Below are 144,179 nucleotides of genomic sequence, written 5' to 3' on the forward strand. Positions count from 1 at the left end.
CGTTGAAACACTAATTGGTTCCACATGGGGACACCAGCGCTACACATTCATATTTTCTAGTGAGAAAACTAGAGGAACTGCGACAGACAAACATGATATTTCTGTTTGTATCGAAGAGATTTTATGCACTTGCCTGACAAATAAGACTTTTTTTTTCTCCAAAACCATATTTACAGTGATTTTCTCAGTACATTGCATATGAATTCCACAGCAGTTTGTCCGGATATGACTTGATGAAACCGGAAATGTCCGGTTGTGTTTTGGCTAACTCAATCCCAAATATTGCGAAAGCCTCTGTGTTTGTGTTTTCCTGATATTATCGATGGACTTTATTGTTTTGAATGTTTCTTTTTCTGTGAACATTTAATTTTGAACTTGGATACATTAATTGGTTCCACATGGAGACACCAGCTCTACACATTCGTATTTTCTAGGGAGAAAGCTAAAGGAACTGCAGCAAACAAACATGACATTTCTGTTTGTATAGATGACATTTTATGCACTTGCCTAACGAAAAGACTTTGCTTTTCTCCAAAACCATTTTTACTGTGATTTTTTTGGTCCATTGCATACGAATTCCAAACCAGTTTTTCCGGATATGACTGGATGAAACAGGAAATATCTGGTTTTGTTTTGGATAACTCAATCCCAAATGTTGCTACAGCCTCTGTGTATGTGTTTTCCTGATATTATCAACGGACTTTTTTTTTTGAATGTTTTTTTTTCGGGGAACATTTAATTTTGAGCTTGGACACATTAATTTGTTCCACATGGAGACACCAGCTCTACACATTCATATTTTCTAGGGAGAAAGCTAGAGGAACTGCGGCAAATAAACATGATATTTCTGTTTGTATCGATGACATTTTATGCACTTGCCTAACGAAAAGACTTTGCTTTTCTCCAAAACCATTTTACTGTGATTTTCTCGGTCCATTGCATACAAATTCCACACCAGATTGTCCGCGTATGACTGGATGAAAACAGAAATATCCAGTTGTGTTTTGGCTAACTCAATCCCAAATGTTGCTACAGCCTCTGTGTTTGTGTTTTCTGGATATTATCGATGGACTTTATTGTTTTGAATATTTTTTGTCAGGAAACATTTCATTTTGTGCTTGGAATCACTAATTTGTTCCGCATGGAGACACCAGTCCTGCAGATTCATATTTTTTGGGAGAAAACTAGAGGAACTGCGGCAAACAAACATGATATTTCTGTTTGTATAGATGAGATTTTATCTACATGCCTAATGAAAAGACTTTCCTTTCCCCAAAACCATTTTTACTGTGATTTTCTGGGTCGACTGCATACGAATTCCAAACGACTTTGTCTGGATATCAGTGGATGAAACCAGAAATATCCGGTTGTGTTTTGGTTAACTCAATCCGAAATATTGCTACAGCTTTTGTGTTTGTGTTTTCTGGATATTATCGATGGACTTTATTGTTTTGAATGTTTTTATCAGGGAACATTTAATTTTCATCTTGGAAACACTAATTGGTTCCACATGGAGACACCAGCTCTACACATTCGTATTTTCTAGGGATAAAGCTAGAGGAATTGCGACAAACAAACATATTTCTGTTTGAATAGATGACATTTTATGCTTTTGCGTAAAGAAAACACTTTGATATTCTCCAAAACCATTTTTATTGTGAATATTTCGGTCCACTGCATATGAATTCCACACCAGCTTGTCCGGATATGACTGGATGAAACCGGAAATATCCGGTTTGTTTTGGCTAACTCAATCACAGATATTGCTACAGCCTCTGTGTTTGTGTATTCATGATATTATCCACGGACTTTGTTGTTTTCAATGTTTTTATCAGGGAACATTTAATTTTGTACTCTTGAAACTCTAATTGGTTCATCATGGGAACACCAGCTCCACACATTCGTATTTTCTAGGGAGACAGCTAGAGGAACTGCGGCAAATAAACATGATATTTCTGTTTGTATAGATGACATTTTATGCACTTACGTAACAAAAAGACTTTGCTGTTCTCCAAAACCATTTTTACTGTGATTTTCTCAGTCCATTGCATATGAAGTCCACACCAGTTTTTCCAGATATGACTCCATGAAACCAGAAATATCCAGTTATATTTTGGCTAACTCAATGCAAAATATTGTGAGTTTCTGTGTTTGTGTTTTCTGGATATTCTCAATGGACTTTATTGTTTTGACTGTTTTTATCAGGGAACATTTAATTTTGTGCTTGGAAACACTAATTGGTTCATCATGGGGACACAAGCTCTACACATTCGTGTTTTCTAGGGAGAAAGCTAGAATACCTGCAGAAAACAAACATGATATTTCTGTTTGTATAGATGACATTTTATGCACTTGCCTAACGAAAAGACTTTGCTTTTCTCCAAACCATTTTTACTGTGATATTTTCGGTCCATTGCATACGAATTCCAAACCACTTTGTCAGGATATGACTGCATGAAAGCAGAAATATCTGGTTGTGTTTTGGCTAACTCAATCTGAAATATTGCTACAGCCTCTGTGTATGTGTATTCCTGATATTATCCATGGACTTTATATTTTTCAATGTTTTTTTAGGGATCATTTAAGTTTGTGCTTGGAAACACTAATTGGCTCCACATGGAGACACCAGCTCTACACATTTGTATTTTCTAGGGAGAAAGCTAGAGAAACTGCGGCAAACAAACATGATATTTCTGTTTGTATAGATGACATTTTATGCACTTCACTAATGTAAAGACTTTGCTTTTCTCCAAAACCATTTTTCCTGTGACTTTCTCGGTCCATTGCATACGAATTCCACACCAGTTTGTGTGGATATGACTGGATGATCCCGGAAATATCGGGTTTTGTTTTGGCTAACTCAATCCCAGATACTGCTACAGCCTCTGTGTTTGTGATTTCTGGATATTATCAACGGACTTTATTGTTTTGAATGTTTTCTATCATGGAACATTTAATTTTGTACCATTGAAACACTAAATGTTTACACATGGAGACACCAGCTCTACACGTTTGTAATTTCTTTTTTTATTAAACTTTTATTTCATGAATATGAATTTCCAAAGTACAGCTCATGGGTAACAATGGGTTCCCTCTCCCAAAACTTCCCTCCCACCCACAACCCTCCCCTTTCCCGCTCCCTCTCCCCTTCCAATCACATCATGATTCATTTTCAATTCTCTTTATATACAAAAGATCATTTTAGTATAAATTAGGTAACGATTTCAACAGTTTGCCCCCATATAGCAACACAAAGTGAAAAAAAAAATACTGTTGGAGTACTAGTTATAGCATTAAATAAGAGTGTACAGCACATTAAAGGCAGAGATCCTACATAATATTTTTTAAAATTAATTAATTTTCTATGCCATTTCCGATTTAAGACCAGGTTTTTTTTTTCATTTCCAATTATCTTTTATATACAGAAGATCGATTCAGTTTATAATTAGAAAAGATCTCATCAGTTTGTACCCATGCAGAAACACAAAGTGTAAATATACTGTTTCAGTACTAGTTATAGCATCACTGCACATTAGACAACACATTAAGGACAGATCCCACATGGGATGTAACTACACAGTGACTCCTGTTGCTGACTTAACAATTTGACACTCTTGTTCATGGCGTCAGTTATTACATTCGTAATTTCTATGGAGAAACCTATAGGAATTGCGGCAAACAAACATGATAATTCTGTTTGTGTAGGTGACATTTTATGCATTTGCCAAATGAAAATACATGCTTTTCTCCAAAACCATTTTTACTGTGATTTTCTCGGTCCATTACATATGAATTCCACACCACTTTGTCCGGATATGACTGGATGAAACGAGAAATATCTGGTTTTATTTTGGCCAACTCAATCCCAGACATTGCTACAGCCTCTGTGTTTGCGTTTTCTGGATATTATCGATGGACTTTAGTGTTTTGAAAGTTTTTTATCAGGCAACATTTAATTTTGTACCGTAGAAACACTAATTGGTTCATCATGGGGACACCAGCTCCACACATTCGTATTTTCTAGGGAGAAAGCTAGAGGGACTGCGGAAAACAATCATGATATTTCTGTTTGTATAGATGACATTTTATGCGCTTGCCTAATGAAAAGACTTTGCTTTTCTCCAAAACCATTTTTCCTGTGATTTTCTCGGTCCATTGCATATGAATTCCACACCACTTTGTCCGGATATGACTGGATGAAACCAGAAATATCTGGTTGTGTTTTGGCTAACTCAATCCCAGAAATTGCTACAGCCTCTGTGTTTGTGTATTCCTGATATTATCCACGGACTTTATTGTTTTGAGTGTTTTTTTTCAGGGAACATTTAATTTTGTACTTGGAAACACTAACTGGTTCATCATGGGGACACCAGCTCTGCACATTCGTATTTTCTAGGGAGAAAGCTAGAAGAACTGCGGCAAACAATCATGATATTTCTCTTTGTATAGATGACATTTTATGCACTTGCCTAACGAAAAGACTTTGCTTTCTCCAAAACCATTTTTAAACTGTGATTTTTCTCGGTCCATTGCTTACGAATTCCACACCAGTTTGTCAGGAATGACTGGATGAAACCAGAAATATCCGGTTGTGTTTTGGCTAACTCAATCCAAAATATTGTGAATGCCCCTGTGTTTGTGTTTCTTGATATTATCGATGGAATTTATTGTTTTGAACGTTTTTATCAGGGAACATTTAATTTTGTACCCTAGAAACACTAATTGGTTCCACATGGGGACTAGCTCTACACATTCATATATTCTAAGGAAAAAGCTAGAGGTACTACGGCAAACAAACATGATATTTCTGTTTGTATAGATGACATTTTATGCACTTGCCTAATGAAAAGACTTTGCTTTTCAACAGAACCATTTTTACTGTGATTTTCTCGGTCCATTGCATACGAATTCCACACCAGTTTGTCAGGATATGACTGCATGAAACCAGAAATATCTGGTTGTGTTTTGGCTAACGCAATCCGAAATATTACTACAGCCTATGTGTTTGTTTATTCCTGATATTATCCAAGGTCTTTATTTTTTTGAATGTTTTTTTTTTCAGGGAACATTTAATTTTGTGCTTGGAAACACTAATTTGTTACATATGGAGACACAAGCTCTACACCTTCGCATATTCTAGGGAGAAAGCTAGAGAAACTGCAGGCAACAAACATGATATTTATGTTTGTATAGATAACATTTTATGCACTTGCCTAACGAAAAGACTTTGCTTTTCTCCAAAACCATTTTACTGTGATTTTCTCGGTCCATTGCATATGAATTACACTCCAGTTTGTCCGGATATGACTGGATGAAACCAGAAATATCCGGTTGTGTTTTGGCTAACTCAATCCCAGATGTTGCTACAGCCTCTGTGTTTGTGTTTTCTGAATATTATCGATGGACTTTAGTGTTTTGAATGTTTTTTATCAGGGAACATTTAATTTTGTACCGTTGAAACACTAATTGGTTCATCATGGGGACACCAGCTCTACACTTTCGTGTTTTCTAGGGAGAAAGCTAGAAGACCTGCGGAAAACAAACCTGATATTTCTGTTTGTATAGATGACATTTTATGCACTTGCCTAATGAAAAGACTTTCTTTTCTCCAAAACCATTTTTACTGTGAATATCTCAGTACATTGCTTATGAATTCCACACCAGTTTACCGGTTATGACTGGATGAAACCATAAATATCTGGTTGTGTTTTGGCTAACTCAATCCGAAATATTGCTACAGCCTCTGTGTTTGTGTTTTCTGGATATTATCAATGGGCTTATTGTTTTGATTGTTTTTATCAGGGAACATTTAATTTTGTAGCATTGAAACACTAATTGGTTCCAAATGGGTTCTAGCCCTACACATTCATATTTGCTAAGGAAAAAGCTAGAGGAACTGCGGCAAACAAACATGATATTTCTGTTTGTATAGATGACATTTTATGCACTTGCCTAACGAAAAGACTTTGCTTTTCTCCAAAACCATTTTTACTGTGATTTTCTCAGCCCATTGCATACGAATTCCACACCACTTTGTCCGGATATGACTGGATGAAACCAGAAATATCTGGTTGTGTTTTGGCTAACTCAATCCGAAATATTGCTACAGCCTATGAGTTTGTGTATTCCTGATATTATCCACGGACTTTATTTCTTTGAATGTTTTTTTTAAGGAAAATTTAATTTTGTGCTTGGAAACACTCATTGGTTCCACATGGAGACACCGGCTCTAAATATTCGTATTTTCTAGGGAGAAAGCTAGAGGAACTGTGGCAAGCAAACATGATATTTCTTATTCTATAGATGATATTTAATGCACTTGCCTAAAGAAAAGACTTTGCTTTTCTCCAAAACCATTTGTACTCTGATTTTCTCGGTCCATTGCATACGAATTCCACACCATTTTTCCGGATATGACTGGATGAAAACAGCAATGTCCGGTTGTATTTTTGCTAACTCAATCCGAAACATTGTGAAAGCCTCTGTGTTTGTGTTTTCTGGATATTATTGATGGACTTTATTGTTTTGAATGTTTTTTATCAGGGATCATTTAATTTTGTGCTTGGAATCACTAATTGGTTCAACATGGAGACACCAGTTCTACACATTCGTATTTTCTATGGAGAAATCTAGACGAACTGCGGCAAACAAACATGATATTTCTGTTTGTATACATGACATTTTATGCACTAGCCTAACGAATAGACTCTGCTTTTCTCCAAAAGCATTTTTCCTGTGATTTTCTCGGTCCATTGCATATGAATTCCACACCAGTTGGTCTGGATATGACTGGATGAAACCGGAAATATCCGGTTTCTTTTTTGCTAACTCAATCCCAGATATTGCTACAGCCTTTGTGTTTACGTATTCCTGATATTATCCACAGACTATTGTTTTCAATGTTTTTTATCAGGGAACATTTAATTTTGTACCGTTGAAACAATAATTGGTCTCACATGGAGACACCAACTCTACACATTGGTATTTTCTACGGAGAAAGCTAGAGGAACTGCGGCAAACAAACATGATATTTCTGTTTGTATAGATGACATTTTATGCCCTTGCCTAACGAAAATACTTTGCTTTTCTCCAAAACAATTTGTACTGTGATTTTCTCAGTCCATTGCATACGAATTCCACAACACTTCATCCAGATATGACTGGATGAAACCAGAAATATCCGGTTGTGTTTTGGCTAAGTAAATCCGAAATATTGCTACAGCCTATGAGTTTGTGTACTCCTGATATTATCCACGGACTTTATTGTTTTGAAAGTTATTTATCAGGGAACATTTAATTTTGTGCTTGGAATCACTAATTTTTTCCACATGGAGACACCAGCTCTACACATTCGTATTTTCTAGGTAGAAAAATAGAGGAACTGCTGCAAAGAAACAGGATATTTCTGTTTGTCCAGATATGACAGGATGAATCCGGAGATACTCGGTTTTGTTTTGGCTAACTCAATCCCAGTTATTGCTACAGCCTCTGTGTTTGTTCATTCCTGATATTTTCCACAGACTTTATTGTTTTCAATGTTTTTTATCAGGGAACATTTAATTTTGTACCGTTGAAACACAAATTGTTTCACATGGAGACACCAGCTCTACATATTCGTATTTTCTAGGGAGAAAGCTAGAGGAAATGCGACAAACAAACATGATATTTCTGTTTGTATAGATGACATTTTATGCAATTGCCTAACGAAAAGAATTTGCTTTTCTCCAAAACCATTTTTACTGTGATTTTCTTTCCATTGCATACGAATTCCACACCAGTTTGTCCGGATATGACTGGGTGAAACCAGAAATATCTGGTTTTGTTTTGGCTAACTAAATCCGAAATATTGCTACAGCCTCTATTTTTGTTTTTTGTGGATATTATCCTCAGACTTTACTTTTTTCAATGCTTTTTATCGGTGAACATTTTATTTTGAGCTTGGATACACTAATTGTTTCCACATGGAGACACCAGCTCTGCACATGTTTATTTTCTAGGGAGAAAGCTAGAGGAACTGTGACAAATAAACATGATATTTCTGTTAGTCTAGATGACATTTTATGCACTTGCCTAACGAAAAGACTTTGCTATTCTCCAAAACCATTTGTACTGTGATTTTCTCGGTCGATTGCATATGAATTCCACACCAGTTTGTCCAGATATGACTGGAAGCAAACAGAAATATCCGGTTGTGTTTTGGCTAACTCAATCAGAAATATTGTGAAAGCCTCTATGTTTGTGTTTTCCGCATATTATCCACGGACTTTATTTTGAATGTTTTTTTTTTCAGGGAACATTTAATTTTGTGCTAGGAAACACTAATTGGTCCCACATGGAGACACCAGCTCTACACATTTGTATTTTCTAGGGAGAAACTAGAGGAACTGCGGCAAACAAACATGATATTTCTGTTTCTATAGATGACATTTTATGCCCTTGCCTAAGGAAAAGACTTTGCTTTTCTCCAAAACCATTTGTACTGTGATATTCTCGGACCATTGCATAAGAATTCCACACCAGTTTGTCCAGATATCACTTCATGAAAGCAGAAATATCCGGTTGTGTTTTGGCTAACTCAATGCCAGATATTGCTACAGCCTCTGTGTTTATGTATTCCTGATATTATCCACGGACTTAATTTTTTTGAATTTTTTTTATCAGGGAACATTTAATTTTGTGCTTGGAAACACTAATTGGTTCCACATGGAGACACCAGCTCTACACACTCGTATTTTCTAGGGAGAAAGATAGAGGACCTCTGGCAAACAGACTTGGTATTTCTGTTTGTATCGATGCCATTTTATGCACTTGCCTAACAAAAAGACTTTGCTTTTCTCCAAAACCATTTTTACTGTGATTTTCTCGGTCCATTGCATACGAATTCCACACCACTTTGTCCAGATATGACTGGGTGAAACCAGAAATTTCCGGTTGTGTTTTGTCTAACTCAGTCAGAAATATTGCTACAGACTCTCTGTTGTGTATTCCTGATATTATCCATGGACTTCATTTTTTTGAATTTTTTTTCAGGGAACATTTAATTTTGTGCTTGAAAACACTAATTGGTTCCACATGGAGACACCAGCTCTACACATTCATATTTTCTAGGGAGAAAGCTAGAGAACTGCGGCAAACAAACTTAATATTTCTGTTTGTCTAGATGACATTTTATGCACTTGCCTAACGTAAAGACTTTGCTTTTCTCCAAAACCATTTTTACTGTGATTTTCTCGGTCCATTGCATACGAATTCCACACCAGTTTGTCCGGATATGACTGGATGATTCCAGAAATATAAGGTTGTGTTTTCGCTAAGTCAATCCGAAATATTGTGAAAGCATCTGTGTTTCTATATTCCTGATATTATCCACGGACTTTATTGTTTTGAATGATTTTTATCAGGGAACATTTTATTTTGTGATGCGAAACACTAATTGTTTCCACATGGAGACACCAGTTCTACACATTCCTATTTTCTAGGGAGAAATCTAGAGGAACTGCAGCAAACAAACATGATATTTCTGTTGGTATAGATGACATTGCATGCATTTGCCTAACGAAAAGACTTTGCTTTTCTACAAAACCATTTGTACTGTGATTTTCTCCATCCATTGCATAAGAATTTCACACCAGTTTGTCCGGATATGACTGGATGATTCCAGAAATATCTGGTTGTGTTTTGGCTAACTGAATCCGAAATACTGTGAAAGCCTCTGTGTTTGTGTTTTCTGGATATTATCTATGGACTTTATTGTTTTGAACCTTTTTATCAGGGAACATTTAATTTTGTACCGTAGAAACACTAATTGGTTCCACATGGAGACACCAGCTCTACACATTCGTATTTTCCAGGGAGAAAGCTAGAGGTACTGCGGCAAACAAACAGGATATTTCTGTTTGTATAGATGACATTTTAAGCACTTGCCTTACAAAAAGACTTTGCTTTTCTCCAAAACCATTTTTACTGTGATTTTCTCGGTTAGTTGCATATGAATTCCACACCAGTTTCTCCGGATATGACTGGATGAAACCGGAAATATCCAGTTTTGTTTTGGCTAACACATTCCCAGATATTGCTACAGCCTCTGTGTTTGTGTATTCCTGATATTATCCACAGACTTTATTGTTTTGAATGTTTTTATCAGGGAACATTTAATTTTGTGCTTGGAAACACTAATTGGTTCATCATGGGGACACCATCTCTACACATTCGTATTTTCTAGGGAGAAAGCTAGAATACCTGCGGAAAACAAACATGATATTTCTGTGTGTATAGATGACTTTTTATGCACTTCCCTAATGAAAATACTTTGCTTTTCAACAGAACCATTTTTACTGTGATTTTCTCGGTCCATTGCATACGAATTCCACACCAGTTTGTCAGGATATGACTGCATGAAACCAGAAATATCTGATTGTGTTTTGGCTAACGCAATCCGAAATATTACTACAGCCTCTGTGTTTGTTTATTCCTGATATTATCCAAGGACTTTATTTTTTTGAATGTTTTTTTTCAGGGAACATTTAATTTTGTGCTTGGAAACACTAATTTGTTCCATATGGAGACTCCAGCTCTACACCTTCGCATATTCTAGGGAGAAAGCTAGAGAAACTGCAGGCAACAAACATGATATTTATGTTTGTATAGATAACATTTTATGCACTTGCCTAACGAAAAGACTTTGCTTTTCTCCAAAACCATTTTACTGTGATTTTCTCGGTCCATTGCATATGAATTACACTCCAGTTTGTCCAGATATGACTGGATGAAACCAGAAATATCCGGTTTTGTTTTGGCGAACTCAAACCCAGATATTGCTACAGCCTCTGTGTTTGTGTTTTCTGAATATTATCGATGGACTTTAGTGTTTTGAATGTTTTTTATCAGGGAACATTTAATTTTGTACCGTTGAAACACTAATTGGTTCATCATGGGGACACCAGCTCTACACTTTCGTGTTTTCTAGGGAGAAAGCTAGAAGACCTGCGGCAAACAAACATGATATTTCTGTTTGTATAGATGACATTTTATGCACTTGCTTAAAGAAAAGACGTTGCTTTTCTCCAAAATCATTTTTACTGTGAATATCTCAGTACATTGCTTACAAATTCCACACCAGTTTACCGGTTATGACTGGATGAAACCAGAAATATCTGGTTGTCTTTTGGCTAACTCAATCCGAAATATTGCTACAGCCTCTGTGTTTGTGTTTTCTGGATATTATCAATCGGCTTATTGTTTTGATTGTTTTTATCAGGGAACATTTAATTTTGTAGCATTGAAACACTAATTGGTTCCAAATGGGTTCTAGCCCTACACATTCATATTTGCTAAGGAAAAAGCTAGAGGAACTGCGGTAAACAAACATCATATTTGTGTTATTATAGATGACATTTTATTCACTTGCCTAACGAAAAGACTTTGGTTTTCAACAGAACCATTTTTACTGCGATTTTCTCCGTGCCTTGCATGCGAATTGCACACCATTTTGTCCAGATATTCCTGGAAGAAACCAGAAATATCCGCTTTTGTTCTGGCTAACTCAATCCGAGATATTGCTACAGCCTCTGTGTTTGTGTATTCCTGATATTATCCTCAGACTTTATTTATTGGAATGTTTATTTTTCAGGGAACATTTAGTTTTGTCCTTGGAAACACTAATTGTTTCTACATGGAGACACCATCTCTACATATTCGTATTTTCTAGGGAGAAAGCAAGAGGAACTGCGGCAAACAAACATGATATTTCTGTTTGCATCGATGATATTTTATTTACTTGCCTAATGGAAATACGTTGCTTTTCTCCAAAACCATTTTTACTGTGATTTTCTCTGTCCATTGCATACAAATTCCAAACCAATTTGTCCGGGTATGACTGCATGAAACCGGAAATATCTGGTTGTGTTTTGCCTAACTCAATCCCAGATATTGCTACAGCCTCTGTGTTTGTGTATTCCTGATATTATCCACAGACTTTTTTGTTTTGAATGCTTTTTATCAGGGAACATTTAGTTTTTTACCATTGAAACACTAATTGTGTCCACATGGAGACACCAGCTCTACACATTCGTAATTTTTTTATTAAACTTTTATTTCATGAATATAAATCTCCAAAGTACAGCTCATGGGTTACAATGGGTTCCCTCTCCCAAAACTTCCCTCCCACCCACAACCCTCCCCTTTCCCGCTCCCTCTCCCCTTCCAATCACATCATGATTCATTTTCAATTCTCTTTTTATACAAAAGATCATTTTAGTATAAATTAGGTAATGATTTCAACAGTTTGCCCCCATATAGCAACACAAAGTGAAAAAAAATACTGTTGGAGTACTAGTTATAGCATTAAATAAGAGTGTACAGCACATTAAAGGCAGAGATCCTACATAATATTTTTTTTAAAAATTAATTAAGTTTCTATGCCTTTCAAATTTAACACCAGGTTTTTTTTTTTCATTTCCAATTATCTTTATATACAGAAGATCGATTCAGTATGTAATTAGTAAAGATCTCATCAGTTTGTACCCATGCAGAAACACAAAGTGTAAAAATACTGTTTCAGTACTAGTTATATCATCACTGCACATTAGACAACACATTAAGCACAGATCCCACATGGGATGTAAGTACACAGTGACTCCTGTTGCTTCCTTAACAATTTGACACTCTTGTTCATGGCGTCAGTAATTACATTCGTAATTTCTACAGAGAAACCTATAGGAATTGCGGCAAACAAACATGATATTTCTGTTTGTCTAGATGACATTTTATGCACTTACCTAACAAAAAGACTTGCTTTTCTCCAAAACCATTTTTAAACTGTGATTTTTCTCAGTCCATTGCTTACGAATTCCACACCAGTTTGTCCGGATATGACTGGATGATACCGGAAATATCCGGTTGTGTTTTGGCTAACTCAAAGCGAAATATTGTGAAAGCCTCTGTGTTTGTGTTTTCTGGATATTATCGACGGACTTTATTGTTTTGAATATTATTATCAGGGAACATTTATTTTTGTTCCACAGAAACACTAATTGGTTCATCATGGGGACACCAGCTCTACATATTCATATTTTCTAGGGAGAATGCTAGAGGAACTGCGGCCAACAAACAAGATATTTCTGTTTGTATAGATGATATTTTATGCATTGCCTAAAGAAAAGACTTTGCTTTTCTCCAAAACCATTTTTACTGTGATTTTCTCAGTCCATTGCATATGAATTCACACCAGTTTTTCCGGACATGACTGGATGAAACCGGAAATATCCGGTAGTGTTTTGGCTAACTCAATCCCAGATATTGCTACAGCCTCTGTGTTTGTGTATTCCCCATATTATCCACAGACTTTATTGTTTTGAATGCTTTTTATCAGAGAACATTTAATTTTCTGCTGCGAAACACTAATTGGTTCATCATGGGGACGCCAGCTCTACACATTCGTATTTTCTAGGGAGAAAGCTAGAGGAACTGTGGCAAGCAAACATGATATTTGTGTTTGTGTAGAGGACGTTTTATGCACGTGCCTAACGAAAAGACTTTGCTTTTCTCCAAAACCATTTTTACTGTGATTTTCTCGCTCCATTGCATGTGAATTCCATACCAGTTTGTCCGGATATGACTGAATGAAACCCGATATATCCGGTTTTGTTTTGGCTAACTCAATCCCAGATATTGCTGCTGCCTCTGTGTTTATTTTTTCTGGATATTATAAATGGACTTTATTGTTTTGAATGTCTTTTATCAGGGAACATTTTATTTTGAGCTTTGGTACAGTAATTGATTACACATGTAGACAACAGCTCTACACATTCATATTTTTTAAGGAGAAAGCTAGAGGAACTGCGACAAACAAACATGATATTTCTCTTTGTATCAATGATATTTTATGCACTTTCCTAACAAAAAGAATTTGCTTTTCTCAAAAACAATTTTTGTGATTTTCTCGGTCCATTGCATAGGAATTCCACACCAGTTTGTCCGGATATGACTGGATGAAACTGGAAATATCCAATTATGTTTTGGCTAACTCAATCTGAAAATTGTGAAAGCCTCTGTGTTTGTGTTTTCTGGATATTATCGATGGACTTTACTGTTTTGAATGTTTTTATCAGGGAACATTTAATTTTCTACCATTGAAACAATAATTGGTTCAAAATAGCGACACCAGCTCTACACATTCGTATTTTCTAGGGAGAAAGCTAGAGGAATTGAGGCAAACTAACATGATATTTCTGTTTGTATAGATGACATTTTATTCACTTGCCTAACGAAAAGACTTTGCTTTTCTCCAAAACCATTTTTACTGTGATTTTCTCGGTCCATTGCATACGAATTCCGTACCAGTTTGTCCGGATATGACTGGATGAAACCAGAAATATCCGGTTTTCTTTTGGCGAACTCAATCCCAGATATTCCTACAGCCTCTGTGTTTGTTTTGTGGATATTATAATTGGACTTTATTGTTTTGAATGTTTTTTATTGGGGAACATTTAATTTTGAGCTTTGATACAGTAATTGGTTCCACATGGAGACACCAGCTCTACATATTCGTATTTTCTAGGTAGAAAGCTAGACGAACTGCGGCAAACAAACATGATATTTTTGTTTGATAGATGGCATTTTATTCATTGCCTAACGAAAAGACTTTGCTTTTCTCCAAAACCCTTTGTACTGTGATTTTCTCGGTCCACCGCATACAAATTCAACACCACTTTTTCCGGATATGACTGGATGAAACCAGAAATATCCTGTTGTGTTTTGGCTAACTGAATCCCTGATATTGCTACAGCCTCTGTGTTTGTGTATTCCTGATATTATCCACACACTTTATAGTTTTGAATGTTTTTTATCAGGGAACATTTTATTTTGAGCTTGGATACAGTAATTGGTTCCACAGGGAGACACCAGCTCTACATATTCGTATTTTCCAGGCAGTAAGCTATAGGAACTGTGGCAATCAAACATGATATTTCTGTTTATAGAAATGATATTTTATGCACTTGCCTAATGAGAAGACTTTGATTTTCTCCAAAACCATTTGTACTCTGAATTTCTTAGGCCATTGCATACGAATTCCACAAAAGTTTGTCTGGATATGACTGGCAGAAACCTGAAATATCCGGTTGTTTTTTGGCTAACTCAATTCAAAATATTGTGAAATTATCTGTGTTTGTGTTTTCTGGATATTCTCGATGGACTTTATTGTTTTGAATATTTTTATCAGGGAACATTTATTTTTATACCGTAGAAACACTAATTGGTTCATCATGTGGACACCAGCTCTACACATTCGTATTTTCTAGGTAGAAAGTTAGAGCAAATACGGAAAACAAACATGATATTTCTCTTTGTATAGATGACACTTTATGCAGTTGCCTAACGAAAAGACTTTGCTTTTCTCCAAAACCATTTTTACTGTGATTTTCCCGGTCCATTGCATACGAATTCCACACCAGTTTGTCCGGATATGACTGGATGAAACCAGAAATATTTATTTAGTTTCAGCTAACTCAATCCCAGATATAGTTACCACCTCTGTGTTTGTGTATTCCTGATATTATCCACAGACTTTATGGTTTTGATGTTTTTTATCAGGGAACATTTAACATGTGCTGCGAAACACTAGTTGATTCCACATGGAGACACCAGCTCTACACATTCGTATTTTCTAGAGAAAAGCTAGAGGAACTACGACAAACAAACATGATATTTCTGTTTGTATGAGGACATTTTATCTTTGCCTAATGAAAAGACTTTGCTTTTCTAGAAAACCATTTTTACTGTGATTTTTTTGGTTCATTGCATACGAATTCCACACCACTTTGTCCAGATATGACGGGATGAAACCGGAAATATCCGGTTGTGTTTTGGCTAAATCAATCCGAAATATTGTTACAGACTCTGTGTTTGTGTTTTCTGGATATTATCGATGGACTGTATTGTTTTGAATGTTTTTATCAGGGAACATTTGATTTTTTGCCATTGAACCACTAATGGGTTCCACATGGTGAAACCAGCTCTACACATTCATATTTTCTAAGCAGAAAGCTAAAGTAACTGCCACAAAGAAAAATGATATTTCTCTTTGTATACATGACATTTTATGCACTTGCCTAACGAAAAGACTTTGCTTTTCTCCAAAACCATTTTCACTGTGATATTCTCGGTCCATTGCATATGAATTCCACACCACTTTGTCCGGATATGACTGGATGAAACCGGAAATATCCGGTTATGTTTTGGCTACTCAATCCCAGATATTGCTACAGCCTCTGTGTTTGTGTTTTCTGAATATTATCAACAGACTTTATTGTTCTAAAGTTTTCATCGGGGAACATTGTATTTTGAGCTTGGATACAGTAATTGGTTCCACTTGGAGACACCAGCTGAACATATTCGTATTTTCTATGGAGAAAGCTAGAGGAACTGTGGCAAACAAACATGATATTTATGTTTGTATAGATGATATTTTATGCACTTGCCAAACGAAAAGAATTTTCTATTCTCCAAAACATTTTTTTACTGTGATTTTCTCGGTCCATTGTATACGAATTCCACACAAGTATGTCCGGATATGACTGGATGAAACTGGAAATATCCGGTTTTGTTTTGGCTAACTCAATCCCATATTGCTCCAGCCTCTGGGTTTTTGTATTCCTGATATTATCCATGGATTTTATTGTTTTAAATGTATTTTATCGTGGAATATTTTATTTTCAGCTTGGATACAGTAATTCGTTCCACATGGAGACACCAGCTGAACATATTCGTATTTTCTAGGGAGAAAGCTAGAGGATCTGCGGCAAACAAACATGATATTTCTGTTTGTATAGATGACATTTTATGCACTTGCCTAACGAAAAGAGTTTGCTTTTCTCCAAAACAATTTGTATTGTGATCTTCTAAGTCCATTGCAAGCGAATTCCACAACACTTTGTTCGGATATTACAGGAAGAAACCAGAAATATCTGGGTTTGTTTTGGCTAACTCAGTCAGAAATATTGCTACAGCCTCTGTGTTTGTATATTCCTGATATTATCTACGGATTTTTTTTCAATATTTTTTTCAGGGAATATTTAATTTTGTGCTTGGAAACACTAGCTGGTTCCACATGGAAACACCAGCTCTAAACATTCGTATTTTCTAGGGAGAAAGCTAGAGGAACTGCGGCAAAAAAAACATGTTATTTCTGTTTGCGTAGATGATATTTTTTGCACTTGCCCAATGAAAGGACTTTGCTTTTCTCCAAAACCATTTGTAGTGTGATTTTCTCGATCCATTGCATATGAATTCAACACCAGTTTCTCCGGATATGACTGGATGAAACCGGAAGTATCAGGTTGTGTTTTCGCTAAATCAATCCGAAATATTGCTACAGCCTCTGTGTTTGTGTATTCCTGATATTATCCAAGGACTTTATAATTTTGAATGTTTTTTATCAGGCAACATTTAATTTTGTGCTTTGAAACACTAGTTGGTTCCACAAGCAGACACCAGCTCTACACATTCCTATTTTCTAGGGAGAAAGCTAGAATAACTGCAGCAAACAAACGTGATATTTCGGTTTGTATAGATGGCATTTTCTGCACTTGCCTAACGAAAAGACATTGCTTTTCTCCAAAACCATTTGTACTGTGATTTTCTTGGTCCATTGCATACGAATTCCAAACCAGTTTGTCCGGATATGACAGGATGAAACCGGAAATATCCGGTTTTGTTTTGCCTAACTCAATCCCAGATATTGCTACAGCCTCTGTGTTTGTGCATTCCTGATATTATCCACAGACTTTATTGTTTTGAATGCTTTTTTATCAGGGAACATTTAATTTTGTACCCTTGAAACACTAATTGTTTCCACCTGGAGACACCAACTCTATACATTCGTATTTTTTAGGGAAAACCTAGAGGAATTACGGCAAACAAACATGATATTTCTGTTTGTATAGATGACATTTTCTGCACTTGCCTAACGAAAAGACTTTGCTTTTCCCCAAAACCATTTGTACTGTGATTTTTTCAGTCCATTGCATACGAATTCCAAACCACTTTGTCCGAATATTACAGGATGTAATGAGAAATATGCGGTTGTATTTTGGCTAACTCAATCCCAGATATTGCTACAGCCTCTTTGTTGGTGTTTTCTGGATACTATCGATGGACTTTATTGTTTTGAATGTTTTTATCAGGGAACATTTAATTTTGTGCTTGAAAACACTAATTGTTGCCACATGGAGACACCAGCTCTATAATTTTGTACTTTTGAAACACTAATTGGTTCATCATGGGGACACCAGCTCTACACATTCGTATTTTCTAGGGAAAAAGCTAGAGGAACTGTGGCAAACAAACATGATATTTCTGTTTGTATAGATGACATTTTATGCACTTGCCCAGCGAAAAGACTTTGCTTTTCTCCAAAACCATTTTTACTGTGATTTTCTCGGTCCATTGCACACGAATTCCACACCAGTTTGTCCGGATATGACTCTTGAAAACAAAAATGTCCGATTGTGTTTTGGCTAACTCATTCGGAAATATTGTGAAATCCTCTGTGTTTGCTTTTTCTGGATATTATGGATGGACTTTAGAGTTCTGAATGTTTTTATCAGGGAACATTTAATTTTGTACCGTTGAAACACTAATTGGTTCATCATGGCGACACCAGCTCTACACATTTGTATTTTCTATGGAGAAATCTAGATGAACTGCGGCAAACAAACATGATATTTCTCTTTGTATAGATGACACTTTATGCAGTTTCCTAACGAAAAGACTTTGCTTTTCTCCAAAACCATTTGTACTGTGATTTTCTCGGTCCATTGCATACGAATTCCACAATACTTTGTCCGGATATGACAGGATGTAAACAGAAATATCTGGTTGTGTTTTGGCTAACTCAATCCCAGATATTGCTACAGCCTCTTTGTTGGTGTTTTCTGGATACTATCGATGGACTTTATTGTTTTGAATGTTTTTATCAGGGAACATTTAATTTTGTGCTTGAAAACACTAATTGTTGCCACATGGAGACACCAGCTCTATATACTTGTATTTTCTAGGGAGAAATCTAGAGGAACTGCCACAAACAAACATGATATTTCTGTTTCTATAGATGACATTTTATGCCCTTGCCTAACGAAAAGACTTTGCTTTTCTCCAAAACCATTTTTACTGTGATTTTTTCAGTCCTTTGCATACAAATTCCACACAAGTTTGTCGGGATATGACTGGATGAAACCGGAAACATTCGGTTTTGCTTTGACTAACTCAATTCCAAATATTGTTGCAGCCTCTGTGTTAGTGTATTCCTGATATTATCCACGGACTTTATTGTTTGGAATGTTTTATATCAGGGAACATTTAATTTTGTGCTTGAAAAAACTAATTGTTTCCACAAGTAGACACCATCTCTACATATTTGTATTTTCTAGGGAGAAATCTAGAGGAACTGCCGCAAACAAACATGATATTTCTGTTTCTATAGATGGCATTTTATGCACTTGCCTAACGAAAAGACTTTGCTTTTCTCGAAAACCATTTTTACTGTTGTTATTGCGGTCCATTGCATACAAATTCCACACATTTTGTCCGGATATCACTGGATGAAACCGGAAACATCCGGTTTTGTTTTGGCTAACTCAATCCAACATATTGCTACAGCCTCTTTGTTTGTGTATTCCTGATATTATACATGGACTTTATTGTTATGAATGTTTTTTTTTTAGGGAACATTTAATTTTCTGCTTCGAAACACTAATTGGTTCCACATGGAGACACCAGCTCTACACATTCGTATTTTCTAGGGAGAAAGCTAGAGGAACTGTGGCAAAGAAACATGATATTTCTGTTTCTATAAATGACATTTTATACACTTGCTAACAAAAAGACTTTGCTTTTCCCCAAAACCATTTTTACGGTGAATTTCTCGGTCCATTGCATACGAATTCCACACCACTTTGACCGGATATGACTGGATGAAACCAAAATTATCTGATTGTGTTTTGGCTAACTCAATCCCAGAAATTGCTACAGCCTCTGTGTTTGTGTATTCTTGATATTATCCACAGACTGTATTGTTTTGAATGTCTTTTATGAGGGAACATTTAATTTTTTGCTTGGAAACACTGATTGTTTACACATGGAGACACCAGCTCTACACATTCGTATTTTCTAGGGAGAAAGCTAGAGGAACTGCGGCAAACAAACATGATATTTCTGTTTGTATAGATGACATTTTATGCACTTGCCTAACGAAACGACTTTGCTTTTCTCCAAAACCATTTGTACTGTGATTTTCTCCTTCCATTGCATACGAATTCCACACCAGTTTATCCGAATATGACTGGATGAAACAGGAAATATCCGGTTGTGTTTTGGCTAACTCAATCCCAGTTATTGCTACAGGCTCTGTGTTTGTGTTTTCTGGATATTATCGAGGGACTTATGGCTTTGAATATTTTTGATCAGGGAACATTTAATTTGTGCTTGGAAACACTAATTGCTTCCACATGGAGACACCAGCTCTACAGATTTATATTTTTTAAGGAGAATGCTATAGCAACTGTGACAAACAAACATGATATTTCTTTTTGTATCAATGACATTTTATGCACTTGCCAAACAAAAAGACTTTGCTTTTCTCCAAAACAATTTTTGTGATTTTCTCGGTCCATTGCATAGGAATTCCACACCAGTTTGTCCGGATATGACTGGATGAAACTTGAAATATCCGATTATGTTTTGGCTAACTCAATCCGAAAATTGTGAAAGCATCTGTGTTTGTGTTTTCTGGATATTATCGATGGACTTTACTGTTTTGAATGTTTTTATCAGGGAACATTTAATTTTGAACCATTGAAACAATAATTGGTTCATCATGGCGACACCAGCACTACACAATAGTATTTTCTAGGGAGAAAGCTAGAGGAACTGCGGTAAACACACATGATATTTCTCTTTGTATAGATGACATTTTATGCTCTTGCCTAACGAAAAGACTTTGCTTTTCTCCAAAACCATTTTTAATGTGATTTTCTCGGTCCATTGCATACGAATTCCAAACCACTTTGTCCGGATATGACTGGATGAAAGCAGATATATCCTGTTTTGTTTTGGCTAACACAATCCCAGATATTGCTACAGCCTCTGTTTTTCCTCATTCCTGATATTATCCACAGAGTTTATTGTTTTCAATGTTTATTATCAGGGAACATTTAATTTTGTACTGTTGAAACACTAATTGTTTCCACATGGATACACCAGCTCTACACATTCGTATTTTCCAAGGAGAAACCTAGAGGAACTGCGGCAAACAAACATGATATTTCTGTTTGTATAGATGACATTTTATGCACTTGCCTAACGAAAAGACTTTGCTTTTCTCCAAAACCATTTTTACTGTGATTTTCTCAGTCCATTGCATACGAATTCCACACCACTCTGTCCGGGTATGACTGCATGAAACCGGAAATATGCAGTTGTCTTTTGGCTAACTCAATCCGAAATATTGCTACAGGCTCTGTGTTTGTGTATTCCTGATATTATCCACGGACTTTATTTTTTTGAATGTTTTTTCTTTTCAGGGAACATTTAATTTTGTACTTGGAAACACTAATTGGTTCCACATGGAGACACCAGCTCTACACATTCGTATTTTCTAGGGAGAAATCTAGAGGAACTTTGGCAAACAAACATGATATTTCTGTTTGTATAGGTGACATTATATGCACTTGGCTAACAAAAACACTTTGCTGTTCTCCAATACCATTTATACTGTGATTTTCTCGGTCAATTGCATACGAATTCCACACCACTTTCTCCGGATATGACTGGATGAAACCGGAAATATCCGGTATGTTTTGGCTAACTCAATCCCAGATATTGTTACCGCCTCTGTGCTTGTGTATTCCTGATATTATCCACAGACTTTATTGTTTTGAATGTTCTTTATCAGGTAACATTTAACTCTGTGCTGTGAAACACTAATTGTTTCCACATGGAGACACCAGCTCTACACATTCGTATTTTCTAGGGAGAAAGCTAGAGGAACTGCGGCAAACATGATATTTCTGTTTGTATCGATGACATTTTATGCACTTGCCTAACGAAAAGACTTTGCTGTTCTCCAAAACAATTTTTACTGTGGTTTTCTCGGACCATTGCATACGAATTCCACACCAGTTTGTCCAGATATGACTGGATGAAAACAGAAATATCCGGCTTTTTTTTGGCTAACTCAATCCTAAATATTGTGATAGCTACTGTGTTTTCGATTTCTGGATATTATCAATTGTCTTTATAGTTTTGAATGTTTTTTATCAGGGAACATTTAATTTTCTTCTTGGATACAGTAATTGTTTCCACATGGAGACACCAGCTCTACACATTCGTGTTTTCTAAGGAGAAAGCTGTAGGAACGGCGGCAAACATGTTATTTCTGTTTGTATAGATGACATTTTATGCACTTGCCTAATGAAATGAAATCATTTCTCCAAAGCTATTTTTACTGTGATTTTCTCAGTCCATTGCATATGAATTCCACACCAGTTTGCCCGGATATGACTTGAAGAAAGCAGAAATATCCGGTTGTGTTTTGGCTCACTCAATCCGAAATATTGCGAAAACATCTGTGTTTGTGTTTTCTGGATATTATCGATGGACTTTATTGTTTTGAATATTTTTATTAGGGAAGATTTAATTTTGTATCATAGAAACAATAATTGGTTCCACATGGAGACACCAGCTCTACACATTCGTATTTTCTAGGGAGAAATCTAGAGGAACTATAGCAAACAAATATGATATTTCTGTTTGTAAAGATAACAATTTATGCACTTGCCTAACGAAAAGACTCTGCTATTCTCCAAAACCATTTTAACTGTGATTTCCTTGGTCCATTGCATACGAATTCCACATCAGTTTGTCCGGATATGACTGGAAGAACCCGGAAATATCCGGTTTTGTTTTGGCTAACTCAATCCCTGATATTGCTACAGCCTCTGTGTTTGTGTTTCCTGGATATTATCCACGGACTTTATTGTTTTGAAGGTTTTTTATCGGGGAACATTTTATTTTGAGCTTGGATGCATTAATTGGTTCCACATGGAGACACCAGCTCTACGTATTTGTATTTTCTATGGAGAAAGCTAGAGGAACTGCGGCAAACACACATGATATTTCTGTTTGTATACATGACATTTTATGCACTTGCCTAACAAAAAGATTTTGCTTTTCTCCAAAACAATTTGCACTGTGATTTTCTCGGTCCATTGCAGATGAATTCCACGCCAGTTTGTCAGATATGACTAGATGAAACCGGAAATGTCTGGTTTTGTTTTTGCTAACTCAATCCCAGATATTGCTATGGCCTCTGTTTTGTTTTTTTTCTGGATATTAACAACGGAAGTTATTGTTTTGAATGTTTTTTATCAGGGAACATTTAGTTTTGTGCTTGGAATCACTAATTAGTTCCACATGGAGACACCAGCTCTACACATTCGTATTTTCTAGGGAGAAAGCTAGAGGAACTGCCACAAAGAAACATGATATTTCTGTTTGTATCGGTGACATTTTATACACTTGACTAACGAAAAGACTTTGCTTTTCTCCAAAATCATTTCACTGTGATTTTCTCGGTCCATTGCATATGAATTCCATACAAGTTTGCCTGGATATGACCGGATGAAAGCGGAAAAATCCGGTTATGATTTGGCTAACTCAATCCGAAATATTGCTACAGACTCTGTGTTTGTGTTTTCTGGATATTATCGATGGACTTATTGTTTTGAATGTTTTTTATTGGAAAACATTTTATTTTCTGCTTGGACACAGTAAATGGATCCACATGGAGACACCAGCTCTACACATTCGTATTTTCTAGGGAGAAAGCTAGAGGAACTGTGGAAAACAAACATGATATTTCTGGTGTATAGACGACATTTTATGCACTTGCCTAATGAAAAGACTTTGCTGTTCTTCAAAATCATTTGTACTGTGATTTTCTCGGTCCATTGTATACAAATTCCACACCAGTTTGTCCGAATATGACTGGATGAAACCAGAAGTATCTGGTTGTGTATTGGCTAACTCAATCCGAAATATTGCTAGAGCCTCTGTGTTTGTCTATTCCTGATATTATCCACGGACTTTATATTTTTTAATTTTTTTTTCAGGGAACATTTAATTTTGTGCTTGGAAACACTAATTGGTTGCACATAGAGACACCAGCTCTACACATTCGTATTTTCTAGGGAGAAAGCTAGAGGAACTGCGGCAAACAAACATGATATTTCTGTTTGTATAGATGACATTTTATGCACTTGCCTAACGAAAAGACTTTGCTTTTCTCCAAAACCATTTGTACTATGATTCTCTCGGTCCATTGCATATGAATTCCACACCAGTTTTTCTGGATATGACTGGAAGAAAACATAAATATCCTGTTTTGTTTTGGCTAACTCAATCAGAAATACTGTTAAAGCCTCTGTGTCTGTGTTTTCCGCATATTATCCATGGACTTTATTGTTTTCAATGTTTTTTTTCAGGGAACATTTAATTTTATTCTTGGAAACACTAATTGGTTCCACATGGGGACACCAGCTCTACACATTCATATTTTCTACGGAGAATGTTAGAGAAACTGTGGCAAACAAACATGATATTTCTGTTTGTATAGATGGCATTTTATGCTTTTGCCTAACGAAAAGACTTTTCATTTCTCCAAAACAATTTGTACTGTGATTTTCGTGGTCCATAGCATACCAATTCTACTCCAGTTTGTCCTGTTATGACTGGATGAAACCGGACATATCAGGTTTTCTTTTAGCTAACTCAATCCCAGATATTGCTACAGCCTCTGTGTTTGTGTGTTCTGGATATTATCCACGGACTTTACTGTTTTGGATGTTTTGTTTCAGGGAACATTTAATTTTGCGCTTGGAAACCCTAATTGGTTCCACATGGAGACACCAGCTCTACATATTTGTATTTTCTAGGGAGAAAGGTAGAGGAACTGTGGAAAACAAACATGATGTTTCTGTTTGTATCGATGATATTTTATCTACTGGCCTAATGAAAAGACTTTGCTTTTCTCCAAAACCATTTGTAATGTGATTTTCTTGGTCCATTACATACAAATTCGACACCAGTTTGTCCGGATATGACTGGATGAAAGCAGAAATATCTGGTTGTGTTTTGGCTAACTCAATCCCAGATATTGCTACTGCCTCTGTGTTTGTGTATTCCTGATATTATCCTGGACTTTATTGTTTTGAATGTTTTTTTTCAGGGAACATTCAATTTTGTGCTTGGAAACTCTAATTGGTTGCACATGGAGACACCAGCTCTACACATTTGTATTTTCTAGGGAGAAAGCTAGAGGAACTGCGGCAAACAAACATGATATTTCTGTTTGTATCAATGACATGTTATGCACTTGCCTAACGAAAAGACTTTCCTTTTCTCCAAAACCATTTTTACTGTGATTTTCTCGGTCCAATGCATACGAATTCCACACCACTTTGTCCAGATATGACCTGATGAAACCGGAAATATCCGATTTTGTTCTGGCTAACTCAATCCCAGATATTGCTACAGCCTCTATGTTTGTTTTTTCTGGATATTATCAACGGACTTTATTGTTTTGAATGCTTTTTATCGGGGAACATTATATTTTGAGCTTGGATACAGTAATTGGTTCCACATGGAGACACCAGCTCCAGATATTCGTATTTTCTAGGGAGAAACCTAGAGGAACTGCGGCAAACAAACATGATATTTCTGTTTGCATCGATGACATTTTATGCACTTGGTTAATGAAAAGACTTTGCTTTTCTCCAAAACCATTTGTACTGTGACTTTCTCGGTCCATTGCACACGAATTCCACATCAGTTTGTCCAGATATGACTGCAGGAAACCAGAAATATCCAGTTTTGTTTTGGCTAACTCAATCCCAGATATTGCTACAGCCTCTGTGTTTGTGTATTCCTGATATTATCCACAGACTTTATTGTTTTGAATGCTTTTTATCAGGGAACATTTAATTTTGTACCATTGAAACACTAATTGTTTCCACATGGAGACACCAGCTCTACACATTCGTAATTTCTTTTTTTATTAAACTTTTATTTCATGAATATGAATTTCCAAAGTACAGCTCATGGGTTATAATGGGTTCCCTCTCCCAAAACTTCCCTCCCACCCACAACCCTCCCCTTTTCCGCTCCCTCTCCCATTCCAATCACATCATGATTCATTTTCAATTCTCTTTATATACAAAAGATCCTTTTAGTATAAATTAGGTAACGATTTCAACAGTTTGCCCCCATATAGCAACACAAAGTGAAAAAAAAATATTGTTGGAGTGCTAGTTATAGCATTAAATAAGAGTGTACAGCACATTAAAGGCAGAGATCCTACATAATATTTTTTAAAAAATTAATCAATTTTCTATGCCATCTGCAATTTAACACCAGGTTTTTTTTTTCATTTCCAATTATCTTTATATACAGAAGATTGATTCAGTATATAATTAGTAAAGATCTCATCAATTTGTACCCATGCAGAAACACAGAGTTTAATAATACTGTTTCAGTACTAGTTATAGCATCACTGCACATTAGACAACACATTAAAGACAGATCCCACATGGGATGTAAGTACACAGTGACTCCTGTTGCTGCCTTAACAATTTGACACTCTTGTTCATGGCGTCAGTAATTACATTGGTAATTTCTACGGAGAAACCTATAGGAATTGCGGCAAACAAACATGATATTTCTGATTGTGTAGATGACATTTTATGCACTTGCCTAATGAAAATACTTAATTTTGTGCTTGGAAACACTAATTGGTTGCACATGGAGACACCACGTCTACACATTCGTATTTTCTAGGAGAAAGCTAGAGGAACTGCGGCAAACAAACATGATATTTCTGTTTGTATGGATGACATTTTATGCACTTGCCTAACGAAAAGACTTTGCTTTTCTCCAAAACCATTTGTACTGTGATTTTCTTGGTCCATTGCATACGAATTCCACACCAGTTTGTCCGGATATGACTGGATGAAACCGGAAATATCTGGTTTTTTTTTTTTTTTTGGCTAACAAAACCCCAGATATTGCTGCAGCCTCTATGTTTGTTTTTTCTGGATATTATCCACAGACTTTATTGTTTTGAATGATTTTTATCGGGGAACATTTTATTTTGAGCTTGGATACAGTAATGGTTCCACATGGAGACACCAGCTCTACATATTCATATTTTATAGGGAGAAAGCTAGAGGAACTGCAACAAACAAACATGATATTTCTGTTTGTATCGATGAGATTTTATGCACTTGCCTAACAAAAAGACTTTGCTTTTCTCCAAAACCATATTTACAGTGATATTCTCGGTCCATTGCATACGAATTCCACACCAGTTGTCCGGATATGACTGGATGAATCCAGAAATATCCAGTTGTGTTTTGGCTAGCTCAATCCGAAATACTGTTGAAGCTTCTGTGTTTGTGTTTTCTGGATATTATCAATGGACTTTATTGTTTTGAATGTTTTTATCAGGGAACATTTAATTTTGTACTGTAGAAACAATAATTGGTTCATCATGGGGACACCAGCTCTACACATTCGTATTTTCTAGGGAGATAGCTAGAGGAACCGCGCAAACAAACATGATATTTCTGTTTGTATCAATGACATTTTATCTACTTGCCTAATGAAAAGACTTTGCTTTTCTCCAAAACCCTTTGTACTGTGATTTTCTCGGTCCACCGCATACGAATTCAACACCACTTTTTCCGGATATGACTGGATGAAACCAGAAATATCCTGTTGTGTTTTGGCTAACTGAATCCCTGATATTGCTACAACCTCTGTGTTTGTGTATTCCTAATATTATCCACAGACTTTATTGTTTTGAATGTCTTTATCAGGGAACATTTAATTTGTCCTGCGAAACACTAATTGTTTCCACATGGAGACACCAGCTCTACACATTCGCATTTTCTAGGGAGAAAGCTAGAGGAACTGCGGCAAACAAACCTGATAATTCTGTTTTTATAGAGACATTTTATGCACTTGCCTAAAGAAATATGTTGCTTTTCTCCAAAACCATTTTTAATGTGATCATCTCGGTCCATTGCTTGCGAATTCCACACCAGTTTGTCTGGATATGACTGGATGAAACCAGAAATATCTGGTTGTGTTTTGTCTAACTCAATCCCAGATATTGCTACAGCATCTGTGTTTGTGTATTCCTGATATTATCCAGGGGCTTTATTATTTTGAATGTTTTTTATCAGGTAACATTTAATTTTCTGCTTGGAAACATTAATTGGTTCAGCATGGAGACACCAGCTCTAAACATTCGTATTTTCTAGGGAGAAAGCTAGAGGAACTGCGGCAAACAAACATGATATTTCTGTTTGTATTGATGACATTTTATGCACTTGCCTAACGAAAAGACTTTGCTGTTCTCCAAAACAATTTTTACTGTAGTTTTCTCGGTCCATTGCATAGGAATTCCACACCAGTTTTTCCAGATATGACTGGATGTAAACAGAAATATCCGGCTTTTTTTTGGCTAACTAAATCCGAAATATTGTGAAAGCCTCTGTGTTTTCGATTTCTGGATATTATCGATGGTCTTTATTGTTTTGAATGTTTTTTATCAGGGAACATTTAATTTTGTGCTTGGATACAGTAATTATTTCCACATGGAGACACCAGCTCTACACATTCGTATTTTCTGGGGAGAAAGCTAGAGGAACTGCGGCAAATAAACATGTTATTTCTGTTTGTACAGATGACATTTTATGCACTTGCCTAATGAAATGAATGCATTTCTCCAAAACCTTTCTTACTGTGATTTTCTCAGTCCATTGCATATGATTTCCACACCAGTTTGTCCGGATATCACTTGAAGAAAGCAGAAATATCCGGTTGTGTTTTGGCTAACTCAATCCGAAATATTGCTACAGCCTCTGTGTTTGTGTTTTCTGGATATTATCGATGGACTTTATTGTTTTGAACGTTTTTATCAGGGGATTGGACACAGAAATTGGTTCCACATGGAGACACCAGCTCTACACATTCGTATTTTCTAGGGAGAAAGCTAGAGGAACTGCCACAAAGAAACATGATATTTCTGTTTGTATCGATGACATTTTATACACTTGACTAACGAAAAGACTTTGCTTTTCTCCAAAACCATTTTTACTGTGATTTTCTCGGTCCATTGCATATGAATTCCATACAATTTTGTCCAGATATGACTGGATGAAACCGGAAACAACCGGTTTTGTTTTGGCTTACTCAAAACCAGATATCGCTAATGCCTCTGTGTTTGTGTATTCTGGATATTATAGATGGACTTATTATTTTGAATGTTTTTTATCGGAAAACATTGTATTTTCTGCTTGGACACAGTAAATGGATCCACATGGAGACACCAGCTCTACACATTCGTATTTTCTAGGGAGAAAACTAGAGGAACTTTGGAAAACAAACATGATATTTCTGTTTTTATACATGACATTTTATGCACTTGCCTAAGGAAAAGACTTAGCTTTTCTCCAAAAGCATTTTAACTGTGATTTTCTCGGTCTTTTGCATACGAATTCCACATCAGTTTGTCCGGATATGACTGGATGAACCTGGAAATATCCGGTTTTATTTTGGCTAACTCAATCCCTGATATTGCTACAGCCTCTGTGATTGTGTTTCCTGGATATTATCCACGGACTTTATTGTTTTGAATGTTTTTTTTTATCAGGGAACATTTAATTTTGTGATTGGAAACACTAATTGGTTCCACATGGAGACACCAGCTGTACACATTCGTATTTTCTAGGTAGAAAGCTAGAGGAACTGTGGAAAGCAAATATGATATTTCTGTTTGTCTAGATGACATTTTATGCACTTCCCTGACGTACAGACTTTGCTTTTCTCCAAAACCATTTGTACTGTGATTTTCTCCGTCTGTTGCATATGAATTCCACACCAGTTTTTCCGTTTATGACTGGAAGAAAACATAAATATCCTGTTTTGTTTTGGCTAACTCAATCAGAAATACTGTGAAAGCCTCTGTGTTTGTGTTTTCCGCATATTATCCATGGACTTTATTGTTTTGAAGGTTTTTATCAGGGAACATTTAATTTTGTACCATAGAAACACTAATCGGTTCATCATGGGGACACCAGCTCTGCACATTCGTATTTTCTATGGAGAAAGCTAGAGGAACTGCGGCAAACAAACATGATATTTCTGTTTGTCTAGATGACATTTTATGCACTTGCCTAACGAAAGACTTTGCTTTTCTCCAAAACCTTGTTTACTGTGATTTTCTCGGTCCATTGCATACGAATTCCACACCACGTTGTCTGGATGTGACTGGTTGAAAACAGAAATATCAGGTTGTGTTTTGCCTAACTTAATCCCAAATATTGTGAAAGCATATGTGTTTGTGTTTTCCGGATATTATCCACGGACTTTATTGTTTTGAAAATTTTTTCTCGGGGAACATTTTATTTTCAGCTTGGATACAGTAATTGGTTCCACATGGAGAGCACACCTCTACATATTTGTATTTTCGAGGGAGAAAGCTAGAGTAACTGTGGCAAACAAACATGATATTTCTGTTTGTGTAGATGACATTTGAAGCACTCGCCTAATGAAAAGACTTTGCATTCCTCCAAAACCATTTTTACTGTGATTTTCTCGGTCCATTGCATACGAATTCCACAGGAGTTTTTCCGGATATGACTGGATGAAACCAGAAATATCTGGTCGTGTTTTGGCTAACTCAATCCCAGATATCGCCAAAGCCTCTGTGTTTGTGTATCCCTGATATTATTCACGGACTTTATTTTTTTAAATGATTTTTTTTAGGGAACATTATTTTTGTACTTGGAAACACTATTTGGTTCCAATGGAGACACCAGCTCTACACATTCCTATTTTCCAGGGAGAAAGCTAGAAGAACTGCGGCAAACAAGCATGATATGTCTGTTTGTCTAGATGAAATTTTATGCACTTTCCTAACGAAAAGGCTTTGCTTTTCTCCAAAAAAATTTTTAAACTGTGATTTTCTCAGTCCATTGCATACGAATTCCACACCAGTTTGTCCAATATGACTGGATGAAACCGGTAATATCTGGTTTCGTTATGGCTGACTCAATCCGAAATATTGCTACAGGCTCTGTGTTTGTGTATTCCTGATATTATTAACAGACTTTATTTTTTGAATGTTTTTTTTTCAGGGAACATTTAATTTTGTACTTGGAAACACTAATTGGTTCCACATGGAGACACCAGCTCTACACATTCGTATTTTCTAGGGAGAAAGCTAGAGGAACTGCGGCAAACACCCATGATATTTATGTTTGTATAGGTGACATTTTATGCACTTGCCTAACGAAAAGACTTTGCTGTTCTCCAAAACAATTTTTACTGTGGTTTTCTCAGTCCATTGCATAGGAATTCCACACCAGTTTGTCCAGATATGAGTGGATGTAAACCGAAATATCCGGTTGTGTTTTGGCTAACTCAATCCGAAATATTGTGAAAGACTCTGTGTTTTCGATTTCTGGGTATTATCGATGGTCTTTATTGTTTTGAATGTTTTTAATCAGGGAATATTTAATTTTGTGCTTCGATACAGGAATTGTTTCTTCATGGAAACACCAGCTCTACACATTCGTATTTTCTAGGGAGAAACCTGGAGGAACTGCGGCAAACAAACATGTTATTTCTATTTGTATAGATGAGATTTTATGCACTTGCCTAATGAAATGAATGCATTTCTCCAAAACCATATTTACTGTGATTTTCTCAGTCCATTGCATATGAATTCCATACCAGTTTGTCCGGATATGACTTGAAGAAAACAGAAATATCCGGTTGTGTTTTGGCTAACTCAATCCCTGATATTGCTACAGCCTCTTTGTTTGTGTTTCCTGGATATTATCCACAGACTTTATTGTTTTGAAAGTTTTTTATTGGGGAACATTTAATTTTGAGCTTGGATACAGTAATTGATTCCACATGGAGACACGAGCTCTGCATATTCATATTTTCTAGGTAGAAAGCTAGAGGAACTGCGGCAAACAAACATGATATTTCTGTTTGTATGGATGAAATTTTATGCACTTCCTAATGAAAAGAATTTGCTTTTCTCCAAAACCATTTTTACAGTGATCTTCTCAGCCCATTGCATACGAATTCCACACCAATTTGTCCGGATATGACTGGATGAAACCAGAAATATCCGGTTTTGTTTTGGCTAACTCAATCCCAGATATTGCTACATCCTCTGTGTTTGTGTATTACTGATATTATCCACGGACTTTAGTGTTCTGAATGTTTTCTATCAAGGAACATTTAATTTTGTGCTGGAATCACTAATTGGTTCTACATGGAGACACCAGCTCTACACATTCATGTTTTCTAGGGAGTAAGCTAGAGGAGCTGCGGCAAACAAACATGATATTTCTGTTTGTATCGATGACATTTTATGCACTTGTCTAACAAACAGACTTTGCTCTTCTCCAAAACCATTTGTACTGTTATTTTCTCGGTGCATTGCATACGAATTCCACACCAATTTGTCCGGATATGGCTGGATGAAACCGGAAATATCCGGTTGTGTTTTTGCTAACTCAATCCCAGATATTTCAACAGCCTCTGTGTTTGTTTTTTCTGGATATTATCAATGGGTTTCATTGTTTTGAATGTTTTTTATCACGGAACATTTTATTTTCAGGTTCGATACAGTAAATGGTTGCACATGGAGACACCAGCTCTATATATTCGTATTTTCTAGGGAGAAAGCTAGAGGAACTGCGGCAAACAAACATGATATTTCTGTTTGTATCGATGACATTTTATGCACTTGCCTAACCAAAAGACTTTGCTTTTCTCCAAAACCATTCTTACTGTGATTTTCTCGGTCCAGTGCATACGAATTCTAAAACACTTTGTCCGGATATGACTGGATGAAACCAGAAATATCCGGTTTTGTTTGGGCTAACTCAATCCGAAATAATTTGAAAGGCTCTGTGTTAGTTTTTTCTGGATATTATCGATGGATTTCATTGTTTTGAATGTTTTTTTATCAGGGAAGATTTTATTTTCAGCTTGGATACAGTAAATGGTTGCACATGGAAACACCAGCTCTACACATTCTTATTTTCTAGGGAGAAAGCTAGAATACCTGCGGAAAACAAACATGATATTTCTGTTTGTATAGATGACATTTTATGCCCTTGCCTAACGAAAACACTTTGCTTTTCTCCTAAAACATTTGTACTGTGATTTTCTCGGTCCATTGCATACGAATTCCACACCATTTGTCCGGATATGACTGGATGAAACCAGGAATATCTTGTTCTGTTTTGGCTAACTCAATCTGAAATATTGCTACAGCCTCTGTGTTTGTGTATTGCTGATATTTTCAACGGACTTCATTGTTTTGAATGTTTTTTTATCGAGGAACATTTTATTTTGAGCTTGGATACAGTAAGTGGTTCCACATGGATACACCAGCTCTACATACTAGTATTATCTAGGGAGAAAGCTAGAGGAACTGTGAGATAAAAACATGATATCTCACTTTGTATTGATGACATTTTATGCACTTGCCTAATGAAAAGTCTTTGCTTTTCTCCAAAACCATTTATACTGTGATTTTCTCAGTCCATTGCATACGAATTCCACACCATTTAGTCCGGATATGGCTGGATGAGACCAGAAATATCCGGTTGTGTTTTGGCTAACTCAATCCGAAATATTGTGAAAGCCTCTGTGTTTGTGTTTTCTGGATATTATCGATGGACTTTATTGTTTTGAATGTTTTTATCAGGGAACATTCAATTTTGTACCGTTGAAATACTAATTGGTTTATCATGGGGACACCAGCTCTACACATTCGTATTTTCTAGGGAGAAAGCTACAGCAATTGTGCCAAAAAAAACATGATATTTCTGTTTTTATAGATGACATTTTATGCACTTTCCTAATGAAACGACTTTGCTTTTCAACAAAACCATTTGTACTGCGATATTCTCGGTCCATTGCATACGAATTCCACAGGAGATTGTCCAGATATGACTGGATGAAACCGGAAATATCCGATTTTGTTTTGGCTAACTCAATCCCAGATATTGCTACAGCCTCTATGTTTGTTTTTTCTGGATATTATCAACGGACTTTATTGTTTTGAATGCTTTTTATCGGGGAACATTATATTTTGAGCTTGGATACAGTAATTGGTTCCACATGGAGACACCAGCTCCAGATATTCGTATTTTCTAGGGAGAAAGCTAGAGGAACTGCGGCAAACAAACATGATATTTCTGTTTGCATCGATGACATTTTATGCACTTGGTTAATGAAAAGACTTTGCTTTTCTCCAAAACCATTTGTACTGTGATTTTCTCCGTCCATTGCACACGAATTCCCCACCAGTTTATCCGGATATGCCTGCAGGAAACCGGAAATATCCACTTTTGTTTGGCTAACTCAATCCCAGATATTGCTACATCCTCTGTGTTGTGTATTCCTGATATTATCCACAGACTTTATTGTTTTGAATGTTTTTTATAAGGGAACATTTAATTTTGTACCATTGGAACACTAATTGTTTCCACATGGAGACACCAGCTCTACACATTCGTAATTTCTTTTTTTTTATTAAACTTTTATTTCATGAATATAAATTTCCAAAGTACAACTCATGGGTTATAATGGCTTCCCTCTCCCAAAACTTCCCTCCCACCCATAACCCTCCCCTTTCCCACTCCCTCTCCCATTCCAATCACATCATGATTCATTTTCATTTCTTTTTATATACAAAAGATCCTTTTAGTATAAATTAGGTAACGATTTCAACAGTTTGCCCCCATATAGCAACACAAAGTGAAAAAAAAATACTGTTGGAGTACTAGTTATAGCATTAAATAAGAGTGTACAGTAGCACATTAAAGGCAGAGATCCTACATAATATTTTTTAAAATATTAATTAATTTTCTATGCCATCTGCAATTTAACACCAGGTTTTTTTTTCATTTCCAATTATCTTTATATACAGAAGATTGATTCAGTATATAATTAGTAAAGATCTCATCAATTTGTACCCATGCAGAAACACAAAGTGTAAAAATACTGTTTCAGTACTAGTTATAGCATCACTGCACATTAGACAACACATTAAGCACAGATCCCACATGGGATGTAAGTACACAGTGACTCCTGTTGCTGCCTTAACAATTTGACACTCTTGTTCATGGCGTCAGTAATTACATTCGTAATTTCTACGGAGAAACCTATAGGAATTGCGGCAAACAAACATGATATTTCTGATTGTGTAGATGACATTTTATGCATTTGCCTAACGAAAATACTTGCAATTCTCCAAAACAATTTTTACTGTGATTTTCTCGGTCCATTGCATAAGAATACCACAAAGCTTTGTCCGGATATGACTGGATGAAACGACAAATATCTGGTTGTGTTTTGGCTAACTCAATCCTAGATATTGCTACAGCCTCTGTGTTTGCGTATTCCTGATATTATCCACGGACTTTATTGTTCTGAATGTTTTTTATCAAGAAACATTTAATTTTGTGCTTGGAAACACTAATTGGTTCCACATGGGGACACCAGCGCTACACATTCGTATTTTCTAGGGAGATAGCGATGGGAACTGCGGCAAACAAACATGATATTTCTGTTTCTATGGATGACATTTTATGCACTTGCCTAACGAAAGGACTTTGCTTTTCTCCAAAACCATTTGTACTGTGATTTTCTTAGTCCACTGCATACGAATTCCACACCAGTTTGTCCGGATATGACTGGATGAAACCGGAAATATCCGGTTTTTTTTTGGCTAACTCAATCCCAGATATTGCTGCAGCCTCTATGTTTGTTTTTTCTGGATATTATCCACAGACTTTATTGTTTCGAATGATTTTTATCGGGGAACATTTTATTTTGAGCTTGGATACAGTAATGGTTCCACATGGAGACTCCAGCTCTACATATTCGTATTTTATACGGAGAGAGCTAGAGGAACTGCGGCAAACAAACGTGATATTTCTGTTTGTATCTATGAAATTTTATGCACTTGCCTAACAAAAAGACTTTGCTTTTCTCCAAAACCATATTTACAGTGATTTTCTCTGTCCATTTCATATGAATTCCACACCAGTTGTCCGGATATGACTGGATGAAACCAGAAATATCCGGTTGTGTTTTGGCTAGCTCAATCCAAAATACTGTTAAAGCTTCTGTGTTTGTGTTTTCTGGATATTATCGATGGACTTTTTGATTTGAATGTTTTTATCAGGGAACATTTAATTTTGTATAGAAACAATAATTGGTTCATCATGGGGACACCAGCTCTACACATTCGTATTTTCTAGGGAGAAAGCTAGAGGAACCGCACAAACAAACATGATATTTCTGTTTGTATCGATGACATTTTATCTACTTGCCTAATGAAAAGACTTTGCTTTTCTCCAAAACCCTTTGTACTGTGATTTTCTCGGTCCATTGCCTATGAATTCCACACCACTTTGTCCGAATATGACTGGATGTAACCAGAAATATCCGGTTTTGTTTTGGCTAACTGAATCCCTGATATTGCTACAGCCATGGTGTTTGTGTATTCCTGATATTATCCACAGACTTTATTGTTTTGAATGTCTTTATCAGGGAACATTTATTTTGTCCTGCGAAACACTAATTGTTTCCACATGGAAACACCAGCTCTACACATTCGCATTTTCTAGGGAGAAAGCTAGAGGAACTGCGGCAAACAAACCTGATATTTCTGTTTTTATAGAGACATTTTATGCACTTGCCTAAAGAAAATATGTTGCTTTTCGCCAAAGCCATTTTTAATGTGATCATCTCGGTCCATTGCTTACGAATTCCACACCACTTTTCCGGATATGACTGGATGAAACCAGAAATATCCAGTTGTGTTTTGGATAACACAATCCGAAATATTGTGAAAGCCTCTGTATTTGTGTATTCCTGATAATATCCACGGGCTTTATTATTTTGAATGTTTTTTATCTGGTAACATTTAATTCCTCTTGGAAACATTAATTGGTTCTACATGGAGACACCAGCTCTATACATTCATATTTTCTAGGGAGAAAGCTAGAGGAACTGTGACAAACAAACATGATATTTCTGTTTGTCTAGATGACATTTTATGCACTTGCCTAACGAAAAGACTTTGCTTTTCTCCAAAACCATTTTTACTGTGATTTTCTCGGTCCATTGCATACGAATTCCACACCACGTTGTCCGGATGTGACTGGTTGAAAACAGAAATATCAGGTTGTGTTTTGGCTAACTCAATCCCAAATATTGTGAAAGCATATGTGTTTGTGTTTTCCGGATATTATCCACGGACTTTATTGTTTTGAAAGTTTTTTCCCGGGATACATTTTATTTTCAGCTTGGATACAGTAATTGGTTCCACATGGAGACAACACCTCTACATATTTGTATTTTCTAGGGAGAAAGCTAGAGTAACTGTGGCAAACAAACATGATATTTCTGTGTAGATGACATTTGATGCACTCGCCTAACGAAAAGACTTTGCTTTCCTCCAAAACCATTTTTAGTGTGATTTTCTCGGTCCATTGCATACGAATTCCACAGGAGTTTTTCCGGATATGACTGGATGAAACCAGAAATATCTGGTCGTGTTGTGGCTAATTCAATCCCAGATATCGCTACAGCCTCTGTGTTTGTGTATCCCTGATATTATTCACGGAATTTATTTTTTTTAATTTTTTTTTTTTTAGGGAACATTTAATTTTGTACTTGGAAACACTAATTGGTTCCACATGGAGACACCAGCTCTACACATTCCTATTTTCCAGGGAGAAACCTAGAAGAACTGCGGCAAACAAGCATGATATTTCTGTTTGTCTAGATGACATTTTATGCACTTGCCTAACGAAATGACTTTGCTTTTCTCCAAAACCATTTTTCTTGTGATTCTCTGGGTCGATTGCATATGAATTCCACACCACTTTGTCCGGATATGACTGGATGAAACCAGAAATATCCGGTTGTGTTTTGGCTAACTCAATCCCAGATATTGCTATAGCCTCTGTGTTTATGTTTTCTGGATATTATCGATGGACTTTTGTAGTGGAATGAGAATGCCATGCCAAGGTAGCCACTGGCAAGCGAGTTAGTCAGGAATGGCTTTGAAACTGCCTGGCGACAGGCTGTGATTGGATGGCTCTGGAAACTGCCTGGGAACAGGCTGTGATTGGTTGGGGTATTTACCGCCCCTTGACCAGATTGGTCGGTCTTGGCTATATAAGCTGTTGTACCAACTGTAATAAACGAGTCTGCAGGCTGCTTGCCTCAAGCCTGCTCTCACCGGACTCCCGGGGTCTGTGTGTTGACTCCGCGCCTCTTGCCCCCACCACGCTGCTCTTCTCAGAAACAAACCCACTGCTACATTGTGGAGAAATCAACAACAACATCTGGTGCGCCAACGTGACTGAGAAAGAAACAGTGTGTCGGACTCGGCGAGGTCCCCCCTGGATTTCGGCAAGTAGGCCCCTCGGTGTTTGGTGTGCTGTTTGGTTCTGTGAGGGTGAGCACAGAACCCCCTCCTACGCCCCTTACCTTGTCCTTGTCCTCGGTCTAAGTGACCCCAGGTTAGCACACACCACCCTGAAGCGTACGTCGCTTCTCGGCTCCTCCTTTTACTTTTGGTTCGCCTGGCGAATTCACATAAGGGACTGATCATCCCAGAATTCGGAACCAAGTCATCTTCCCTCACTCGAGAGAGGTGACGCTCCGGAGACACCGTGTGGGCATACAGCCTTGACCTAACGAATCAAGGAAGTCCCCCACTAAGCACAGGACATACGTACGATCTGATACACCACTATCTGTTTGTCTAGCATAGGGAAACCTCCTATAAAATGCCATCCACAGTTGAGGTGCTAGGAATTTGCTTTGTTACGGTAGCAGTGCTATACGTGTCTTTCCTCTGGCTAGAGTTGGCGTACCGTGCCACTCTTAAGCGCTCAGACATGGGAAAGATACCCCCCTCTCAGAATCCTGTGCAGATTATCAAAGATAGTGAATCTGTGAGTGATAGGAGCCTGACACTCCAGGTCCCTGTCTCACAGACAACGGTTGCTGACTTAGGGAGAGAGAACTCCAACAGTGAAAAAAACAACGTAGCAAACAAGGTAGCAATGCCTAGTCAGCCACCCCCCACATACCCGTGGGATGAACTAAGAGGACCTCTACACAATAACTCATGCGAGGTCATCCCATCCGCACCCAGTGAGGATCCCCACATTTATGGCAGTCCTCGGGCACCCCAAGCTCTCAGGACAGCTGCTAGATCCCATGCCATCAGCATGTTTGCTGCTAATGTCGAAGTGTACGCAAAATTCAGGCCCTGGATTTCAACGCCTGTAAAAAGGCTTCTATTAACCAAGGGTCGAGGATATGCTTGTGTCTTTCCAGAGAATGCGGAACAGCCCATTTGGGTACCAGCCAGAAACATCAAGCCTGCAACTGACAGCCAACCAGAACCAGCTGAACAAGACCAAGACTCCACCTTGTTAGCAGACGCACCTGCCCTATCATCCTACCCTGAGAAACTGCCCAAAGCCATATCTGTTACTGTTGTGTACCCCACTAGCTCTGGTCAGCCACTCAAATGGCCCACAGCCCGTGTGTGGTCATGCCATTCCTGATAACCATTATTCCTCATTCCTACCCCTATCTGAGCAAGCAATCCTGTGGTCTCTCGATTTGAGCGCTGGTTAGTCAATGACGGGTAAGATCCCCTGGGGGACAACCTAAGACAGGCACAGCTGCGTATGGAGACCACATAGAAATGGGGTCAACAATGGTATGGCCAAGAATCATGCCTCCCGTTGCTCAAAAATAAACGAAAAGGGGGAAATGTAGTGGAATGAGAAGGCCATGCCAAGGTAGCCACTGGCAAGCGAGCGTCAGTTAGTCAGGAATGGCTTTGAAACTGCCTGGCGACAGGCTGTGATTGGATGGCTCTGGAAACTGCCTGGCAACAGGCTGTGATTGGATGGATTTGAAACTGCCTGGCGACAGGCTATGATTGGATGGCTGTGGAAACTGCCTGGCAACAGGCTGTGATTGGCTGGGGTATGGACCGCCCCTTGACCAGATTGGTTGGTCTTGGCTATATAAGCTGTTGTACCAACTGTAATAAACGAGTCTGCAGGCTGCTCGCTTCAAGCCTGCTCTCACCGGACTCCCGGGATCTGTGTGTAGACTCCGCGCCTCTTGCCCCCACCACGCTGCTCTTAGAAAAGAAAACACTGCTACATTGTGGAGAAATCAACTGCAACAGACTTTAGTGTTTTGACTGTTTTTATCAGGGAACATTTAATTTTGTACCGTAGAAACACTAATTGGTTCATCATGGGGACACCAGCTCTACACATTCGTATTTTCTAGGGAGAAAGCTAGAGGGACTGCGGCAAACAAACATGATATTTCTGTTTGTATCGATGACATTTTATGCACTTGCCTAATGAAAAGACTTTGCTTTTCTCCAAAACCATTTTACTGTGATTTTCTCGGTCCATTGCACAGGAATTCCACACCAGTTTGTCCGGATAAGACTGGATGAAAGCAGAAATATCTGGTTGTGTTTTGGCTAACTCAATCCCAGATATTGCTACAGCCTCTGTGTTTGTGTATTCCTGATATTATCCACGGACCTTATTGTTTTGAATGTTTTTTTTTTTCAGGGAACATTTAATTTTGTGCTTGGAAACACTAATTGGTTCCGCATGGAGACACCAGCTCTACACATTCATATTTTGAAGGGAGAAAGCTAGAGGAACTGCGACAAACAAACATGATATTTCTGTTTATATAGATTACATTTTATGCACTTGCCTAACGAAAAGACTTTGCTTATCTACAAAACCATTTCTACTGTGATTTTCTCTGTCCATTGCATATGAATTCCACAGCGGTTTGTCCAGATATGACTAGATGAAACCGGAAATATCTGTTTTTTTTTTTTTTTTTGCTAACTCAATCCCAAATATTGCTAAAACCTCTGTGTTTTTTTTTTCTGGATATTGTCAAAGGACTTTATTGTTTTGAATATTTTTTATCAGGGAATATTTTATTTTGAGCTTGGATACAGTAATTGGTTCCACCTAGAGACACTAGCTCTACACATTCTTATTTTCTAGGGAGAAAGCTAGAGGAGCTTCAACAAACAAACATGATATTTCTGTTTGTATAGATGACTTTTTATGCCCTTGCCTAATGAACAGACTTTGCTTTTCTCCAAAACTATTTTTACTGTGATTTTCTCGAACCATTTCATATGAATTCCATAGCATTTTGTCCGTACTGACTGGATGAAACCAGAAATATCCGGTTTTGTTTTGGTTAACTCAATCTTAGTTATGGCTAGAGCTTCTGTGTTTGTTTTTTCTGGATATTCAAATGACTTTATTGTTTTGAAAGTTTTTTGTTCGAGAACTTTTTATTTTGAGCTTGGATACAGTAATTGGTTCCACATGGAGACACCAGTGCTACATATTCGTATTTTCTAGGGAGAAAGCTAGGGGAACTGCGGCAAACAAACATGATATTTCTGTTTGTATAGATGATATTTTATGCACTTGCCTAATGAAAAGACTTTGCTTTTCTCCAAAACCATTTTTACTGTGATTTTTCTCAGTCAATTGCATACGAATTCCAAACCACTTTGTCCGTATATGACTGGATGAAGCCAGAAATATCCAGTTGTGTTTTGCCTAACCCAATCCAAAATACTGTGAAAGTTTCTGTGTTTGTATATTCTGGATATTTTCAATGGACTTTATTGTTTTTAATGTTTTTATCAGGAAACATTTAATTTAGTACCGTTGAAACACTAATTGATTCCACACCAGTGCTACACATTCATATTTCCTAGTGAATAAACTAGAGGAACTGCGACAGACAAACATGATATTTCTGTTTGTATCGAAGAGATTTTATGCACTTGCCTGACATAAAGACTTTTTTTTTCTCCAAAACCATATTTACAGTGATTTTCTCGGTCCATTGCATATGAATTCCACAGCAGTTGGTCCGGATATGACTGGATGAAACCGGAAATGTCCAGTTGTGTTTTGGCTAACTCAATCCCAAATATTGCGAAAGCCTCTGTGTTTCTGTTTTCCTGATATTATCGATGGACTTTATTGTTTTGAATGTTTCTTTTTCTGGGAACATTTAATTTTGAACTTGGATACATTAATTGGTTCCACATGGAGACACCAGCTCTACACATTCGTATTTTCTAGGGAGAAAGCTAAAGGAACTGCAGGAAACAAACATGACATTTCTGTTTGTATATGTGACATTTTATGCACTTGCCTAACGAAAAGACTTTGCTTTTCTCCAAAACCATTTGTACTGTGATTCTTTTGGTCCATTGCATACGAATTCCACACCACTTTTTCCCGATATGACTGGATGAAACAGGAAATATCTGGTTTTGTTTTGGATAACTCAATCCCAAATGTTGCTACAGCCTCTGTGTATGTGTTTTCCTGATATTATCAACGGACTTTTTTTTTTGAATGTTTTTTTTCAGGGAACATTTAATTTTGAGCTTGGATACATTAATTTGTTCCTCATGGAGACACCAGTCCTGCAGATTCATATTTTTTGGGAGAAAACTAGAGGAACTGCAGCAAACAAACATGATATTTCTGTTTGTATAGATGAGATTTTATCTACATGCCTAATGAAAAGACTTTACTTTCCTCCAAAACCATTTTTACTGTGATTTTCTGGGTCGACTGCATACGAATTCCAAATGACTTTGTCTGGATATCAGTGGATGAAACCAGAAATATCCGGTTGTGTTTTGGCTAACTCAATCCGAAATATTGCTACAGATTTTGTGTTTGTGTTTTCTGGATATTATCGATGGACTTTATTGTTTTTAATGTTTTTATCAGGGAACATTTAATTTTCATCTTGGAAACACTAATTGGTTCCGCATGGAGACACCAGTCCTGCAGATTCATATTTTTTGGGAGAAAACTAGAGGAACTGCAGCAAACAAACATGATATTTCTGTTTGTATAGATGAGATTTTATCTACATGCCTAATGAAAAGACTTTACTTTTCTCCAAAACCATTTTTACTGTGATTTTCTGGGTCGACTGCATACGAATTCCAAACGACTTTGTCTGGATATCAGTGGATGAAACCAGAAATATCCGGTTCTGTTTTGGCTAACTCAATCCGAAATATTGCTACAGCTTTTGTGTTTGTGTTTTCTGGATATTATCGATGGACTTTATTGTTTTTAAGGTTTTTATCAGGGAACATTTAATTTTCATCTTGGAAACACTAATTGGTTCCACATGGAGACACCAGCTCTACACATTCGTATTTTCTAGGGATAAAGCTAGAGGCATTGCGACAAACAAACATATTTCTGTTTGAATAGATGACATTTTATGCTCTTGCGTAAAGAAAACACTTTGATATTCTCCAAAACCATTTTTATTGTGAATATTTCGGTCCACTGCATATGAATTCCACACCAGCTTGTCCGGATATGACTGGATGAAACCGGAAATATCCGGTTTGTTTTGGCTAACTCAATCACAGATATTGCTACAGCCTCTGTGTTTGTGTATTCATGATATTATCCACGGACTTTGTTGTTTTCAATGTTTTTATCAGGGAACATTTAATTTTGTACTCTTGAAACTCTAATTGGTTCATCATGGGAACACCAGCTCCACACATTCGTATTTTCTAGGGAGACAGCTAGAGGAACTGCGGCAAATAAACATGATATTTCTGTTTGTATAGATGACATTTTATGCACTTACGTAACGAAAAGACTTTGCTGTTCTCCAAAACCATTTTTACTGTGATTTTCTCAGTCCATTGCATATGAAGTCCACACCAGTTTGTCCAGATATGACTGCATGAAACCAGAAATATCCAGTTATATTTTGGCTAACTCAATGCAAAATATTGTGAGTTTCTGTGTTTGTGTTTTCTGGATATTCTCAATGGACTTTATTGTTTTGACTGTTTTTATCAGGGAACATTTAATTTTGTGCTTGGAAACACTAATTGGTTCATCATGGGGACACAAGCTCTACACATTCGTGTTTTCTAGGGAGAAAGCTAGAATACCTGTAGAAAACAAACATGATATTTCTGTTTGTATAGATGACATTTTATGCACTTGCCTAACGAAAAGACTTTGCTTTTCTCCAAACCATTTTTACTGTGATATTTTCGGTCCATTGCATACGAATTCCAAACCACTTTGTCAGGATATGACTGCATGAAAGCAGAAATATCTGGTTGTGTTTTGGCTAACTCAATCTGAAATATTGCTACAGCCTCTGTGTTCGTGTATTCCTGATATTATCCATGGACTTTATATTTTTCAATGTTTTTTTAGGGATCATTTAAGTTTGTGCTTGGAAACACTAATAGCTCCACATGGAGACACCAGCTCTACACATTCGTATTTTCTAGGGAGAAAGCTAGAGGAACTGCGGCAAACAAACATGATATTTCTGTTTGTATAGATGACATTTTATGCACTTCCCTAATGTAAAGACTTTGCTTTTCTCCAAAACCATTTTTCCTGTGACTTTCTCGGTCCATTGCATACGAATTCCACACCAGTTTGTGCGGATATGACTGGATGATCTCGGAAATATCCGGTTTTGTTTTGGCTAAATCAATCCCAGATACTGCTACAGACTCTGTGTTTGTGATTTCTTGATATTATCAACGAACTTTATTTTTTTGAATGTTTTCTATCATGGAACATTTAATTTTGTACCATTGAAACACTAAATGTTTCCACATGGAGACACCAGCTCTACACATTTGTAATTTCTTTTTTTTATTAAACTTTTATTTCATGAATATGAATTTCCAAAGTACAGCTCATGGGTAACAATGGGTTCCCTCTCCCAAAACTTCCCTCCCACACACAACCCTCCCCTTTCCCGCTCCCTCTCCCCTTCCAATCACATCATGATTCATTTTCAATTCTCTTTATATACAAAAGATGATTTAGTATAAATTAGGTAACGATTTCAACAGTTTGCCCCCATATAGCAACACAAAGTGAAAAAAAAATACTGTTGGAGTACTAGTTATAGCATTAAATAAGAGTGTACAGTACATTAAATCAGAGATCCTACATAATATTTTTTTTTATTTTCAGTCTCTTCAACTGTGAAAGTAGATAATAAAACTGCTTTCAAGGCAATTTAGCCAGGTTTTAAGCAGCTTAATCTATGAACAGTGTTTTATAAAGTATCTAAAACAAAAAAAATTAACTACTCAATTAACATTAGCTATTTTTATTCTTATTTATGTCTCCTAGGAGGATAGAAAAATATAAGATTCTCTTAGGACAATTAATTTACTCTGGCTAGTCCTTTTTTTTATTTTTAACTTTTATTTAATGAATATAAATTTCCAGTGTACAGCTTATGGATTACAATGGCTTCCCCCCCCATAACTTCCCTCCCACCCGCAACCCTCCCCTCTCCCGCTCCCTCTCCCCTTCCATTTGCATCAAGATTCATTTTCAATTCTCTTTATATACAGAAGATCAATGTAGTATTTATGAAGTAAAGATTTCAACAGTTTGCACCCACATAGAAACACAAAGTGAAACATACTGTTTGAGTACTAGTTATAGCATCAAATCACAATGTACAGCACATTAAGGACAGAGATCCCACATGAGGAGCAAGTGCACAGTGGCTCCTGTTGTTGACCCAACAAATTGACACTCTAGTTTATGGTGCCAGTAACCACCCTAGGCTGTCGTCATGAGTTGCCAAGGCTATGGAAGCCTTCCAAGTTTGCCGACTCTGATCATATTTAGACAAGGTCATAAAAGACAGAGTGAGGATAGTAACCAATGATCCTAAGAGTGTCATTTACCAGATTTGAACAATTATACAGCATTAAGTGGGGAAGAGGACCATCAGTACACACAGGTTGGGAGTAGAGCCATTGGTGGTAGAGTAGAGGTTATGATTGCAAAGGAATGAGGCCCAAGTGCACTAGACAGGGCCTAGAACAAAGGACAGAGTCATTATTAGAGGAGCTAAGAAAGGTGCTGTCTAAGCTACAAGTAATTTTTCTGATTGAGAGGCAAATAGAACCTGATAGAAGGGACTTGATAATAATCTGATGGGCTTAGGCCTTGTAAATTCAGAGGCCCAGACCTATCTATCTCTTCACATGGGGTATATCCTAAGGGAGGTGTGAACCTCCTAGGGGAAGGCACTCTGTTGACTTTCATTACTTGGCTGGCCTGGGAGGAGTGCTGGCCAGGTAAAGGCAGGTGGCATCTCTAACAAGAAATTTACAGTTCTGCCTGCAATGTTGCTGACCCTACTTGACCATCCCCTCAGCTGCAGTGGTCCCTTTGGAAGTTGGGCTGAGTGAAGGGCTTTTCAGCTTAGAGCCAATAAGATCTGTGGCTCTGACCTGGGCATCCTTCGACTCCAGGGCAGGTCCATTTCCAGTGATCCAACTCTTGGCAGAGCTGCCAGGGCTCTTCACAAGCTGACTTCTGCTGAAGCCCAGGCTTACCACATTGAAAGCCACTGCAGTGGACTGGCCTGTTGGGTCTCCTTGAGGGCAGATCACTGTACAGATCAGCCATTAATAGGCCTGCCACCCATTGCTTCTGATGCCGAGCTTTCTTTTCCTCCTGGCTTGTGTTAAAGCAGACCAGAGGATGCAAGTCAAGGGAGTGCCCGTGTCCCATCTCTAATCTTCGGTGGCCTGAACTACAAGTCTATAGTCACAGGCATGTTCTGTAGTAGTTTTTCTAAGGTAGACAATGCCCATGAGGAAAATTATATTCTCACTTTAAAACTTTCTTTCCCTTTGGTCTGAAAGGGAGGTTTTTTCTACTTACTGTATACTTCGCTGATGGCGAAGTGAATCTAGCTATGAGATTATTATTTAAGTTCTTATTTTGGCTATGCTATTGCAGAAAAATGTTAGCCATCTCTTTTATAAGGTCTAAAGATTAAATTGTGCATCCTACAGATTCCTTCATAATAGAATTAGTTTCCTACCTTGAAGAGAATAGAGAAATGAAAGAACAAGTTGGGCTTAGAATAGAGAAGTGAGGGAGCAAGTCCTAGATCGCTTGCTGACAATAGCAATATTACATGAATACTTAGCAAACTGTTTCAACCATTAGATAACAACTTAAGAAAACATTTACCAGAAGGTCCAATGCCTTCTATAAATTTTAAGAATCATGTATTTGAAAACACCTCTTAAATAATCTAACAAGGTGTAGTTTGTTTAGCCAGTAAACTTAAGCACAACCATCTAAAATGTTTTTTGTTTCTTTCTACCAACAAGTCTAAAACATATGATACACAGATTCAGGTCACACAAATTAAAATGTATCTTTGATTGATTTTAGCAGCTTAAATTTATGGACAATCTTATCTATAAGCCATTTAAAATAAAACTCTTAATAAAATTTCCCCATGTCGACATACAATATGTACACACATATAACATAGCATAATAGACCAATATAGCAATTTTAATAATAGCTTTTAAAATCTTTAACTCTTTTTGTAGATTGCCAATTGATTTGAATTGCTTTTTCTTTTTAGAAACCTCAGTTAACCATACTTTCTCTCAGTTGGTACTGTTAATACATTATTGGCTTCATCTGTTTACAGAGCCATCCCAAAGTACTGAATGCAATAAAAGTGGCTGGAAAAAGTCCATAGGAACCTATAGGAGGACAGCTAAACACAGAACCAACAACACTTTAGTTTTATGAGCAGCACATCATATATAACTATGGATGACAAAAGACTTTAAGTCACCATGTTTAAAATTATAAACTCATCAACCAACAAGAGGCACTTGCTTACTTCACAGTATTTTTGAAAGCACCTGTGGGATTTTACAGGTATTTAACCCTTTAGGCCTCTGGGGCTTTCTCATTAAGATAACTATCATGTCTAGTAACACAAGATCATTAGACTTTTTAATTCTCAAACATTTGTATTAATAGCATTTTCCATTATAGAAACTTAAAGTCTGGTAACAGACATAAAGAGAATATAATAGATTACTTTAACACATTGCTTTAACAGAGCATCAGAGTTTAATTCTATGTCAAAGAGAAGTTGAGCTTCCTGTGATCTTTTGCTGTGAGGTTTCCTTCCTTTACCTTCTTTCATATTGGTGACCATGTTTCTGTGTTTCTGTGTGTAACACATCTTTAAGCATCTTTTGCAGGGCAGGATGAGTGGCAACAAATTCTTTCAGTTTCTGTTTGCTATGAAAAGTCTTAATTTCACCTTCATTCACAAATGAGAGCTTTGCAGGATATAGTATTCTGGGCTGGCAGTTTTTCTCTCTTAGTACTTGGGCTATGTCTCGCCATTCCCTTCTAGCTTGTAGGGTTTCTGATGAGAAGTCTGCTGTGAGTCTAATTGGAGATCCTCTAAGAGTGATCTGACGTTTCTCTCTTGCACCTTTTAGGATCTTTTCTTTTTAATATAGAGCCATAGTGTAACCAGAAAAAACACCACAGTGAAGAAACCAAATATCTCCAACATGCCAAACAACAAACGCAAAAACCAAGCTAACAAGAACAAGGAAGAAACTATGACGCCCCCAAATGAAAAAGACACCCCAATTCAAGATTAGGAAGATGATGAGATCGAAGAAATGCAAGAAGCGGATCTCAAAAAATTGATAAGAACATTAAGAAGTTCTCAAAAACAAATTCTTGAACTACAGAAATCCTTCATGGACAAGATAGAAAATCTCTCTCGTGAAAGTGAAATATTAAGGAGGAATCAAAATGAAATGAAACAACTACTGCAACAAGAAACTCTGATAGTGACTAGAAATCATAATGAAATGAAGAGTTCAATAGATCAAATGACAAACACATTAGAGAGCCTTAAAAACAGAATGGGCGAAGCAGAAGAGAGAATATCAGACTTAGAAGACAGAGAACAGGAAAGGAAACAGGCAAACCAAAGAAAAGAAGAAGAAATTAGAAATCTAAAAAATATTGTCGGGAATCTACAGGATACTATTAAAAAACCCAACATTCTGGTTCTAGGAGTTCCTGAAGGCATGGAGAAGGAGAAAGGATTAGAAGGCATTTTCAGTGAGATACTAGCATAAAATTTCCCAGGTTTGGAGAAGGACAGAGGCATCTTAGTACAGGAAGCTTATAGAACCCCTAATAAACATGACCAAAAGAGATCCTCACCACGACACGTCATAATCAAACTCACCACAGTGAAACATAAAGAAAAGATCCTAAAAGGTGCAAGAGAGAAATGTCAGATCACTCTTAGAGGATCTCCAATTAGACTCACAGCAGACTTCTCATCAGAAACCCTACAAGCTAGAAGGGAATGGCGAGATATTTTTTTTTAAATTAATTAATTTTCTATGCCATTTCCAATTTAACACCAGGTTTTTTTTTCATTTCCAATTATCTCTAATATACAGAAGTTCGATTCAGTGTATAATTAGTAAAGATCTCATCAGTTTGTACCCATGCAGAAACACAAAGTGTAAAAATACTGTTTCAGTACTATTGATAGCATCACTGCACATTAGACAACACATTAAGGACAGATCCCACATGGGATGTAAGTACACAGTGACTCCTGTTGCTGACTTAACAATTTGACACTCTTGTTCATGGCATCAGTTATTACATTCGTAATTTCTATGGAGAAACCTATAGGAATTGCGGCAAACAAACATGATAATTCTGTTTGTGTAGGTGACATTTTATGCATTTGCCTAACGAAAATGCATGCTTTTCTCCAAAACCATTTTTACTGTGATTTTCTCGGTACATTACATATGAATTCCACACCACTTTGTCCGGATATGACTGGATGAAACCAGAAATATCTGGTTGTATTTTGGCTAACTCAATCCCAGACATTGCTACAGCCTCTGTGTTTGTGTTTTCTGGATATTATCGATGGACTTTAGTGTTTTGAAAGTTTTTTATGAGGCAACATTTAATTTTGTACCGTAGAAACACTAATTGGTTCCACATGGGGACACCAGCTCCACACATTCGTATTTTCTAGGGAGAAAGCTAGAGGGACTGCAGAAAACAATCATGATATTTCCATTTTTATAGATGACATTTTATGCGCTTGCCTAATGAAAAGACTTTGCTTTTCTCCAAAACCATTTTTCCTGTGATTTTCTCGGTCCATTAAATACGAATTCCACACCACTTTGTCCGGATATGACTGGATAAAACCAGAAATATCCGGTTGTGTTTTGGCTAACTCAATCCCAGAGATTGCTACAGCCTCTGTGTTTGTGTATTCCTGATATTATCCACGGACTTTATTGTTTTGAGTGTTTTTTTTCAGGGAACATTTAATTTTGTGCTTGGAAACACTAATTGGTTCATCATGGGGACACCAGCTCTACACATTCGTATTTTCTAGGGAGAAAGCTAGAAGAACTGCGGCAAACAATCATGATATTTCTCTTTGTATAGATGACATTTTATGCACTTGCCTAACGAAAAGACTTTGCTTTCTCCAAAACCATTTTTAAACTGTGATTTTTCTCGGTCCATTGCTTACGAATTCCACACTAGTTTGTCCGGAATGACTGGATGAAACCAGAAATATCCGGTTGTGTTTTGGCTAACTCAATCCGAAATATTGCTACAGCTTCTGTGTTTGTGTTTTCTGGATATATTCGAGGGACTAATTGTTTTGAATGTTCTTATCAGGGTACATTTAAGTATGTATCTTATAACCACTAATTGGTTCATCATGGGGACTAGCTCTACACATTCATATATTCTAAGGAAAAAGCTAGAGGAACTGCGGCAAACAAACAGGATATTTCTGTTTGTATAGATGACATTTTATGCACTTGCCTAATGAAAAGACTTTGCTTTTCTCCAAAACCATTTTTACTGTGAATATCTCAGTACATTGCTTACGAATTCCACACCAGTCTACCGGTTATGACTGGATGAAACCATAAATATCTGGTTGTCTTTTGGCTAACTCAATCCAAAATATTGCTACAGCCTCTGTGTTTGTGTTTTCTGGATATTATCAATGGGCTTATTGTTTTGATTGTTTTTATCAGGGAACATTTAATTTTGTAGCATTGAAGCACTAATTGGTTCCAAATGGGTTCTAGACCTACACATTCATATTTGCTAAGGAAAAAGCTAGAGGAACTGCGACAAACAAACATGATATTTCTTATCCTATAGATGATATTTAATGCACTTGCCTAAAGAAAAGACTTTGCTTTTCTCCAAAACCATTTTTCCTGTGATTTTCTCGGTCCATTGCATACGAATTCCACACCAGTTTTTCCGGATATGACTGGATGAAAACAGCAATGTCCGGTTGTATTTTTGCTAACTCAATCCGAAACATTGTGAAAGCCTCTGTGTTTGTGTTTTCTGGATATTATTGATGGACTTTATTGTTTTGAATGTTTTTTATCAGGGATCATTTAATTTTGTGCTTGGAATCACTAATTGGTTCCACATGGAGACACCAGTTCTACACATTCGTATTTTCTATGGAGAAAGCTAGAGGAACTGCGGCAAACAAACATGATATTTCTGTTTGTATACATGACATTTTATGCACTAGCCTAACGAATAGACTTTGCTTTTCTCCAAAAGCATTTTTCCTGTGATTTTCTCGGTCCATTGCATATGAATTCCACACCAGTTTGTCTGGATATGACTGGATGAAACCGGAAATATCCGGTTTCTTTTTTGCTAACTCAACCCCACATATTGCTACAGCCTATGTGTTTACGTATTCCTGATATTATCCATAGACTTTATTGTTTTCAATGTTTTTTATCAGGGAACATTTAATTTTGTACCGTTGAAACAATAATTGGTCTCACATGGAGACACCAACTCTACACATTGGTATTTTCTACGGAGAAAGCTAGAGGAACTGCGGCAAACAAACATGATATTTCTGTTTCTATAGATGACATTTTATGCCCTTGCCTAACGAAAATACTTTGCTTTTCTCCAAAACAATTTGTACTGTGATTTTCTCAGTCCATTGCATACGAATTCCACAACACTTCATCCAGATATGACTGGATGAAACCAGAAATATCCGGTTGTGTTTTGGCTAACTAAATCCGAATTGCTACAGCCTATGAGTTTGTGTACTCCTGATATTATCCACGGACTTTATTGTTTTGAATGTTATTTATCAGGGAACATTTAATTTTGTGCTTGGAATCACTAATTTTTTCCACATGGAGACACCAGCTCTACACATTCGTATTTTCTAGGTAGAAAAATAGAGGAACTGCTGCAAACAAACAGGATATTTCTGTTTGTCCAGATATGACAGGATGAATTCGGAGATACTCGGTTTTGTTTTGGCTAACTCAATCCCAGTTATTGCTACAGCCTCTGTGTTTGTTCATTCCTGATATTTTCCACAGACTTTATTGTTTTCAATGTTTTTTATCAGGCAACATTTAATTTTGTACCGTTGAAACACTAATTGTTTCACATGGAGACACCAGCTCTACACATTCGTATTTTCTAGGGAGAAAGCTAGAGGAAATGCGACAAACAAACATGATATTTCTGTTTGTATAGATGTCATTTTATGCACTTGCCTAACGAAAAGACTTTGCTATTCTCCAAAACCATTTGTACTGTGATTTTCTCGGTCGATTGCATATGAATTCCTCACCAGTTTGTCCAGATATGACTGGAAGAAAACAGAAATATCCGGTTGTGTTTTGGCTAACTCAATCAGAAATATTGTGAAAGCCTCTATGTTTGTGTTTTCCGCATATTATCCACGGACTTTATTGTTTTGAATGTTTTTTTTTCAGGGAACATTTAATATTGTGCTAGGAAACACTAATTGGTCCCACATGGAGACACCAGCTCTACACATTTGTATTTTCTAGGGAGAAAGCTAGAGGAACTGCGGCAAACAAACATGATATTTCTGTTTCTATAGATGACATTTTATGCCCTTGCCTAAGGAGAAGACTTTGCTTTTCTCCAAAACCATTTGTACTGTGATATTCTCGGACCATTGCATAAGAATTCCACACCAGTTTGTCCGGATATCACTGCATGAAAGCAGAAATATCCGGTTGTGTTTTGGCTAACTCAATCCCAGATATTGCTACAGCCTCTGTGTTTGTGTATTCCTGATATTATCCACAGACTTTATTGTTTTGAATGTTTTTATCAGGGAACATTTAATTTTGTGCTTGGAAACACTAATTGGTTCCACATGGAGACACCAGCTCTACACACTCGTATTTTTAGGGAGAAAAATAGAGGACCTCTGGCAAACGCACATGGTATTTCTGTTTGTATCGATGCCATTTTATGCACTTGCCTAACAAAAAGACTTTGCTTTTCTCCAAAACCAATTTTACTGTGATTTTCTCGGTCCATTGCATACGAATTCCACACCACTTTGTCCAGATATGACTGGGTGAAACCAGAAATTTCTGGTTGTGTTTCGTCTAACTCATTCAGAAATATTGCTACAGCCTCTGTGTTGTGTATTCCTGATATTATCCACGGACTTCATTTTTTTGAATTTTTTTTATCAGGGAACATTTAATTTTGTGCTTGGAAACACTAATTGGTTCCACATGGAGACACCAGCTCTACACTTTCGTATTTTCTAGGGAGAAAGCTAGAGAACTGCGGCAAACAAACTTGATATTTCTGTTTGTCTAGATGTCATTTTATGCACTTGCCTAACGTAAAGACTTTGCTTTTCTCCAAAACCATTTGTACTGTGATTTTCTCGGTCCATTGCATACGAATTCCACACCAGTTTGTCCGGATATGACTGGATGATTCCAGAAATATCTGGTTGTGTTTTGGCTAACTCAATCCGAAATATTGTAAAGCATCTGTGTTTTTATATTCCTGATATTATCCACGGACTTTATTGTTTTGAATGATTTTTATCAGGGAACTTTTTATTTTGTGATGCGAAACACTAATTGTTTCCACATGGAGACAACAGTTCTACACATTCCTATTTTCTAGGCAGAAATCTAGAGGAACTGCAGCAAACAAACATGATATTTCTGTTTGTATAGATGACATGTTATGCACTTGCCTAATGAAAAGACTTTGCTTTTCTCCAAAACTATTTTTCCTGTAATTTTCTTGGTCCACTGCATACGAATTCCACACCAGTTTGACTGGATATTACTGGATGAAACCGGAAATATCTGGTTTTGTTTTGGCTAACTCAATCCCAAATATTGCTACAGCCTATGTGTTTTTGTATTCCTGATATTATGCATGGACTTTATATTTTTCAATGTTTTTTTTTCAAGGAACATTTAATTTTGTGCTTGTAAAAACTCATTGGTTTCATGGAGACACCAGCCCTACACATTCGTATTTTCTAGGGAGAAAGCTAGAGGAACTGCCGCAAATAAACATGATATTTCTGTTTGTATAGATGACATTTTATGCACTTTCCTAAAGAAAAGACTTTGCTCTCTACACAACCACTTGTACTGTGATTTTCTCAGTCCATTGCATACGAATTCCACACCACTTTGTCCGGATATGTCTGGATGAAACCAGAAATATCTTGTTGTGTTTTCGCTAACTCAATCTGAATTATTGTGAAAGCCTCTGTGTTTGTGTTTTCAGGATATTATCGATGGACTTTATTGTTTTGAAAGTTTTTTTCAGGGAACATTTAATTTTGTACCGTTGAAACACTGATTGGTTCATCATGGAGACACTAGCTCTACACATTCGAATTTTCCAGGGTGAAACCTAGAGGTACTGCGGCAAACAAACAGGATATTTCTGTTTGTATAGATGACATTTTATGCACTTGACTAACAAAAAGACTTTGCTTTTCTCCAAAACCATTTTTACTGTGATTTTCTCGGTTAGTGGCATACGAATTCCACACCACTTTGTCCGGATATGACTGGATGAAACCAGAAATATCCGGTTTTCTTTTGGCGAACTCAATCCCAGATATTCCTACAGCCTCTGTGTTTGTTTTGTGGATATTATAATTGGACTTTATTGTTTTGAATGTTTTTTATTGGGGAACATTTAATTTTGAGCTTTGATACAGTAATTGGTTCCACATGGAGACACCAGCTCTACATACACTTCATATGAATTCCACACCACTTTGTCCGGATATGTTTTGCCTAACTCAGTCCCAGATATTGCTACAGCCTCTGTGTTTGTGTATTCCTGATATTATCCACAGACTTTATAGTTTTGAATGTTTTTTATCAGGGAACATTTTATTTTGAGCTTGGATACAGTAATTGGTTCTACAGGGAGACACCAGCTCTACATATTCGTATTTTCCAGGCAGTAAGCTATAGGAACTGTGGCAATCAAACATGATATTTCTGTTTGTAGAAATGACATTTTATGCACTTGCCTAATGAGAAGACTTTGATTTTCTCCATAACCATTTGTACTGTGATTTTCTTAGTCCATTGCATAGGAATTCCACACCAGTTTGTCCGGATATGACTGGCTGAAACCAGCAATATCCGGTTGTTTTTGGCTAACTCAATTCTAAATATTGTGAAATTATCTGTGTATGTGTTTTCTGGATATTCTCGATGGACTTTATTGTTTTGAATATTTTTATGAGGGAACATTTAATTTTGTTTTTGGAAACTCTAATTGCTTCATCATGGGGACACCAGCTCTACACATTTGTATTTTCTAGGGAGAAAGGTAGAGCAACTGTGGCAAACATACATGATATTTCTCTTTGTATAGATGACACTTTATGCAGTTGCCTAACGAAAAGACTTTGCTTTTCTCCAAAACCATTTTTACTGTGATATTCTCGATCAATTGCCTATGTATTCCACACCAGTTTGACCAGATATGACTGGATGAAACTGGAAATATCCAATTTTGCTTTGGCTTACAAAATCCCAGATATTGCTACAAATTCTGTGTTTGTCTTATCTGGATATTATCCACGGACTTTATTGTTTTGAATATTTTTTATCGGGGAACATTTAATTTTGAGCTTGGATACAGTAATTGGTTCCACATGGAGACACCAGCTGTACACATTCGTATTTTCTAGGAAGAAAGCTAGAGGAACTGCGGCAAAAAAAAACATGTTATTTCTGTTTGTGTAGATGATATTTTTTGCACTTGCCCAACGAAAGGACTTTGCTTTTCTCCAAAACCATTTGTACTGTGATTTTCTCGGTCCATTGCATATGAATTCAACACCAGTTTCTCCGGATATGACTGGATGAAACCGGAAGTATCAGGTTGTGTTTTCGCGAACTCAATCCAAAATATTGCTACAGCCTCTGTGTTTGTGTATTCCTGATATTATCCATGGACTTTATTTTTTTGATTTTTTTTTCAGGAACATTTAATTTTGTGCTGGCAAACACTAATTGGCTCCACATGGAGACACCAGCTCTACATATTTGTATTTTCTAGGGAGGAATCTAGAGAGACTGCGGCAAACAAACATGATGTTTCTGTTTGTATAGATGACATTTTATGCACTTGACTAACGAAAAGACTTTGCTTTTCTCCAAAACCATTTTTAGTGTGATTTTCTCAGTCCACTGCATACGAATTCCACACCAGTTTGACCGGATATGACTGGATGTAACCAGAAATATCCGGTTTTGTTTTGGCTAACTCAATCCCAGATATTGCTACAGCCTCTGTGTGTGTTTTTCGGATATTATCAACGGAGTTTATTGTTCCAAATGTTTTTTATCAGGGAACATTTAATTTTGTTCTTGGAAACACTAAATGGTTCCACATGGAGACACCAGCTCTACATATTTGTATTTTCTAGGGAGAAAGCTAGAGGAACGGCGGCAATCAAACATGATATTTCTGTTTGTATCAATGACATTTTATGCACTTGCCTAACGTAAAGACTTTGCTTTTCTCCAAAACCATTTTTACTGTGATTTTCTCGGTCCATTGCTTACAAATTGACACCAGTTTGTCTGGATATGACTGGATGAAACCGGAAATATCCGGATGTGTTTTGGCTAACTCAATCCGAAATATTGTGAAAATTCTGTGTTTGTGTTTTCTGGATATTATCGATGGACTTTATTGTTTTGAATATTTTTTCCAGGGAACATTTAATTTTGTACCCTAGAAACACTAAATGGTTCATCATGGGGACACGAGCTCTACACTTTCGTATTTGCTAGGGAGAAAGCTCGAGGAACTGCGGCAAACAAACATGATATTTCTGTTTGTATAGTTGACGTTTTATGCACTTGCCTAACGAAAAGACTTTGCTTTTCTCCAAAACCATTTTTACTGTGATTTTCTCGGTCCATTGCATAGGAATTCCACACGAGTTTGTCCGGATATAACTGGATGAAACCAGAAATATCCGGTTTTATTTTGGCTAACTCAATCCCAGATATTGTTACCGCCTCTGTGTTTGTGTATTCCTGATATTATCCACACACTTTATTGTTTTGAATGTTCTTTATCAGGGTACATTTAATTTTGTGCTGTGAAACACTAACTGGTTCCACATGGAGACACCAGCTCTACACATTCGTATTTTCTAGGGTTAAAACTCCAGGAACTGTGGCAAACAAACATGATATTTCTGATGGTATCTATGAGATTTTATGCACTTGCCTAACAAAAAGACTTTGCTTTTCCCCAAAACCATTTTTACTGTGAATATCTCAGTCCATTGCATACGAATTCCACACCACTTTTTCCAGATATGTCTGCATGAAACCGGAAATATCCGGGTTTTTTTTGGCTTACTAAATCCCAAATATTGTTACGGCCTCTGTGTTTGTGTATTCCTGATATTATCCACAGAACTTATTGCTCTGAATGTTCTTTATCAGGAGAAATTTAATTTTGTGCTTGGAAACACTAATTGGTTCATCATGGGAACACCAGCTCTACACATTCGTATGTTCTAGGGAGAAAGCTAGAGGAACTGCGGCAAAGAAACATGATATTTCTGTTTGTATAGATGACATTTTATGCACTTGCCTAACAAAAAGACTTTGCTTTTCTCCAAAAATATTTTTACTGTGAATATATCCATCCATTGCATATGAATTCCACACCAGTTTACCGGTTATGACTGGATGTAACCGGAAATATCGGGTTTTGTTTTGGCTAACTCAATCCCAGATATTGCTACATTCTCTGATTTTGAGTATCCCTGATATTATTCATGTACTTTATTTTTTTGAATGTTTTTTATCAGGGAACATTTAATTTTGTGCTTGGAATCACTAATTGGTTCCACATTGAGACACCAGCTCTACACAATCGTATTTTCTAGGGAGAAATCTAGAGGAACTGCGACAAACAAACATAATATTTCTGTTTGTATAGATGACATTTTATGCACTTGCCTAACGAAAAGACTTTGCTTTTCTCCAGAACCATTTTTAGTGTGATTATTTTGGTTCATTGCATACGAATTCCATACCACTTTTTCCGGATATGACTGGATGAAAACAGAAATCTATGGCTGAATTTTGGATAACTCATTCCGAAATATTGTGAAAGCCTCTGTGTTTTTGTTTTATGGATATTATCAACGGACTTTATTTTTTTGATGTTTTTTTATCGGGGAACATTTTATTTTGAGGTTGGAATCACTAATTGGTTCCACATGGAGACACCAGCTCTAAACATTCGTATGTTCTAGGGAGAAAGCAAGAGGAACTGCGGCAAACAAACATGATATTTCTGTTTGTATAGATGACGTTTTATGCACTTGCCTAACGAAAAGACTTTGCTTTTCTCCAAAATCATTTTTACTGTGATTTTTTTTCATTCATTGCATAGGAATTCCACACCACTTTGTCTGAATATGACTGGATGAAACCAGAAATATCCGGTTGTGTTTTGGCTACCTCAATCTTAAATATTGTGAAAGCCACTTTGTTTGTGTTTTCTGGATATTGTCAATGGACTTTATTGTTTTGAATATTTTTATCAGGGAACATTTAATTTTGTACCGTAGATTCACTAATTGGTTCCACATGGAGACACCAGCTCTACACATTCGTATTTTCTAGGGAGAAAGCAGGAGGAACTGCGACAAACAAACATGATATTTCTGTTTGTATAGATGACATTTTTTGCACTTGCCTAACGGAAAGACTTTGGTTTTCTCCAAAACCATTTTTTCTGTGATTTACTCTGTACACTTCATATGAATTCCACACAAGATTGTCTCGATATGACTGGATGAAACCGGAAATATCCGGTTTTGTTTTGGCTAACTCAACCCCAGATATTGCTACAGCCTCTGTTTTTGTGTATTCCTGATATTATCCAAGGACTTTATTGTTTTGAATGCTTTTTTTCAGGGAACATTAATTTTGTACCGTTGAAAAACTAATTGGTTCATTATGGGGAGACCAATTCTACATTCGTATTTTCTAGGGAGAAAGCTAGAGGAACTGCGGGAAAGAATCATGATATTTCTCTTTGTATAGATGACATTTTATGCACTTCCCTAACGAAAAGACTTTGCTTTTCTCCAAAACCACTTTCACTGTGAATATCCCGGATCATTGCATACGAATTCCACAACAGTTGGTCCGGATATGACTGGATGAAACCGGAGATATCCGGTATTGTTTTGGCTAACTCAATCCCAAATATTGCTCCAGCCTCTGTGTTTGTGTATTCCTGATATTATCCAGGAACTTTATTGCTTTGAATGTTTTCTATCGGGAAACATTTTATTTTGTGCTTGGATACAGTAATTGGTTCCACATGGAGACACCAGCTCTACACATTCATATTTTCTCTGGAGAAATCTAGAGGAACTACGGCAAACAAACATGATATTTCTGTTTGTATCGATGACATTTTATGCACTTGCCTAACGAAAAGACTTTTTCTCCAAAACCATATTTACTGTGATATTTTTGTTTCATTGAATACGAATTCCACTCTACTTTGTCAGGATATGACTGGATGAAAACAGAAATATCCGGTTGTGTTTTGGCTAACTCAAACCGAAATATTGTGAAAGCCTCTGTGTTTTTGTTTTATGGATATTATCAATGGACTTTATTTTTTTGAATGTTTTTTATCAGGGAACATTTTATTTTGAGGTTGGAATCACTAATGGGTTCCACATGGAGACACCAGCTCTACACATTCGTATTTTCTAGGGAGAAAGCTAGAGGAACTGCGGCAAACAAACATGATATTTCTGTTTGTATAGATGACATTTTATGCACTTGCCTAACAAAAAGACTTTGCTTTTCCCCAAAACCATTTTTACTGTGAATATCTCAGTCCATTGCATACGAATTCCACACCACTTTTTCCAGATATGTCTGCATGAAACCGGAAATATCCGGGTTTTTTTTGGCTTACTAAATCCCAAATTTTGTTACGGCCTCTGTGTTTGTGTATTCCTGATATTATCCACAGAACTTATTGCTCTGAATGTTCTTTATCAGGAGAAATTTAATTTTGTGCTTGGAAACACTAATTGGTTCATCATGGGAACACCAGCTCTACACATTCGTATGTTCTAGGGAGAAAGCTAGAGGAACTGCGGCAAAGAAACATGATATTTCTGTTTGTATAGATGACATTTTATGCACTTGCCTAACAAAAAGACTTTGCTTTTCTCCAAAAATATTTTTACTGTGAATATATCCATCCATTGCATATGAATTCCACACCAGTTTACCGGTTATGACTGGATGTAACCGGAAATATCGGGTTTTGTTTTGGCTAACTCAATCCCAGATATTGCTACATTCTCTGATTTTGAGTATTCCTGATATTATTCATGTACTTTATTTTTTTGAATGTTTTTTATCAGGGAACATTTAATTTTGTGCTTGGAATCACTAATTGGTTCCACATTGAGACACCAGCTCTACACAATCGTATTTTCTAGGGAGAAATCTAGAGGAACTGCGACAAACAAACATAATATTTCTGTTTGTATAGATGACATTTTATGCACTTGCCTAACGAAAAGACTTTGCTTTTCTCCAAAACCATTTTTAGTGTGATTATTTTGGTTCATTGCATACGAATTCCATACCACTTTTTCCGGATATGACTGGATGAAAACAGAAATCTATGGCTGAATTTTGGATAACTCATTCCGAAATATTGTGAAAGCCTCTGTGTTTTTGTTTTATGGATATTATCAACGGACTTTATTTTTTTGATGTTTTTTTATCGGGGAACATTTTATTTTGAGGTTGGAATCACTAATTGGTTCCACATGGAGACACCAGCTCTAAATATTCGTATGTTCTAGGGAGAAAGCAAGAGGAACTGCGGCAAACAAACATGATATTTCTGTTTGTATAGATGACGTTTTATGCACTTGCCTAACGAAAAGACTTTGCTTTTCTCCAAAATCATTTTTACTGTGATTTTTTTTCATTCATTGCATAGGAATTCCACACCACTTTGTCTGAATATGACTGGATGAAACCAGAAATATCCGGTTGTGTTTTGGCTACCTCAATCTTAAATATTGTGAAAGCCACTTTGTTTGTGTTTTCTGGATATTGTCAATGGACTTTATTGTTTTGAATATTTTTATCAGGGAACATTTAATTTTGTACCGTAGATTCACTAATTGGTTCCACATGGAGACACCAGCTCTACACATTCGTATTTTCTAGGGAGAAAGCAGGAGGAACTGCGACAAACAAACATGATATTTCTGTTTGTATAGATGACATTTTTTGCACTTGCCTAACGGAAAGACTTTGGTTTTCTCCAAAACCATTTTTTCTGTGATTTACTCTGTACACTTCATATGAATTCCACACAAGATTGTCTCGATATGACTGGATGAAACCGGAAATATCCGGTTTTGTTTTGGCTAACTCAACCCCAGATATTGCTACAGCCTCTGTTTTTGTGTATTCCTGATATTATCCAAGGACTTTATTGTTTTGAATGCTTTTTTTCAGGGAACATTAATTTTGTACCGTTGAAAAACTAATTGGTTCATTATGGGGAGACCAATTCTACATTCGTATTTTCTAGGGAGAAAGCTAGAGGAACTGCGGGAAAGAATCATGATATTTCTCTTTGTATAGATGACATTTTATGCACTTCCCTAACGAAAAGACTTTGCTTTTCTCCAAAACCACTTTCACTGTGAATATCCCGGATCATTGCATACGAATTCCACAACAGTTGGTCCGGATATGACTGGATGAAACCGGAGATATCCGGTATTGTTTTGGCTAACTCAATCCCAAATATTGCTCCAGCCTCTGTGTTTGTGTATTCCTGATATTATCCAGGAACTTTATTGCTTTGAATGTTTTCTATCGGGAAACATTTTATTTTGTGCTTGGATACAGTAATTGGTTCCACATGGAGACACCAGCTCTACACATTCATATTTTCTCTGGAGAAATCTAGAGGAACTACGGCAAACAAACATGATATTTCTGTTTGTATCGATGACATTTTATGCACTTGCCTAACGAAAAGACTTTTTCTCCAAAACCATATTTACTGTGATATTTTTGTTTCATTGAATACGAATTCCACTCTACTTTGTCAGGATATGACTGGATGAAAACAGAAATATCCGGTTGTGTTTTGGCTAACTCAAACCGAAATATTGTGAAAGCCTCTGTGTTTTTGTTTTATGGATATTATCAATGGACTTTATTTTTTTGAATGTTTTTTATCAGGGAACATTTTATTTTGAGGTTGGAATCACTAATGGGTTCCACATGGAGACACCAGCTCTACACATTCGTATTTTCTAGGGAGAAAGCTAGAGGAACTGCGGCAAACAAACATGATATTTCTGTTTGTATAGATGACATTTTATGCACTTGCCTAACAAAAAGACTTTGCTTTTCTCCAAAACCATTTTTAGTGTGATTTTCACGGTCCATTGCATAGGAATTCTGCACCACTTTGTCTGGATATGACTGGATGAAAACGGAAATATACGGTTGTATTTTGGCTAACTCAATCCGAAATATTGTGAAAGCCTCTGTGTTTGTGTTTTCTGGATATTATCAATGGACTTTATTTTTTTTTGAATGTTTTTTATTGGGGAACATTTTATTTTGAGCTTCGATACAGTAATTGGTTCCACATGCAGAAACCAGCTGAACATATTCGTAATTTCTAGGGAGAAAGCTAGAGGAACTTTGGCAAACAAACATGATATTTCTGTTTGTATCGATGACATTTTATGCACTTGCCTAAAGAAAAGCCTTTGGTTTTCTCCAAAACCATATTTCTGTGATTTACTCTGTACACTTCATATGAATTCCACAAAAGATTGTGTGTATATAACTGGATGAAACCGGAAATATCCAGTTTTGTTTTGGCTAGCTCAATCCCAGATATTGCTACAGCCTCTGTGTTTGTGTATTCCTGATATTATCCACGGACTTTATAGTTTTGAATGCTTTTTATCAGGGAACATTAATTTTGTACCGTTGAAACACTAATTGGTTCACGATGGGGAGACCAGCTCTACACATTCGTATTTTCTAGGGAGAAAGCTAGAGGAACTGTGGCAAACAAACATGATATTTCTGTTTGTATTGATGACATTTTATGCACTTGCCTAACGAAAAGACTTTTCTTTTCTCCAAAAACATTTTTACTGTGAATATCTCAGACCATTGCATACGAATTCCACAACATTTTGTCCGTGTATGACTGGATGAAACTGGAAATATCCGGTATTGTTTTGGCTAACTCAATCCCAAATATTGCTCCAGCCTCTGTGTTAGTATATTCCTGATATCACCCATGGACTTTATTGCTTTGAATGTTTTCTATCGGGAAACATTTTATTTTGAGCTTGGATACAGTAATTGGTTCCACATGGAGACACCAGCTCTACACATTCGTATTTTCTAGGGAGAAAGCTTGAGGTACTGCAGCAAACAAACATGATATTTCTGTTTGTATTGATGACATTTTATGCACTTGCCTAACAAATAGACTTTGCTTTTCTCCAAAACTATTTTTACTGTGAATATCTCAGTCCATTGCATATGAATTCCACACCAGTTTACCGGATATGACTGGATGTAACCGGAAATATCGGGTTTTGTTTTGGCTCACTAAATCCCAGATATTGCTACATTCTCTGATTTTGAGTATTCCTGATATTATCCACAGCCTTTATTGTTTTGAATGTTTTTTATCAGGGAACATTTAATTTTGTGCTTGGAATCACTAATTGGTTCCACATGGAGACACCAGCTCTACACAATCGTATTTTCTAGGGAGAAATCTAGAGGAACTTCGACAAACAAACATAATATTTCTGTTTATATAGATGACTTTTTATGCACTTGCCTAATGAAAAGACTTTGCTTTTCTCCAAAACCATTTTTAGTGTGATTATTTTGGTTCATTGCATACGAATTCCATACCACTTTTTCCAGATATGACTGGATGAAAACAGAAATCTATGGCTGAATTTTGGATAACTCATTCCGAAATATTGTGAAAGCCTCTGTGTTTTTGTTTTATGGATATTATCAACGGACTTTATTTTTTTGAATGTTTTTTATCAGGGAACATTTTATTTTGAGGTTGGAATCACTAATTGGTTCCACATGGAGACACCAGCTCTACACATTCGTATTTTCTAGGGAGAAAGGTAGAGCAACTGCGGCAAACAAACATGATATTTCTTTTTGTATAGATGACATTTTATGCACTTGCCTAACAAAAAGACTTTGCTTTTCTCCAAAACCATTTTTAGTGTGATTATCACGGTCCATTGCATAGGAATTCTGCACCACTTTGTCCGGATATGACTGGATGAAAACGGAAATATACGGTTGTATTTTGGCTAACTCAATCTGAAATATTGTGAAAGCCTCTGTGTTTGTGTTTTCTGGATATTGTCGATGGACTTTATTGTTTTGAATATTTTTATCAGGGAACATTTAATTTTGTACCGTAGATTCACTAATTGGTTCCACATGGAGACACCAGCTCTACACATTCCTATTTTCTAGGGAAAACGCTAGAGGAACTGCAGCAAAGAAACATGATATTTCTGTTTGTATAGATGACATTTTATGCAATTGCCTAATGAAAAGACTTTGCTTAATTCCAAAACCATTTTTCTGTAATTTTCTCGGTACACTTCATATGAATTCCACACAAGTTTGTCTGGATATGACTGGATGAAACTGGAAATATACAGTTTTATTTTGGTTGACTCAATCCCAAATTTGCTCCAGCCTCTGTGTTTGTGTATTCCTGATACTATTCATGGACTTCATTGTTTTGAATGTTTTTTATCGGGGAACATTTTGTTTTGAACTTGCATACAGTAATTGGTTCCACATGGAGACACCAGCTCTACACATTCGTATTTTCTAGGGAGAAAGCTAGAGGAACTGCGGCAAACAAACATGATATTTCTGTTTGTATAGATGACATTTTATGCACTTGCCTAACGAAAAGACCTTGCTTTTTTCCAAAACCATTTTTCTGTGATTTTCTCGGTATACTTCATATGAATTCCACACCAGTTTGTCCGGATATGACCAGATGAAACCGGAAATATCCGGGTTTTTTTTTTTTTTTTTTTGGCTAACTCAATCGCATATATTGCTACAGCCTATGTGTTTGTGTATACCTGATACTATCCACGTACTTTATTGTTATGAATGTTTTTTATCAGGGAAAATTTTATTTTGATCAAGGAAACACTAATTGGTTCCACATGGAGACAACAGCTCTACACATTCCTATTTTCTAGGGAGAAAGCTAGAGGAACTGCGACAAACAAACATGATATTTCTGTTTGTATAGATGACATTTTATGCACTTGTCTAACGAAAAGATTTTGCTTTTCTCCAAAACCATTTTTACTGTGATTTTCTCAGTCCATTGCATACGAATTCCACTCCAGTTTGTCCGGATATGACTGGATGAAAACAGAAATATCCGGTTGTGTTTTGGCTAACTCAATCCAAAATATTGTGAAAGCCTCTGTGTTTGTGTTTTCTGGATATTATCAACTGACTTTATTTTTTTTCTTTTTTTAAAAATGGCTTCCCCCTCCCATAACTTCCCTCCCACCGCAACCCTGCCCTCTCCCCCTCCCTCTCCCCTTTCATTTGCATCAAGATTCATTTTCAATTCTCTTTATATACAGAAGATCATTTTAGTATATATGAAGTAAAGATTTCAACAGTTTGCACCCACACAGAAACACAAAGTGAAACATACTGTTTGAGTACTGGTTATAGCATTAAATCACAATGTACAGCACATTAAGGACAGAGATCCCACATGAGGAGCAAGTGCACAGTGGCTCCTGTTGTTGACCCAACAAATTGACACTCTAGTTTATGGCACCAGTAACCGTCCTAGGATGTCATCATGAGTTTTCAAGGCTATGGAAGCCTTCCAAGTTTACCGACTCTGATCATATTTAGACAGGTCATAAAAGACAGAGTGAGGATAGTAACCAATGATCCTAAGAATGGCATTTACCAGGTTTGAAAAATTGTACAGCATTAAGTGGGGAAAAGGACCATCAGTACACACAGGTTGGGAGTAGAGCCATTGGTGGTAGAGTAGAGCTTATGATTACAAAGGAATGAGGCCCAAGTGCACTAGACAGGGCCTAGAACAAAGGACAGAGTCATTATTAGAGGAGCTAAGAAAGGTGCTGTCTAAGCTACAAGTAATTTTTCTGATTGAGAGGCAAATAGAACCTGATAGAAGGGGCTTGATAATAATCTGGTGGGCTTTAGGCCTTGTAAATTCAGAGGCCCAGACCTATCTATCTCTTCACATGGGGTATATCCTAAGGGAGGTGTGAACCTCCTAGGGGAAGGCACTCTGTTGACTTTCATTACTTGGCTGTCCTGGGAGGAGCGCTGGCCAGGTAAATGCAGGGGGCATCTCTAACAAGAAATTTACAGTTCTGCCTGCAATGTTGCTGACCCTACTTGACCAAACCCTCAGCTGCAGTGGTCACTTTGGAAGTTGGGCTGAGTGAAGGGCTTTTCCGCTTAGAGCCAATAAGATCTGTGGCTCTGACCTGGGCATCCTTCGACTCCAGGGCAGGTCCATTTCCAGTGATCCAACTCTTGGCAGAGCTACCAGGGCTCTTCACAGGCTGACTTCTGCTGAAGCCCAGGCTTACCACATTGAAAGCCACTGCAGTGGACTGGCCTGTTGGGTCTCCTTGAGGGCAGATCACTGTACAGATCAGCCATTTATAGGCCTGCCACCCATTGCTTCTGATGCCGAGCTATCTTTTCCTCCTGGTTTGTGATAAGCAGACCAGAGGATGCAAGTCAAGGGAGTGCCCGTGTCCCATCTCTAATCTTCTGCGGCCTGAACTACAAGTCTATAGTCACAGGCATGTTCTGCAGTAGTTTTCCTAAGGTAGACAATGCCCATGAGGAAAATTATATTCTCACTTGAAAACTTTCTTTGCCTTTGGTCTGAAAGGGAGGTTTTTTCTACTTACTGTGTACTTCGCTGATGTCGAAATGAATCTAGCTATGAGATTATTATTTAAGTTCTTATTTTGGCTATGCTATTGCAGAAAAATGTTAGCCATCTCTTTTATAAGGTCTAAAGATTAAATTGTGCATCCTACAGATTCCTTTATAATAGAATTAGTTTCCTCCCTTGAAGAGAATAGAGAAATGAAAGAACAAGTTGGGCTTAGAATAGAGAAATGAGGGAGCAAGTCCTAGATCGCTTACTGACAATAGCAATATTACATGAATACTTAGCAAACCATTTCAACCCTTAGATAACAACTTAAGAAAACATTTACCAGAAGGTCCAATGCCTTCTATAAATTTTAAGAATCATGTATTTGAAAACACCTCTTAAATATCTAACATGGTGTAGTTTGTTTAGCCAGTAAACTTAAGCACAACCATCTAAAATGTTTTTTGTTTCTTTCTACCAACAAGTATAAAATATATGATACAGAGATTCAGGTCACACCAATTAAAATGTATCTTTGATTGATTTTAGCAGCTTAAATTTATGGACAATCTTATCTATAAGCCATTTAAAATAAAACTCTTAATAAAATTTCCCCATGTGGACATACAATATGTACACACATATAACATAGCATAATAGACCAATATAGCAACTTTAATAATAGCTTTTAAAATCTTTAATTCTTTTTGTCGATTGCCAATGGATTTGAATTGCTTTTTGTTTTTAGCAACCTCAGTTAACCATACTTTCTCTCAGTTGGTACTGTTAATACATTATTGGCTTCATCTGTTTACAGAGCCATCCCAAAGTACTGAATACAATAAAAGTAGCTGGAGAAAGTCCATAGGAACCTATAGGAGGACAGCTAAACACAGAACCAACAACGCTTTAGTTTTATGAGCAGCACATCATATATAACTATGGATGACAAAAGACTTTAAGTCGCCATGTTTAAAATTATAAACTCATCAACCAACAAGAGGCACTTGCTTACTTCACAGTATTTTTGAAAGCACCTGTAGGATTTTACAAGTATTTAACCCTTTAGGCCTCTGGGGCTTTCTCATTAAGATAACTATCATGTCTAGTAACACAAGATCATTAGACTTTTTAATTCTCAAACATTTGTATTAATAGCATTTTCCATTATAGAAACTTAAAGTCTGGTACCACATCACATCCTGACAGTCCTTCTAATATAATCCAAATAGCCTGCTTAGTTGGTGTCTCTATAAGATGAGAGACATAGGTCCTTCGATTTTTTCAGTTGGGCCCAAACTGGAAAAGCCAAAGTCCAGGATTTACTGGAAATTTTAGAGATCAGATTGTTTGAAACTTTGATTTTTTGAATGCCGGTCAAGAATGCCAAGAAGGCTCAAAATCCAAAATATCTGGTTGAAATAAGATTCCTTAGAATCATGACATAACATAGACCAAATTTGATCATTGTTACAAGGTGGCTATTCAAATCCTTGCCAATAAGCACATATTTAAATAACCCATAGCTCTTACTAAAAATTCAGCTGTTTTTGAACAATTAGAATTTAACAGACATCAAGTGCACATAATAGATTACTTTAACACATTGCTTTAACAGAGCATCAGAGTTTAATTCTATGAAAGAGCAATTGAGCATCCTGTGATCTTTTGCTGTGAGGTTTCTTTCCTTTACCTTCTTTCATATTGGTGACCATGTTTCTGTGTTTCTGTTTGTAACACATCTTTAAGCATCTTTGGCAGGGCAGGATGAGTGGCAACAAATTCTTTCAGTTTCTGTTTGCTATGAAAAGTCTTAATTTCACTTTCATTCACAAATGAGAGCTTTGCAGGATATAGTATTCTGGGCTGGCAGTTTTTCTCTCTTAGTACCTGGGCTATGTCTCGCCATTCCCTTCTAGCTTGTACGGTTTCTGATGAGAAGTCTGCTGTGAGTCTAATTGGAGATCCTCTAAGAGTAATCTGACGTTTCTCTCTTGCACATTTTAGGATCTTTTTTTATGTTTCACTGTGGTGAGTTTGATTACAACATGTCGTGGTGAGGATCTCTTTTGGTCATATTTATTAGAGAAACTTGTGTCCGTATCGGTCACTTTTATTATTTTTTTCCTCTCTCTCTTCTAGTTAGCCTGGTGAATTTTTCCCCACGGAGTTTCAAGCCTCGTTCCCTCTAGCCTCCTCTTTCCACTTGCCTGCTGGTGTCTTGGGCTATTGAGGTTCGGCTCACCTGACGTTCCACCGCTGGTGTGTTGAGTCTGCCGCTGGTGTCCTGAACTTGGGCTAACAGACTCTCCACGCAGGTAAACTGTGAAAAACTAGTTCCGGAAGTGTTTACTCTGCTGTTTCATCCCCTAATCTTCCTTGACCCTGCAGTATCTCCATTTATATTAAACAGTCTCTCCCCCGGACTAATAGTGTGCTCCCTGCCTATTCCGCCAATTTGACGATCTCCTAATTTCCTATCCGGACTTTATTCTTTAGAATGTTTTTTTATCGGGGAACATTTTATTTTGAGCTTGGATACAGCAATTGGTTCCAGATGGAGATACCAGCTGAAAATATTCGTAATTTCTAGGGAGAAAGCTAGGGGAACTGCGACAAACAAACATGATATTTCTGTTTGTATAGATGATATTTTATGCAATTGCCTAATGAAAAGACGTTGCTTTTCTCCAAAGCCATTTTTACTGTGATATTCTCGGACCGTTGCATAAGAATTGCACACCAATTTTTCCGGATATGACTGGATGAAACCAGAAATATCCGGTTTTGTTTTGGCTATCACAATCCGAAATATTGGGAAAGCCTCTGTGTTTGTGATTTCCAGATATTATCCATGGACTTTATTGTTTTGAATGTTTTTGTCAGGGAACATTGAATTTTGTGCTGCGAAACACTAATTGTTTCCACATGGAGACACCAGCTCTACACATTCGTATTTTCTAGGGAGAAAGCTAGAGGAACTGCAGCAAACAAGCATGATATTTCTGTTTGTATAGATGACATTTTACGCACTTGCCTAACGAAAAGACTTTGCATTTCGCCAAAACCATTTTTACTGTGATTTTCTCGTTCCATTGCTTACAAACTCCAAACAACTTTTTCCGGATATGACTGGATGAAACCGGAAATATCCTGTTGTGTTTTGGCTAACTCAATACGAAATATTGTGAAAGCCTCTGTGTTTGTGTTCTCTGGACATTATCGATGGACTTTATTGTTTTGAATGTTTTTATCAGGGAAAATATCATTTTGTACCGTTGAAACACTAATTGGTTCATAATGGGAACACCAGCTCTACACATTCGTATTTTCTAGGGAGAAAGCTAGAGGAACTGCGACAAACAAATATGATATTTCTGCTTGCATAGATGACATTTTCTGCACTTGCCTGATGAAAAAACTTTGCTTTTCTCCAAAACCATTTTTACTGTGATTTTTTCGGTCCATTGCGTATTAATTCCACACCAGTTTGACCGGCTATGACTGGATGAAACCGGAAATATCCGGTTTTGATTTGGCTAACTCAATCCCAGATATTGCTACAGCCTGTGGGTTTGTGTTTTCCGGATGTTATCCACGGACTTTATTGTTTGAATTTTTTTTATCAGGGAATAATTTATTTTGAGCTTGGATACAGTAATTGTTTCCACATAGAAACACCAGCACTATATATTCGTATTTTCTAGGGAGAAAGCTAGAGGAACTGCGGCAAACAAACATGATATTTCTGTTTATATCGATGATATTTTATGCACTTGCCTATCGTAAAGACTTTGCTTTTCTCCAAAACCATTTTTACTGTGATTTTCTCGGTCCATTGCATACGAATTCCACACCACTTTGTCCGGAAATGACTGGATGAAAACAGGGAAATCCGGTTGTGTTTTGGCTAACTCAACCTGAAATATTGTAAAGACTCTGTGTTAGTGTATTCCTGATATTATCCACGGACTTTATTGTTTTGAATGTTTTTATCAAGGAACATTTAATTTTGTACCATTGAAACACTAATTGGTTCCACATGGATACACCAGCTCTATACATTCGTATTTTTTAGGGAGAAAGCTGGAGGTACTGCGACAAACAAACATGATATTTCTGTTTCTATTGATGACATTCTATGCACTTGCATAACGTAAAGAATATGATTGTCTACAAAACAATTTTTACTCTGATTTTTTCAGCCCATAGCATATGAATTCCACACCATTTTTTCCGGATATGACTGGAAGAAACCAGAAATATCCGGTTGTGTTTTGGCTAACTCAATGCGAAATATTGTGAGTTTCTCTGTTGGTGTTTTCTGGATATTATCGATGGACTTTATTGTTTTGAATGTTTTTTCAGGGAACATTTAATTTTCTATGGTAGAAACAGTAATTGGTTCATCATGGAGACACCAGCTCTACACATTCGTATTTTCTAGGGAAAAAGCTAGAGGAAATGCGGCAAACAAACATGATATTTCTGTTGGTATAGATGACATTTTATGCACTTCCCTAATAAAAAGCCTTTGTTTGTTTCCAAAACCATTTCTACTGTGATTTTCTCGGTCCATTGCATACGAATTCCACACCAGTTTGTCCGGATATGACTGGTTGAAACCGGAAATATCCAGTTTTGTTTTAGCTAACTAAATCCCAGATATTGCTACAGCCTCTGTGTTTTTGTTTTCTGTATATTATCGATGGACTTTATTGTTTTGAATGTTTTTTATCAGGGAGCATTTATTTTTGTAGCGTAGAAACACTAATTGGTTCATCATGGAGACACCAGCTCTACACATTCGTATTTTCTCGGGAGAAAGCTAGAGGCACTGCGGCAAACAAACATGATATTTCTGTTTGTATCGATGATATTTTATGCACTTCCCTAAGGAAAAGACAGATTTTCTCCAAAACCATTTTTACTGTTAATTTTTTTGTTCATTGCATATGAATTCCACACCACTTTCCCTGTATATCGCTGGATGAAACCAGAAATATCCGGTTGTGTTTTGGCTAATCAAATCCCAGATATTGCTACAGCCTCTGTGTTTGTGTATTCCTGATACTATCCACGTACTTTATTGTTTTGAATATTTTTTATCAGGGAACATTTTATTTTGATCATGAAAACACTAATTGGTTTCACATGGAGACACCATCTCTATACATTCGTATTTTCTAGGGAGAAAGCTAGAGGAACTGTGGCAAACAAACATGATATTTCTGTTTCCATAGATGACAATTTATGCACTTGCCTAACGAAAAGACTTTGCTATTCTCCAAAATCATTTTTACTGTGAATATCTCATTCCATTGCTTACGAATTCCACACCTGTTTACCGGATATGACTGGATAAAACCGGAAATATCCGGTTTTGTTTTGGCTAACTCAATCCCAACTACTGTTCCAACCTCTGTGTTTGTGTATTCCTGATATTATCCATGGACTTTATTGTTTTGAATATTTTTTATCGGGGAACATTTTATTTTGAGCTTGGATACAGTAATTGGTTCCACATGGAGACACCAGCTGAACATATTCTTACTTTCTAGGGAGAATGTCAGAGGAACTGCGGCAAACAAACATGATATTTCTGTTTGTTTAGGTGACATTTTCTGTACTTGCCTAAGGAAAAGACTTTGATTTTCTCCAAAACCATGTTTACTGTGATTTTTTTGGTTCATTGCATACGAATTCCAAACAACTTTTGACGGTTATGACTGGATGAAAACAGAAATATCCGGTTGTGTTTTGGCTAACTCCATCCGGAATATTGTGAAATCCTCTGTGTTTGTGTTTTCTGGATATCATCGATGGACTTTATTTTTTTGACTATATTTATCAGGGAACATTTAATTTTGTACCGTAGAAACACTAATTGGTTCATCATGGGGACACCAGCTCTACACATTCGTATTTTCTAGGGAGACTGCTAGAGGAACTGCAGCAAACAAACATGATATTTCTGTTTGTATAGATGACATTTTATGCACTTGCCTAACGAAAAGACTTTGCTTTTCTCCATAACCATTTTTCCTGATTTTCTCGGTACACTTCATATGAATTCCACACAAGTTTGTCTGGATATGAATGGATGAAACCGGAAATATCTGGTTTTGTTGGCTAACTCAATCCCAAATATTGTTCCAACCTCTGTGTTTGTGTATTCCTGATATTATCCATGGCCTTTATTGTTTTGAATATTTTTATCGGGGATCATTTTATTTTGAGCTTCGATACAGTTATTGGTTCCACATGGAGACACCAGCTGAACATATTCGTACTTTCTAGGGAGAATGTTAGAGGAACTGCGGCATACAAACATGATATTTCTGTTTGTTTAGGTGACATTTTATGCACTTGCCTAACAAAAACTCTTTGCTTTTCTCCAAAACCATTTTTACTGTGATTTTATCTGTCCATTGCATATTAATTCCACACGAGTGTGTCCGGATATGAATGGATGAAAACAGAAATATCCGGTGGTGTTTTGGCTAACTCAATCCGAAATATTGTGAAAGCCTCTGTGTTTGTGTTTTCTGGATATTATCGATGGACTTTATTGTTTTGAATATTTTTTTCATGGAACATTTAATTTTGTAACGTTGAAACACTAATTGGTTCATCATGGGGACACCAGCTCTACACATTCATATTTTCTAGGGAGAAAGCTAGAGGAACTGCGGCAAACAAACATGGTATTTCTGTTTGCATAGATGACAATTTATGCACTTGCCTAACGAAAAGACTTTGCTATTCTCCAAAATCATTCTTACTGTGAATATCTCATTCCATTTCTTACGAATTCCACACCATTTTACCGGATATGACTGGATGAAACCAGAAATATCCGGTTTTGTTTTGGCTATCTCAATCCCAGATATTGCTCCAGCCTCTGTGTTAGTGTATTCCTGATATTATCCACGTACTTTATTGTTTTGAATGTTTTTTATCAGGGAACATTTAATTTTGTGCTTGGAATCACTAATTGGTTCCACATGGAGACAACAGCTCTACACATTCGTATTTTCTATGGAGACAGCTAGAGGAACTGCAACAAAGAAACATGATATTTCTGTTTGTATAGATGACATTTTATGCACTTGCCTAATGAAAAGACTTTACTTTTCTCCAAAATCATTTTTACTGTGATTTTCTCGGTGCATTGCATACAAATTCCTAACGACTTTGTCCAGATATTTTTTGGATGTAACCAGAAATATCCGGTTGTGTTTTGGTTAACTCAATCCGAAATATTGTGATAGCCTCTGTGTTTTTGTTTTCTGGATATCATAATGGACTTTATTTTTTTGAATATTTTTATCAGGGAACATTTAATTTTGTACTGTAGAAACACTAATTGGTTTATCATGGGACACCAGCACTACACATTCATATTTTCTAGGTAGACTGCTAGAGGAACTGCAGCAAACAGACATGATATTTCTGTTTGCATGGATGACATTTTATGTACTTGCCTAACGAAAAAACTTTGCTTTTCTCCATAACCATTTTTCTGTGATTTTCTCGGTACACTTCATATGAATTCCACACAAGTTTGTCTGGATATGACTGGATGAAACTGGAAATATCCGGTATTGTTTTGGCTAACTCAATCCCAGATATTGCTCCAGACTCTGTGTTTGTGTATTCCTGATATTATCCATGTACTTTTTTTTTTAATGTTTTTTATCAGGGAATATTTTATTTTGATCTTGTAAACACTAATTGGTTCCACATGGAGACACCAGCTCTACACATTCGTATTTTCTAGGGAGACAGCTAGAGGAACTGCCGCAAACAAACATGATATTTCTGTTTGTCTAGATGACATTTTATGCACTTGCCTAACGAAAAGGCTTTGCTTTTCTCCAAAACCATGTTTACTGTGATTTTCTCGGTCCATTGCATCTAAATTCCAAACGACTTTTGCCAGATATGACTGGATCAAACCGGAAATATCCGGTTTTATTTTGGCTAACTAAATCCCAGATATTGCAACAGCCTCTGTGTTTGTGTATTCCTGATATTATCCACGGACTTTACTGTTTTGAATATTTTTTATCAGGGATCATTTAATTTTGTTCTTGGAATCACTAATTGGTTCCACATGGAGACACTAGCTCTACACATTCATGTTTTCTAGGGAGACAGCTAGAGGAACTGCCGCAAACAAACATCATATTTCTGTTATTATAAAGGACATTTTATGCACTTGCCTAACGAAAAGACTTTGCTTTTCAACAGAACCATTTTTACTGTGATTTTCTCCGTCCATTTCATATGAATTCCACACCATTTTCTTCCAGGAATATTCTTCCAGGAATATCCGGTTTTGTTCTGCTAACTCAATCCCAGATATTGCTACAGTCTCTGTGTTTGTGTATTCCTGATATTATCCACAGACTTTATTTATTGGAATGCGTTTTATCAGGGAACATTTAGTTTTGTCCTTGGAAACACTAATTCGTTCCACATGGTGTCACAAGTTCTACACATTCGTATTTTCTAGGGAGAAAGCTAGAGGAAATGCGGCAAACAAACATGATATTTCTGTTTGCATCGATCATATTTTAGCACTTGCCTAACGAAAATACGTTGCTTTTCTCCAAAACCATTTTTGCTGTGATTTTCTCGGTCCATTGCATACGAATTACACACCAGTTTGTCCGGATATGACTGCATGAAACCAGAAATATCTGGTTGTGTTTTGCCTAACTCAAATCATATATTGCTACAGCCTCTGTGTTTGTGTATTCCTGATATTATCCACAGACTTTATTGTTTTGAATGTTTTTTATCAGGGAACATTTAATTTTGTACCATTGAAACAATAACTGTTTCCACATGGAGACACCAGCTCTACACAATCGTATTTTCTAGGGAGAAAGCTAGAGGAATTGCGCAAACAAACATGATATTTCTGTTTTTAAAGATGACATTTTTATCTACATGCCTAATGAAAAGACGAATTCCACACCACTTTGTCCGGATATGACTTGCTGAAATCGGAAATATCCGGTTGTATTTCGGCTAACTCAATCCGAAATATTGTGAATGACTCTGTCTTTGTATTTTCTGGATATTATCGATGGACTTTATATTTTTCAATGTTTTGGTCAGGGAACATTTAATTTTGTACCGTAGAAACAATAATTGGTTCATAATGGGAACACCAGCTCTACAGATTTATATATTCCAGGGAGAAAGCTAGAGGAACTGTGGCAAACAAACATGATATTTCTGTTTCTATAGATGACATTTTATGCACTTGCCTAACAAAAAGACTTTGCTTTGCTCCAAAACCATTTTTACTGTGATTTTCTCGGTCCATTGCATACGAATTACACACCACTTTATCCAGAAATGGGTGAACGAAACTAGAAATATCCGGTTGTGTTTTGGCTAACTCAATCGGAAATATTGTCAAAGCCTCTGTGTTTGTGTTCTCTGGATATTATCAATGGACTTTATTGTTTTGAATGTTTTTTATCGGGGAACATTTAATTTTGTGCTTGGAAACACTAATTGTTTCCACAAAGAGACACCAGCTCTAAATATTTGTATTTTGTAGGGAGAACACTAGAGAACCTGCGGAAACAAAGATGATATTTTTGTTTGTATAGATGACATTTTATCTACTTGCCTAATGAAAAGACTCTACTTTTCTCCAAAACCATTTTTATTGTGATTTTCTGATTTGAATGCATATGAATTCCAAACCACTTTGTCCAGATATCACTTGATGAAACCAGAAATATCCGGTTGTGTTTTTTCTAATTCAATCCGAAATATTGTGAAAGTCTCTGTGTTTGTGTTTTCTGGATATTATCGATGGAGTTTATTGTTTTGAATGTTTTTATCCGGGAACATTTAATTTTGTACCGTTGAAACACAAATTGTTTCATAATGGGAACACCAGCTCTACACATTCGTATTTTCTAGGGAGAAAGCTAGAGGAACTGCGGCAAACAAACATGATATTTCTGTTTGTCTACATGACTTTATATGCATTTGCCTAGCGAAAAGACTTTGCTTTTCTCCAAAACCATTTTTACTGTGACATTCTCGGTCCATTGCATATGAATTCCACACCACTTTGTCCGGACATGACTGGATGAATACAGAAATATCCAGTTGTGTTTTGGCTAACTCAATCTGAAATATTGTGAAAGACTCTGTGTTTGTGTTTTCTGGATATTATCGATGGACTTTATTGTTTTGAATGATTTTATCAGGGAACATTTATTTTTGTACCGTAGAAACACTAATTGGTTCATCATTGGAAAACCAGCTCTACACATTCGTATTTTCTAGGGAGAAAGCTAGAGGAACTGCGGCAAACAAACATGATATTTCTGTTTGTATAGATGACATTTTATGCACTTGCTTATAGAAAAGTTTTGCTTTTCTCCAAAACCATTTTTACTGTGATTTTCTTGGTCCATTGCATACGAATTCCACACCACTTTTTCCAGATATGACTGGATGAAACCGGAAATATCTGGTTTTGTTTTGGCTAAATCAATCCCAAATATGGCTGCAGCCTCTGTGTTGTGTTCTGGATATTATCAACGGACTTTATTGTTTGAATATTTTTTATTGGGGAACATTTTATTTTGAGCTTGGAATCACTAATTGGTTCCACATGGAGACTCCAGCTCTACACATTCATATTTTCTAGGGAGAAAGCTAGAGGAACTGTGGCAAACAAACATGATATTTCTGTTTGTATAGATGACATTTTATGCCCTTGCCTAATGAAAAGACTTTGCTTTTCTCCAAAACTATTTTTACTGTGATTTTCTCGGTCCATTGCATCCGAATTCCACACTAGTTTTTCCGGATATGACTGGATGAAACCTGAAATATTTGATTTTCTTTTTGGCTAACTCAATCCCAAATATTGCTACAGCCTCTGTGTTTGCGTTTTCTGGATATTATCAACGGACTTTATTTTTTGAATGTTTTTTATCTGGGAACATTTAATTTTGAGCTTGGATACAGTAATTGGTTCCACATGGAGACACCAGCTGAACATATTCCTATTATCTTAGGTAGAAAACTAGAGGAACTGCGGTAAACAAACATGATATTTCTGTTTTTATCCATGACTTTTCATACACTTGCATAATGAAAGGACTTTGCTATTCTCCAAAACCATTTTTACTGTGAATATCTCGGTATATTGCATACGAATTCAACACCAGTTTACAGGATATGACAGGATGAACCCGGAAGTTTCCGGTTGTGTTTTGGCTAACTCATCCGAAATATTGTGAAAGCCTCTGTGTTTGTGTATTGCTGATATTATCCACGGACTTTATTGTTTTGAATGTTTTTTATGAAGGAAAATTAAATTTTGATCTTGGAAACACTAATTGGTTCCACATGGAGACACCAGTTCTACACATTTTTATTTTCTAGGGAGAAAGCTAGAGGAACTGTGACAAACAAACATGATATTCCTGTTTGTATAGATGACATTTTATGCACTTCCCTAACGAAATGACTTGGCTTTTCTTCAAAACCAATTTTATTATTATTTTTCGGTGCATTCCATACTATTTCCACACCAGTTTGTCAGGATATGACTGGATGAAACCAGAAATATCCAGTAGTGTTTTCGCTAACTCAATCTGAAATATTGCTACAGCCTCTGTGTTTGTGTATTCCTGGTATTATCCACGGACTTTATTGTTTTGAATGTTTTTTATCAGGGAACATTTATTTTTGTACCGTAGAAACACTAATTGGTTCATCATGGAAACACCAGCTCTACACATTCGTATTTTCTAGGGAGAAAGCTAGAGCAACTGCAGGAATCAAACATGATATTTCTGTTTGTATAGATGACATTTTATGCACTTGCCTAACGAAAAGACTTTGCTTTTCTCCAAAACCATTTTTACTGTGATTTTCTCGGTCCATTGCATACGAATTCCACTCCACTTTGTCCTGATATGACTGGATGAAACCAGAAATATCCGGTTGTGTTTTGGCTAACTCAATCTGAAATATCGTGAAAGCCTCTGTGTTTGTGTTTTCTGGATATTATAGATGGACTTTATTGTTTTGAATGTTTTTATCAGGGAACATTTTATTTTGAGCTTGGATACAGTAATTGGTTCCACATGATGACACCAGCTGAACATATTCTTATTTTCTAAGGAGAAAGCAGGAGGAACTGCGGCAAACAAACATGATATTTCTGTTTGTATAGATGACATTTTATGCAATTTCCTAAAGAAAAGACATTGCTTCTCTCCAAAACCATTTTCACTGTGATTTTCTTGGACCATTGCATACGAATTCCACACGAGTTTGTCCGGATATGACTGGATGAAACCAGAAATATCCGGTTGTGTTTTGGCTAACTCAAAACAAATATTGTGAAAGCCTCTGTGTTTGTGCTTTCTGGATATTATCGATGGACTTTATTGTTTTGAATGTTTTTATCAGGGAACATTTAATTTTGTACCGTTGAAATACTAATTGGTTCATCATGGAGACACCAGCTCTACACATTCGTATTTTCTAGGGAGAAAGCTAGAGGAACTGCCGCAAACAAACATGATATTTCTATTTGTACAGATGACATTTTATGCACTTGCCTAAAGAAAATACTATGCTTTTCTTCAAAACCATTTCTACTGTGATTTTTTCAGTCCATTGCGTACGAATTCCACACCAATTTTTCCGGATATGACTGGATGAAACCGGAAATATCCGGTTTGGTTTTGGCTAACTCAATCCCAGATATTGCTACAGCCTCTGTGTTTGTTTTTTCTGGATATTATCAATGGAATTTATTTTTTTGAAGCACTTTATAGGGAAACATTTAATTTTGAGCTTGGAAGCAGTAATTCGTTCCACATGGAGACACCAGACCTATATATTCGTATTTTCTACGGAGAAAGCTAGAGAAACTGCGGCAAACAAACATGATATTTCTGTTTGTATAGATGACATTTGATCCACTTGCCTAACGAAAAGACTTTGCTTTTCTCCAAAACCATTTCTACTGTGATATTCTTGGTCCATTGCATATGAATTCCACACTAGTTTGTCCGGATATGACTGGATGTAACCGGAAATATCTGGTTGTGCTTTGGCCAACTCAAGCCAAAATAATGCTACAACATCTGTGTTTCTGTATTCATGGTATTAACCACGGACTTTATTTTTTTGAATGTTTTTTTTTTCAGGGAACATTTAATTTTGTGCTTGGAAACACTAATTGGTTCCACATGGAGACACCAGCTCTACACATTCGTATTTTCTAGGGAGAAAGCCAGAGGAACTGCAGCAAAAAAACATGAGGTTTATGTTTGTATGGATGACATTTGATGCACTTGCCTAATGAAAAGACTTTGGTTAACTTTAATACCGTTTTTACTGTGATTTTCTCGGTCCATTGCATACGAATTCCACACCAGTTTGTCCGGATATGACTGGATGAAACCTGAAATATCAGGTTGTGTTTTGGCCAACTCAATCCGAAATATTTTGAATGCCTCTGTGTTTGTCTTTTCTTGATATTATCGATGGACTTTCTTGTTTTGAATGATTTATCAAGGAACATTTAATTTTGTACCGTAGAAACACTAATTGTTTCCACATGGGGACACCAGCTCTACACATTCGTATTTTCTAGGGAGAAAGCTAGAGGAACTGCGGCAAACAAACATGATTTTTCTACTTGTATCGATGACATTTTATGCACTTGCCCAACGAAAAGACTTTGCTTTCCTCCAAAACGATTTTTACTGTGATCTTGTCGGTCCATTGCATATGAATTCCACACCAGTTTGTCCAGGTATGACTGGATAAAACTGGAAATAGCCAGTAGTATTTGGCTAACCCAATCCGAAATAATGCTACAGCCTCTGTGTTTGTGTATTCATGATATTAACCACGGACTTTATTTTTTTCAATGTTTTTTTTTCAGTGAACATTTAATTTTGTGCTTGGAAACACTAATTGGTTCCACATGGAGACACCAGCTGTACATATTCGTATTTTCTAGGGAGAAAGCTAGAGGAACTGCGGCAAACAAACATGATATTTCTGTTTATATCTATGAGATTTTATGCACTTGCCTAACGAAAAGACTTTGCTTTTCTCCAAAACCTTTTGTACTGTTATTCTCTAGGTCCATTGCATACGAATTCCACACCAGTTTGTCCGTATATGACTGGATGAAACCAGAAATATCCGGTTGTGTTTTGGCTAACTCAATCTGAATATTGCTACAGCCGCTGTGTTTGTCTATTCCTGATATTATCTACGGATTTTACTGTTTTGAATGTTTTTTTTTTCAGGAAACATTTAATTTTGTGCTTGGAAACACTTATTGCTTCCACATGGAGACACCAGCTCTACACATTCGTACTTTCTAGGGAGAAAGCTAGAGGAAATGCGGCAAACAAACATGATATTTCTGATGGTATCTATGATATTTTATGCACTTGCCTGACGAAAAGACTTTGCTTTTCTCCAAACCATTTTTACTGTGATTTTCTCGGTCCATTGCATACGAATTCCACACCAGTTTTTCTGGATATGACTGGATGAAACCGGAAATAGCCGGTATTATTTGGCTAACTCAATCCCAGATATTACTACAGCCTCTGTGTTTGTGCATTCCTGATATTATCCACAGACTTTATTGTTTTGAATGTTTTTTATCTGGGAACATTTTATTTTGAGTTTGGATACAGTAAATGGTTCAACATGAAGACACCAGCTCTACATATTCGTATTTGAAAGGGAGAAAGCTAGAGGAACTACGGCAAACAAACGTGATATTTCTGTATGTATAGATGGCATTTTATGCACTTGCCTAAGGAAAAGACTTTGCTTTCTCCAAAACCTTTTGTACTGTGATTTTCTCAGTCCATTGCATATGAATTAAACACCAGTTTGTCCGGATATGACTGGATGAAACCGGAAATAGCCGGTTTTGTTTTGGCTCACTCAATCCCAGATATTGCTACAGACTCTGTGTTTGTGAATTCCTGATGCTATCCACAGACTTTATTATTTTGAATGTTTTTTTATCAGGGAACATTTAATTTTGTCCTGCTAAACACTAATTGGTTGCACATGGAGACACCAGTTATACACATTCGTATTTTCTAGGGAGAAAGCTAGAGGTACTGCGGCAAAGAAACATGATATTTCTTTTTTTATAGATGACATTTTATGCACTTGCCTAAAGAAAAGCCTTTGCTTTTCTCCAAAACTATTTTTACTGAGACTTTCTCGGTCCATTGCATATGAATTCCACACCAGTTTGTCCGGATATGACTGGATTAAACCAGAAATATCTGGTTTTGTTTTGGCTAACTCAATCTGGAATATTGCTACAGCCGCTGTCTTTTTCTATTCCTGATATTATCCACAGACTTTACTGTTTTGAATGTTTTTTTTTTCAGGAAACATTTAATTTTGTGCTTGGAAACACTTATTGTTTCCACATGGAGACACCAGCTCTACACATTCGTACTTTCTAGGGAGAACGCTAGAGGAACTGCAGCAAACAAACATGATATTTCTGATGGTATCTATGAGATTTTATGCACTTGCCTAATGAATAGCCTTTGCTTTTCTCCAAAACCTTTTGTACTGTGATTTTCTCGGTCCATTGCATACGACTTCCACACCAGTTTGTCCGGATATGACTGGACGAAACCGGAAATAGCCGGTTTTGTTTTGGCTAACTCATTCCCAGATATTGCTACAGACTGTGTTTGTGCATTCCTGATGTTATCCACAGACTTTATTATTTTGAATGTTTTTTATCAGGGAACATTTAATTTTGTGCTGTGAAACACTAATTAGTTCCAAATGGAGACACCAGCTCTACACATTCGTATTTTCTAGGGAGAAAGCTAGAGGAACTGCGGCAAACAAACATGATATTTCTGTTTGTCTAGATGACATTTTATGCACTTGCCTGACGAAGAGACTTTGATTTTCTCCAAAACCATTTTTACTGTGATTTCCTCGATCCATTGCATATGAATTCCACACCACTTTGTCCGGATATGACTGGAAGAAACCAGAAATATCTGGTTGTGTTTTGGCTAACTCATTCCGAAATAATGCTACAGCCTCTGTGTTTGTGTATTCATGATATTAACCACGGACTCTATTGTTTTGAATGTTTCTATCGGGGAACATTTTATTCTGAGCTTGGATACAGTAATTGGTTCCACATGGAGACACCAGCTCTACACTTTCGTATTATCTAGGGAGAAAGCTAGAGAAACTGCGGCAAACAAACATGATATTTCTGTTTGTATCCATGAGGTTTTATGCACTTGCCAAACAAAAAGAATTTGCTTTTCTCCAAAACCATTTTTACTGTGATTTCCTCTGTCCATTGCATAGGAATTCCACACCAGTTTGTCCGGATATGACTGGATGAAACCAGAAATATCCGTGTTTTTTTTTTTTTTTTGCTATCTCAATCCCAGATATTGATACAGCTTCTGTGTTTGTGTATTCCTGATATTATGCACAGAATTTATTGTTTTGAATGTTTTCTATCGGGTTACATTTTATTATGAGCTTGGATAGAATAATTGGTTCCACATGGAGACACGAGCTCTACACCTTCGTATTTCCTAGGGAGAAAGCTAGAGGAACTGCGGCAAACAAACATGATATTTCTGTTTGTATAGATGATATTTTATGCACTTGCCTAAGGAAAAGACTTTGCTTTTCTCCAAACTCATTTTTACTGTGATTTTCTCGGTCCATTGCATACGAATTCCACTAGAGTTTTTACGGATATGACTGCATGAAACCAGAAATATCCGGTTTTTTTGGCTAACTCAACCCGAGATATTGCTACAGCCACTGTGTTTGTGTTTTCCTGATATTATCCACGGACTTTATTGTTTTGAATATTTTTTATCAGGGAACATTTAATTTTGTGCTTGGAAACACTAATTGGTTCCACATGGAGACACCAGCTCTACACATTCGTATTTTCTAGGGAGAAAGCTAGAGGAACTTTGGCAAACAAACATGATATTTCTGTTTGTATCGATGACATTTTATGCACTTGCCTAACGAAAAGACTTTGCATTTCTTCAAAAGAATTAATATGTGATATTCTCAGTCCATTGCATACGAATTCCACACCACTTGGTCTGGATATGACTGGATGAAACCAGAAATATCTGGTTGTGTTTTGGATACTCAATTTAAAGTATGCTACAGCCTCTGTGTTTGTGTACTCCTGATATTCTCCACGGACTTTATTTTTTTGAATTTTTTTTCAGGGAACATTTAATTTTGTACCGTTGAAACACTAATTGATTCCATATGGAGACAACAGCTCTACACTTTCGTATTTTCTAGGGAGAAAGCTAGAGTAACTGCGGCAAACATCATGATATTTCTGTTTGTATAGATGATATTTTATGCACTTGCCTAACGAAATGACTTTGCTTTTCTCCAAAACCACTTGTACTGTGATTTTCTCGGTCCATTGCATACAAATTCCACACCAGTTTGTCCGGATATAACTGGATGAAACCGGAAATATCTGGTTGTGTTATGGCTAACTCAATCCGAAATATTGCTAGAGCCTCTGTGTTTGTGTTCTGGATATTATCGATGGAATTTATTTTTTTGAATGTTTTTATCAGGGAACATTTAATTTTGTACCATTGAAGCACTAATTGTATCCACATGGGGACAGGCTCTACACATTCATATTTTCTAAGGAGAAAGCTAGAGGAACTGCGGCAAACAAACTTGATATTTCTTTTTGTATCAATGACATTTTATGCACTTGCCAAACAAAAAGACTTTGCTTTTCTCCAAAGTCATTTTTACTGTTATTTTCTCGGTCCATTGCATATGAATTCCACACCAGTTTGTCTGGATATGACTGGATGAAACCGGAAATATCTGGTTGTGTTTTGGCTAACTCAAACCTAAATATTGCTATAGCCACTGTGTTTGTTTATTCCCGATATTATGCATGGACTTTATATTTTTCAATGTTTTTTATCAGGGAACATTTAATTTTGTTCTGTGAAACACTAATTGTTTCCACATGGGGACACCAGCTCTACACATTCGTATTTTCTAGGGAGAAAGCTAGAGGAACTGTGGCAATCAAACATGATGTTTCTGCTTCTATAGATGACATTTTATGCACTTGCCACATGAAAGACTTTGCTTTTCTCCAAAACCATTTGTACTGTGATTTTCTCGGTCCATTGCATACGAATTCCACATCACTTGTCCGGATATGACTGGATGAAACCAGAAATATCTGGTTGCGTTTTGGATAACTCAATCCGAAATATTGTGAAAGCCTCTGTGTTTGTGTTTTCTGGATATTATCGATGGACGTTATTTTTTTGAATGTTTTTATCAGGGAACATTTTATTTTGTACCGTAGAAACACTAATTGTTTCTTCATGGGGAAACCAGCTCTACACATTTGTATTTTCTAAGGAGAAAGCTAGAGGAACTGCGGCAAACAAACATGATATTTCTGTTTGTATAGATGACATTTTATGCACTTGCCTAAAAGAAAGACATTGCATTTCTCCAGAACCATTTTTACTGTGATTTTGTCGGTCCATTGCATACGAATTTCACACCAGTTTGTCCATATATGACTGGATGAAACCGGAAATATCAGGTTTTATTTTGGCTAACTCAATCCCAGATATTGCTACAGCCTCTGTGTTTGTGTTTTCTGGATATTATCGATGAACTTAGGGGTTTTGAATATTTTATATCAGGGAACATTTAATTTGTACCATATAAACACTATTTGGTTCCACATGGGGACACAAGCTCCACACATTCGTATTTTCTAGGGAGAAAGCTGGAGGAACTGCGGCAAACAAACATGATATTTCAGTTTGTATAGATGATATTTTATGCACTTGCCTAACGAAAAGACATTGCTTTTCTCCAAAACCATTTTTACTGATATTCTCGGTCCATTGCATACAAATACCACACCAGTTTGTCCGGATATGCCTGGATGAAACCAGAAATATCCTGCTTTGTTTTGGCTAACTCAATCCCAGATATTGTTACCGCATCTGTGTTTGTTTATTCCAGATATTATCGGCAGACTTTATTGTTTTGAATGTTTTTATTATCAGGGTACGTTTAATTTTTGCTGGGAAACACTAATTGTTTCCACATGGAGACACCAGCTCTGCATATTCGTACTTTCTAGGGAGAAATCTAGAGGAACTGAGGCAAACAAACATGATGGTTCTGTTTTTATCGATGAAATTTTATGCACTTGCCTAACGAAAAGACTTTGCTTTTCTCCAAAACCATTTGTACTGTGATTTTCTCGGTCCATTGCATACGAATCCCACACCAGTTTGTCCGGATATGACTGGATGAAACCAGAAATATCCAGTTGTGTTTTGGCTAACTCAATCCGAAATATTGCTAGAGCTTCTGTGTTTGTGTTTCTGGATATTATCTATGGAATTTATTTTTTTGAATGTTTTTTCGGGGAACATTTAATTTTGTAATATTGAAACATAATTGGATCCACATGGGGACATGCTCTACACATTCATATTTTCTAAGGAGAAAGCTAGAGGTACTGCGCCAAACAAACATGATATTTCTGTTTGTATAGTTGACATTTTATGCTCTTGCCTAAAGAAAAGACTTTGCTTTTCTCCAAAACCATTTTACTGTTATTTTCTTCGTCCATTGCATACGAATTCCAAAGTACTTTGTCCGGATATGACTGGATGAAACCAGAAATATTTGTTTGTGTTTTGGCTAACTGAATCTGAAATATTGCTACTGCCTCTGTGTTTGCGTATTCCTGATATTATCCACGGACTTTATTGTTTTGAATGTTTTTTTTCAGTGAACATTTAATTTTGTGCTTGGAAACACTAATTATTTCCACATGGAGACAACATCTCTACGCATTAGTATTTTCTAGGGAGAAAGCTGGAGGAACCGCTGCAAACAAACATGATATTTCTGTTTGTATAGATGACATTTTATGCACTTGCCTAACGACAAGACTTTTCTTTTCTACAAAACCATTTTTACTGTGATTTTCTCGGTCCATTGCATATGAATTCCACACCAGTTTGTCCGAATATGACTGCATGAAACCAGAAATATCTGTTTTTTTTTTGCCTAACTCAATCCCATGTATTGCTACAGACTCTGTGTATGTGTATTCCTGATATTATACACAGACTTTATTGTTTTGAATATTTTTATCAAGGAACACTAAATTTTTTACCGTAGAAACACTAATTGGTTCATCATGGGGACACCAGCTCTACACATTCCTATTTTTTGAGGAGAAAGCTAGAGGAACTGCAGCAAACAAACATGATATTTCTGTGTGTACAGATGACATTTTTGCACTTGCCTAACGAAAAGACTTTGCTTTTCTCCAAAACCACTTATACTGTGATTTTCTCGGTCCATTGCATACGAATTCCACCCAACTTTCTCCGGAAATAACTGGATGAAACCAGAAATATCCGGTTGTGTTTTGGCTAACTCAATCCGAAATATTGTGAAAGCCTCTGTGTTTGTGTTTTCTGGACATTATGGATGGACTTTATTGTTTTGAATGTTTTTATCAGGGAACATTTAATTTTGTACCGTTCAAACACTAATTGGTTCATATTGGGGACACCACTCTAAACATTCGTATTTGGTTCCACATGGGGACACCAGCTGAACATATTCATATTTTCTAGGGAGAAAGCTAGAGGAACTGCGACAAAGAAACATGATATTTCTGTTTGTATAGATGACATTTTATGCACTTGCGTAATGAAAAGACTATGCTTTTCTATAAAACAATTTTTACTGTAATTTTCTCTGTCCATTGCATAAGAATTCCACAACAGGTTGAACGGCTATGACTGGATGAAACCAGAAATATCCGGTATTCCTTTGGCTAACTCAATCCATTTTTACTGTGATTTTCTCGGTCCATTGCATATGAATTCCATACCAGTTTTTCCAGTTATGACTGGATGAAACCGGAAATATCTGGTTTTTTTTTTTTGCTAACTCAATCCCAGATATTGCTACAGCCTCTGTGTTTGTGATTTTGGACATTATCAACGGACTTTATTGTTTTGAATATTTTCATCAGGGAACCTTTAATTTTGTGCTTCGAAACACTAATTGGTTCCACATGGAGACACCAGCTCTACACATTCGTATTTTCTAGGGAGAAAGCTAGAGGAACTGCAGCAAACAAACATGATATTTCTGTTTGTATCGATGACATTTTATACACTCGCCTAACGAAAAGACTTTGCTTTTCTCCAAAACCATTTTTACTGTGATGTTCGGTCCATTGCATGCGATTTCCACACCAGTTTGTCCGGATATGATTGGATGAAACCAAAAATATACGGTTGAGTTTTGGCTAACTCAATACAAAATATTCCTACAGCCTCTGTGTTTGTGTTTTCTGGATATTATCTATGGACTTTATTGTTTTGCATGTTTTTATCAGGGGACATTTATTTTTGTACCGTTGAAACACTAATTGGTTCATTAGGGGAACACCAGCTCTACACATTTGTATTTTCTAAGGAGAAAGCTAGAGGAACTGCGGCAAACAAACATGACATTTCTGTTTGTTTCGATGAGATTTTATGCACTTGCTTAATGAAAAGACATTTCTTTTCTCCCAACCATTTTTACTGTGATTTTCTCAGGCCATTGCATATGAATTCCACACCAGTTATTCCGGATATGACTGGATGAAACCAGAAATATCCGGTTATGCTTTGGCTAACTCAATACGAAATATTGCTGCAGCATCTGTGTTTGTTTTTTTCTGGATAGTATCGATTGACTTTATTGTTTTGAATATTTTTATCAGGGAACATTTAATTTTGTACCTTTGAAACACTAATTGTTTAATAATGGGAACACCAGCTCTACACATTCATATTTTCTAGGGAGAAAACTAGAGGAACTGCGGCAAACAAACATGATATTTCTGTTTGTATCGATGACATTTTATGCACTTGCCTAACGAAAAGACTTTGCTTTTCCCAAAAACCATTTTTACATTGATTTTCTCAGTCCATTGCATACGAATTCCAGACCACTTTGTCCGGTATGACTGGATGATACCTGAAATATCTGGTTTTGTTTTGGCTAACTCAATCCCAAAAATTGCTACAGCCTCTGTGTTTGTGTTTTCTGGATAGTATCCACGGACTTTATTTTTTTGAATGCTTTTTTTATCGGGGAACATTTTATTTTGAGCTTGGGTACAGTAATTGGTTCCACATGGAGACACTAGTTATACACATTCGTATTTTCTATGGAAAACCTAGAAGAACCTCGGCAAACAAACATGATATTTCTGTTTCTATAGATGACATTTTATGCACTTGCCTAACGAAAATACGTTGCTTTTCTCCAAACCATTTTTACTGTGATTTTCTCGGTCCATTGCATATGAATTCCATACCAGTTTGTCCAGTTATGACTGGATGAAACCGGAAATATCTGTTTTTGTTTTGGCTAACTCAATCCCAGATATTGCTACAGCCTCTGTGTTTGTGTTTTTTGGACATTATCAACGGATTATATTGTTTTGAATGTTTTTTTTTCAGGGAACATTTAATGTTGTGCTTCGAAACACTAATTGGTTCAACATGGAGACACCAGCTCTACACATTCCTATTTTCTAGGGAGAAAGCTAGAGGAACTGCAGCAAACAAACATGATATTTCTGTTTGTATAGATGACATTTTATGCCCTTGCCTAATGAAAAGACTTTGCTTTTCTCCAAATCCCTTTTTTTTGTGATGTTCTCGGTCCATTGCATGCGATTTCCACACCAGTTTGTCCGGATATGACTGGATGAAACCAAAAATATACGGTTGAGTTTTGGCTAACTCAATACAAAATATTCCTACAGCCTCTGTGTTTGTGTTTTCTGGATATTATCGATGGACTTTATTGTTTTGAATGTTTTTATCAGGGAACATTTAATTTGTACAGTTGAAACACTAATTGGTTATCATGGGAACACCAGCTCTACACATTCATATTTTCTAGGGAGACTGCTAGAGCAACTGCGGCAAACAAACATGATATTTCTCTTTGTACAGATGACATTTTATGCACTTGCCAAACGTAAAGACTTTGCTTTTTTCCAAAACCATTTTTACTGTGCTTTTCTCGGTCCATTGCATACGAATTCCAGACCAGTTTGTCCGGATATGACTGGATGAAACCGGAAATATCCGGTTGTGTTTTGGCTAACTCAATCCGAAATATTGCTACAGACTCTGTGTTTGTGTTTTCTGGATATTATCGATGAACTCATTGTTTTGAAAGTTTTTATCAGGGAACATTTAATTTTTTAGCATTGAAACACTAATGCGTTCCACATGGGGACACCAGCCCTACACATTCATATTTTCTAATCAGAAAGCTAGAGGAACTGTGGCAAGCAAACATGATATTTCTGTTTGTATAGATGACATTTTATGCACTTGCCTAACGAAAAGACTTTGCTTTTCTCCAAAACCATTTTAATGTGATTTTCTCGGTCCACTTCATACGAATTCCACACCAGTTTGTCAGGATATGACTGGATGAAACCGGAAATATCCGGTTTTGTTTTGGCTAACTCAATCCAAAATATTGCTACAGCCTCTGTTTTTGGGTTTTCTGGATATTATCGATGAACTCAATATTTTGAATGTATTTATCAGGGAACATTTAATTTTTTAGCATTGAAACACTAATGGGTTCCACATGGGGACACCACCTCTACACATTCATATTTTCTAATCCGAAAGCTAGAGGAATTTTGGCAAACAAACATGATATTTCTGTTTGTATAGATGACATTTTATGCACTTGTCTAATGAAAAGACTTTGCTTTCCTCCAAAACAATTTTTATTGTGAATATCTCGGTCCAGTGCACACTGTTGGAGTACTAGTTATAGCATTAAATAAGAGTGTACAGCACATTAAAGGCAGAGATCCTACATAATATTTTTTAAAAATTAATTAATTTTCTATGCCATTTCCAATTTAACACCAGGTTTTTTTTTTCATTTCCAATTATCTTTATATACAGAAGATCGATTCAGTATATAATTAGTAAAGACCTCATCAGTTTGTACCCATGCAGAAACACAAAGTGTAAAAATACTGTTTCAGTACTAGTTTTAGCATCATTGCATGTTAGACAACACAATAAGGACAGATCCCACATGGGATGTAAGTACACAGTGAATCCTGTTGCTGACTTAACAATTTGACACTCCTGTTCATGGCATCAGTAATTACATTCGTAATTTCTACGGAGAAACCTATAGGAATTGCGGCAAACAAACATGATATTTCTGTTTGTGTAGATGACATTTTATGCACTTGCCTAAGGAAAATACATGCTTCTCTCCAAAACCATTTGTACTGTGATTTTCTCTGTCCATTGCATACTAATTCCACACCACTTTGTCCGGATATGACTGGATGAAACGAGAAAGATCTGGTGGTGTTTTGCCTAACTCAATTCCAGATATTGCTACAGCCTCTGTGTTTGTGTATTCCTGATATTATCCACATTGTATTGTTTTGAATTTTTTTTTATCAGGGAACATTTAATTTTGTACCATAGAAACATTAATTGTTTCCACATGGAAACACCAGCTCTACACATTCGTAATTACTTTTTTTTATTAAACTTTTATTTCATGAATATAAATTTCCAAAGTACAGCTCATGGGTTACAATGGATTACCTCTCCCAAAACTTCTCTCCCACCCACAACCCTCCCCTTTCCCGCTTCCTCTCCCCTTCCAAGTACATCATGATTCATTTTCAATTCTCTTTATATACAAAAGATCATTTTAGTGTAAATTAGGTAACGATTTCAACAGTTTGCCCCAATATAGCAACACAAAGTTAAAAAAATATACTGTTGGAGTACTAGTTATAGCATTAAATAAGAGTGCACAGCACATTAAAGGCAGAGATCCTACATAATATTTTTTAAAAATTAATTAATTTTCTATGCCATTTCCAATTTAACACCAGGTTTTTTTTTCATTTCCAATTATCTTTATATACAGAAGATCGATTCAGTATATAATTAGTAAAGACTTCATCAGTTTGTACCCATGCAGAAACACAAAGTGTAAAAATACTGTTTCAGTACTAGTTATAGCATCATTGCACATTAGACAACACAATAAGGACAGATCCCACATGGGATGTAAGTACACAGTGAATCCTGTTGCTGACTTAAAAATTTGACACTCCTGTTCATGGCGTCAGTAATTACATTCGTAATTTCTACGGAGAAACCTATAGGAATTGCGGCAAACAAACATGATATTTCTGTTTGTGAGGATGATATTTTATGCACTTGCCTAACGAAAATACATGCTTCTCTCCAAAACCATTTGTACTGTGATTTTCTCTGTCCATTGCATACGAATTCCACACCACTTTGTCCGGATGTGACTGGATGAAACGAGAAATATCTGGTTGTGTTTTGGCTAACTCAATCCCAGATATTGTTACCGCATCTGTGTTTGTTTATTCCTGATATTATGCATGGACTTTACATTTTTCAATGTTTTTTTCAGGGAACATTTAATTTTGTGCTTGGAAAAACTAATTGGTTCCACATGGAGACAGCAGGTGAACATATTCATATTTTCCAGGGAGAAACCTAGAGGAACTGCGGCAAACAAACATGATATTTCTGTTATTATAGATGACATTTTATGCACTTGCCACACGAAAAGACTTTTCTTTTCTCCAAACCATTTTTGCTGTTATTTTCTCGGTCCATTGCATACGCATTCCACTCCATTTTTTCCGGATATGACTGGATGAAACTGGAAATATCCAGCTTTGTTTTGGCTAACTCAATCCCAGATATTACTACAGCCACTGTATTTGTGTTTTCTGGATAGTATCCACGGACTTTATTATTTTGAATGTTTTTTTATCTGGAATAGTTAATTTTGTGCATGGAATCACTAATTGGTTCAACATGGAGACACCAGCTGAATATATTCATATTTTCTGTGGCGAAAGCTAGAGGAACTGCGAAAAACAAACATGATATTTCTGTTTGTATAGATCACATTTTATGCATTGCCTAACGAAAGATGTTGCTTTTCTTCAAAACCATTTTTACTGTGATTTTCTCGGTCCATTGCATACGAATTCCACAGAAGTTTGTCCGGATATGACAGGTTAAAGCCGGAAATATCCGGTTTTGTTTTGGCTAACTCAATCCCAGATATTGCTACAGCCTCTGTGTTTGTGTTTTCCGGATATTATACAAGGACTTTATTAATTTGAAAGTTTTTTATCGGGGAACATTTTATTTTGAGCTTGGATACAGTCATTGATTCCACAATGAAACACCAGCTGAACATATTCGTATTTTCTAGGGAGAAAGCTACAGGAACTGCGGCAAACAAACATGATATTTCTGTTTGTATAGATGACATTTTATGCACTTGCCTAAGGAAAAGAATTTGCTTTTCTCCAAAACCATTTTTACTGTGTATTCCTGATATTATCCACGGACTTTATTTTTTTGAATGTCTTTTATCAGGGAACATTTAATTTTTTGCTTGGAAACACTAATTGGTTCCAAATGGAGACACCAGCTCTACACATTCGTATTTTCTAGGGAGAAAGCTAGAGGAACTGCGGCAAACAAACATGATATTTCTGTTTCTATCGATGAAATTTTATGCACTTGGCGAACGAAAAGACTTTGCTTTTCTCCAAAACCATTTTTGCTGTGATTTTTCTCGGTCCATTGCATACGAATTCCACACCACTTTGTCTGGATAAGAATGGAGGAAAACAGAAATATCCGGTTGTGGTTTGGCTAACTCAATCCTAAATATTGTGAAAGCCTCTGTGTATGTTTTTTCTGGATATCATCGATGGACTTTATTGTTTTGAATTGTTTTATCAGGGAACATTTATTTTTTTACCATTGAAACACTAATGGGTTCCACATGGGGACACCAGCTCTAGATATTCATATTTTCTAGGGAGAAAGCTAGAGGAACTGGGGCAAACAAACATGATATTTCTGTTTGTATCGATGACATTTTATGCACTTGCCTAACGAAAAGACTTTGCTTTTCTCCAAAACCATTTTTACTGTGAATATATCGGTCTATTGCATACGAATTCCACACTACTTTTTCCGGATATGACTGGATGAAACCAGAAGTATCCGGTTGTGTTTTCTTTAACTCAATCTGAAGTATTGTGAAAGCCTCTCTGTTTCTGTTTTCTGGATATTATCAACGGACTTTATTGTTTTGAATGTTTTTTATTGGGGAACCTTTTATTTTGAGCTTGGATACAGTAATTGTTTCCATATGGTGACACAAGCTGAGCATTTCATATTTTCTAAGGACAAAGCTAGAAGATCTGCGGCAAACAAATATGATATTTCAGTTTGTATCGGTGACATTGTATGCTCTTGGCTAACGAAAAGAATTTGCTTTTCTCCAAAACCAATTTTATTGTGAGTTTCTCAGTCCATTGCATAAGAATTCCACACCAGTTTGTCTGCATATGACTGGATGAAACCAGATATATCCGGTTGTATTTTCGTTAACTCAATCCGAAATAATTTGAAAGCCTCTGTTTTGTGTTTTCTGGATATTATCAACGGACTTTATTGTTTTGAATGTTTTTTATTGGGGAACATTTTATTTTGAGCTTGGATACAGTAATTGGTTCGATATGGAGACATAAGCTGAATATATTCGTATTTTCTAAGGAGAAAGCTAGAAGATCTGCGGCAAACAAACATGATATTTCTGTTTGTATAGATGACATTTTATGCACTTGCCTAACGTAAAGAGTTTGCTTTTCTCCAAAACCAATTTTACTGTGATTTTCTTGGCCCATTGGATACGAATTCCATACCAGTTTGTCCGGATATGACTGGATGAAACCAGAAATATCCGGTTGTGTTTTGGCTAACTCAATGCGAAATATTGTGAGTTTCTGTGTTTGTGTTTTCTGGTTATTATCGATGGACTTGATTGTTTTCAATGTTTTTATCAGGGAACATATTATTTTGTACCGTATAAACTCTAATTGGTTCATCATGGGAACACCAGCTCTACACATTCGTATTTTCTAGGGAGAAAGCTGGAGGAACTGCGGAAAACAAACATGATATTTTTGTTTCTATAGATGACATTTTATGCACTTGCCTAATGAAAAGACTTTGCTTTTCTCCAAAACATTTTTACTGTGATTCTCTCGGTCCATTGCACACGAATTCCACACCAGTTTGTCCGGATATGACTGGATGAAACCAGAAATATCCGGTTTTGTTTTGGCTGGCTCAATCCCAGATATTGCTACAGCCTCTGTGTTTGTGTATTCCTGATATTATCCACAGAATTTATTTTTTTGAATTTTTTTTTTATTGGGGAGTATTTAATTTTTTTCTTGGAAACACTAATTGGTTCCACATGGATGCACCAACTCTACATATTTGTATTTTCTAGGGAGAAAGCTAGAGGAACTACGGAAACAAACATGATATTTCTATTTGTCAAGATGATATTTTATGCACTTGCCCAACGAAAAGACTTTGCTTTTCTCCGAAACCATTTTTACTGTGAATATCTCCGTCCATTGCTTACGAATTCCACATAGGTTTACCGGATACCACTGGATGAAAACAGAAATGTCCGGTTGTGTTTTGGATAACTCAATCTGAAATATTGTGAAAGCCTCTGTGTTTGTGTTTTCTGGATATCATCTATGGACTTTATTGTTTTGAATGTTTTTATCAGGGAACATTTAATTTGTACAGTTGAAACACTAATTGGTTATCATGGGAACACCAGCTCTACACATTCATATTTTCTAGGGAGACTGCTAGAGCAACTGCGGCAAACAAACATGATATTTCTCTTTGTACAGATGACATTTTATGCACTTGCCAAACGTAAAGACTTTGCTTTTTTCCAAAACCATTTTTACTGTGCTTTTCTCGGTCCATTGCATACGAATTCCAGACCAGTTTGTCCGGATATGACTGGATGAAACCGGAAATATCCGGTTGTGTTTTGGCTAACTCAATCCGAAATATTGCTACAGACTCTGTGTTTGTGTTTTCTGGATATTATCGATGAACTCATTGTTTTGAATGTTTTTATCAGGGAACATTTAGCATTGAATCACTAATGGGTTCCACATGGGGACACCAGCTCTACACATTCATATTTTCTAATCAGAAAGCTAGAGGAACTGTGGCAAGCAAACATGATATTTCTGTTTGTATAGATGACATTTTATGCACTTGCCTAACGAAAAGACTTTGCTTTTCTCCAAAACCATTTTAATGTGATTTTCTCGGTCCACTTCATACGAATTCCACACCAGTTTGTCAGGATATGACTGGATGAAACCGGAAATATCCAGTTTTGTTTTGGCTAACTCAATCCAAAATATTGCTACAGCCTCTGTTTTTGGGTTTTCTGGATATTATCGATGAACTCAATATTTTGAATGTATTTATCAGGGAACATTTAATTTTTTAGCATTGAAACACTAATGGGTTCCACATGGGGACACCACCTCTACACATTCATATTTTCTAATCCGAAAGCTAGAGGAATTTTGGCAAACAAACATGATATTTCTGTTTGTATAGATGACATTTTATGCACTTGTCTAATGAAAAGACTTTGCTTTCCTCCAAAACAATTTTTATTGTGAATATCTCGGTCCAGTGCATACTGTTGGAGTACTAGTTATAGCATTAAATAAGAGTGTACAGCACATTAAAGGCAGAGATCCTACATAATATTTTTTAAAAATTAATTAATTTTCTATGCCATTTCCAATTTAACACCAGGTTTTTTTTTCATTTCCAATTATCTTTATATACAGAAGATCGATTCAGTATATAATTATTAAAGACCTCATCAGTTTGTACCCATGCAGAAACACAAAGTGTAAAAATACTGTTTCAGTACTAGTTATAGCATCATTGCATGTTAGACAACACAATAAGGACAGATCCCACATGGGATGTAAGTACACAGTGAATCCTGTTGCTGACTTAACAATTTGACACTCTTGTTCATGGCATCAGTAATTACATTCGTAATTTCTACGGAGAAACCTATAGGAATTGCGGCAAACAAACATGATATTTCTGTTTGTGTAGATGATATTTTATGCACTTGCCTAAGGAAAATACATGCTTCTCTCCAAAACCATTTGTACTGTGATTTTCTCTGTCCATTGCATACTAATTCCACACCACTTTGTCCGGATATGACTGGATGAAACGAGAAAGATCTGGTGGTGTTTTGCCTAACTCAATTCCAGATATTGCTACAGCCTCTGTGTTTGTGTATTCCTGATATTATCCACATTGTATTGTTTTGAATTTTTTTTATCAGGGAACATTTAATTTTGTACCATAGAAACATTAATTGTTTCCACATGGAAACACCAGCTCTACACATTCGTAATTACTTTTTTTTATTAAACTTTTATTTCATGAATATAAATTTCCAAAGTACAGCTCATGGGTTACAATGGATTACCTCTCCCAAAACTTCTCTCCCACCCACAACCCTCCCCTTTCCCGCTCCCTCTCCCCTTCCAATCACATCATGATTCATTTTCAATTCTCTTTATATACAAAATATCATTTTAGTGTAAATTAGGTAACGATTTCAACAGTTTGCCCCAATATAGCAACACAAAGTTAAAAAAATATACTGTTGGAGTACTAGTTATAGCATTAAATAAGAGTGCACAGCACATTAAAGGCAGAGATCCTACATAATATTTTTTAAAAATTAATTAATTTTCTATGCCATTTCCAATTTAACACCAGGTTTTTTTTTCATTTCCAATTATCTTTATATACAGAAGATCGATTCAGTATATAATTAGTAAAGACCTCATCAGTTTGTACCCATGCAGAAACACAAAGTGTAAAAATACTGTTTCAGTACTAGTTATAGCATCATTGCACATTAGACAACACAATAAGGACAGATCCCACATGGGATGTAAGTACACAGGGAATCCTGTTGCTGACTTAACAATTTGACACTCTTGTTCATGGCGTCAGTAATTACATTCGTAATTTCTACGGAGAAACCTATAGGAATTGCAGCAAACAAACATGATATTTCTGTTTGTGTAGATGACATTTTATGCACTTGCCTAACGAAAATACGTGCTTCTCTCCAAAACCATTTGTACTGTGATTTTCTCTGTCCATTGCATACGAATTCCACAACACTTTGTCCGGATATGACTGGATGAAACGAGAAATATCTGGTTGTGTTTTGGCTAACTCAATCCGAAGTATTGCTACAGTCTCTGTGTGTTTGTGTTCCTGATATTATTCATGGACTTTATATTTTTCAATGTTTTTTCAGGGAAAATTTAATTTTGTGCTTTGAAACACTAATTGGTTCCACGTGGAGACACCTGCGATACACATTCGTATTTCAGGGAGAAAGCTAGAGGAACTGCGGCAAACAAACATCATATTTCTGTTTGTATCGATGACATTTTATGCACTTGCCTAACGTGAAGACTTTGCTTTTCTCCAAAACCAAATGTACTGTGATTTTCGCGGTCCATTGCATACGAATTCCACACCACTTTGTCCGGATATGACTGGATGAAAACGGAAATATCCGGTTTTGTTTTGGCTAACGCAATCCCATATATTGCTACAGCCAATGTGTTAGTGTTTTCTGGATATTACACATGGACTTTTGTGTTTTGAAAGTTTTTCATCAGGGAACATTTAATTTTGTACCGTAGAAACATTAATTGGTTCCACATGGGGACACCAGCTCTACACATTCGTATTTTCCAGGGAGAAACCTAGAGGAACTGCGGCAAACACACGTGATATTTTTGTTTGTATAGATGACATTTTATGCACTTGCCACAGGAAAAGACTTTGCTTTTCTCCAAAACCAATTGTAGTGTGATTTTCTCGGTCCATTGCATACGAATTCCACACCAGTTTGTCCGGATATGACTAGATGAAACCGGTAATATCCGGTTTTGCTTTGTCTCACATAATCCCAGATATTGCTACAGCCTCTGTGTTTGTGTTTTCTGGATATTATCGATGGACTTTATTGTTTTGAATGTTTTTTATCAGGGAACCTTTAATTTTGTACCGTAGAAACACTAATTGCTTCATCATGTGGACACCAGCTCCACACATTTGTATTTTCTAGGGAGAAAGCCAGAGGAACTGCGGCAAACAAACATGATATTTCCGTATGTATAGATGACTGTTTATGCATTTGCCTAACGTAGAGACTTTGCTTTTCTCCAAAACTATTTTTGCTGTGATTTTCTCTGTCCATTGCATACGAATTCCACACCACTTTGTCCGGATGTGACTGGATGAAACGAGAAATATCTGGTTGTGTTTTGGCTAACTCAATCCCAGATATTGTTACCGCATCTGTGTTTGTTTATTCCTGATATTATGCATGGACTTTACATTTTTCAATGTTTTTTTCAGGGAACATTTAATTTTGTGCTTGGAAAAACTAATTGGTTCCACATGGACACAGCAGGTGAACATATTCATATTTTCCAGGGAGAAACCTAGAGGAACTGCGGCAAACAAACATGATATTTCTGTTATTATAGATGACATTTTATGCACTTGCCACACGAAAAGACTTTTCTTTTCTCCAAAACCATTTTTGCTGTGATTTTCTCGTTCCATTGCATACGAATTCCACACCAGTTTTTCCGGATATGACTGGATGAAACCGGAAATATCTGGTTTTCTTTTAGCTAACTCAATCCCAGATGTTGCTACAGCCTCTGTGTTTGTGTTTTCTGCATATTATCAACAGACTTTATTTTTTTGAATGCTTTTTTTATCGGGGAACATTTTATTTTGAGCTTGGGTACAGTCATTGGTTCCACATGGAGACACTAGGTATACACATTCGTATTTTCTACGGAAAACCTAGAGGAACTGCGGCAAACAAACATGATATTTCTGTTTCTATAGATGACATTTTATGCACTTGCCTAACGAAAAGACTTTGCTTTTCTCCAAACCATTTTTACTGTGATTTTCTCGGTCCATTGCATATGATTCCATACCAGTTTGTCCGGTTATGACTGATGAAACCGGAAATATCTGTTTTTTTTTTTTTTTGCTAACTCAATCCCAGATATTGCTACAGCCTCTGTGTTTGTGTTTTCCTGATATTACCGATGGACTTTAGTGTTTTGAATGTTTTTTATCAGGGAACATTTAATTTTGTACCGTCTAAACACTAATTTTTTCATCATGGAGACACCAGCTCTACAAATTCGTATTTTCTAGGGAGAAATCTAGAGGAACTGCGGCAAACATACATCATATTTCTGTATGTATAGATGACATTTTATGCATTTGCCTAACGTGAAGACTTTGCTTTTCTCCAAAACCATTTGTACTGTGATTTTCTCGGTCCATTGCATATGAATTCCATACCAGTTTGTCCGGATATGACTGGATGAAACCAGAAATACACGGTTGTGTTTTGGCTAACTCAATCTGAAATATTGTGAAAGGATCTGTGTTTCTGTATTCCTGATATTAACCACGGACTTTATTGTTTTGAATGTTTTTTGTCAGCGAACATTTAATGTTGTGCTGTGAACCCTAATTGTTTCCACATGGAGACACCAGCTCTACACATTCGTATTTTCTAGGGAGAAAGCTAGAGGTACTGCGGCAAACAAACATGATATTTCTGTTTGTATCGATGACATTTTATGCACTTACCTAACGAAAAGACTTTGTTTTTCTCCAACACCAATTTACGGTGATTTTTTCGGTCCATTGCATACGAATTCCACACCACTTTGTCTGGATATGACTGGATGAAACCGGAAATATCCGGTTTTGTTTTAGCTAACTCAATCCCATATGTTGCTGCAGCCTCTGTGTTTGTGTATTCCTGATATTATCCACGGTCTTTATTGTATTGAATGATTTTTATCGGGTACATTTAATTTTTTGCTTGGAATCACTAATTTGTTCCACATGGAGACACCAGCTCTACACATTCGTATTTTCTAGGGAGAAAGCTAGAGGAACTGCGGCAAGCAAACATGATATTTCTGTTTGTATAGATGGCATTTTATGCACTTGCCTAACCAAAAGACTTTGCTTTTCTCCAAAACCATTTTTACTGTGATTTTCTCGGTCCACTGCATATGAATTCCACACGTTTGTCCGGATATTACTGGATGTATCCGGAAATATCCGGTTTTGTTTTGGCTAACTCAATCCCAGATATTGCTACAGCCTCTGTGTTTGTGTATTCCTGATATTATGCATGGACTTTACATTTTTCAATGTTTTTTTCAGGGAACATTTAATTTTGTGCTTGGAAAAACTAATTGGTTCCACATGGAGACAGCAGGTGAACATATTCATATTTTCCAGGGAGAAACCTAGAGGAACTGCGGCAAACAAACATGATATTTCTGTTATTATAGATGACATTTTATGCACTTGCCACACGAAAAACTTTTCTTTTCTCCAAAACCATTTTTACTGTGATTTTCTCGGTCCATTGCATATGAATTCCACACAAGTTTGTCCGGATATGACTGGATGAAACCAGAAATACACGGTTGTGTTTTGGCTAACTCAATCTGAAATATTGTGAAAGGATCTGTGTTTCTGTATTCCTGATATTAACCACGGACTTTATTGTTTTGAATGTTTTTTGTCAGCGAACATTTAATGTTGTGCTGTGAACCCTAATTGTTTCCACATGGAGACACCAGCTCTACACATTCGTATTTTCTAGGGAGAAAGCTAGAGGTACTGCGGCAAACAAACATGATATTTCTGTTTGTATCGATGACATTTTATGCACTTACCTAACGAAAAGACTTTGTTTTTCTCCAACACCAATTTACGGTGATTTTTTCGGTCCATTGCATACGAATTCCACACCACTTTGTCTGGATATGACTGGATGAAACCGGAAATATCCGGTTTTGTTTTAGCTAACTCAATCCCAGATGTTGCTGCAGCCTCTGTGTTTGTGTATTCCTGATATTATCCACGGTCTTTATTGTATTGAATGATTTTTATCGGGTACATTTAATTTTTTGCTTGGAATCACTAATTTGTTCCACATGGAGACACCAGCTCTACACATTCGTATTTTCTAGGGAGAAAGCTAGAGGAACTGCGGCAAGCAAACATGATATTTCTGTTTGTATAGATGGCATTTTATGCACTTGCCTAACCAAAAGACTTTGCTTTTCTCCAAAACCATTTTTACTGTGATTTTCTCGGTCCACTGCATATGAATTCCACACGTTTGTCCGGATATTACTGGATGTATCCGGAAATATCCGGTTTTGTTTTGGCTAACTCAATCCCAGATATTGCTACAGCCTCTGTGTTTGTGTATTCCTGATATTATGCATGGACTTTACATTTTTCAATGTTTTTTTCAGGGAACATTTAATTTTGTGCTTGGAAAAACTAATTGGTTCCACATGGAGACAGCAGGTGAACATATTCATATTTTCCAGGGAGAAACCTAGAGGAACTGCGGCAAACAAACATGATATTTCTGTTATTATAGATGACATTTTATGCACTTGCCACACGAAAAACTTTTCTTTTCTCCAAAACCATTTTTACTGTGATTTTCTCGGTCCATTGCATATGAATTCCACACCAGTTATTCCGGATATGACTGGATGAAACCAGAAATACCCGGTTGTGTTTTGGCTAACTCAATCCGAAATATTGTGAAAGCATCTGTGTTTCTGTATTCCTGATATTATCCACGGACTTTATTGTTTTGAATGTTTTTTGTCAGCGAACATTTAATGTTGTGCTGTGAACACTAATTGTTTCCACATGGAGACACCAGCTCTACACATTCGTATTTTCTAGGGAGAAAGCTAGAGGAACTGCAACAAACATGATATTTCTGTTTATCTAGATGACATTTTATGCACTTGCCTAACGAAAAGACTTTGTTTTTCTCCAACACCAATTTACTGTGATTTTCTCGGTCCATTGCGTATGAATTCCACACAAGTTTGTCCGGATATGACTGGATGAAACTGGAAATATCCGTTTGTGTTTTGTCTAACTCAATCCGAAATATTGTGAAAGCCTTTGTGTTTATGTTTTCTGGATACTATCGATGGACTTATTGTTTTGAATGTTTTTATCAGGGAACATTTAATTTTGTACCGTTGAAACACTAATTATTTCGTAATGGGAACACCAGCTCTACACATACGTATTTTCTAGGGAGAAAGCTAGAGGAACTACAGAAAACAACCATGATATTTCTGTTTGTATAGGTGACATTTTATGCACTTGCCTAACGAAATGACTTTGCTTTTCTCCAAAACCTTTTTTACTGTGATTTTCTCACTCCATTGCCTAGGAATTCCACACCAGTTTGTGTGGATATAACTGTATGAAACAGGAAATATCCGTTTTCTTTTGTCAAACTGAATCCCGGATATTGCTACAGCCTCTGTGTTTGTGTATTCCTGATATTATCCACAGACTTTATTGTTTTCAATGTTTTTTCAGGCAACATTTAATTTTATGCTGCAAAACACTAATAGTTTCCACATGGAGAAACCAGCTCTACACATTCGTATTTTCTACAGAGAAAGCTAGAGGAACTGCGTCAAACAATCATGATATATCTGTTTGTATAGATGACTGTTTATGCACTTGCGTAACGTAAAGACTTTGCTTTGCTCCAAAATCATTTTTACTGTGATTTTCTCCGTCCATTGCATACGAATTCCACACCAGTTTGTCCGGATATGACTGGATGAAACCGGAAATATCCGGTTTTGTTTTGGCTAACTCAATCCCAGATATTGCTACAGCCTCTGTGTTTGTGTTTTCTGGATATTATCCAGGGACATTATTGTTTTGAATGTTTTTTATCGGGGAACATTTTATTTTGAGCTTGGATACACTAATGGTTCCACATGGAGACAACAGCTCTAAATATTCATAATTTCTAGGGAGGAAGCTAGAGGAACTGCGGCAAACAAACGTGATATTTCTGTTTGTATCGATGACATTTTATGCAATTGCCTAACGAAAAGACTTTGCTTTTCTCCAAAATCATTTTTACTGTGATTGTCTTGGTCCATTGCATACGATTTCCACACCAGTTTCTACGGTTGTGTCTGGGTGAAATGGGAAATATCTGGTTTTGTTTTGGCTAACTCAATCCCAGATATTTTTATAGCCTCTGTGTTTGTGTATTCCTGATATTATCCAAGGACTTTATTTTTTGAAGTTTTTTTCGGGGTATATTTTATTTTGAGCTTTGATACAGTAATTAGTTGCACATGGAGACACCAGCTCTACATATTCATATTTTCTAGGGAGATAGCTAGAGGAATTGGACAAACAGACATATTTCTGTTTGTATAGATGACATTTTATGCACTTGCCTAGCGAAAAGACTTTGCTTTTCTCCAAAATCTTTTTTAATGTGATTTTCTCGGTCAATTGCATATGACTTCCACACCAGTTTGTCCGGAAATGACTGGATGAAACTGGAAATATCCGGTTTTGTTTTGGCTAACTCACTCGCAGGTATTGCTACAAACTCTGTGTTTGTGTTTCCAGATTATCCAGGAACTTTAATGTTTTTAATGTTTTTTATCAGGGAACATATTATTTTGAGCTTGGATACAGTAATTGGTTCCACATGAAGACACCAACGCTACATATTCGTATTTTCTAGGGAGAAAACTAGAGGAAGGGTGACAAACAGACATGATATTTCTGTTCGTATAGATCACATTTTGTGCACTTGCCTAACGTAAAGACTTTGCTTTTCTCCAAAACCATTTTTACTGTGATTCTCTCGGTCCATTGCATACGAATTCCACACCAGTTATTCCGGATATGACTGGATGAAAACAGAAATATCCGGTTGTGTTTTGGCTAACTCAATCCGAAATATTGTGAAAGCCTCTGTGTTTGTGTTTTCTGGATATTATCGATGGATTTTATTGATTTAAATGTGTTTTATCAGGGAACATTTTATTTTGAGCTTGGAAGCACTAATTGGTTCCACATGGAGACACCAGCTCTACACATTCGTATTTTCTAGGTAGAAAGCTAGAGGAACTGCAGCAAACAAACATGATATTTCTGTTTGTATAGATGACATTTTATGCACTTGCCTAACGAAAAGACTTTGCTTTTCTCCAAAATCAATTTTACTGTGATTTTCGTGGTAAACTTCATATGAATTCCACACCAGTATGTCCGGATATGACTGGATGAAACCGGAAATATCCGGTTTTGTTTTGGCTAACTCCATCCCAGATATTGCTACTGCCTCTCTGTTTGTATTTTCTGGATATTATTAACGGACTCTATTGTTTTGAATGTTTTTTATTGGGAAATATTTTATTTTGCGCTTGGATAAAGTAATTGGTTCCACATGGACACACCAGTGCTACATATTCGTATTTTCTAGGGAGAAAGCTAGAGGAACTGCAGCAAACAAACATGATATTTCTGTTTGTATCGATGTCATTTTATTCACTTGCCTAACGAAAAGACTTTGCTTTTCTCCAAAACCATTTTTACGGTGATTCTCTCAGTCCATTGCATACGAATTCAACACCAGTTTGTCCGGATATGACTGTTTGAAAACAGAAATATTTGGCTGTTTTTTGCCTAACTCAATCCCAGATATTGCTATAGCCTCTGTGTTTGTGTTTTCTGGATATTATCGATGGATTTTATTGTTTTGAGTGTGTTTTAGCAGGGAACATTTTATTTTGAGCTTGGAAGCACTAATTGGTTCCACATGGAGACACCAGCTCTACACATTCCTATTTTCTAGGGAGAAAGCTAGAGGAACTGCAGCAAACAAACATGATATTTCTGTTTGTATAGATGATATTTTATGCACTTTCCTAACGAAAATACTTTGCTTTTCTCCAAAACCATTTTTACTGTGGTTTTCTTGGTAAACTTCATATGAATACCACACCAGTATGTCCGGATATGACTGGATGAAACCGGAAATATTCAGTTTTGTTTTGGCTAACTCAATCCCAGATATTGCTACAGCCTCTATGTTTGTGTATTCCTGATATTATCCACGGAGTTTATTGTTTTGAATGTTTTTATCAGGGAGCATTTAATTTTGATCTCGGAAACACTAATTGTTTACACATGGAGACACCAGCTCTACACATTCGTATTTTCTAGGGAGAAAGCAAGAGGAACTGCGAGAAAGAAACATGATATTTCTGTATCTATAGATGACATTTTATGCACTAACCTAACGAAAAGTCTTTGCTTTTCTCCAAAACCATTTTTACTGTGATTTTCTCGGTCCATTGCATACAAATTCCACACCAGTTTGTCCGTATATGAATGGATGTAACTGGAAGTATCCGGTTGTGTTTTGGCTAAGTCAATCCAAAATATTGTAAAAGACTCTGTGTTTGTGCTTTCTGGATATTATCGATAACTTTATTGTTTTGAATTTTTTTTATCAGGGAATATTTATTTTTGTGCTTTGAAGCACTAATTGTTTCCACATGCAGACACCAGCTCTACACATTCGTATTTTCTAGGGAGAAATCTAGAGGAACTGTGGCAAGCAAACATGATATTTCTGTTTGTATAGATGACATTTTATGCACTTGCCTAACGAAAACACTTTGCTTTTCTCCAAACCATTTTTACTGTGATTTTCTCGGTTCATTGCATACGAATTCCACACCTCTTTGTCCGGATATGACTAGATGAAACCGGAAATATCCTGTTGTGTTTTGGCTAACTCAATCCCAGATATTTCTACAGCCTTTGTTTGTCTATTCCTGATATTATCCACGGACTTTATTGTTTTGAATGTTTTTTATTGTGGAACATTTTATTTTGAGCTTGGATACAGTAAGTGGTTCCACATGGAAACACCAGCTCTACACATTCGTATTTTCTAGGGTGAAAGCTAGAGGAACTTCCACAAACAAACATGATATTTCTGTTTGTATAGATGACATTTTATGCACTTGCCTAAAGAAAAGAATTTGCTTTTCTCCAAAACCATTTTTACTGTGATTTTCTCGGTGCATTGCATATGAATTCCACACCAGTTTGTCCGGATATGACTGGATGAAACCGGAAACATCTGGTTTTGTTTTGGCTAACTCAATCCGAAATATTGTGAAAACTTCTGTGCTTGTGTTTTCTGGATATTATCGATGGACTTTATTGTTTTGAATGTTTTTATCAGGGAACATATATTTTTGTACCGTAGAAACACTAATTGGTTCATCATGGTTACACCAGCTCTACACATTTGTATTTTCTAGGGAGAAAGCTAGAGGAACTGCGGAAACTAACATGATATTTCTGTTTGTATAGATGACATTTTATGCACTTGCCTAATGAAAAGTCTTTGCTTTTCTCCAAAACCATTTGTACTGTGATTTTCTCGGTTGATTGCATACGAATTCCACACCAATTTGTCCTGACATGACTGGATGAAAAAACTGGAAATATCCGGTTTTGTTTTGGCTAACTCAATCCCAGATATGGCTACAGCCTCTGTGTTTGTGTTTTCTGGATATTATCAATGGACTTCATTGTTTTTAATGTTTTTCATCAGGGAGATTTAATTTTGTACCGTAGAAACACTAATTGGTTCATCATGGGGATACCAGCTCCACACATTCGTATTTTCTAGGGAGAAAGCTAGAGGAACTGTGGCAAACAAACATGATACTTCTCTTTGTATCGATGACATTTTATGCACTTGCCTAAGGAAAAGACTTTGCTCTTCTCAAAACCATTTGTATTGTGATTTTCTCCGTCCATTGCATACAAATTCCACACCACTTTGTCTGGGTATGACTGGATGAAACCAGAAATATCCAGTTGTGTTTTGGCTTACTCAATCTGAAATATTGTGAAAGCCTCTGTTTTGTGTTTTCTGAATATTATCAACGGACTTTATTGTTTTGAATATTTTTTATAGGGTAACATTTTATTTTGAGCTTGGATACAGTAATTGGTTCCACATGGAGACAGCAGCTGGACATATTCAAATTTTCTAGGGAGAAATCTAGAGAAACTGCCGCAAATAAACATGATATTTCTGTTAGTATAGATGACATTTTATGCACTTGCCTAACATAAAGAATTTGCTTTTCTCCAAAACCATATTTACTGTGATTTTCTCAGACCACTGCATACGAATTCCACATGAGTTTGTCCGGATTATGACTGGATGAAACTGGAAATATCTGCTTGTGTTTTGGATAACTAAATCCCAGATATTGCTACAGCCTCTGTGTTTGTGTATTCCAGATATTATCCAGGTACTTCATTGTTTTTAATGATTTTCATCAGGAAAAAATTAATTTTGTACCGTAGAAACACTAAATGTTTCATCATGGGGTCACCAGCTCCACACATTCGTATTTTCTAGGGAGAAAGCTACAGGAACTGTGGCAAACAAACAGGATATTACTGATTGTATAGATGACACTTTATGCACTTGCCTAACGAAAAGACTTTGCTTTTCTCCAAAACCATTTTTACTGTGATTTTCTTGGTCCATTGCATACGAATTCTACACCACTTTATCCTGATATGACTGGAAGAAACCAGAAATATCTGGTTGTGTTTTGGCTAACTCAATCCGAAATATTGTGAAAGCGTCTGTGTTTGTGTTTTCTGGATATTAACAATGGACTTTCATGTTTTGAATGTTTTTTATCAGGGAACATTTAATTTTGTACCGTAGAAACACTAATTGGTTCATCATGGGGAAACCTGCTCTATACATTCGTATTTTCTTGGGAGAAACCTAGAGGACCTGCGGCAAACAATCATGATATTTATGTTTGTGTAGATGTCATTTTATGCACTTGCCTAACGAAAAGACTTTGCTTTTCTCCAAAACCATTTTTACTGTGATTTTCTTGGTCCAGTGCATACGAATTCCACACCACTTTGTCCGGATATGACTGGATGCAACCAGAAATATCCGCTTTTGTTTTGGCTAACTCAATCCCAGATATTGCTACAGCCTCTGTGTTTGTGTATTCCTGATATTATCAACAGACTTTATTTCTTGAAGTTTTTTTTTTATCAGGGAACATTTAATTTTGTGCTTGGAAATACTAATTCGTTCCACATGGAGACACCAGCTCTACACATTCATATTTTCTAGGAAGAAAGCTAGAGGAACTGCGGCAAACAAACATGATATTTCTGTTTGTATAGATAACATTTTAAGCACTTGCGTAGAGAAAAGACTTTGCTTTTCTCCAAAACCATTTTTGCTGTGATTTTCTCTTTCCATTGCATACGAATTCCAACCAGTTTGTCCGGATATGACTGGATGAAACCAGAAATATCTGGTTGTGTTTTCATTAACTCAATCCGAAATATTTCTACAGCCTCTGTGTTTGTGTATTCCTTATATTATCCATGGACTTTATTGTTTTCAATGCTTTTTATCAGGGAACATTTAATTTTGTGCTTGGAAACACTAATTGGTTCCAAATGAAGACACCAGCTCTACACATTTGTATTTTCTAGGGAGAAATCTAGATGAACTGTGGCAAACAAACATGATATTTCTGTTTGTATCAATGATATTTTATCTACTTCCCTTACGAAAAGACTTTGCTTTTCTCCAAAACCATTTATACTGTGATTTTCTCGTTCCATTTTATACAAATTCCACACCACTTTATCCAGATATTACTGGATGAAACCGGAAATATCCGGGTTTTTTTTGGCTAACTCAATCCCAGATATTGCTACTGCCTCTTTGTTTGTGTATTCCTGATATTATGCATGGACTTTATATTTTTCAATGTTTTTTTCTGGGAACATTTAATTTTGTGCTTGGAAACACTAATTGGTTCCACATGGGGACACCAGCTCTACACATTCGTATTTTCCAGGGAGAAAGCTAGAGGAACTGCGGCAAAAAAACATGATATTGCTGTTTGTATAGATGACATTTTATGCAATTGCCTAACATAAAGACTTTGCTTTTCTCCAAAACCATTTGTACTGTGATTTTCTCGGTCCCCCGACTCTGGGCCTGGGGAGAGGCAGGAGTTTGGCCCGGGAGCCCGCAACAAAGCGGAAGCCTGGGCGGGTCTGCTGGCAGGGGGCTCTGGGCATAGGACTGGGCAGTGTAGGACCCGGTATTGGACGAGAGGCAGACAGAAGGCAGAGCCGAGGTAAGTCAGGGCCGGGATGGTGGTCCAAAGAGAGTGTCTGACTGCTCGCCCTGAGCCTGGCTCTGCTGCATCTGGGCCTGCATCTTCTCCAACATCTCCTGCATGCGGCACAGCTCCTCGTCCTTCTCGCGGATCAACTTCTCCGTCTCGGCCAGGGGCAGCATGGTCAGAGGGATTTCCGTGGCGCTCTGGCGGGAAAGCTTACTGCGGCTGGCATACGAATTCCACACCAGTTTACCGGATACGACTGGATGAAACCGGAAATACCCGATTTTGTTTTGGCTAACTCAATCCCAGATATTGTTACAGCCTATGTGTTAGTTTTTTCTGGATATTATCGATGGACTTTATTGTTTCGAATGTTTTTATCAGGGAACATTTATTTTTTTACCTTGAAACACTAATGGGTTAAATATGGGGACACCAGCTCTACATATTCGTATATTCTAGGGAGAAAGCTAGAGGAACTGCAGCAAACAAACATGATATTTATGTTTGTATAGATGACATTTTATGCACTTGCCTAACAAAAAGACTTTGCTTTTCTCCAAAACCATTTATACTGTGATTTTCTCGGTCCATTGCATACAAATTCCACACCAGTTTGTCCGGATATGACTGGATGAAACCAGAAATATCCGGTTGTGTTTTGGCTAACTCAATCTGAAATATTGTGAAAGTTTCTGTGTTTGCGTTTTTCGGATATTATCAACGGACTTTATTGTTTTGAATGTTTTTATCAGGGAACATTTAATTTTGTACCATTGAAACACTAATTGGTTCATCATGGGAACATCAGCTCTACACATTCGTATTTTCTAGGGAGAAAGGTTGAGTCACTGCGACAAACAAACATGATATTTCTGTGTGTATAGATGACATTTTATGCAATTGCCTAACGAAAAGACTTTCCTTTTCTCCAAAACTATTTGTACTGTGATTTTCTTGGTCCATTGCATACGAATTCCACACCAGTTTGTCCGGATATCACTGGATGAAACCGGAAATATCCATTTTTGTATTGGCTAACTCAATCCCCGATATTGCCACAGCCTCTATGTTTGTGTTTTCAGAATATTATCAATGCACTTTATTGTTATGAGTGTTTTTTGTCAGGGAGCAATTTATTTTGAGCTTGCATACAGAAATGGTTCCACATGGAGACAACAGCTCTACACATTCGTATTTTCTAGGGAGAAAGCTAAAGGAACTGCGGCAAAGAAACATGATATTTCTGTTTGTATCGATGACATTTTATGCACTTGCCAAACGAAAAGACTTTGCTTTTCTCCAAAACCATTTGTACTGTGATTTTCTCGGTCCATTGCATACGAATTCCACACCACTTTGTCTGCATATGACTGGATGAAACCAGAAATATCCGGTTTTGTTTTGGCTACCTCAATCTGAAATATTGCTACAGCCTCTGTGTTTGTGTATTCCTGATATTATCCACGGACTTCATATTTTTAATGTATTTTATCAGGGAACATATAATTTTGTCCTTGGAAACACAAATTGGTTCCACATAGAGACACCAGCTCTGCACATTCGTATTTTCTACGGAGATAGCTAGAGGAACAGCAACAAACAAACATGATATTTCTGTTTGTATAGATGACATTTTATGCACTTGCCTAACGAAAAGACTTTGCTTTTCTCCAAAACCATTTTTTACTGTGATTTTCTTGGTCCCTTGCATACGAATTCCACACCACTTTGTCCGGATATGACTGGATGAAACCGGAAATATCCGGTTTTGTTTTGGCTAACTCAAACCCAGATATTGCTAAAGCCTCTGTGTTTGTGATTTCTGAATATTATCAATGGACTTTATTTTTTGAATGTTTTTTTTTTCAGGGAACATTCAATTTTTTACCTATGAAACACTAATTCTTTCATCATGGGGACACTTGCTGCACACATTCATATTTTCAAGGGATAAAGCTAGAGGAACTGAGGCAAACAAACATGATATTTCTGTTTGTATAGATGACATTTTATGCACTTCCCCAACGAAAAAACTTTGCTTTTCTCCAAAACCATTTTTACTGTGATTTTCTCTGTCCATTGCATACGAATTCCACACCACTTTGTCCGCATATGACTGGATGAAACCGGAAATATCCGGTTTTGTTTTGCCTAACTCAAACCGAAATATTGTTAAAGCATCTGTGTTTGTGTTTTCTGAATATCATCGATGGACTTTATTACTTTGAATATTATTATCAGGCAACATTTCATTTCGTACCATAGAAACACTAATTGGTTCATCATGGGGACACCAGCTCTACACATTCGTATTTTCCAGGGAGAAACCTAGAAGAACTGCGGCAAACAAACATGATATTTCTGTTTGTATCGATGACATTTTATGCACTTCCCCAACGAAAAGACTTTGCTTTTCTCCAAAACCATTTTTCTCTGATTGTATCAGTACACTTCATATGAATTCCACACAACTTTGTCCGGATATGAATGGATGACCAGAAATATCCGGTTTTGTTTTGGTTAACTCAATCCCAGATATTGCTACAGCCTCTGTGTTTGTGTATTCCTGATATTATCAACGGACTTTATTGTTTTGAATGTTTTTTTTTGGGGGGGAACATTTAATATTGTGCTTGGAAACACTAGTTGGTTCCACATGGAGACACCAGCTTTACACATTCCTATTTTTTAAGGAGAAAGCTAGAGGAACTGCCACAAACAAACATATATTTCTTTTTGTATAGATGAGATTTTATGCACTTTCCTAACAAAATGACTTTGCTTTTCTCCAAAACCATTTTTACTCTGATTTTCTCATTCCCTTGCATATGAATAACAAACCATTTTGTCCGGATATGACTGGATGAAACCAGAATATCCGGTGTGTTTTGGCTAACTCAATCTGAAATAATGTGAAAGCCTCTGTGTTTGTGTTTTCTGGATATAATCGATGGACTTTATTGTTTTGAATGTTTTTATCAGGGAACATTTAATTTTGTACCGTTGAAACACTAATTGGTTCATCATGGGGACACCAGCTTTACACATTCTTATTTTCTAGGGAAAAAGCTAGAGGAACTGCGGCAAAGAAACATGATATTTCTGTTTGTATCGATGACATTTGATGCACTTGCCTAACGAAAAGACTTTGCTTTTCTCCAAAACCATTTTTCCCGTGATTTTCTTGGTCCATTGCATAAGAATTCCACACCAGTTTGTCCAGATATGACCGGATGAAACAGGAAATACCCGGTTTTGTTTTAGCTAACACAATCCCAGATACTGCTACATCCTCTGTGTTTGTTTTTTCTGGATACTATCAATGGACTTTATTGTTTTGAATGCATTATAAGGGAACATTTTATTTTGAGTTTGGATACAGTAATTGGTTCCACATGGAGACACCAGCTCTACATATTCGTATTTTCTAGGTTGAAAGCTAGAGGAACTGTGGGAAACTAACATGATATTTCTGTTTGTATAGATGAGATTTTATGCACTTGCCTAACGAAACGACTTTGCTTTTCTCCAAAACCATTTTTATTGTGATTTTCTCAGTCCATTGCATAGAAATTCCACACCAGTTCATCGGATATGACTGGATGAAACCGGAAATATCCAGTTTTGTTTTGGCTAACTGAATCCAAGATACTGCTACAACCTCTGTGTTTGTGTATTGCTGATATTATCCACGGACTTTATTTTTTTGAATGTTTTTTATCGGGGAACATTTTATTTTGAGCTTGGATACAGTAATTGTTTCCACATCGAGACACGAGCTCTACACATTCGTATTTTCTAGGGAGAAAGCTTCAGGAACTGCAGCAAACAAACATGATATTTCTGGTTATATAGATGACATTTTATACACTTGCCTAACGAGAAGACTTTGCTTTTCTCCAAAACCATTTTACTGTGATTTTCTTGGTCGATTGCATACGAATTCCACACCACTTTGTCCGGATATGAATGGAGGAAAACAGAAATATCCGGTTGTGCTTTTTTTTTTCTCAATCCGAAATATTGTGAAAGCCTCTGTGTTTGTGATTTCTGGATATTATCTATGGACTCATTGTTTTGAATCTTTTTATCAGGGAACATTTAATTTTGTACCATTGAAACACTAATTGTTTCATATGGGAATACCAGGTCTACCCATTCGTATTTTCTAGGAAGAAAGCTAGAGGAACTGTGGCAAACAAACATGATATTTCTGTTTTTATAGATGATATTTTATGCACTTACCTAACGTAAAGACTTTGCTTTTCTCAAAAACCATTTTTACTGTGATTTTCTTGGTCCATTGCATATGAATTCCACACCAGTTTGTCCAGATATGACTGGATGAAACCAGAAATCTCTGGTTTTGTTTTAGCTAACTCAATCCCAGATATTGCTACAGCTTCTGTGTTTGTGTTTTCTGGATATTACAATGGACTTTATTGTTTTGAATGTTTTTTATCGTGGAAGATTTTATTTTGAGCTTGGATACAGTAATTGGTTCCACATGGAGACACCAGCTGAACATATTCGTATTTTCTAAGGAGAAAGCTAGAGGAACTGCGCCAAACAAACATGATATTTCTGTTTGTATGGATGACGTTTTATGCACTTGGCTAATGAAAAGACTTTCCTTTTCTCCAAAACCATTTTTACTGTTATTTTCTCGGTCCATTGCATGTGAATTCCAAACCACTTTGTCCGGATATGACTAGATGAAACCAGAAATATCAGGTTGTGTTTTTGCTAACACAATCTCAAATATTGCTATAGCCTATGCGTTTGTGTTTTCTGGATATTATCGATGGACTTTATTATTTTGAATAATTTTATCAGGGAAAATTTATTTTTGTACCGTAGAAACACTAATGGTTCATCATGGGTATACCAGCTCTACACATTCATATTTTCTAGGGAGAAAGCTAGAGGAACTGCGGCAAACAAACATGATATTTCGGTTTGTATCGATGACATTTTATGCACTTGCCTAACGAAAAGACTTTGCTTTTTTCCAAAACCATTTTTACTGTGAATTTCTCGGTCCATTGCATACGAATTCCAAACCACTTTGTACTGATATGACTGGGAGTTATCAGAATTCTCCAGTTATGATTTGGTTAACTCAATTCGAAATATTGCTATAGCCTCTGTGTTTGTGTTTTCTGGATATTATCTATGGACTTTACTGTTTTGATGTTTTTATCAGGGAACATTTAATTTTCTACCATGGAAACTCTAATTGGTTCATCATGGGGACACCAGCTCTACACATTCGTATTTTCCAGGGAGAAACCTAGAAGAACTGTGGCAAACAAACATGATATTTCTGTTTGTATCGATGACATTTTATGCACTTCCCCAACGAAAAGACTTTGCTTTTCTCCAAAACCATTTTTCTCTGATTTTTTCGGTACACTACATATGAATTCCACACAACTTTGTCCGGATATGACTGGATGACCAGAAATATCCGGTTTTGTTTTGGTTAACTCAATCCCAGATATTGGTAAGCCTCTGTGTTTGTGTATTCCTGATATTATCTACGGACTTTATTGTTTTGAATGTTTTTTTTGGGGGAACATTTAACTTTCTGCTTGGAAACACTAATTGGTTCCACATGGAGACACCAGCTCTACACATTCCTTTTTTTTAAGGAGAAAGCTAGAGGAACTGCCACAAACAAACATGATATTTCTGTTTGTATAGATGACATTTTATGCACTTGCCTAACGAAAAGACTTTGCTTTTCTCCAAAACCATTTTTACTCTGATTTTCTCATTCCCTTGCATACGAATAACAAACCACTTTGTCCGGATATGACTGGAAGAAACCGGAAATATCCGGTGTGTTTTGGCTAACTCAATCTGAAATAATGTGAAAGCCTCTGTGTTTGTGTTTTCTGGATATAATCGATGGAATTTTTTGTTTTGAATGTTTTTATCAGGGAACATTTAATTTTGTACCCTTGAAACACTAATTCGTTCATCATGGGGACACCAGCTCTACACATTCGTATTTTCTAGGGAGAAAGCTAGAGGAACTGCGGCAAACAAACATGATATTTCGGTTTGTATCGATGATATTTTATGCACTTGCCTAATGTAAAGACTTTGGTTTTCTCCAAAACAATTTGTACTGTGAATTTCTCGGTCCATTGCATATGAATTCCAAAACAACTTTATCCCGATATGACTGGATGTAACCAGAAACATCTGGTTGTGTCTTGCTAACTCAATCCAAAATATTGTGAAACCTCTGTGTTTGGTTCTCTATATTATCGATGGACTTCATTGTTTTGAATGTTTTTATCTGGGAACATTTAATTTTGTACCGTAGAAACACTAATTGGTTCATCAAGGGGACACCAGCTCTACACATTCGTATTTTCTAGGGAGGAAGCTAGAAGAACTGCGGCAAACAAACATGATATTTCTGTTTGTATCGATGACATTTCATGCACTTGCCTAACAAAAACACTTTGCTTTTCTCCAAAACCATTTTTACTGTGATTTTTTTGGTTCATTGCATACGAATTCCACACCAGTTTGTCCAGATATGACTGTATGAAACAGGAAATTTCCGGTTTTGTTTTGGCTAACTCAATCCCAGATATTGTTACCGCATCTGTGTTTGAGTATTCCTGATATTATCCACAGACTTTATTGTTTTGAATGTTTTTTTATCAGGGAACATTTAATTTGGTGCTGCAAAACACTAATAGTTTCCACATGGAGACACTAGCTCTACATATTCGTATTCTCTAGGGAGAAAACTAGAGGAACTGCGGCAAACAAACATGATATTTCTGTTTGTATAGATGACATTTTATGCACTTGCCTAACGAAAATACTTTGCTTTTCTCAAAAACCATATTTACTGTGATTTTCTCTTTCCATTTCATACGAATTCCCCACCAGTTTGTCCGGGTATGACTGCATGAAACCAGAAATATCTAGTACTGTTTTGGCTAACTCAATCCGAAATATTGATAGAGCATCTGTGTTGGTGTATTCCTGATATTATTCATGGAATTTATATTTTTCAATGTTTTTTTTCAGGGAACATTTAATTTTTGTGCTTGGAAACACTAATTGGTTCCACATGGAGACACCAGCTCTACACATTCATATTTTCTAGGGAGAAAGCTAGAGGAACTGTGGCAAACAATCATGATATTTCTGTTTGTATAGATGACATTTTATGCACTTACCTTACGAAAGGACTTTGTTTTTCTCCAAAACCATTTTACTGTAATTTTCTCGGTCCATTGCGTACGCATTCCACACCAGTTTGTCCGGATATGACTGGAGGAAACCAGAAATATCCGGTTGTCTTTTGGGTAACTCAATCCAAAATATTGCTACAGCCTCTGTGATTTTGTTTTCTGCATATTATAGATGAACTTATTGTTTTGCATGTTTTTATCAGGAAACATTTAATTTTGTACAGTTGAAACACTAATTGTTTCATAATGGGAACACCAGCTCTACACATTCCTATTTTCTAGGGAGAAAGCTAGAGGAACTGCGGCAAATAAACATGATATTTCTGTTTGTATAGATGACATTTTATGCAGTGGCCTAACGAAAATGCGTTGCTTTTCTCCTAAACCATTTTTACTGTGATTTTCTCAGTCCATTGCATACGAATTCCACACCAGTTTTTCCGGATATGACCGGATGAATCCAGAAATATCCGGTTGTGTTCTGGCTAACTCAATCCGAAATATTGTGAAAGACTCTGTGTTTGTGTTTTCTGGATATTATTAAAGGACTTTATTGTTTTGAATGTGTTTTCTAGGGGAATAATTAATTTTGAGCTTGGATACAGTAATTGGTTCCACATAGAGACACCAGCTCTAAACATTCGTTTTTTCTAGGGAGAAAGCTAAAGGATCTGAGACAAACAAACATGATATTTCTGTTTGTATAGATGACTTTTTATGCAATTGCCTAATGAAACGACTTTGCTTTTCTCCAAAACTATTTTTACTGTGATTTTCTCGGTCCATTACATATGAATTCCACAGCATTTTGTCCGTACTGACTGGATGAAACCAGAAATATCCGGTTTTGTTTAGGATAACTCAATCCCAGATATGGCTACAGCCTCTGTGTTTGTTTTTTCTGGATATTCAATGGGCTTTATTATTTTGATGTTTTTTCAAGGGGAATAATTAATTTTCAGCTTGGATAGAGTAATTGGTTCCACATGGAGACACCAGCGCTACATATTCGTGTTTTCTAGGGAGAAAGCTAGAGGAACTGCGGCAAACAAACATGATATTTCTGTTTGAATAGATGACATTTTATGCACTTGCCTCACGTAAAGACTTTGATTTTCTCAAAACCATTTGTACTGTGATTTTTTCGGTCCATTGCATACGAATTCCAAACCACTTTGTCCGGATATGACTGGATGAATCCAGAAATATCCAGTTGTGTTTTGGCTAACTCAATCCCAAATATTGTGAAAGCCTCTGTGTTTGTGTTTTCTGGATATTATCGATGGACTTTATTGTTTTGAATGTTATTTTTATCAGGGAACATTTAATTTTGTGCTTGGAAACACTAATTGATTCCAAATGGAGACACCAGCTCTACACATTCGTATTTTCTAGGAAGAAAGCTAGAGGAACTGCAACAAACAAACAGGATATTTCTGTTTGTATATATGAGATTTTATGCACTTGCCTAACGAAAAGACTTTGCCATTCTCCTAAACAATTGTTACTGTGCTTTTCTCGGACCTTTGCATCCGAATTCCACAACAGTTTGTCCGGATATGACTGGATGAAACAAGAAATATCCGGTTGTGTTTTGCCAAACTCAATCACAAGTATTGCTACAGACTCTGTGTTTGTGCTTTCCTGATATTATCAACGGACTTTATTTTCTTGAATGTTTTTTTATCGGGGAACATTTAATTTTGAGCTTGGATACACTAATTGGTTCCTCATGGAGACACCAGCTCTACACATTCGTATTTTCTAGGGAGTAAGCTACAGGAACTGCGGCAAACAAACAGGATATTTCTGTTTGTCTAGATGACATTTTATGTACTTGCCTAACATGAAGACTTTGCTCTTCTCCAAAAGCATTTTTACTGTGATTTTCTCGGTCCATTGCATATGAATTCCATACCAGTTTGTCCGGATATGACTGGATGAAACTGGAAATATCCGGTTTTGTTTTGGCTAACTCAATCCCAGATATTGCTACAGCCTCTGTGTTTGTGTATTCCTGATATTATCCATGGACTTTATTGTTTGAATGTTTTTTTTCAGGGAACATTTAATTTTGTGCTTGGAATCACTAATTGGTTCCACATGGAGACACCAGCGCTACACATTCGTATTTTCTAGGGAGAAAGCTAGAGGAACTGCGGCAAACAAAGAGGATATTTCTGTTTGTTTAGATGATATTTTATGCTCTTGCCTAACGAAATGACTTTCTTTTCTCCAAAAGCATTATTACTGTGATTTTCTCAGCCCATTGCATACAAATTCTAAACCACTTGGTCCGGATATGACTGGATGAAACCAGAAGTATCTGGTTGTGTTTTCGCTAACTCATTACGAAATATTGCTACAGACTCTGTGTTTGTTTATTCCTGATATTATCCACGGACTTTATTTTTTGAAAGTTTTTTTTTCAGGGAACATTTGATTTTTTGCTTGGAAACACTGGTTCCACATGGAGGCACCAGCTCTACACATTCCTATTTTCTAGGAAGAAAGCTAGAGGACTGCGACAAAGAAACATGATATTTCTGTTTGTATAGATGACATTTTATGCACTTGCCTAACGAATAGAATTGCTTTTCTCCAAAACCATTTTTACTGTGAATTTCTCGGTCCATTGCATATGAATTCCACAGCACTTTGTCCAGATATGACTGGATGAAACCGGAAATATCCGGTTTTGTTTGGCTAACTCAATCCCAGATATTGCTACAGCCTCTGTGTTTGTGTTTTCCTGATATTATAAACGGACTTTATTTTATTGAGTGTTTTTTATCAGGGAACATTTAATTTTGTGCTTGGAATCACTAATTGGTTCCACATGGAGGCACCAGCTCTACACATTCCTATTTTCTAGGGAGAAAGCTAGAGGAACTGTGACAAACAAACATGATGTTTCTGTTTGTATAGATGACATTTTATGCACTTCCCTAACGAAAAGACTTTGCTTTTCTCTAAAAACATATTTACTGTGATTTTCTCGGTACACTTCATACGAATTCTACACCAGTTTGTCCATATATGACTGGATGAAACCAGAAATATCCGGGATATTTTTGGATAACTCAATCCCAGATATTGATACATCCCATGTGTTTGTGTATTCCTGATATTTTTCACGGACTTTATTGTTTTGAATATTTTTTATCAGGGAACATTTAATTTTGTGCTTGGGAACACTAATAGGTTCCACATGGAGACACCAGCTCTACACATTCGTATTTTCTAGGGAGAAAGCTAGAGGAACTGCGACAAAGAAACATGATATTTCTGTTTGTATAGATGACATTTTATGCACTTGCCTAACGAAAAGTCTTTTCTTTTCTCCAAAACCATTTGTACTGTAATTTTCTCGGTCCATTGCATACGAATTCCATACCACTTTGTCCGGATATGACTGGATGAAACCAGAAATATCCGCATGTGTTTTGGCTAACTCAGTCCGAAATATTGTGAAAGCCTCTGTGTTTGTGTTTTCTGGATATTATCGATGGACTTTATTGTTTTGAATTTTTTTTATCAGGGAACATTTAATTTTGTTCTTGGAAACACTAAATGGTTCCACATGGAGACACCAGCTCTACACATTCGTATTTTCTAGGGAGACAGCTAGAGGAACTGCGGGAAACCAACATGATATTTCTGTTTGTATAGATGACATTTTATGCACTTGCCTAATGAAAACACTATGCATTTCTCCAAAACCATTTTACTGTGATTTTCTCGCTGCATTGCATCCAAATTCCTAATGACTTTGTCTGGATATGACTGGATGAAACCAGAAATACTCGGTTGTGTTTTGGTTAACTCAATCCGAAATATTGTGAAAGCCTCTGTGTTTGTGTTTTCTGGATATTATCAACGGACTTCATATTTTTTTCTTTTTTTAAAAATGTTATTTAATGAATATAAATTTCCAGTGTACAGCTTATGGAATACAATGGCTTCCCCCTCCCATAACTTCCCTCCCACCGCAACCCTCTCCTCTCCCACTCCCTCTCACCTTTCATTTGCATCAATATTCATTTTCAATTCTCTTTATATACAGAAGATCAATTTAGTATATATGAAGATTTCAATAGTTTGCACCCACATAGAAACCCAAACTGAAACGTACTGTTTGAGTACTAGTTATAGCATTAAATCACAATGTACAGCACATTAAGGACAGAGATCCCACATGAGGAGCAAGTGCACAGTGGCTCCTGTTGTTGACCCAACAAATTGACACTCTAGTTTATGGCGCCTGTAACCATCCTACGCTGTCATCATGAGTTTCCAAGGCTATGGAAGCCTTCCAAGTTTACCGACTCTGATCATATTTAGACAAGTTCATAAAAGACAGAGTGAGGATAGTAACCAATGATCCTAAGAGTGGCATTTACCAGGTCTGAAAAATTGTACAGCATTAAGTGGGGAAGAGGACCATCAGTACACACAGGTTGGGAGTAGAGCCATTGGTGGTAGAGTAGAGCTTATGATTACAAAGGAATGAGGCCCAAGTGCACTAGACAGGGCCTAGCACAAAGGACAGAGTCATTATTAGAGGAGCTAAGAAAGGTGCTGTCTAAGCTACAAGTAATTTTTCTGATTGAGAGGCAAATAGAACCTGATAGAAGGGGCTTGATAATAATCTGGTGGGCTTTAGGCCTTGTAAATTCAGAGGCCCAGACCTATCTATCTCTTCACATTGGGTATATCCTAAGGGAGGTGTGAACCTCCTAGGGGAAGGCACTCTGTTGACTTTCATTACTTGGCTGGCCTGGGAGGAGCACTGGCCAGGTAAATGCAGGGGGCATCTCTAACAAGAAATTTACAGTTCTGCCTGCAATGTTGCTGACCCTACTTGACCAAACCCTCAGCTGCAGTGGTCCCTTTGAAGTTGGGCTGAGTGAAGGGCTTTTCAGCTTAGAGCCAATAAGATCTGTGGCTCTGACCTGGGCATCCTTCGACTCCAGGGCAGGTCCATTTCCAGTGATCCAACTCTTGGCAGAGCTACCAGGGCTCTTCATAAGCTGACTTCTGCTGAAGCCCAGGCTTACCACATTGAAAGCCACTGCAGTGGACTGGCCTGTTGGGTCTCCTTGAGGGCAGATCACTGTACAGATCAGCCATTAATAGGCCTGCCACTCATTGCTTCTGATGCCCAGCTTTCTTTTCCTCCTGGTTTGTGTTAAAGCAGACCAGAGGATGCAAGTCAAGGGAGTGCCCAAGTCCCATCTCTAATCTTCTGCGGCCTGAACTACAAGTCTATATTCACAGGCATGTTCTGTAGTAGTTTTTTTTTTCTTTTTTTTTTGACAGGCAGAGTGGACAGTGAGAGAGAGAGACAGAGAGAAAGGTCTTCCTTTTTGCCGTTGGTTCACCCTCCAATGGCCGCCGTGGTAGCGCGCTGCGGCCGGCGCACCGCGCTGTTCCGATGGCAGGAGCCAGGTGCTTCTCCTGGTCTCCCATGGGGTGCAGGACCCAAGGACTTGGGCCATCCTCCACTGCACTCCCTAGCCACAGCAGAGAGCTGGCCTGGAAGAGGGGCAACCGGGACAGGATCGGTGCCCCAACCGGGACTAGAACCCGGTGTGCCGGCGCCGCAAGGCGGAGGATTAGCCTTTTGAGCCACGACGCCGGCCTCTGCAGTAGTTTTTCTAAGGTAGACAATGCCCATGAGGAAAATTATATTCCCACTTGAAAACTTTCTTTCCCTTTGGTCTGAAAGGGAGGTTTTTTCTACTTACTGTATACTTCGCTGATGGCAAAGTGAATCTACTATGAGATTATTATTTAAGTACTTATTTTGGCTATGCTATTACAGAAAAATGTTAGCCATCTCTTTTATAAGGTCTAAAGATTAAATTGCGTGTCCTACAGATTCCTTTAGAATAGAATTAGTTTCCTCCCTTGAAGAGAATAGAGAAATGAAAGAACAAGTTGGGCTTAGAATAGAGAAATGAGGGAACAAGAAAATATTTATTATCAACGGACTTTATTTTTTTGAATGTTTTTATCGGGGAACATTTTATTTTGAGCTTGGACACAGTAATTGGTTCCACATGGAGACACCAGGTGAACACATTCGTATTTTCTAGGGAGAAAGCTAGAAAAACTGCGGCAAACAAACCTGATATTTCTGATTGTATAGATGACATTTTATGCACTTGTCTAACGAAATGAATTTGCTTTTCTCCAAAACCATTTTTACTGTGAATATCTCCATCCATTGAATACGGATTCCAGACCGGTTTACCGGATATGACTGATGAAACTGGAAATATCTGTTTGTGTTTTCCTAACTCAATCCCAGATATTGCTACAGCCTCTGTGTTTATGTATTCCTGATATTATCCACGGACTTTATTTCTTTGAATGTTTTTATCAGGGAACATTTAATTTTGTTGTTGGAATCACTAATTGGTTCCACATGCGGACACCAGCTCTACACATTCGTATTTTCTAGGGAGAAAGCTAGAGGAACTGCGACAAACAAACATGATATTTCTGTTTGTATAGGTAACATTTTATGCACTTGCCTAACGAAAAGACTTTGCTTTTCTCCAAAACCTCTTTTACTGTGATTTTCTCGGTCCATTGCATACGAATTCCAAAAGAATTTTTCCGGATATGACTGGATGAAACCAGATATATCCGGTTGTGTTTTTCCTAACTCAATCTGAAATATTGTGAAATCCTCTGTGTTTGTGTTTTCTGGATACTACCGATGGACTTTATTGTTTTGAATATTTTTATCAGGGAACATGTAATTTTCTACGGTAAAACACTAAATGGTTCCACATGGAGGCACCAGCTCTACACATTCGTATTTTCTAGGGAGAAAGCTAGAGGAACTGCGGAAAACAAACATGATATTTCCGTTTGTATAGATGACATTTTATGCACTTGGCTAATGAAAAGACTTTGCTTTTCTCCAAAACCATTTTACTGTGATTTTCTCGGTCTATTGCATACGTATTACACTCCAGTTTGTCAGGATATGACTGAATGAAAACAGAAATATCCGGTTTTTTTTGGCTAACTCAATCCGAAATATTGTGAAAGCCTTTGTGTTTGTGTTTTCTGGATATTATCAATGGGCTTTAGTTTTTGAATGTTTTTTATCGGGGAACATTTTATTTTGAGCTTGGATACAGTAATTGGTTCTACATGGATATACCAGCTAAACATATTCGTATTTTCTAGGGAGAAAGCAAGAGGAACTGCAGCAAACAAACATGATATTTCTGTATGTATAGATGACTTTTTATTCACTTGCCTAATGAAAAGATTTTGCTTTTCTCCAAAACCATATTTACTGTGAATATCTCCGTCCATTTTATCCGATTTCCACAGCAGTTTACCGGATATGACTGGATGTAACCGGAAAAATACGGTTTTGTTTTGGCTAAGTCAATCCCAGATATTCCTACAGCCTCTGTGTTTGTGTATTCCTGATATTGTCCACAGACTTTATTGTTTTCAATGTTTTTTATCAGGGAACATTTAATTTCGTTCTTAGAAACACTAATTCATTCCACATGGAGACACCAGCTCTACATATTTGTATTTTGTTGGTAGAAAGCTAGAGGAACTGCGACAAACAAACATGATATTTCTGTTTGTATAGATGACATTTTATGCACTTGCCTAATGAAAACACTTTGCTTTTCTCCAAAACCATATTTACTGTGATTTTCCCGGTACACTTCATACGAATTCCACAGCAGTTTGTCCCGTTATGACTGGAGGAAAACGGAAATATCTGGGTTTTTTTTTTTTTTGCTAACTCATTCCCAGTTATTGCTATATCCTCTGTGTTTGTGCATTCCTGATATTATCACGATCTTTATTGTTCGGAATGTTTTTTATCAGGGATCATTTAATTTTGTGCTTGGAAACACTAATAGGTTCCACATGGAGACAAAAGATCTACAGATTCCTATTTTCTAGGGAGAAAGCAAGAGGAACTGCGACAAACAAACATGATATTTCTGTTTGTATAGATGACATTTTATGCACTTGCCTAACGAAAATACTTTCCTATTCTCCAAAACCATTTTTACTGTGACTTTCTTGGTTCATCATGGGACACCAGCTCTACACATTCATATTTTCCAAGGAGACTGCTAGAGGAACTGTGGGAAACCAACATGATATTTCTGTGTGTATCTTTGAGATTTTATGATATTGCCTAAAGAAAAGACATTGCTTTTCTCCAAAACCATTTTTCTGTGCTTTTCTCGGTACACTTCATATGAATTCCACACAAGATTGTCTGGATATGAGTGGATGATTCCAGAAATATCCAGTTTTGTTTTGGCTAACTCAATCCCAGATATTGCTACAGACTCTGTGTTTGTGTATTGCTGATATTATCCACGGACTTTATTGTTTTGAATATTTTTTATCAGGGAACATTGTATTTTGTGCTTGGAATCACTAATTATTTCCACATGGAGACACCAGCTCTACACATTCATATTTTCTACGGAGAAATCTAGAGGAACTGAGACAAACAAACATGATATTTCTCTTTCTATAGATGACATTTTATGCACTTGCCTAACGAAAAGACTTTGCTTTTCTCCAAAACCTTATTTACTGTGATATTTTTGGTTCATTGAATACGAATTCCACACTACTTTGTCCGGATATGACTGGATGAAAACAGAAATATCCGGTTGTGTTTTGGCTAAATCAATCCGAAATATTGTGAAAGCCTCTGTCTTTGTGTTTTCTGGATATTATCAATGGACTGTATTTTTCGAATGTTTTTTATTGGGGAACGTTTTATTTTCAGCTTCGATACAGTTATTGGTTCCACATTGAGACACCAGCTGAACATATTCGTAATTTCAGGGGGAGAAAGCTAGAGGAACTTTGGCAAACAAACATGATATTTCTGTTTGTATCGATGATATTTTATGCACTTGCCTAACGAAAAGACTTTGCTTTTCTCCAAAACCATATTTCTGTGATTTACTCTGTACACTTCATATGAATTCCATACAAGATTGTGTGGATATAACTGGATGAAACCGGAAATATCCGGTTTTTTTTTTTTTTTTTGCTAACTCAATCCCAGATATTGCTACAGCCTCTGTGTTTGTGTATTCCTGATATTATCCACGGACTTTATTGTTTTGAATGCTTTTTATCAGGGAACATTAATTTTGTACCATTGAAACACTAATTGGTTCATCATGGGGAGACCAGCTCTACACATTCGTATTTTCTAGGGAGAAAGCTAGAGGAACTGCGGCAAAGAAACATGATAGTTCTCTTTGTATAGATGACATTTTATGCACTTGCCTTACGAAAAGACTTTGCTTTTCTCCAAAACCATTTTTACTGTGAATATCTCGTACCATTGCATATGAATTCCACAACAGTTTGTCCGGGTATGACTGGATGAAACCGGAAATATCCGGTATTTTTTTGGCTAACTCAATCCCAAATACTGCTCCAACCTCTGTGTTTGTTTATTCCTGATATTATCTATGGACTTTCTTGCTTTCAATATTTTCTATCGGGAAACATTTTATTTTGAGCTTGGATACAGTAATTGGTTCCACATGGAGACAGCAGCTGAACATATTCATATTTTCTAGGGAGAAAGCTTGAGGAACTGCGGCAAACAAACATGATATTTCTGTTTGTATAGATGACATTTTATGCACTTGCCTAACAAAAAGACTTTGCTTTTCTCCGAAACCATTTTTACTGTGAATATCTCAGTACATTGCTTATGAATTCCACACCAGTTTACCGGATATGACTGGAAGAAACCGGAAATAACCGGTTTTCTTTTGGCTAACTCAATTGCAGATATTGCGACAGCTTCTGTGTTTGTGAATTCCTGATATTATCCACGTAGTTTATTTTTTTGAATGTTTTTTATCAGGGATTATTTTATTTTGATCTTGGAAACACTAATTGGTTGCACGTGGAGACACCAGCTCTACACATTCCTATTATCTAGGGAGACTGCTAGAGGAACTGCGACACACAAACATGATATTTCTCTTTGTATAGAAGACATTTTATGCACTTGCCTAACGAAAAGACTTTGCTTTTCTCCAAAACCCTTTTTACTGTGAATATCTCGGTCCATTGCATATGAATTCCACACCAGTTTACCAGATATGACAGAAGAAACCGGAAATATCCGGTTTTGTTTTGGCTAACTTAATCTCAGATATTGCTACAGACTCTGTGTTTTTGTATTTCTGATGTTATCCACGGACTTAATTGTTTTGAATGTTTTTTATCGGGGAACATTTTATTTTGTGCTTGGAATCATTAATTGGTTCCACATGGAGACACCAGCTCTACACAATCTTATTTTCTAGGGAGAAATCTAGAGGAACTGCGACAAACAAACATAATATTTCTGTTTGTATAGATGACATTTTATGCACTTGCCTAACGAAAAGACTTTGCTTTTCTCCAAAACCATTTTTAGTGTGATTTTTTTGGCTCATTGCATACAAATTCCACACCACTTTGTCTGGATATGACTGGATGAAAACAGAAATCTACAGCTGAATTTTGGATAACTCATTCCGAAATATTGTGAAAGCCTCTGTGTTTTTGTTTTATGGATATTATCAACGGAATTATTTTTTTGAATGTTTTTATCAGGGAACATTTTACTTTGAGGTTGGAATCACTAATTGGTTCCACATGAAAACACCAGCTCTACACAATCGTATTTTCTAGGGAGAAACTAGAGGAAGTGCGGCAACCAAACATGATATTTCTGTTTGTATAGATGACATTTTATGCACTTGCCAAACGAAAAGACTTTGCTTTTCTCCAAAACCATTTTTACTGTGATTTTTTCCGTTCATTGCATACGAATTCCGCACCACTTTCTCCGGATATGACTGGATGAAAACAGAAATGTACGGATGTGTTTTGGCTAACTCAATCTGAAGTATTGTGAAAGCCTCTATGTTTGTGTTTTCTGGATATTACCGATGGACTTTATTGTTTCGAATATTTTTATCAGGGAACATTTAATTTTGTACCGTAGATTCACTAAATGGTTCCACATGGAGACACCAGCTCTACACATTCATATTTTCTAGGGAGAAAGCTAGAGGAACAGTGGCAAACACACATGATATTTCTGTTTGTATAGATGACATTTTATGCAATTGCCTAATGAAAAGACTTTGCTTTTCTCCAAAACCATTTTTCTTTAATTTTCTCGGTACACTTCACATGAATTCCACACAAGTTTGTCTGGATATGACTGGATGAAACTGGAAATATCCCGTTTTATTTTGGCTAACTCAATCTGAAATATTGCTACAGCCTCTGTGTTTGTGTATTCCTGATACTATACACGGACTTTATTATTTTGAATGCTTTTTATCAGGGAACATTTTATTTTGAGCTTGCATACAGTAATTGGTTCCACATGGAGACACCAGCTCTACACATTTGTATTTTCTAGGGAGAAAGCTAGAGGAACTGCGGCAAACAAACATGATATTTCTGTTTGTATAGATGACATTATATGCACTTGCCTTACGAAAAGACTTTGCTATTCTCCAAAACTAATTTTACTTTGATTTTCTCAGTACATTGCGTAGGAATTGCACACCAGTTTGTCCGGATATGACTGGATGAAACCGGAAATATCCGATATTGTTTTGGCTAACTCAATCTCAGATATTGCTACAGCCTCTGTGTTTGTCTATTCCTGATATTATCCACGTACTTTATTTTTTGAATGTTTTTTTATCTGGGAATATTTTATTTTGATCTTGGAAACACTAATTGGTTCCACATTGAGACACGAGCTCTACACATTCATATTTTCTAGGGAGAAAGCTAGAGGAACTGCGGCAAACAAACATGATATTTCTGTTTGTATAGATGACATTTTATGCACTTGCCTAACGAAAAGACTTTGCTTTTCTCCAAAACCATTTTTCCTGTGATTTTTTTAGTTCATTGCATACGAATTCCACACCAGTTTGTCCGGATATGACTGGATGGAAACAGAAATATCCGGTTTTGTTTTGGCTAACTCAATCCCAAATATTCTGAATGCCTCTGTTTGTTTTTTCTGGATATTATCGATGGACTTTACTGTTTTGAATATTTTTATCAGGGAACATTTAATTTTCTACCGTAGAAACACTAATTGGTTCATCATGCGGACACCAGCTCTACACATTCATATTTTCTAGGGAGACTGCTAGAGGAACTGTGGCAAACACACATGATATTTCTGTTTGTATAGATGACATTTTATGTACTTGCCTAACGAAAAGATTTTGCTTTTCTCCAAGACCCTTTTTGTTGTGAATATCTAGGTCTATTGCATATGAATTCCACACCAGTTTACCAGATATGACTGGATGAAACCAGAAATATCCAGTTTTGTTTTGGCTAACTCAATCTCAGATATTGCTACAGACTCTGTGTTTGTGTATTCCTGATATTATCCACGGACTTTATTGTTTTCAATGTTTTTTATCGGGGAACATTTTATTTTGGGCTTGGAATCATTAATTGGTTCCACATGGAGACACCAGATGAACATATTCATATTTTCTAGGGAGACAGCTAGAGGAACTGTGGCAAACAAACATGATATTTCTGTTTGTATAGATGACATTTTATGCACTTACCTAACGAAAAGACTTTCTTTTCTCCAAAACCATATTTACTGTGATTTTTTTGGTCCATTGCATACGAATTCCATACCACTTTTTCCGGATATGACTGGATGAAACCAGAAATATCCGGTTGTGTTTTGGCTAACTCAATCCCAGATATTGCTACAGCCTCTGTGTTTTTGTTTTCCTGATATTATCCATGGACTTCATTGTTTTGAATGTTTTTTATCGGGGAACATTTAATTTTGTACCGTAGATTCACTAATTGGTTCCACATGAGTCACCAGCTCTACACATTCGTATTTTCTAGGGTGAAAGCTAGAGGTACTGCCACAAACAAGCATGATATTTCTGTTTGTATAGATGACATTTTATGCACTTGCGTAATGAAAAGATTTGCTTTTCTCCAAAACCTTTTTTACAGTGATTATCTCGGTCCATTGCATATGAATTCCACACCAGTATACCGGATATGACTGGATGAAACCAGAAATATCCGGTTTTATTTTGGACAATATATCCCAGATATTGCTACATCCTCTGTGTTTGTGTATTCCTGATATTATCCACGGACTTTGTTGTTTTGAATGTTTTTTTTTTAATCAGGGAACATTTAATTTTGTGCTTGGAATGACTAATTGTTTCCACGTGGAGACACCAGCTCTACACAATCGTATTTTCCAGGGAGAAAGCTAGAGGTACTGTGGCAAACCAACATGATATTTCTGTTTGTATAGATGACATTTTATGCTCTTGCCTAACGAAAAGATTTTGCTTTTTTCCAAAACCATTTTTACTGTGATTTTTTTGGTTCATTGCATACGAATTCCACACCACTTTGTCTGGATATGACTGGATGTAACCAGAAATATCCGGTTGTGTTTTGGCTAACTCAATCTGAAATATTGTGAAAGCCTCTGTGTTTGTGTTTTCTAGATATCATCGATGGACTTTAATTATTTTGATTATTTTTATAAGGGAACATTTAATTTTGTACCGTAGAAACACTAGTTGGTTCATCATGGGGAAACCAGCTCTACACATTCGTATTTTCTAGGGAGACTGCTAGAGGAACTGCGGCAAACAAACATGATATATCTGTTTGTATAGATGATATTTTATGAACTTGCCTAATGAAAAGACTTTGCTTTTCTCCAAAACCATTTTTACTTGGTTTTCTTGGTCCATTGCATACGAATTCCACATTACTTTGTCAAGATATGAGTGGATGAAACCAGTAATATCCGGGTTTTTTTTTGGCTAACTCAATCCCAGATATTGCTACAGGCTCTGTGTTTTTGTTTTCCTGATATTATCCATGGACTTCATTGTTTTGAATGTTTTTTATCGGGGAACTTTTAATTTTGCAAAGTAGATTCACTAATTAGTTCCACATGAGTCACCAGCTCTACACATTCGTATTTTCTAGGGTGAAAGCTGGAGGTACTGCGACAAACAAGCATGATATTTCTGTTTGTATAGATGACATTTTATGCACTTGCCTAACGAAAAGATTTGCTTTTCTCCAAAACCATTTTTACAGTGAATATCTCGGTCCATTGCATATGAATTCCACACCGGTATATCGGATATGACTGGATGAAATCAGAAATATCCGGTTTTATTTTGGACAATATATCACAGATATTGCTACAGCCTCTGTGTTTGTGTATTCCTGATATTATCCACGGACTTTGTTGTTTTGAATGTTTTTTTATCAGGGAACATTTAATTTTGTGCTTGGAATGACTAATTGTTTCCACGTGGAGACACCAGCTCTACACAATCGTATTTTCCAGGGAGAAAGCTAGAGGTACTGTGGCAAACCAACATGATATTTCTGTTTGTATAGATGACATTTTATGCTCTTGCCTAACGAAAAGATTTTGCTTTTTTCCAAAACCATTTTTACTGTGATTTTTTTTGGTTCATTGCATACGAATTCCACACCACTTTGTCTGGATATGACTGGATGTAACCAGAAATATCCGCTTGTGTTTTGGCTAAATCAATCCAAAATATTGTGAAAGCCTCTGTGTTTGTGTTTTCTGGATATTATCGATGGACTTTCATGTTTTGAATATTTTTATCAGGGACCATTTAATTTTGTACCGTAGAAACACTAGTTGGTTCATCTTGGGGACACCAGCTCTACACATTCATGTTTTCTAGGGAGACTGCTAGAGGAACTAAGCGAAACAAACATGATATTTCTGTTTGTATCTTTGAGATTTTATGATATTGCCTAACGAAAAGACATTGCTTTTCTCCAAAACCATTTTTCTCTGCTTTTCTCCGTACACTTCATATGAATTCCACACAAGTTTGTGTGGATATGACTGGATGATTCCAGAAATATCCGGTTTTGTTTGGCTAACTCAATCCCAGATATTGCTACAGCCTCTGTGTTTGTGTATTGCTGATATTATCCACAGACTTTATTGTTTTGAATGTTTTTTATCAGGGAACATTTAATTTTTTGCTTGGAATCACTAATTGGTTCCACATGGAGACACCAGCTGAACATATTCGTATTTTCTAGGGAGACAGCTAGAGGAACTGCGGCAAAGAAACATGATATTTCTGTTTGTCTAGATGCCATTTTATGCACTTCCCTAATGAAAAAGACATTGCTTTTCTCCAAAACCACTTTTACTGTGAATATTTTGGTCCATTGCATATGAATTCCACACTAGTTTTTCCGGATATGACTGGATGAAACCGGAAATATCCGGTTTTGTTTTTGCTAACTCAATCCTGATATTGCTACAGCCTCTGTGTTTGTGTTTTGTGGTTATTATCGATGGACTATTTTTTGAAGGTTTTTTATCGGGGAACATTTTATTTTGAGCTTGGATACAGTAATTGGTTCCACATGGAGACACCAGCTGAACATATTCATATTTTCTAGGGAGAAAGCTAGAGGAACGGCAGAAAACAAACATGATATTTCTGTTTGTATAGATGACATTTTATGCACTTTCCTAACGAAAAGACATTGCTTTTTTCCAAAACCATTTTTACTGTGATTTTTTTGGATCATTGCATACGATTTCCACGCCACTTTGTCCGGATATGACTGGATGAAAACAGAAATATCCGGGTCTCTTTTGGCTAATTGAATGTGAAATATTGTGAAAGTTTCTGTGTTTGTGTTTTCTGGATATTATCGATGGACTTTATTGTTTTGAATGTTTTTATCAGGGAACATTTAATTTTGTACCGTTGAAACACTAATTGGTTCATCATGGGAACACCAGATCTACACATTAGTATTTCCTAGGGAGAAAGCTGCAGGAATTGCGGCAAACAAACATGATATTTCTGTTTGTACAGATGACATTTTATGCACTTGCCTAAGAAAAAGACTTTGCTTTTCTCCAAAACCATTTATGCTGTGATTTTTTTGGTTCATTGCATACAAATTCCACACCACTTTGTCCGGATATGACTGGATGAAACCAGAAATATGCGGTAGTGTTTTGGCTAACTCAATCCGAAATTTTGTGAAAGCCTCTGTGTTTGTGTATTCCCTGATATTATCCACGGACTTCATTGCTTTGAATATTTTTATCAGGGAACATTTAATTTTGTGCTTAGAATCACTAATTGCTTCCACATGGAAACACCAGCTGAACATATTCGTATTTTCTGGGGAGAAAGCTAGAGGAACTGAGGCAAACATACATGATATTTATGTTTCTATTGATGACATTTAATGCACTTGCGTAAGGAAAAGACTTTGCTTTTCTTCAAAAAAATTTTTACTGTGATTTTCTCGGGGCATTGCATATGAATTCCACAGCAGTTTGTCCGGATATGACTGGATGAAACCGGAAATATCCTGTTGTGTTTTGACTAACTCAATCCCACGTATTGCTACAGCCTCTGTGTTTGTATTTTCTAGATATTATAAACGGACTTTATTGTCTTTAATGTTTTTTATCAGGGAAAATTTAATTTTGTGCTTGAAAACACTAATTGGTTCCACATGGAGACACCAGCTCTGCACATTCGTATTTTCTAGGGAGAAAGCTACAGGAACTGCGGCAAACATACATGACAATTCTGTTTCCATAGATGACATTTTATGCACTTTCCGAAGTAAAAGACATTGCTTTTCTCCAAAACCATTTTACTGTGATTTTCTCAGTCCATTGCATACAGATGCCACACCAGTTTGTCTGGATATGACTGGATGAAACCAGAAATATCTGCTTTTTTTTGGTATAACTCAATCACAGGTATTGCTACAGCCTCTGTGTTTCTGTTTTTCGGATATTATCAATGGACTTTCTTGTTTTCAAAGTTTTTTTTTCGGGGAACATTTAGTTTTGAACTTAGATACACTAAATGGTTCCACAAGGAGACAGCAGCTGAACATATTCATATTTTTTAGGGAGAAAGCAGGAGGAACTGCGGCAAACAAACATGATATTTCTGTTTGTATAGATGACATTTTATGCACTTGCCTAACGAAAAGACTTTACATTTCTCCAAAACCAATTTTACATTGATTTTTCGGTCCATTACGTAGGAATTCCAAATGCCTTTTTCCGGATATCACTGGTTGAAACCGGAAATATCCGGTTCTGTTTTGGCTAACTCAATGCGAAATATTTTGAAAGTTTCTGTGTTTGTGTTTTCTGGATATTATCGATGGACTTTATTGTTTTGAATGTTTTTATCAGGGAACATTTAATTTTGTACCGTAGAAACACTAATTGGTTCATCACGGGGACACCAGCTCTACACATTCGTGTTTTCTAGGGCGAAAGCTAGTGGAACTGTGGCAAACAAACACGATATTTCTGTTTGTATCGATGACATTTTATGCACTTGCCTAATGAAAAGACTTTGCTTTTCTCAAAAACCATTTTCACTGTGATTTCCTCAGTACACTGCATATGAATTCCTCACCAGTTTGTCCGGATATGACTGGTTGTAACCGGAAATGTCCTGTTATCTTTTGCCTAACTCAATCCAGATATTGCTACAGCTTCTCTGTTTGTGTTTTTGGGTATTATCAATGGACTTTATTGTTTTCAATGTTTTTTTTTATCGGGGAACATTTAATTTTGAACTTAGATACACTAATTGGTTCCCCATACAGACACCAGCTCTACATATTTCTATTTTCTATGGAGAAAGCTAGAGGAACTGTGGCAAACAAACATCATATTTCTGTTTCTATAGATGACATTTTATGCACTTGTGTAACGAAAAGACTTTGCTTTTCTCCAAAACCATTTTTACTCTGATTTGCTCAGTCCATTGTGTACGAATTCCACACCACTTTTTTATGATATGACTGGTTGAAACCAGAAATATCCAGTTGTTCTTTGGCTAACTCAATCCGAAATATTGCGAAAGTGTCTGTGCTTGTGTTTTCAGGATATCATAGTGGATTTTCTTGTTTTGAATGTTTTTATCAGGGAACATTTTATTTTGTACTCTAGAAACACTAATTGGCACCACATGGGGACACAAGCTCTACACATTCATATTTTCTAGGGAGCAAATAAGAGGAACTGCGGCAAACAAACATGATATTTCTGTTCGTATAGATGACATTTTATGCACTTGCCTAACGAAAAGACTTTGCTTTTCTCCAAAACCATTTTTACTGTGATTTTCTCGTTCCATTGCATATGAATTCCACACAAGTTTGTCCAGATATGACTGGATGAAAACAGCAATATCCGTTTGTGTTTTGCTAACGCAATCTGAAATATTGTGAAAGCCACTATGTTTGTGTTTTCTGGATATTATCGATGGACTTTATTGTTTTGAATGTTTTTATCAGGGAACATTTAATTTTGTACCGTTGAATCACTAATTGGTTCATCATGGGATAACCAGCTCTACACATTCTTATTTTCTAGGGAGAAACCTAGAGGAACTTCGGCAAACAAACATGATATTTCTGTTTGTATCGATGATATTTTATGCACTTACCTAACGTAAAGATTTTGCTTTTCTCCAAAACCATTTGTACTGTGATTTTCTTGGTCCAGGGCATACGAATTCCACACCACTTTGTCTAGATATGACTGGATGAAAACCCAAATATCTGGTTTTGTTTTCGATATCTCAATCACAGATATTGCTACAGCCTCTGTGTTTGTGTTTTCTGGATATTATCCATAGACTTTATTGTTTTGAATATTTTTTTATCAGGGAACTTTTATTTTGAGCTTGGATACAGTAATTGGTTCCACATCGAGACACGAGCTCTACACATTCATATTTTCTAGGGAGAAAGCTAGAGGAACTGTGGCAAACAAACATGATATTTTTGTTTGTATAGATGAAATATGATGCACTTGCCTGACGAAAAGACTTTGCTTTTCTCCAAAACCATTTTTACTGTGATTTTCTCGGTCCATTGCATACGAATTCCACACCACTTTGTCGGGATATGACTGGATGAAACCGGAAATATCCGGCTGTGTTTTGGGTAACTCTATCCAAGATATTGCTACAGCCTCTGTGTTTGTCTGTTCCTGATATTATCCACGGACTTTATTGTTTGAATTATTTTTGTCAGGGAACATTTAATTTTGTGCTTGGAAACACTAATTGGTTACACATGGAGACACCAGCTCTACACATTTGTATTTTCTACGGAGAAAGCTAGAGGAACTGTGGCAAACAAACATGATATTTCTGTTTGTACAGATGACAGTTTATGCACTTGCCTAACGAAAAGACTTTGCTTTTCTCCAAAACCATTTCTACTGTGATTTTCTCGGACCATTGCATACGAATTCCACACCACTTTCTCCGGATATGACTGTATGAAACCGGAAGTATCCTATATTGTTTTGGCTAACTCAATCCGAAATATTGCTACAGCCTCTGTGTTTGTGTTTTCTGGATATTACAATGGATTTTATTGTTTTGAATGTTTTTTATCGTGGGACATTTTATTTTGAGCTTAGATACAGTAATTGGTTCCACATGGAGACACCAGCTCTACATATTCGAATTTCTAGGGAGAAATCTAGAGGAACTGCTGCAAACAAACATGATGTTTCTGTTTTTATAGATGACGTTTTATGCACCTCCCTATCGAAAAGACTTTACTTTTCTCCAAAACCATTTTTACTGTGATTTTCTCAGTCCATTGCATGCGAATTCCAAACCGCTTTGTCCGCATATGACTGGATTAAACCGGAAATATCAGGTTGTGTTTTGGCTAACTCAATCCGAAATATTGCTACAGCCTCTGTGTTTGTGTTTTCTGGATATTATCAATGGACTTTATTATTTTGAATATTTTTATCAGGGAAAATTTATTGTTTTGAATATTCTTATCAGGGAACATTTAATTTTGTACCATAGAAGCACTAATTGGTTCATCATGGGGATACCAGCTCTACACATTCGTATTTTCTAGGGAGAATGCTAGAGGAACTGCGGCAAACAAACATGATATTTCTGTTTGTAACGATGACATTTTATGCACTTGCCGAACGAAAAGACTTTGCTTTTCTCCAAAACCATTTCTACTGTGATTTTCTCGTTCCATTGCATATGAATTCCATACCAGTTTACCGGATATGACTGGATGAAACAGGAAGTATCCGGTATTGTTTTGGCTAACTCAATCCCAGATATAGCTACAGCATCTGTATTTTTTTTTCTGGATACAATCAATGGGCTTTATTGTTTAAATCCTTTTATGGGGAACATTTTATTTTGAGCTTAGATACAGTAATTGGTTCCACAGGGAGACACCAGCTCTACATATTCGTATTTTCTAGGGAGAAAGCTAGAGGAACTGCGGCAACCAAACATGATATTTCTGTTTGTATCGATGACATTATATGAACTTTCCTATCAAAGAGACTTTGCTTTTCTCCAAAAGCATTTGTGCTGTGATTTCCTCGGTCCATTACATACGAATTCTAAAGCACTTTGTCTGGGTATGACTGGATGAAACTGGAATTATCTGCTTGTTTTTTGGCTAACAAATCCGAAATATTGTGAAAGACTCTGTGATTGTGTATTCCTGATATTATCCACGGACTTTATTTTTTGAATGCTTTTTTTTGGGAACATTTAATTTTGTGCTTGGAAACACTAATTGTTTCCACATGGAGACACGAGCTCTACACATTCGTATTTTCTAGGTAGAATTCTAGATCAACTGCGGCAAACAATCATGATATTTCAGTTTGTATAGATGACATTTTATGCACTTGCCTAACGAAAAGACGTTGCTTTTCTCAAAACCATTTTTACTGTGATTTTCTAGGTCCATTGCATACGAATTCCACACCAGTTTGTCTGGATATGACTGGATGAAACCGGAAATACCCACCTTTGTTTTGGCTAACTCAATCCCAGATATTGCTACAGCCTCTGTGTTTGTGTATTCCTGATATTATCCACAGACTTTATTGTTTTGAATTATTTGTTTCAGGGAACATTTAGTTTTCTGCTGGAAACACTAATTGTTTCCACATGGAGACACCAGCTCTACAGATTTATATTTTCTAGGGAGAAACCTAGAGGAACTGCGGCAAACAAACATGATATTTCTGTTTGTACAGATGACATTTATGCACTTGCGTAACAAAAAGTCTTTGCTTTTCTCCAAAAGAATTTTTCTGTGATTTTCTCTGTCCATTGCATACGAATTGCACACCAGTTTGTCCGCATATGACTCCATGAAACCAGAAATATCCGGTTTTATTTTACCTAACTCAATCCCAGATATTGCTACAGCGTTCTGTTTCTGTATTCCTGCTATTATAAACAAACTTTATTGTTTTGATTTTTTTTTAGTCAGGGAACATTTAATTTTGTACCATTGAAACACTAACTGTTTCCACATGGAGACACCGGCTCTACACATTCGGATTTTCTAGGAAGAAAGCTAGCGGAACAGCGGCAAACAAACATGATATTTTTGTTTGTATAAAATACATTTTATGCACTTGCCTAACGAAAAGACTTTGCTTTTCTCCAAAACGATTTGTACTGTGATTTTCTCCGTTCATTGCATATGAATTCCAAACCAGTTTGTCCGGATATGACTGGATGAAACCGGAAATATCCGGTTTTGTTTTGGCTTACTCAATCCGAAATATTGCTACAGCCTCTGTGATTGTTTTTTTTTTTTTGTATATTATCCACAGACTTTACTGTTTTGAATGTTTTTATCAGGGAACATTTAATTTTGTACCGTTGAAACACTAATTGTTTCCACTTGGAGACACCAGCTCTACACATTCGTATATTCCAGTTAGAAACCTAGAGGAACTGCGGCACACAAACATGATATTTCTGTTTGTATAGATGACAGTTTATGCACTTGCCTAATGAAAAGACTTTGCTTTTCTCCAAAACCATTTTTACTGTGAATTTCTCGGTCCATTGCATATGAATTCCACACTAGTTTTTCCGGATATGACTGGATGAAACCGGAAATATCCGGTTTTGTTTTTGCTAACTCAATCCTGATATTGCTACAGCCTCTGTGTTTGTGTTTTGTGGTTATTATCGATGGACTATTTTTTGAAGGTTTTTTATCGGGGAACATTTTATTTTGAGCTTGGATACAGTAATTGGTTCCACATGGAGACACCAGCTGAACATATTCATATTTTCTAGGGAGAAAGCTAGAGGAACGGCAGAAAACAAACATGATATTTCTGTTTGTATAGATGACATTTTATGCACTTTCCTAACGAAAAGACATTGCTTTTTTCCAAAACCATTTTTACTGTGATTTTTTTGGATCATTGCATACGATTTCCACGCCACTTTGTCCGGATATGACTGGATGAAAACAGAAATATCCGGGTCTCTTTTGGCTAATTGAATGTGAAATATTGTGAAAGTTTCTGTGTTTGTGTTTTCTGGATATTATCGATGGACTTTATTGTTTTGAATGTTTTTATCAGGGAACATTTAATTTTGTACCGTTGAAACACTAATTGGTTCATCATGGGAACACCAGATCTACACATTAGTATTTCCTAGGGAGAAAGCTGCAGGAATTGCGGCAAACAAACATGATATTTCTGTTTGTACAGATGACATTTTATGCACTTGCCTAAGAAAAAGACTTTGCTTTTCTCCAAAACCATTTATGCTGTGATTTTTTTGGTTCATTGCATACAAATTCCACACCACTTTGTCCGGATATGACTGGATGAAACCAGAAATATGCGGTAGTGTTTTGGCTAACTCAATCCGAAATTTTGTGAAAGCCTCTGTGTTTGTGTATTCCCTGATATTATCCACGGACTTCATTGCTTTGAATATTTTTATCAGGGAACATTTAATTTTGTGCTTAGAATCACTAATTGCTTCCACATGGAAACACCAGCTGAACATATTCGTATTTTCTGGGGAGAAAGCTAGAGGAACTGAGGCAAACATACATGATATTTATGTTTCTATTGATGACATTTAATGCACTTGCGTAAGGAAAAGACTTTGCTTTTCTTCAAAAAAATTTTTACTGTGATTTTCTCGGGGCATTGCATATGAATTCCACAGCAGTTTGTCCGGATATGACTGGATGAAACCGGAAATATCCTGTTGTGTTTTGACTAACTCAATCCCACGTATTGCTACAGCCTCTGTGTTTGTATTTTCTAGATATTATAAACGGACTTTATTGTCTTTAATGTTTTTTATCAGGGAAAATTTAATTTTGTGCTTGAAAACACTAATTGGTTCCACATGGAGACACCAGCTCTGCACATTCGTATTTTCTAGGGAGAAAGCTACAGGAACTGCGGCAAACATACATGACAATTCTGTTTCCATAGATGACATTTTATGCACTTTCCGAAGTAAAAGACATTGCTTTTCTCCAAAACCATTTTACTGTGATTTTCTCAGTCCATTGCATACAGATGCCACACCAGTTTGTCTGGATATGACTGGATGAAACCAGAAATATCTGCTTTTTTTTGGTATAACTCAATCACAGGTATTGCTACAGCCTCTGTGTTTCTGTTTTTCGGATATTATCAATGGACTTTCTTGTTTTCAAAGTTTTTTTTTCGGGGAACATTTAGTTTTGAACTTAGATACACTAAATGGTTCCACAAGGAGACAGCAGCTGAACATATTCATATTTTTTAGGGAGAAAGCAGGAGGAACTGCGGCAAACAAACATGATATTTCTGTTTGTATAGATGACATTTTATGCACTTGCCTAACGAAAAGACTTTACATTTCTCCAAAACCAATTTTACATTGATTTTTCGGTCCATTACGTAGGAATTCCAAATGCCTTTTTCCGGATATCACTGGTTGAAACCGGAAATATCCGGTTCTGTTTTGGCTAACTCAATGCGAAATATTTTGAAAGTTTCTGTGTTTGTGTTTTCTGGATATTATCGATGGACTTTATTGTTTTGAATGTTTTTATCAGGGAACATTTAATTTTGTACCGTAGAAACACTAATTGGTTCATCACGGGGACACCAGCTCTACACATTCGTGTTTTCTAGGGCGAAAGCTAGTGGAACTGTGGCAAACAAACACGATATTTCTGTTTGTATCGATGACATTTTATGCACTTGCCTAATGAAAAGACTTTGCTTTTCTCAAAAACCATTTTCACTGTGATTTCCTCAGTACACTGCATATGAATTCCTCACCAGTTTGTCCGGATATGACTGGTTGTAACCGGAAATGTCCTGTTATCTTTTGCCTAACTCAATCCAGATATTGCTACAGCTTCTCTGTTTGTGTTTTTGGGTATTATCAATGGACTTTATTGTTTTCAATGTTTTTTTTTATCGGGGAACATTTAATTTTGAACTTAGATACACTAATTGGTTCCCCATACAGACACCAGCTCTACATATTTCTATTTTCTATGGAGAAAGCTAGAGGAACTGTGGCAAACAAACATCATATTTCTGTTTCTATAGATGACATTTTATGCACTTGTGTAACGAAAAGACTTTGCTTTTCTCCAAAACCATTTTTACTCTGATTTGCTCAGTCCATTGTGTACGAATTCCACACCACTTTTTTATGATATGACTGGTTGAAACCAGAAATATCCAGTTGTTCTTTGGCTAACTCAATCCGAAATATTGCGAAAGTGTCTGTGCTTGTGTTTTCAGGATATCATAGTGGATTTTCTTGTTTTGAATGTTTTTATCAGGGAACATTTTATTTTGTACTCTAGAAACACTAATTGGCACCACATGGGGACACAAGCTCTACACATTCATATTTTCTAGGGAGCAAATAAGAGGAACTGCGGCAAACAAACATGATATTTCTGTTCGTATAGATGACATTTTATGCACTTGCCTAACGAAAAGACTTTGCTTTTCTCCAAAACCATTTTTACTGTGATTTTCTCGTTCCATTGCATATGAATTCCACACAAGTTTGTCCAGATATGACTGGATGAAAACAGCAATATCCGTTTGTGTTTTGCTAACGCAATCTGAAATATTGTGAAAGCCACTATGTTTGTGTTTTCTGGATATTATCGATGGACTTTATTGTTTTGAATGTTTTTATCAGGGAACATTTAATTTTGTACCGTTGAATCACTAATTGGTTCATCATGGGATAACCAGCTCTACACATTCTTATTTTCTAGGGAGAAACCTAGAGGAACTTCGGCAAACAAACATGATATTTCTGTTTGTATCGATGATATTTTATGCACTTACCTAACGTAAAGATTTTGCTTTTCTCCAAAACCATTTGTACTGTGATTTTCTTGGTCCAGGGCATACGAATTCCACACCACTTTGTCTAGATATGACTGGATGAAAACCCAAATATCTGGTTTTGTTTTCGATATCTCAATCACAGATATTGCTACAGCCTCTGTGTTTGTGTTTTCTGGATATTATCCATAGACTTTATTGTTTTGAATATTTTTTTATCAGGGAACTTTTATTTTGAGCTTGGATACAGTAATTGGTTCCACATCGAGACACGAGCTCTACACATTCATATTTTCTAGGGAGAAAGCTAGAGGAACTGTGGCAAACAAACATGATATTTTTGTTTGTATAGATGAAATATGATGCACTTGCCTGACGAAAAGACTTTGCTTTTCTCCAAAACCATTTTTACTGTGATTTTCTCGGTCCATTGCATACGAATTCCACACCACTTTGTCGGGATATGACTGGATGAAACCGGAAATATCCGGCTGTGTTTTGGGTAACTCTATCCAAGATATTGCTACAGCCTCTGTGTTTGTCTGTTCCTGATATTATCCACGGACTTTATTGTTTGAATTATTTTTGTCAGGGAACATTTAATTTTGTGCTTGGAAACACTAATTGGTTACACATGGAGACACCAGCTCTACACATTTGTATTTTCTACGGAGAAAGCTAGAGGAACTGTGGCAAACAAACATGATATTTCTGTTTGTACAGATGACAGTTTATGCACT

Source organism: Lepus europaeus, unplaced genomic scaffold, assembly GCF_033115175.1.
Source record: "Lepus europaeus isolate LE1 unplaced genomic scaffold, mLepTim1.pri SCAFFOLD_116, whole genome shotgun sequence".
Lineage (NCBI taxonomy): Eukaryota > Metazoa > Chordata > Mammalia > Lagomorpha > Leporidae > Lepus > Lepus europaeus.